Source organism: Falco cherrug, chromosome 20 (assembly GCF_023634085.1).
Source record: "Falco cherrug isolate bFalChe1 chromosome 20, bFalChe1.pri, whole genome shotgun sequence".
Classification (NCBI taxonomy): Eukaryota; Metazoa; Chordata; class Aves; order Falconiformes; family Falconidae; genus Falco; species Falco cherrug.
Genome location: NC_073716.1, coordinates 5,454,492 through 5,578,667, shown reverse-complemented (window position 1 = coordinate 5,578,667; position 124,176 = coordinate 5,454,492). Strand labels below are relative to the sequence as shown.

Genomic DNA, 124,176 nt, shown 5'->3' with positions numbered 1-124,176 from the left:
ATGGGATGTGCTGCGTTCTATTGCTAGAGTTATTTTTTTTAATTATTAGCGATTTTTTTTTTTTATTATTCCTGTTTTTCTCCCGGGTGGGGAAAAGCCACGTGGAAAATTTGTTAGGAAATAAATTTGATATTAGTCGGGAATCAGAAGTTGTGTAAACCTGAAGAAATAGATGCACATGCCCGAGGACATTTGTAGTGCTCTGTGCTGCAGCCTCTTAGGAATCTCGTTAAAGTGAATGATAAAAATCCTGGGAAACGGTCATTTCAAGCGAAAAGCCTTTAGCTTTCCCTCCTGTATCCGATCCACTCTGTTATCCCGGGATCTTTGCCTTAGAAGCATGGAGATGCTGCTCACCAGGGAAAGTTCGGTTCCCATCCTTCCAGCTGCGTTACTTGGCTCTCCTGAAGTACCAAAGCAGCCCGAGCAGCCTTTGTGGGAGCGCTGCTGCGCCCACGTGCGTGTCCCCCAGCCCTGCGGGGCGCAACGCAACCTTCAGATCCACAGGTGAAAAGCAGAGAGCAATGGAATTGGGAAAGAAAGTTCCTGCAGCTCAGAAAGTTCACTGCGAGCCTCCCCTGCCTGAAACCGCCAGCGTGCGCCTTCCTCCAGCGCTACGTGTGTCCCCCCCACCGCCACGATAAATGAGCCGCTGGCTGCTCCGGATCGATTTCTGATCTTGCCCAGAATCTTTTGTTGTTGTTTCTATTGGTTTACCCAGTACCTTCCCCATGTAACATCAGCCTTTGCAATAATGAAATGAAGGAAACCAACCTTAAAAAAAAAAAAAAAAAAAAAAAAGGAAAAAAAAAAGGAAAAAATCCAAACAAAGAGGGAAGTCTTCAATTTAGATCTGAAACAAGAAAGACTATCAGTCAACCTCCTTCCCTTGGCTGCAGCATTCCAGATGCAAGGTATTTAGAGAATGCAAACAGCAGAGACTAAATCATTGATCTGCTGGGGGGTAACCGAGCTGCACTCACCCCGTGCAGGGGCTGGGGGGCTGCCCCCCAACCCCAAACTGCTCCCGCCCAGGCTGAGCCAGGGCAACATCCCCCCCACCAAGGGAAACAGTTCTGCCCTCCCTGATTTCAATGTCACCAGGAGCCAGGGAAAGGCTGAGCAACAGTTTGCACCCAGGCACCGTCACTTGGAAAAAACTCTGTGGCCTTTTTGCTCCCCCAGGATTTTCTCAAGTTGAGTTGTAGTTTTAAAATTCACTTTGAGGAGCTGATTTGTGTGTGTGAGAGAGAGAGAGAGAATTTACAAACATTTTCAAATTTTACTGCCTCACTTTCTCATCAATGTAAAGCTGCTTCTGATTTAATACCTAAAATCTGATTTGGCCAAAAGTTGGAGTTTTTAAAAAATGTAAATATTGGAATCAGGCAGAAATGGTCTTAATGAGTTTTTACAATTTCTCTACAAGTTCAAGTAGTTACTGTTGCCACTTAGGAGTTTGGGGAAATTTCTTAAGGGAGAAGGTTGAAGCTGGGTGGCAAATAGTGCAGCTAAGATTTCACCGGAATGGGGCTTTGATACGAGAGGGTGCAATTACTGCAGCCTGCTGAAGTGTTGTTGATCTGAGGCAGCACATCTCTGAAATAGAAATATTTTTTACTGGTAGATTAGCAGTAAACAAGAACAGATTATATTCTGCTATTTTTCTACCAGCTATCATTTGAATCTTTCTTTAATTTGTTTTTCTCTCTTTTTTTTTTTTTTTTTTTTAAATCTCTGGTGATCTCACTGGTATTTAATTTGGACAACATTAAAGATGTACTTAGAAACCCCAGAAACTTTGAAAAAAATCTTCATTTTTGAAAGTTTGAAAATAAGTATTAATTACTATCTAATAAATATGGGGTGAAAGTTTTCAGTAAAATACACAGGTCATAAAGGAAAAAAATAAAAATTTTATTTTCATATAATCTGTTTCAATCAAATGTCAACTAGCAGAAATAATCTGAATATGGAACAAGCCTGTCCTTGAAACACAGGTGAGAATTCAACAGAACAAGAAGAGTGAGGGCTACAGTTGGGAAATATTTCCTTTTACTTAAGTGGAATCCCAGTTTAAACCACCTTTTGTTCAGTTTTTATTACATGGAAAATATTCATGACTGGAAAAAATCAGCTCATATCTAAGAAGATCCAGTTGATTAAAGCTCGTGTCGATAAATTTGTTAAGAATCAAACTTGCTATGAAATGACTAGTTTGCTTTAAAACAAAATTAAGGTTTGAGGTAGATGATTAGTAATCCCCTGGTTCTCTGTGCATTTGAAACATCATCCTGGCATGTAAATGAGGTTTTGTTTGAGCCCCGGAGCATCCCCAGCCCCAAGGAAGGGGCTGAGTGATGGGAAATGCCCCTCTGCTCCCTGGAGGGCGGGAGGTTCAGAAGCAGCAGTGCTGAAGATGGAAATGGTTAAACCTGGAACTTGCTGGAAGATCTGCCTATTCCCTAAACATTTTAGTGCTTCAGTTAAAAACAAAGCAAATACTGCAATAAACTCTGGCTTCAAAATCAACTCCCATCTTGAAAAATCCTTTCGTTCTGGTACAAAAAAGCTGGAGTCTCTTTCAAAGTAACCCAACAGAAAACCACAACCAAACAACTGTTTGCTTCTCCTCCACATCTGCTGCTTGGCACTTGCTGGGCTCCCACCAGGGCAGGGTGCTCAGCGCCGCACAGGGCTGGGGCTGGGTGCGCTTCCCAGGTCTCCTGGAGCAACAACCTGAATTCTCCGTTGGGCTTTGCAAACACACAGAGGAATGTTCAAATTGCAACTGAACAAAGCTGCTTTGCACAGATTTCCCCTCCATCCCCCCACCAATGGAAACAGTTAATTTGGGGGTTTGCAGTCATTTTCTTTGGGTAAGCAGTAAACTCTAAAGGGGAGGAAAGGAAAAGGCTTATCAGAACAAGCCCTGAAATGTTGCTGTTCAGATAGTCCCTTTAATTTTCAATTTTTCTCCAAAATGAATATGCCGCCACTTCTTTATAACAGACCTTGCTAACCTGTTCATTCAGTTTTTCTTCCTCAAAAATCGCCGGAGCAGCTGGACACATAGCTGGAGCAGCCATTTCTCCTACGGATGGCTGGAGCGGTGGGGGAAAGTTTTGGTCTTGGTACAATGATAAACTAAACTAACATAGTTGAGAAAGCATGGTGGGGGATGAATCCTGCCGTTGCTGAACTCCCCCTGACCTTATTTCAAGTAGGAGCTGCTCTTTTGAACCCCGCTCCAAACATTTGCAGCACTTATATAGCACAGATTAAATGTTTTCCTTTCAGTTACTGTAGGTATTTGTATCAGATTTCCTCCAGTCTGAAATAAATGCAATTTCTATCAGATTTATGCTCTGTGAGTACAAATTTGGGGGCCCTATAATTCCGAGTCACCGTTTAAATCCCCCAAAGAACAGCAGGCTCTCCAGCACTCACTGCTTTTCATCCCTCCACTTTTTAAACTCCCTGTAGCAGGAGGCAACGAAAGGCTCAGCCGCTAATACCATTCCATTTTTGCCTAATTCTTTATACCCAAAACAAGTGTATCCCGGGAGGTGGGAAGCTGCACAGCAACACTTTCTGTTGTGGGTCACTTTAAAAAATATAGGTCATTTCACAATCGGAACCTTGACCCATACCCCACCGCCTGCGCCGGGGCACCCGCACCGCTGGGCTGCCGGAAAGGTGATGTTAGGAGAGCAGCAAGGGCACGAGATAGAAATAATTCCACGTTACTGAACCAGCCACTTGGGCAGGCGCCTTGCCGTGGACCGGGTTGTCTAGTTTCTCGTCCTGCTGGTACATAGTTGGGATTTAGCGGGACTGATTATTTCCTCTCCTTTCCTGCAGCTCCACCACTCTAATCTCCCCAGCTGGTGACTTCTGGCTCTATCTTTGCTCAAAAGGGGAATCAAGGATGGTTTTCACATCACGATTGCTGCCGCAAGGTGAAGTGCTAACGGGGTAAAGCGCTAACAGGGTACAGCCCAGGTAGTTCTAACGCTACAGCAAGTCCAGATCACCTCTCCAGCCCTGGGAAGCTGTGATGGTGCTCACTACGCAGGGGTGAAAGTTGCAGTTGTGAGATTCTTATAAGCAGCTCAATGGTCCAAATAAATCTTCCCCGCATAGATGTTCCAGGTGCTGTCACAGGCTTTTTGTTACGGCAGTTACTGTCCTGTAGGTCCCTGCTGCTGGGAGATATGACAAGCGTTTCAGAAAAAAAAAAAAACAAACCAAACCAAAACCAAAAAAACCAACAAGCAGAGGTTGCAGCAAAAAGTCCGTATTCCCTGTGTTTTGCAGTTCCCATTTTTAGTTGTTGTGGATTTTTTTCCCCTCGCAAAGAACTGGCAATCAGGAAGGCTCCGAGACAGCCGCCCCAGTGAGCTGAATTAGTCAAGAACAACTGCTGGAGCCTTAAAAGGCCCTAGGGTTTGTCTGCAGTTAAAAGAGAACATTGGCATTTAAAAACATATCTGGTATTTTGCCATCGTGAAAAAACCTGTTCCAATCCCCGCAAGCACTGGAGGGGGAGGCAGGTCTGAACCCAGGAGAGAGGATGAAGCGGCGTGCAGCCCTCCAAAGATGCCCTGGAAATCCATCCAGCCCATCATCCGCATCCCCGGTGCAGCTCCACGTGAGCAGGGGATGGGACGAGGAGCCAGGCAAACCCTCGCTGCCTTCAGCTGAGCCCAAGCTGCTGCCACCACGTTTCGGGAAGCCTGAGCTCCCTGGCAGGGTCCTGGCCCCCGGGATGGGTGCGTGCTCTCCCCCCCTAACAGCACCAGCCCTCGCCGCACGACGGGTAGAAGGTGCCGTTAGACCCCAGGCAGCCCTGGGAAGCAGGGGAAGGCTGGACACGGGCTGCGGGGTCAGGGCTTGGGGGAAAGAAGCTCAGATTTAGGACTTGAGCTCTGCAAAGGGTGAGTGAGAATAAAGCATGTAAGAGTTACCTCCTCTGCGAGACATTGCTGGTATTTTAGGGAGACAAACAAGCTCCCAAGAAAAAGCTTGGAGCCTCTTGCACCTTTGGCAGCAGCAAAGTTGAATTAAGAACAGAATCAGCCCTGAATCAAGACCAGAGTTGAATGATGCTCCACTGCATGTGATTTCAGGTAGAGGATGGGGGTGAAAAACTCTAAAATCCCTTCTTCCTCCTTCCCTGTGCTTTGAGGAGCCGAGCAAATGCTAACACCGATCGATCATAGCCAGCTACGGTTGGGAACCTCAGATCAGCCCAATGCTTGCACACAAAATGGAGCAGAACGTGCTGTTTTCATCTGGGACAGGCAGCACCTGAAATCCATCCCTGGCAGAGCTGAGGTGCCCTGAGCAGCGCCACGCAGAGCAGCAGCTGAAGAGCCCTGCTCCGATGGGAAAGGGAAAATCTTACTCACCAAATCCATTGGGAAGAGGAGAGGTGTAAACTGTGACACTGAAGGAGAGATGTTAGAGCTAAACACCAAGAAAATTCTTTGAGACGTTTGCAGCATTCTCCTTGCTGAAAACTTTTGGGAACGGATCAGACTTGTCCTTTCAGAGTGATCTAAATGGAGCTGAGGCTGCCTGGGAGCAGGGGAAGGAATGGATGACCTCTTAAGGTCACTTCAAGCCCTATTTTTCCATGATTACAGGGACATCTAATACTTGAAATGCTCTGTAATCAAAGTTGCCCTTGAGATGTTTCGGTGTCTCAAAGCAGAGCAGAAGGACCATTTCAGTAGCGCAGCTGTGATCTTCCCAGTGCATTCCTGAATTCCTGAAACACCAACTCCTCGAGTCAGGTCTGCTGCAGAGCAGAGCAGAGCTCGCTCACTCCACACTGCCTGGCAGGGTAGGATGAAGCAGGGCAGCTCCACCTCTCCCGTTTAATTTGCAGGGAGACAAATGCTGCAGCTGGGTGAAACCTAAGCTAAAGTGTCCTCTGTCCCAAGCTAGGACGCAGCGGAAGGTTGTGAAATGACTCGTGTTATCAGAGAAGGCAGCAGACCACAGATAGCACTACAAGGGAAGAGCTGCTGTGGCTGGGATGGGCTGAGGCTGGAGAAGAACAAGGTTGACATCATTAATTGGACCCCCTGTAACAGGGGGCAGAAAGCAGATGCGGGCGTGTGGTCCTTCTCTAGGTCCCTAGGTCTGCCCTGGGCGCTTCCCAGACCCAAACTGGCATGCAGAGGTTCGGCGCTTCAGGTACCGACCAGTGGATACTGCACAGGGCAGGATGAAACGCAGGCAGTGCCCACCTGCCCTCGGAACTCCTGCTCCTCTGCAGGCTTTTTGCATGAAAGGTTGGCAGAAATTTTGGAGTGATGCTGCCGTCTGAACTGCGTCATGAGTGGATGCCCCAAAATAACTGTAATTGTGAACTCTGGGTCAACATTTCATGTTGCTGGACATTTATTTCACCCTATTAACTTTATACCCTACAGAGGCACTTAATGAGAGGAAAACAAATAGGTTGCACTTTGGAGAAACAAGATATCTGAGTTGGCTGGGAGCAAAGTACCTAGAATACATATAATAAAGACACTGGGCTAAACTATTCTATTTTATTGATTAGCAGCTATGCTAGGAGTGCAAATTGGTTACTTGTAACTATTATAGTGCATCATTTATTACAGCAGGCACAATGCTCCTGCATGGGTGAAAAGCTCTGGAGACCCTGGCACGCTTGTGCGCTGCAAGCTAAAGGACGAAGCCACATGTTAAGTAGCTCCTGTGAAAGTAGTAATTACTCCCTAATAGCACTGAACTCTTAATCTACACTAATAATGTCCTTCTGAGCCTTTATCTTGATGCAATATAGGTGCAAGATTTTTTTTTGCTGGAGAGGCTGGTTGGGCAGGGGGTTGTATAACTGCAGCGCAGCAAGAGCTCGCCTCTGCCTGCGCCGGGGGCAGGTGGATGCGGCGTTTGTTCTGCACCCTGTGGTCTTTGGGGGCAGGAACACAGGTAGCGGTTGAAACCAGCCTGTATCCGATGCTCTGTCCCAGCAGCACTTCTCAGAAGAGCAGAAAGAGACACTTTATAGAAAGGAACTACAAAATGGATAGCCTTTCCGTGGAGAGAAGCACCTCACCGTGCTGGATTTCTGCATGTGTTTGGGATGAGATACACCAGGGGCACCGTGCCAGCACAGTGAAACCCTCTCCCACGCCGAAACCACCGACACTCCAATTTTGCCATTATTACTGCAATTCCACTAAGGGCTGCTTCTTGCTCAGCCCTGTCAACCAGAAATCCTACTTCTTTCCCACACAAATCCCTGATGTAGCTGAGCCAGCACAAACCTGGGAGGATACACGCACCCCTCCTACACCCAGGTGTGCAGGGTTACTGCTCTGAGCCGCTCTGCTGAGCTCCACAAAATAAATAATAATAATCAAAAAAAGCTGGCAGACCTGAGGGGAAGGTTGTAACTTGGATAACCTCCTGCAAAAGTTCAGGCTGCTCGGGGGAACCGAGCTGCGGACGGGACCGTGCCATGAGCCAGCCACGGGCACTGCCACGCATCGGAACGATGCGAGCGCAGCTCAGCCCCTGGGTTAGGCTGGCACAGGCACAATCCTGCTCTGCTTCCCTCAGCAGCTGAAGCTGGGTGTGACGGGGATCCTAGAGCAGCACCTGGTAGCAGTCCCTAAACGAGATTTACACACTAAAATGCAATGGGTCGAGCTCTCCCAGAGGGACTCAGGGAAAGCAGGCAAGTCAAGCACGAGGGAGAACATCTTACCGGGCACGTAGTCACAGCAGAGCTGATGGGAAGGTGGGTTCACCCCTCCTACTCTGATGGCACAATTCACATCTGCAGAACATCTGCTGTCCTAGATCCAGCTGTGCGAGGGCAGGGTGAGGTGGTGGCCTCACTGACCCATGTCCCCAGCAGCTGCAGAGCCACCAGGAAGCACTCCATCACCTACTCAGGACAGAAAAAGCCCAAATGGGGGCTCAGGTCCCCCTACCACCCCTCACCATTACAGGCAGCTGCTGTGCCGCCACCATCCGCCTCGTTAACCAATGCTGCCTCACCATTGCCTACTAGAGTCCTGTCTGCCACCTTCCACCCCAAGTTTTCTTCTCTTAGAATGCATGTTTTGGGGGACAGATGCTGTTTTCAGTATTTGGGGGGGTTGCACAAAGGGTTTCAGACCACAGTTGAGATGCCCAGGCTTGATGGTGACCAAAAAATCCCAATGATAGAAGCTATTGATTGTAGCAAAGATATTCTTTCTGTAAGAAAGACAAGGAGCAGATTGGATCTCTCTGAGACAGCACTTACACTTGGCAAAAGAAAAGATGGAAATTAAGGAAGTTTTTGCCATGGAAGGAGGTGCTATGCGGAATTAAGGTTTAGACCAACGCCATATGTCTTATGCCCACAATCCACGTTCATTCTTGATTTTGTGATAGAGTAATGTTTAATTGCCATTAATGTAAACAAATTTTAAAAGGTTATTTTCCTGCTCTGTAGGTCAATAGACTTAATGAAGCAGCTCTAAGTGGGTTTGAATTGCTTTGATTAGGTGCCTGATTTCCTGTTTACCTCATGGGAGTGGGTTTGGTCCTGCACAGCTCACATATATAAAAGCCCTGGAAGGTCTCCTCAGTGCTAGAACCAACTGAAATCCTCTGGGCAGCTTCAGAGAAAGGTAAGCAGCTCTATGTTAGTCTCTCTTGTTGTATTTTTTTACTTTCTTTCCTCCCCCCCCCCCCTAAAATAACAGTGGGAGCGAGCAGTTTGAGAGCATCAGGCAGGAGCTGGAGCAGAGCAGAGCAGCCTGTATCCCTGGCGCAGGGTTTCCTGAAGTGGTACAGGACTAGCCACTCTCTCGGTAGCTTTGGCAGGAAGGACCCGCAGCAGCGTGGCTGCTGGGTTGTAAAGGGAACGATGGTTCTTTCAGAGGAGGATTCAGTATGTGGCAAATAGCAGTTTGGGATCTGCACCTGCACAGGGAAACAAGGAGAAATTGGTTCTTGGTTGCTTTTGGGATCCTCCCAGCTATGGATAAAACAGGGGCAATGTTTCTTCCAAAGCAGACAGTATTGTATGGGGGACTGGAAGACCTTCACGTTGCAAAGATCCCAAACTTTCACGTTGCAAAGATACAAAGGAGTTGCTCCTCCTTTGATGAACAAGTCAAATCACAGGATCAAAACAGCGTAGGTATCACAGCAAACTCCGTGCCAGGCAGGGCTAGCACAGCTCAACTACCCCAGTTCAGTGTCACGCAGGCAAAGGGGTCTTGTATTAATTAAAAAATGGGTTTTTAACAGCCTCTGAAAATGTGGATTGCTTTCCCTCCCTGTCTGGGTAAATTCTGCAGAGAAGGAGAACTGTCCTTCCTTAAAATTAGGCTACAATGCATTTTCTCTCCTAGTATCATAAATAATTACCCTAAGCAGAACAATATTCTTCGCACAACTGAGCTATTTTCAGATCCATCATCGTACCCTCAGTTATATCGCCAATATATGAAATGAAAAGCAAATAAAAGGGAAAGCCTCAGTTATTTAATCATGATGTTTTTTTCCCGTTCTTATTTAAAATACTCCTCAGCTCTTTGTATAATGGAATTTATTTCTGCTGTTAACACACTCTGTAACTATTTGTCTTTTATTGCTTTAGCTCTAAGTATTTTAGGGATTTTGCCAGTGTTCAGAACATTACATTACACCTTTGCTTTTAAGAGCATTCCTCAGAACTCGATGTATCTGAGATAATGTAATGCATTCAGTATGAAAATGAAAACATTTGTAAAAGATGTCACAGTTTTCCAGAAATAAAAAATGCCACAATTACAAACAACATCCCAACTTGCAAATTATTGGTCTCTCCAAAATAAGAACTGGGCTGTCATAAGAGTACAAATTACTACTTAAAGGAGTAAAGTTCTATAGATGTATGAATAAATTTTTGAAGGATGGAATATTTGAGTCCTGATCTAGACCTTTTTCGTTTTGTTACTGTACTATCCTTCCTGTTAACAGCAGCTCTCCATCGCAGTGCTGTTTCCAGAAATAGCTGTGACAAAGAGTGAGGTGAGGGACAACAAAACATATCTGTGAGCCATGATCAGAACCATTTTTGTACGGAGTTTGCAAAGCTGGAATAGTAATTAAAAGAGCTCAAATGTCCAAGGGCTTTTGAGCCGAACTGTGGACATGAAGACTCGGAACAGCTTGAAACTAATAAATCTTGGAATCCGATCCTGTCACTGTCCATGCGGTGTTTTTCATAACTGATATTCGCTGACTCTGGCTCCAGTCCCTACATAAGGCATTACCCACCCCAACAGAAACTGTCCCAGAAATTAGATCAGGCTCCTAAATCCTGCGGAACTGCAGCGTGGGATAAGCGGGATGCCGTTGCTGCTGAATTGTCTGATCCAACGTAGGTTCCCGTTCACATACTCAAGATTGAATCGACCCTTAAAGCACAATGAGGTACCCACAGGGTCAGCTTGTAAACATGGAGGAAGACAAAGCCCTTGCCTCCAGGAATGTGCAACTCACAATGAATTTGATGGTTACAATAAAAGTATAGGGAACCAACATTAAAAGACACCAGGGTGGGAAAGAGCGTTGGCATTGAAAAAGTGATTTAACTGGGAGCGGCAGAATAAGGCTTTGTAGGATGGAGAAGGCTGCTCGAAGCACAAGGACTGAAGAAACACATTTACAAGCACAGGCACGTGCCCAGCCACCACACATCCTCCTGGGCTCACTGTCCTGTCACTTATGTCCCATGTGTTCGTAGGGGCCGGACATCTGGATTGCCCTTTGCTTTTGAACAGAGAAACCAGCTGAGAAAATGATGTCTTTCAAAGTTCTCTCTCTGCTCCTTGCATCTCTGGGGTTTGTTTTGATGGAAGAGAACGTCTCAGGGTAAGTGTTTTGGAAAGCTCACAGTATATTTTGAGACTCTTCCAGCTCCTCACTGGAGGCAAATGGACTCTTTCCATTGGCATCTTGGTGAGTAGGTGAGAACATGAGTCCTGAGGTAGAGCTCAGATAATAGAGACAGCCAAGCATACAAAGATGAGCACATGATAAGAGAGATATCAAACTAAAGCCCTGAGCCTTTGAGCCAGAGCCAGGAACTCCCAAGTTTTCCCTACAAACTCCATGGCTCTGGGTTAGGAGGAACAAGCTGGAAGTCAACCAGGAGAAGAAGGTTGGCTGAGAACTAGAAACAAGATGTAATCCTCTCGCATGAATGAGGGTGGGGGCACCCAGTATTTGAAATAGTCTGAAAAGATGACTGGTTACATAAAGCAGGTATGTTATAAAGACTTTCCCTATCTTTCCCTACATCAAGGAGGTATATTATAAAGACTTTCCCTCTATTTCTCAGACTCCTATTACAAAATTTCCAGCTACCACCTGAGAAGATCCAAAAGATCCCTTATTAGAGCAGGAGAGCTTGCTGCAATCCCAGATAGCAGTACTATAAAAGGATCTGTCTTGAAATCCTTCAGTAACGTAGGTAGCCACCAACTGTCTGCCCTGTCAGACTGGCTCTGGTCTCAAGGTCAGCCCTGGTCTCCTGCCACTCGCCCCTGAGCCTCTCGAGGATGCGGGGACAGGTTTCCTTGGCCCGAGGTGCACGGCTGGCCAGAGGCAGCCCAAGCACACTGGGTGCCTGAGCTCGGAGCCATGATCTGTGAGGATCAGGCAGGGAAAGCCTCCCTGAGTCCAGGCTGCCAGCAAACACCCAGAGCTCTGCTCCTCCATCTCCTTCCGGGTGGTCAGACACGAGCTGCCATCGCGTTCGCAGCCAGCAGAACCCACGAGGAGCTCAGTGCGGGAACAGTCACCGGCTCCAAGGGGGATCCAAAGTGATCACAAAACCTCGCGGACTGTAGGGAGCACGTGGGCCGCTGGGGCAGCCCAGGCGAAGCAGGACTCACTCTTGCCTCTGTGCTCTTCCCCCACTTTAAGCATCAGCATCCCCAGTGCCAGACCAGTGCAGCGGCGCTACTCCGAGGCCACCCTGGCAAGCGACTACAGCCGCACGATGGACACCATGCTGAAGAAGAACTTTGTGGAGTGGTTGCTGGCCAGACGGGAGAAGAAAAGCGAGTAAGTGCGTAGACTCCCAGCGCTCCTACGGTCCAAACCGCCAGCTGCTGTCAGCCGACCTATGGCTACAGAAGGATGGGGAGCCGAGGTTCTTCCTGGACCGCAGCAGTGATTCTCCAGGGAGCTGGTTTTCTTTATTTCTTGTATTTTCCTAAGTCCTATAACGTTTCTGCTCTGTCAGACAGCACAGCTACCCCGCTCCCTGCCCGAGCCCGCCGCCCGCCCTGCCGGTGGTGGGGGGAGGGAGCCGGGTGCGGGGAACGCGGCGTTGTGGCGCCCCCTGGTGGCGCCGCCCGGCATCGCCCCGTTCCGCCCTTGCAGCAGCGCCGCGGAGCTGCGCAGGAGGGAAGCTGAGCCCCGAGGTCCAGCTGGGGACGGCCAGAGCTTCGACCTGGGCGCTCAGGGAGCCAAGGACTTCTTCACCTGGCTGCTGAAAGCCAAGAAAAACCAGAGGTGAGACTGGAGAACAGGTCTGGTCACCGGGAGGGGTGAGGTCTCCAAGAGTTTTGGAGAGTTTGGGGGCAGGTGTCAATGGTAACAGTGTCAAGTAGGAAAATGAGAGGATTTTGATTTCAAAAGGAAATTTCACATTTCGCCATTCTGCCTCATGAGTGAGGAAAAGAACAAAGACTAAAAAAAGCTTCTCTAGATTTTAAATTTCTCAGAACACACCCCACCCCCACCCCAAATTTACAAAAACATAGATGATTTGGGTCATCTTTTGTTTTGCAAATGTCAGCACAGCTTCATCAAACCCCAGCGCTTTGATAAGGTCAAGATGCAGACTTTTGACAGGGCTGAAGCGCATCCACTCCTTTAACATCACCCTAACAGAGAAGTCAAAATGAAGTGCTTTGACCTAATCAAAACAAAGCCCTCTCAAAAGAAAACTCCCCAGCGAAAATGAGATGAAATTGATACATTTCTACAAAACATTTTGATTTGATCAAATCAAGCCATGGGGGGGAAAGAAAAAAAAACAAACCCAACCCACTCGTTCACACTCTCAGCACCTGACCGGTTCATTTTCTAAAAAAGAAACAAAACGGTTCATTCCTTGGATCACCGCTACAAGCTCTCATTATGAAGAGCCTGTCATCTAAACGCGAAACCAGGCAGGAGAGATGCCTGCCTGACCCAGGAGGAATTTCCCAGTTTGTTTCTGATCTGAGCATCCCCAGTTAAAGGCACAGATTTTTTTGATTTTTGTTTTTTTTAAGATGTAATTATCTTAAAATCATCACGGTTACAATGGCGATACGAGCTCACTTGGAACAGGTACCTCTGGGCAAGGTAACCGAGTCCATATGGAGCATTCTGGTGCTGCAGCTCGTGCCTGCCTTTCCCAAGCCATCTGGCTGTGAGCACGCTTGTGTATCTCAGCCCTGCGCGGCTTTGTGCTGTGTCAGCATATCCACAGCCTGTCAATAGCCTGTTTCACCTCCCCCAGTCTTAGCTTATGTCACAAATGTTCAAAAAGCAAATTAGACACGAGTCCAAGGAAAAATCTGTTCTCAGGCACTTTATATATTAAAAAAAAAAAAAAAAACACACAAACCACTGACAAATGAATGAGGGATACATTTCCTTTCTGTAACATGAAGGGGATTTTACAAAACCTAACAGGTTGCTGCTGCTTAGTCCTAAAATGGTGGCGAGAAGGGAAAAAAAGCACTTACCGCACACAGCCCACATCCTTCAGGCACAATCCTAGCCTCTTCTGGCAAAATAAATGGAATTTCTAACTACAGGGAGTCATGGGACAGTCACCCAGAACAAGAATCTGGGGGCATTTGTTGTCTTTTGCAGCCTTTGCATGAAAACTGCTTTAGAAACCAGGGTGCAGGGGATGACCCGGGGTGGGGGAAACGAGCAGAGTTCTGGTTCACAGAGGTGTCTCAGGCCGAGCACTCAGAAAATCAGACACCGAGAATCGCTAGTCATACTGAAAATACAAAATCAAAGAAATGAGGGCTTTGAGGGATCTCAAGAGGTCACTCAGTCTGACCTCTGCTCCAAAGCAGGATCAACTCGCCCTAAACTGTTCCTGACAGATGTTTGTCTAACCTGTTCTGGGGGGGGAGGTGGAGGGGGGAAGGGAAACCTTTGATGCTAGAGATTAATCAGCTTGATTAGCTTCATTTAGAAAAAAATTGTTTGCTAGTGTCTCCCTTAATCTCCTTAATTGCAAATAAAAAACAGGACTTGCAGGGGGGAAAGTCCTTCTCGGAAACAAAGACTTTCCTTTGTGAGTTGGGAGTGTAGATGCCGCTTCACCCACGCTCTGCCTTTGTTTTGATGCCTGCTGGGTCTAGGAGGAGGTGGGGTGCAGGGGGGGTCACTGCACAGCTCCCGCTCGTCCCCCCAGCCGGATAGACATGCTCACCGCCAGGCAGCCCATACACGCCAAGATCAAGGCACTGTTGTGTGCAAGGAGCTCACCATGTCAGAGAGGTTAAAGCTTTTTTGTGGGTTTCTCTCAGTCAAAGACAGTAGAAGACGAGGAAAATAAAATATCCCTGTGAACTTGAGGAGATGGGGAAAAGAAGCTGTTATGTACTGCATCTGGATTGTTGCCTCTCCTCTGTCTTCATGGCATGGCACGTTTCTTGCAGTTTTACTTCTCTGGAAGGTTCAGAAGGTTTGAAGGATGTTTTGAACCAGGACTTTCTGACATGGCTGATGTCGACTGATCTCTGCAGACCAGCGTGAGTGGCTGTTCTACCCATTCCTGGTGTTACAAGCATCCCTAGAGAACTCTTCCCAGCCCTCGTCCCCAAAGCCACTTGCTGCAGTGCTCAATCAAGGAATTTAGGATTTCTTTAGATAACCACTGAGTGCTTACAGGGCACAGCTCAGCTGGATTTGACTGGAGAGTTAAGGGCTCTGGCCAGAGTTTGGTCCTGCAAAAGTATCCTCAGCTCATTGATACAACAAAGATGGGGAAAGACAGATTGCAAAAAAATTGCTGTCTATAGAGCAGGGAGGTTAGTAAAGCCTTTCCCCCTCTTTTTAATGAGAAAATAGAGGTGTCTTATTTTTTTCCTGTGCATTGTACACTGCTACGAAAGGCTTTCAGAGAGAAACACAAGTAACCAGGATGCAAAAGGTGCAGGGGAGGGCCCCAAGGAGGCTCCAGGGAACAGCGAGCCCATCCTATGCTTAGCCGAGTAAGACAAAGTCACCATCTATTAAAAAAAACAAGCGAGAAAAGAGCTGTTTATGCTAATGGCAAAAGTTGGCATAAGAACAAAAAGGGATGAACTGGCCATGAATAAATGTAGGTTGGAAATAAGAGGCAGCTCTGTGCTACAGACAATTCCAGGCAGCTTGGTCAGACAATATGAGCCGAGTGGCCGGCCAGCCGGCCAGGGAAAACAAATAACTGTTGAGCTCATACTGCAGCCTTTCCTGCGGAGAAACACTGATTTGCATCTCTCTCCTCTACCCAGCTGCTGGCTGGGTTTTGGGGTTTTTTTTCCTCAAAACTTGTAGGTACTTACTATTAGATACTAACTTGGAGTCACATCTTGCTATCAAAATGGATTTGCAAAGTATCCGGGGGGGTGGTCGCTAGGGAAGGCGAGAACTTGTGCCTTGTTTCCTATCGGAACCAAATGAAAACGGGTTAAGCGCCACACCGCAGGAATTGATGTTTTTCTCTCCCACTTCTGCTTTGTTAGGACTGCGTAGCTCCAGGACCCCCCAGGGAACGCTCTCCTCACCCCAGCAAGACCCGCGAGGAGGAGGAAGGGACCCTACATTCACTCCCTTCTGTGCATATTGTCCGTTTTGCTAATGCAAGCAATAAAGAGTTGGGTTTGAAGCTGAAGTAAGATTCGGAGAAGAACCAATTTGGGGATGGGCTATAAAATATGAGTTAAAAAAAATAGGTATGTCCTTTCAAACAAGGTTGTTAAAGAGTCACCCACCGTGTGTGCCAGCGAGGGGGCCGGCGGGATTCCCACACAGGATTTGCGGTGTTCGGGACCCAACAAACCGGGCTGGGAGCTGGGCTGCCCCAACACAGGCGCCCCCAGCTCGCCCTCCCGCCTGACCCCCCAGCGTGGAGGGGCCCCTCCCACAGAGGGGACCCCCCCCTTCCAAACTGGGACTTACCTCCATCTGCGGGGGCAGGCTTACCTGAGTTGGGCTCACCCGAGTTGGGCTCACCCTGGGGGAGGCTGAAGCCCCCCTCCACTGAGGGCTAGCCCCCCACTCCTGGGGGGGGACCCCTTCCCCCAAGGAGGGACTTACGCTCATTTGGGGGGCTCCCCCCACCTCGGGGGAGACTGAATCCCCCTCCACTGAGGGCTACCCCCAACCCGGGGGGGGGGGGGCCTACCCAAACAGGTACTTAACTCCATTTCGGGGGGCCACCTGTACCCGAACCGAGCTCCCCCCACCCCAGAGGCAGACTCCCCCCACCCCAAAGAGGTGACCCCCCAAAGAGGGACTCAAATCTATTGGGGGGGGGGTGTCATGCCTACCCGAACAGGGCTCCCCCCACCCCGGGGGAGCCTGAAACCCCCCTCCAGTGAGGGCAACCCCCCCGCCCCGGGGGGGACCCCTCCCACGGAGCGTCCCCCCGCAAACGGGCCTCCCCCCCCGGGGGGCCCACCCCAGCAGGGTCTCGTCCTCCCCCCGCGCACACACACACAAGGACCCCCCGCGCGGTCTGGGCCCCCCAGCGCCCCCCGCCCTCGGGAGGGGTGACGGGGGGGGCCTGTCACGCGAGGGGGGCCGGTCACGCGGCGCGGCCCCGCCCCTGCCGTGCGTCACCCCGCCCGTCGCGGGGAGATGACGTCACGCGGCGCGGCGGGGCCGGGATGCACCGGCGGGGGGTGGGCGCCGGCGCCATCGCCAAGAAGAAGCTCGCGGAGGTGAGGGGCGTCGAGATCTCGCTGGGGAGGGGGACGGGATCGGGGGGGCGGCGGCCGGGCCCGGTGCGGGGGGTGTCAGGCCCGTGGGCAGCGGCCCCGGCCCGTGGAGGGGTACCAGAGCCGCTGGGACGGGGCAGCACCCTCCGGGCCCCTGGGGAGGCGGGCAGGACCCCCGGTCTTGGGTGGAGGGAGCTGCCCGGCGCCATTAGTCCCGCGTGAGGGGGGCCAGGACCCCCGGTCTTGGGTGGTGGGAGCTGCCCAGGGCCATTAGTACCCTGTGAGGGGGGCCAGGACCCTTCAGCCCTGTGGCAGGGGGTGCCAGGCTCGGTGTGGGGCCATCCCTGTTCTCACATCTGCCATCCCCGGTGGACTCCCTGCTTGCCCAGGGCACTGGTCCGCATGTCCTCCTGGTTCAGCCATCCTTACGGAGCATCTCCCTCATCCAGTTTTGGTTTCTGGTCCACCTGCAGCACTGCCTCCATCATCCTGTTTTCTTCCTGCAGGCGAAGTACAAGGAGCGAGGGACGGTCCTGGCCGAAGACCAGCTCGCCCAGGTGGGAGATCCCCTGCTGCCCCGGCAGCAGCAATAACTGGCTGTGAGCCCAGCCCAAACCTGGCCTTTGCTTCCCGCTCTGCTTTGGTGTCCGGAGCGTTATCCATGAGCAGCGTGGGTAACAATGGCACCCGTTAGGCTGCCTTTCCCTCACAGAGCTGGGGTGTTTGCTGCAAGCCTTGCACTGCCTCCCTTCTCGAGACCTCGGCAACATCTCATTTCTGTAGAACTGCTTCTGTGTACATCACTGAGTCACTGCTGCCCCCCTCAAGCCTATCTCTTGGCCTTCGCTTTGTCTTATCTCCACTGTGGTCTGATACTGGTTTGTATTCAGTATTAAAAGCGTGCATGTGGAGAATTCTGATTTCACTGAGTGATTTTTATCTTGTTTCCTTCCTTTAAGACCACTGGGGCCATCAGCACTGGGTAGGCAGCACGTCAGAGACCTCAGTGTTTCTTGAGGATTCTGCTCACTCAGTGCCTGTGGGGGCTGCCTTGGCAGAAAAACCACATTAAATAAGTGCGAACACAGAAACGCTTCTCTGCGATTCTCTTTCAGATGTCTAAGCAGCTGGACATGTTTAAGACCAACTTAGAAGAGTTTGCTAGCAAGCACAAGCAAGAGATCCGTAAAAACCCCGAGTTCCGGGTCCAGTTCCAGGATATGTGTGCAACCATCGGAGTGGATCCTTTGGCATGTGAGGAACAGGCACGGGGGGTTAACGACCTCGCTGATCTCTCACTGTAAACAGGTCGCACTGAAGCTGGTGGCAGCTGTCCCCGAGCGAAGCTGATGGGGTTTTGACTCACAGGGCTTGTGAACTGGTGCAGTGTACTTTTGGGTGCTATTTACTTAAAAGGGTGGGAGGAAAATGGGTGGAGATAACCAAAACTGTTGGACTTGGTGATCTTAAAGGTCTTTTCCAACCCAAACAATTCTATGATTCTATAAAGTGGAGACTTTTCATTAACAGACCTGAGTCCTCACAGTGAGGTTTGTGAGCAGCCTGCTTCACATCAGTAACTGTTAAGGAAGAATATTTTGCCCAGTGGTCCAACTGCTTTCCCCTTTCTCACTTGACAGCCGGTAAAGGATTCTGGTCAGAGATGCTGGGAGTTGGAGACTTTTACTACGAGCTGGGTGTGCAGATCATTGAAGTTTGCTTGGCTCTGAAACACAGGAATGGAGGTGAGGATCCCACTCTGGTTTCTCTGAGATACAGCTAATAGGAGGACAGATACCTTTTTGCTGTGGAAAATGAGGTGCATCGCTCTGTGTAGTGTTCTTTACTAGATCTCACAAATTACCAAGATGGCAGTTAAGTCTTCCTTGTTCCTCAAAAGCCTCATTTTGTTTCTACAACACGTTACAGCTACCACTGATAATCAGCCAGCTTTAGTGATTCCTACAGAAATCAACGAGCTCTGCCCTGTTTAGGTAACAAAACCATAACTCACAGTATCATGGGGAAGGAGCGGGGGTCAGTGACAATCCTGAAGGATTACAAAACTGCCAGGTTACTGCTTTGAACCTGGCAGTAAGCTTGTCTCCGAAGGATCACAGCAATATTCAGAAGAGCTGGAATACCAGTGATAAGTGCCTAATGAAAAGGTAGTAGATGTTCTTCATTCCAAAGGGGCAATCTGAGACCAGGACTGGGCTACAGCAAAGTCAGTTGAAGCCTGAGTCTTGTGGGAAAAGGCAACAGCTGACTGCCGCATGTTAGTCCTGGGAACAGAAGGGACTCAGTGCTTATCCCACCCAGTGCTTGATTCTGGGAACAATGAACAGCCACTTGTAAAATGGAAGGCAGGGGTGAGCCAGTGGCAAATGCACGAAGGACCCTTGACTGCTCTTGCTGGAGTAATCGTACTGCTATGCAGTAATGCTTTCCTGTCCTCTTTTGTTGACTCTTAGGTCTGATAACATTGGAAGAACTTCATCAGCAAGTGCTGAAGGGAAGGGGGAAGTTTGCTCAGGATGTCAGCCAGTGAGTGTCTGCGTAAAGGGGAATCAAGTAGATTTGGGGAAGAAAAGGGGGTGACTGATCTCCAGCTGTGATGGGACTCCAAATTTGACTTCTGTCAATGGAGTCACTTACACATGATCCACATTTAATGACTTAACCATTTCAGAAAGCAGCAGTGTGCTTTCTCTGGGAGCCCTAAGGTGTAAAGGACTGTTGCCTTGAGCTGGAGACAGTTGGTTCCCTGAAAATCCAGCTCTCTTACTGCCACAATCTGCTGGAGCGGTTCTGGGCTCCCGAGCTGTAAGGGAGGGACTCGGGTATCATTACAGAATCAGACTTCAGGACACAACTTGCCATGATCACAAACTGGGGCTGAATCTTAAAGTTTAACACTTGCAGCTCCGGTGCCACCAGTGTGTGTCTAACGCAAGTCTGCACTTCTGAAGGGGGGCACAGATATACTATATCTGTATAATATATATATTTATATAATAACACTAATTCTAAATTGCTTTATAAAAAAAATTTTCAGCTGTTTCAGCTGAAACTGGAGCAAGCTCCAAGGGGCTGTTCTTGCTCATAGCTTCTGCACATCAAGCTTTCATTTACAGAATGTAGTGTGCAGTTTGAGAGAGGCTCTCTAAAGCCTTGCATTGACCTCTGCTTCTCAGGGATGATCTCCTTCGTGCCATCAAGAAACTGAAGGTCTTGGGGAACGGCTTTGGGATTATCCCTGTTGGCGGAACATACCTGATCCAGTCAGTGCCAGCTGAACTGAACATGGATCACACTGTCGTCTTGCAGCTGGCAGAGGTATTGAGCCAGGAGATTTTAAAATACAACCACCTTGAAAGAACCTTATTGCTTCCATGATGAGAAACTGATTAGACCAGGCCTGCAGGCAAAACTGTCCACACTCTTTTAAACTATGGACTTAATTCTTGACTATAAGCAGAGAGTATTTTTCTTCTTTTTTCAGAAAAAGGGCTATGTAACAGTCAGTGAGATCAGGTCCAGTCTTAAGTGGGAGACGGAACGTGCAAAGCAAGTGCTGGTACGTATGAAGGTCTCACGTCACGGAGTTCAATGACAGTGTAGAGTGACTGCTCGCGCAGCCCTGCAGCAGACACCTGGCCGGGGACATGTTATCACAACACACACAGGGGATCCTAAGCCTGCTGGTTGACCAAAGGCAGAGTACGTGCTGCGTAAGCAGGGCAAGGAAAGCGGAATCTCAGTAGCTGCATATATTCCTGTGGCTTTGCTAAGCTCCATTAAAACTTGAATCTTCTTAGCTCAGGTCCTACACAAACATGGGCATGGCTGGATGTCTGAACTATATTTCTCCTGGTCAAGTTGACTAAAAATTACTGTAGCCCAAACTCTAAGCTCTCCCTTACCCTCGAATAAATACGGGGTCAGGCCTCTGTTGTGAATGGCTTCTCAGCCATTTAGTTAAGTTTCACTCACAGTTTCCGCTCTGTCTGTATAGGAACACTTGCTGAAGGAAGGAATGGCCTGGCTGGATATGCAGGCAGCAGGAGAACCTCAGTACTGGCTGCCCGCTCTCTTTACGGAGCTGTACTCTCAGGAAATCACTCCAGAGGAAGCCAAGGAGGCAATACCTTGACTGCTACATGTTCTGTGCCTGTATATAATTCTTCCTGTGAGGTTATTTGCATATCACCTGAAACACAGGGACAGTGGACTTGAAATAAAAGTTTTGTAAAAAGTGTCTAGCTTGAAAAGTTTACCAGGACTAATTCATACTTGCTTACCTCTGAATTTTCCCCTCTGTTGTGGGTGGAAATGCCACTTACCATTACAGGCAACTAAATACCTTGTCACAGCAACAAGGAAATTATCTAAGCTGCTTTTGCAACTGCAGTCTCAGACGATGCAAATGTGACTCTGGCTAAAGAATCCTGGAGCCAGCAGTGACACTGAGAAACTGTTCTGCAGTCCTCTCTGCTCTGTGAATGAGTCGTTGTTCCACTAAGGAGTACCACAGCCTAGATTCTGCCAAAACAAACTTTATTGCACAAAAAAAAAAAATCTTATGTACAATAGTATATAAACAAGGTATCTTAGAGTGACTCTTGTGCATATATTTTCAAATCAGGTCTAAAAATCTGTTGCTAAAACATCTCTGCCTAGAGCAGTCATTTGAGGATTGTCACTTTGAAATGGAAACATTCAGAAATGGTAGGACAACATTAGAGCTATAAAACTAATGCTTCTCTTTTACAGCCACATGCTAGTTATGTGAATAGTGTCCACAATAAGGCATTTTCTTGTTTCGTTGTATCAGTGGATGGTAACGCCACATGCATCACAAACAGATTTCAGAACCAGCTCTGCCTTGGGAAGGCAGCAGAGTCACAGCTCTACCCGCAATGCTACTGAATGGTGAAAAACAACGTGACATTTACAATGGGATTACAGAGGCGGTAAAGTAGCACACAGCTCATGACTTCTCGGGAGACCCCCTGCCTCCCCGAGACCTCATCGCAAGCTGAACACCACTTTAGTCACTCTCCTCTGGTGTTATGTGTTGAGTGAGTCCTATGTAAGTTCAGCTTTCCCTTGAGGGATGACAGGGTTTAAGTCTAAATCAAGCCAATGACAGACCCAGGGGAGTTTGCTTGCTAAAAGGAAAAAAGGTTCTCAAGTTGTTAAATAATTCAGAAATGTTTCCACCTTTCAGCTTTTCAGAGCTGCTTAAGCAGCAGTGTGCAGGCTTCTGAGTTCTGCAAGAGTTGATACAAATCACAGAGACTGAAAATAATTCAGTGACGCATGGGGCATTGCCTTTCTCGTACAGCACGCAGCAGGGGTCTTTTGGCCCCTCTTTCTGCACTTTTTTTAGAAGATGACTGCGTTGGAAGTTCTCCCACCACCATCAGGAGTCTGAAACAGGGCCGAGCTGGTGGGAAGGTGTTTAAGGGAACTGGGAGAGGGCCCAGGACAATGTGCAACTTTGTGCTTAGCTTTCTAGCAAAGCTCCCATAAAAATTATTTAAAAAAAAAAAAAAAGTATAGATTAAGCTCTTTAACAACAAAACATTCTACTGCTCCAATCAATCAGCAGGCTCATTTGCCTGGAGAAACGGTAATTCACCTCCACCCAAGTTACACTGAATACATCTTTGATGTAATGGCACTCACAGCCAGCAGACACCTCTCCAAGAGGGTGGCCTTCACTCAGTAAAAAGTTGCTCTTTAGAACGGTCAAATACACTGAAGAGTTAAACTTTACGACACTCGGCTCGCCTGGACTCAGCCAAGTTTGGCAAAGGAATTTATCAGTAACAAGGCATACACCTCCGAAGGACTCCGCCCGTGAACAGTGGCTTCCTTAGCTAGAATTGCCCCTTATCCTAGCATCTCAATCTGATGGATCAAGGTAGCAGCAGCGAGTGAGGTGGCAGGAGGAAGAAGGAAGGAAAATAAAATAATACACTGATCAGAGAGGTGGAAAGCAGAGTACTTCAGTTAAGGACACAGAACAGCTCCGTTCAGAGCAGCCAGAATAAAATATTTCTAGAATGCTAACTTCAAATCAAATACACAAACTAGGCTTATTTTTAAGTGCTCCCCCCATCTCTGAACAATGATTTTCTCACCCTCCCTTCCCCAAAATGCCAGGATGAACACACCTGCACTTGATTTATGGATTCTTGCTGTTTCCACTTTGCATCCACCCCTCTGTGCCCAAAGTCTCAGTGGACGAAGTCACCCAGGGCTTGAGTAAAGCTTTCAGAAAGGAGCCCAGATTCCACCACTGCTCTTTATCTTTGGTCTGTCTAGAACAGTGTCTAGAAGAAAGACATCAAGTAGATGGGCTCCACAGAGCAGAGAGGCTCCATCTCTCCCAACCCGCACAAAAAGGTTTCGCCTGGGCACACAGTGCGTGGGCCCTGTCATACCCTGGACTCATCAAAGCGCTCCCACAGCTACAGCTCCACATTCAGCGCGGCCCCAGGAAAGGGCTCACTGTCTAGGAACAGAAAAGCTGTAAAGAGGATTTGCAGTCTAGATCTCATTCTTTAATCAAATGGAGGAAAAAAAAAAAAAAAAAAAAGAAAAAACCAACCAGTGTAGGTGTTTCCAAAAAATAACCTGATGCCACATGCTCCGGCTTTCTAGCATAGTAAGTACCTTTTAAGAGTAGCCTGTCACAAGCTTGGCTTTGTCTAGCATGAAGTCTTCTCATTCAGCGTTATCCACCAAAGCAGTACAAGGAGACAGGAGATATCCCGCAGTATCCTCCGCTCTGGCATTGGTTTGGTTGTCAAGTCTGTCAGGGGTACTCTAGAGTGTGAAGACAGAACATCCCCATGGCTTGGCCTCTCCACTGTTACCGTAGCTCTAAGCTTTAGAGCAACCCTGAGTGTCTGTCTCTGTCTCGGAGGAGCTGCTCTCAGAGTCTATTTCTGTATTCTCCTGCTGGTGTTTCTCTTGCACCTTCTGCCGAATTCCTTGCAAACGCACTAATAGGGACTGATAGTCAAAGTGGCCTCGTTTTTCACCAAAAGGATCCTGGAAGAAAACCATAGATAAGCCCATTAATACAGACCATTATCCGTCTGGCAAGAGGCACAAAGGAGAGAGCTGCATAGTAATCGGGCAACAAATTATCAAAGGCTTAAGGGTTAAATTCCATCTTATGATGGAGAGGCCCCTTAACTTCCCACTGTCGTGGCAGAGGTTGAAGACTGATAACTTCTGTGTGGAGTCTCTTTTGGGAAACCTTACAAACCTAAGCAAACTTCCGAAACAGATGAAAGGCCAAGCAGACATGGGTTGAATTTCTACTCCCAGATTTGAGGAAGTAAACTACTTCAAAGATTTGGTCTCAAGACCACTCCAGGGAGGCAGGGAAAACATTACAAATGAAAGCCTCTAAAATCCAGGAGCCAGAACACTTGACCACACTTTGTACTAGTGCTACAGACCCTGTCCAAATGAAAGCATCGCTATTTCGTTTTAAACCAAGCCCCCCAGCTGAGATGTAGCCAAGTCAGAGGCAGAAAGTCTTTGGAGATTATTTAGCATTTGCTGCTTTCACGCCCTTCCCAGGTCAAAGACACACTGCCAGGGCTATATAAGGTGCTGGTGCACTTTACGCTGTCCTACCTGATGGGAATCTTCAGTACAAGCCAACGTGTGGCCCCAAAGTTAACAAGACAGCACGTCTTGCATGCACTTAACTGATACTGAGCCTGGAGCGACTTAGTTTGAAAAACAGGGTAATGAAGACAACAAAACCATCTCTCCAGCACGTGTTCATGCTTCCTGCACTACTATTTACAAGCGAGCAGAAAACCAGCCATGGCAGTCACTGCCTCTGGGAACCGAGCACAACACAGTGATCTTCATAAACCCTGGAGAAAAGCAACTGAGTCCTGGCTCCTTGAAGAAGAGACAAGAGTGGAACCAAACCTGACAATCCTCTAATGTCACCAAACTTCACTCGCTGCCTTCAGTTCAGTACTCTCTGCAGCTGTAAGTCAGGCACAGACCTTCCTTATGGGAATTTGTCACTCCAAACATGAACTCTCCTGTTCTGGGAGTCCTTTCAATTTATGAATTACACAGCCAGCAATGCACTGGCAGGAAAAAAGGGCTCAGAGACAAAATCATTAAATCAACCACCTCCATCTTTCCTTAGCAGTGGAATTTCTCAACGAGTCAGACAAGAGGTGGCTGATGAGGAAGACACACCTATTCATATGCAAATTAGCTTTGTAATCTATTCTTTAATGTCTACTTTCCTGCAGAAACAAGCTCCTGTAACTCAACCTGTCTAGATGTGTCTGCTATATTGACAGTGTTCCCCCACTCCTTCCCTCCTCAGTAACTTGACTCAGTCACCCACTTTCAATCTCATCTCACAGAACTAGGGGTGTCAGAGAAAAGTTGCTACCTGCTGTGTGAGCAAAAGAACCTCAGAAAACGAGAAACTCTAGCAGCAACCCAACAAGAAAATACTGCAATGAAGTTCAGTTGCCACCAGCATTGGTTAACCTGCACGCACCCTCCCTGCTTAACATCAAATCCGCATGAACACACACTGTGCCAGTTCCACCGCTGAGAGAAGTACCTGCTTGCCTGGGGAGGGTGTCAGGTCCAGCACTCTGAAATCTAGCAGCCTTGAAAATCTAACACAGAAAAACTGTGTGCATACTCTGAACTTGAGAATTATACTGTTTCTTCCACAGGAACGTCTCAGTTTCATGGCTGATACAAAGTTGGAATACATATTTCACAGAAAAGATCCAGATCCACCCCATGTGCCGCACATTGTTGTTTGTCAGCCTTATCTAAGGCAGCGTGTTATCAACAGGAAAACTGTCTGCCACTCACCTGCATTGTCTGTCCTTGGAGATAAAGTCTCTCTTTACACACCCCTTCATAGAAGTCATAGTATTCCATGAAGGATTTCTCCATCACGCCCCTGCATGCGAGAGAGCAAATGATCAACACAAAATGACAGTGTTATAACACTCACATCATCATCCAGGGTCACCCCATCCCACTGAACTCCAGTTCACGTTGTCAGCATGGACAGCCATACAGTGTGTCCCAGTCAGCTAACAGGGTACAGTGAGGCAGGACACAGAGTGAAACAAACTGCAGCATCACTGCAGCTGAAGAGAGCCTGCACGTGATTCCACAACAGCTGTGCTCCCCCCCCCAGCCCAAGATATTTTTTTTTTCCTCTATAAGACAAGGCACATTTATTCTCAAACACGAGTCAGAGGATGCAGCCATTGTGCACAATAACACAGGCTTTGTCAATGCACAGCTCCTGGGCACCACAGAGACACAGCCATCCACTTCAGGGGAAACAAAACAACTCTTAGCAGGACCAAGCAGAGTTAAAAGACTTGCTCTTCCCTGAAGCAACTCTCAGGATCTCAGGAATAAGAGCCAGGTACGTTTATCCTGCTTCCCTACACCACTTTCTTATGCTCCCTCCATGCCTCTTTTCCATACCGTAACGGCTCAGGACAGGGACACTTCCCTTCCAGCATGTCGCACACTGCTACTCGGATGGTCTCATGCCGAATGCACTCATTATAGTTCTTGCTGTCCCCAGGGTGCCTCTCCTGGAAACAGAATTTGGGCCAGTGAGTCCACGCAACTGCAATGGCTCTTCGTCTCTCCCTCCTGGGCCTGATGAATTTCATTGGTGCATGAACCCACTACAGCTCTGTCTGCTCTGTGTATGCTGAGCTAGTTTATACTGCAAATGAAAAGCTGGCAAGATTTTACCTGTCTCCAGAGCCTTGGACTCACACAGCTGTGGAGACAGGTCAACTGATGAAGTTAGCACAGAAATCAGCCTCTCTCTGAGATGCTGGAGACCATGAAAACCTGAGTAGTTTGGTTCCCGCATGACTAAATGTCCCAGGGAAGCCATTTCAGGAGTCATGTAGCAGAGAAACAAAGAGCCATCCCATACTTCTCAAATGCCTCGTGTTCTTCTATTACCTTACATATAGGCGAGCTAAGGAGCCTCTGGTTCAGAGCTGGCTTGCAACTCCCCCTCAAGCTCTGACTAGAGGCAGAGCAAGCTGAAAAAGAGCCAAGCAGCATAACCTACTTTTGTCCCAGTTTCCAGAATGGGATTTGCCACCAGGAGCAAGATGTGGAGGGAAAAGAGAAATAGCTGCAGAACCAGAGAGATCCACCTCAAACTCTCACCTGCTCAAAGCCGGGTTCATTGTGATAAGGGTTCTCAGTCATCAGAGACTGGATGGAGATGAGGACTGAAGAGATACTCTGTGCTGGGCTCCATGCAGGCCCGGTCCAAGTGCTGAAGCATCAAAACAGAAAAGCATCAATTAACAATGCAGGACTGGCTCAGTGAGCATCACCCCTCCAACGGCCAAGGATCAGAAAGCTCGGGAAACCACATTTACTTCTTACAGAAATGCAACAGAAAAAGAAACAGCTGCTACAGATATGGGAAGCACTGGACACTGAGGAAGTTTTCAGGGTCAAAGTAGTTTATTCTCTCAACCAAATGAGTACTTGAGCAAGACAAGAGGCTGGCTAACCCCACTCCACTGCTAACACACACAGGGCATCACACGAGTTGAGGAAGAACACATTTCCAAGCATTTTACAGGGAACTTTAAAGCTATGTCTATCATCTTGCACAGCTGCCTGGAGCAACACAAGCTCCCAGCACTACCATAAGTCAAACCCAACAATTTTCAAGAACTAAAATCTGATTTTCAAGACTCAAACAAGACCATGACTTGTGCAGTCTGTAATACAGACATTCAGTGCAAGGACTGCCATCAAAAGCACTAACAGATGCTCTACTATAGGAATAAGTATAGGAATGCCCATTTCATACACGCAGGGTAGCAAAAACCTTCGCACAGAACAGCACAAGCAGAAAAAGCTGCTCTGCTGCTTGCCCTTAATATCCTAGTTCCAGATACAGACCTGTCTCCCTGTGAGCTGAACAAGGATGTGCTGACCCATATATGCTCTTCCTAAATCCTTTCATTTGCAGCTCCCTCTGCGCTTCCCATTTCTGCTAAGGCCGAAGCTCTTTGTTCACTCTTCAATAATTTAGCTTCCATGCTAGGGCTACAATTGCATGAGCCACAAGGCAGCAGCTTGTGCGGGAGCTGCTGGGCATTCAGACCTCCAAGATAAGGACGTGCCCTGCACACCTCAGTGCTTTGCAGGTGCTGGCATCCAGCTCGCTGGATCAGGAAGACTTCTACACTGAGCAAGGTATTTCCCAGCACCATGTGCCTCTACCAGCCCTGGACCAGCACCTATCAGCTGACTGGTATCAGCTACTTGCACCAACTTCGGTGTGAGCGGCACATGCAAAGCACTGCTGAAACCATACCAGCAAAGGCAGTCATAACCACATCAGCACTCAGACTGTGCTGGTTGATCAAATCCCCACAGCAATTCAAGCTGTTGCTGCCCTTTCCTCACCTGGCCGCTGTTACTGCCTCCCTGCAGCAGAAGGAACCAGGTACTCACAACCCAGCTGCATCAGTCCAGAGCCTCAGCAAAAGCCTTTCTTTACTGGCAACTGAAACTGTTGCAGCTGGGGTTGGGAGTATCACACCGTGGCCTGGGTTCCTCTGGCAGAGCTGTAAGAGCCATTCAATCAGCCAAGACTTACACATGTTTAAAAATCAGGCAGGTGAATAACGAGCATTTGCAGCCGTGGAGCCTGTTTGAACAGGCATCATGGGAGCAGCGCTTGTAAATCATTACACACAGCGCTCAGCCCCACATACTACGTGTAAGTGGAAGCCCAGAGCAGTCAAATGGCTCTCAAGGAAGTTCTTAGTGGCTTTTAATTTTATTTATTTATTTTCAAACTCACACAGAGAGAGGAAATTAAAACCACAAAAACCTACATTCAAAGAACATTAAGGATCAGGCTGCAAAGCGCAAAAGCGGAAGAAATGCAGTGCTTGGTCCGAGGCTTTGCAAGGGGAAGCAGGAGAAAAGCGGCAGCATCCACTGAACTTCATGCTTCCCCTGCTCTGTTCTCAGGTGCTTTTAAACACAAGTTAGGCTCTTACGTCAGTAGAGGAATTTGTGCCGCTTTAAGACTCTGATTCTGCACATGACTTCGCAGAAGCATAAAGGTGCATCCAAGCACGCGTCTGGGGCAACATCAAGGCACAATGTGCTGAGAAAGATGCGTGAGGCAGAACACAGCCTGCAGCCACCTCCTGATCTCCCATCAAAACAGCCAAAGTCTCCTCTTACCCTAGAATACTCAGGCAGACTTTCCCATTGCGGTAGAAGTTGGGGTTAAACCTCACTGTGTTATTTCCCGTTGTCATCAGTTTGACCCTTGGTGGGTGGATGGGATAATCTGGAGGACAGCGAAACAGGAACAAGAAGAAACCCCCTTCATAAGGCGTGTCAAATGGGCCTGTGATCAATGCATGAATCTGGAAAACAAAAGCCCGTCTTGCGCACCACTTCAAAATTGTGCAGCACCGTCAAATCCTCAACAAAGCCAACCAAAGGCAAGAAACCTCCACCCAGGCAACAGCACAGAGGCAGCATCTTCCACAAGCACACCCATGTGCAGGCCATACTTAACCCTCCCTCCTTCCCTCGTTAGCCAGAGCCACTGCTGTGCACTTCTCTCCCCTCTGCCACACTCAATGTGCAAAGCAGGTTTCCAATGTGAAGTTTGGCCACAGTCCACAACAGCTGCCTCCCATACATCTCTATACAACCCAAACCAGACTGAATCACAGTTCAGGTGGTAAGCTATGCTTAAAAAAAAAAAAAAAAAAAAAATAAAAAAAAAAATTTTCAAACATGAAAAAAAATCTAATTTTAGAAAGAAAAAAAATTCAGAATTTCTGTGCATTCCTCAATTTTATGGTCTTGTGCTGATTTGGTCTTATTAAAACCAATCACTCAATTTCCTCTTCCAGGATCCAAAATTGAGACCCTATTCTCTCCATGCTAATTACCCTCCAAGATCCCAATTGTATACCAGGAAATCTACTCCCTTTGGGCTATTAAGGAAGCTTGTTCCCCAAGCGATCCAAGCAGTCTCCTTTAATGATCCTCTTACCTCCCCAGGATTTCAGTTAAAAGCCCTGAGGCTGGTGTTCTACAAACCCGCATTTCCATTGAAGAGCATTTTGGTGCTTTCAGCTATCTACACCAGGGAAGCCAGAGCAGCAGTAAGAGCCCCAGGTGGGAGCTGGCTGTGCAGAGACACTCCCTTTGTGCTACCTCCAAAACCCCAGGGGCACTAAGTTGGGCAGGCACTTACACGGAGGGGGAATTTAGGGGATGCCACGTTTGTCAGGGGGGTGGGAGAAGTGTGCAGCAGAGGAAAAAACAAAGCAACCTCACACACACGCACATACAACACCCAGAAACCAGCATGGCCAGACCGGGTGACACTGGCTAAAGAAAGGGCAGCACCAGCCAAGAAACACACTGGATCAAGAACACTGAGCAACCTCTTGCCTCCCAGCTCACTGCATTCTCTCTGGCATAACTGGAAATTCCCAGTCCTGGAAAAACCCGAGAACCAGGAGGGGAAGAACTGGGGCAGGAGAAGCCGTAGCCATGCCCGTGTCCCTAGAGAGCAGGTCTGTTGGCAGCGATGTGGTGGGAGCGTGGGTCAGACCTGCACGCGACCCTGGTACCTGTGAGAACCCAGCCGGCAGCTCCGCAGCAGGACAGGGCCCGCCTGCAGGGACGCACCTCACTGCCAGCTCACAACAATTAAACATCTCCAGGTTCCGCAGGTGGATTACAGATACTCCAGCACTGCTTGTAGCTAATGGACATTTCTCATTTCTAGCTTCTCTGAGAAGCCCCCCATGGCCACTAGCTTTCCACAGAGCTCTCCTTTGAGCTGCTCTGTTGATTGTTTTCAAGCATCAGTAGGATGAAACGAGCTGAATCAGTACCCCACTGGTTCACAGGGCCTCTAAAGCAGAGCTGGCTTTATCTGTGGAAGCTCCTCGGATTCCTGTGATGGTATCTCTCCACACAGCCAGTTTCCTTGAGAGCCTCCTCCCATTATAAATACAGCCCATCGCAATGCCACCAAGAAAACTGGAACTTCATTATGCTTTTGCAAGACTCGCCCTGACTTCTCTCAAAACATGAAGGGAATACTCCATTTGGGTACACCCTTAAAGCAGCCATCAGCAGCAACATATAGAGAAGTGGAAAGCTGAAGCAGCTCCAAATCTTCTCTTACCTTGGTCATGTCATGGGGATCAGGCACAACAAACATTCCCGGGGGCGGTTCCTTGTAAATGGACATGATATCCCTGAACAAAGGAAACAGGAATTAGTCAAGATCTCCCTTGGCGTTCATCAGCCCTTGAAGCACTGAACGTTCTAGATGACAAATCTGCACACAGATGCAAAGGGACAGACTTTTAAGACAGAAACTTGTAAAGAGCTAGACATTTTTCTTTTGCCTCTGTTTTCTGGCTGGGCTCTTTCAACTTACCCCCCAGAACAGCTGAGGCATTTCAAGGGCACGAGCAGCATTCAGGAAAACAATACACAAGACATCAGAACAAGTGCACCTTGACTAACTGCTGTCTTGTATTTCACCATGGATCAGCCCCAGCATGTAGAACTTCAACCATAAACTTCCCCTAAAGTAATCACTTGAAAGTTCTTCTAGGTGAAGTTTGTTGTTTAAAGGATGACTTCTCCTCCCTGTGTTTTCCTTCTCCACACTCAGACTATTTACAGGATCCCTCTTATATACCCAGTCATTTGGTTTTCCCCAAACATACCATGACTCAACTGCCTTTGAGAACGTTACCACTCTGACAAATTTGGGTTTAATCAGACAGCAGGTTCAAGAGTAGTGAGAATGCACGCACACACACAGCTTGATCACAACGGCCTTGTTTCTCTAGGAACTCAAACCAAATGAAGTGAAAAACAATAAATCACCTACAACTCCATGCAATTTACAGATAAATCGAATGGCACCTATTACCTTCCATCACCCAAAACCTCCCTCCCATAACCAGAGCTGCAGTGAGCTCCAGGACAAGCTCCCACTCAACCTTCCCATTTCGGAAGCAACTAGAGCTCAGAGGTTTCAAGGTGAGAACAAATGCAAAAGCAACAGCAGAGCCTCGCCTTCCTGCCTACTGTTACAAGGTTAGTGCTTCTGGCATTTGGATTGGAAACTGCCCAAATAGCTGGTGCCATCTTCGGAAGACATTATACAAGCTCTAGAACAAGGATGAGCAAGAACCTGGCAGGCAGCGATACTTGCTCTGAAGGAAGAGGAAGAACTTGTTGAAACAGTGCCAGCATTTCTAACAATACAAGACTGCTTGTTATATTAAAGGCTATCGACACACCAGGTTTAACCAGATGAACCTTTAAAAAGTCAGAGCAACCAAACGGATGGGCATCAGCAGGAAGAAGGATCACTACAGGCAGGTTAAGTATAAAAAACTTGACCGTTAATGGGAGTTACAAACCTGCTCCCCTCCCCATTTAACAGCACCTCCAAGGAGCTGCTAGCGATCCCGAGGGCAGGATCGGAGCCACACACCAAGGAGCTTTGCTGCCAAACACCCCAGAAACTGCAGATGGAGAAAGAGACCCTGGATGGTGATACAGGGGTCCACGGCTCCAGGGCAAAGGGAAGTGTGAGATTCCATCGTCACCCAAACACCTGGGCAAGGGGAGTCCCGGAGAACAGTGGGGACTGGGGCCTGTTCCCAGGACACAGAAGTGGGGGCCTGGGGCCTGTCCCCGGGAGCACCCCGGGACATGTGAGGGGGGAACCGGGGCCTGTCCCCAGGCCCACCTCCAGGTCTCCAGGCCTGTTGGTGAGGGGACGGTGAGGCCCAGGGATCCATTACCCCCTCGAGGTTACCGGGGACAAGCCAGGTGTCTCTGCCCCGTTACAAGCCTCTGCCCCGTGCCCGCCCTCCGCCCGGGCAGCCCCCCGAGCCCAAGCCGGGGCAGGGCCCGGGGGTTTCCCGGCCCACACAGCTGGCCAGGCCCGGGGCCACCCCCCAGCTCGCCAGCGGAGCCGGCCGCGGGCCCAGCCACCGGGCCCAGGGCGAGGAGGCTCTCTCACCGTTTGATCCGCAGGAGGCAGGCCGGGCTGGGCCGCTCGCTATCCCAGTCACCGCTAACCGTAGGGTCCCAGAAGGCGGAGTGCGTGAGGAGCGCGGCCCCCGCGGCCGCCGCCGCTGCCGCGATGGGGGCCCCGCCGCTCCCCGGGGCCACGCCGGCGCCCGGCGTCGCAGCACCGAAGCCCGCCGCCGCCCACAACTCGGCGGGGATGAAGACGCCGGGGCTCCCCGCGCCCCCGCCCGGGCCGGCCGAGGCTCCGCCGCTACCCGCCGCCGCCAGCACCGCGGCCGGGGCCGCCTCCTCGGCGGCCGGACTCTCCGCCATTCCGCGCCCGGCCTCGGGGAACGCCGCTTCCGGGACTCCGCACCAGCGAGTCCGCCGGCCAGAGCGGCCCCCGCTCCCCGCCTCCACCACCGATCGCCGGCCAGAGCGGCACCGCCCCCGCTACCCCCTCCCACTACCGGCGCAAACTCCCCCCAGCCACCATAGAGTCTCTGCACTGGCGCCAGAGCGCCCCTTCCACAGAGACGCGTAACCCTGGGCTAGAGTATCCCACCGGGAGCAGCGCGCCCTCTGCCGCGGCGGATGTCTGCGGGGCTGGAGGCGGCACAAATCCTAGTTTGCGGCTTTTTGGGCGGAAAAACAATCGTTCTGCGGCAACAGGCTCGCTCCCAGCACGCCTCAGCCTGCGCAGGCATGGCCGGGCCGCCTTCCAGCCCTCTCCTGCGCCTCAGGGCACCCTCAGGAAGCGACAGAGCCCGCCCGGAGCGCTGGGGGGTCGCCGTGGCCCGTAGGACACCGCTGGGGCCCCTCACCCTCGCGCCGCCTGCCAGACACTCGGGTACCTACAGCACACTGCGGCTGCACGCAAACGGTTTGAGTTTCAAGGTCACAGTCGCTTTGCCAGGGGTACAAGAAGTTGTTTATGCCCATTTTTATACATATCAGGGAGAATAAACGCAACGTGCTGTGCTACCAGCAACTGCTGTGTTCCTGAGACACGCAGACCACTGCGCCCCACGACGATTCCCGAAGCACAGTGTTACCGTTGTAGGGTTACACATTCATTCCCAGCAGCCAGCCTGGCCACCTGCTTATGATTTTTCCTTTTTAGTTCCACCAGCAAGTCTCCCTTGAGCTCTTTTTTGTTTCTCCAAGAAGTCGCAGAACAGTTTGAGTCAAATTCTTCGCAGGCCCTTCCCCTCGCCAGGGCATAAGCAGCTCTTCTGGACAGAGCACTGCCTGCACCCCATTCACATCCCCAGGGAGGCCACAATCCTGCTCCAGGGGCTTTAAGAACACTGGGGAGCTGCATTAATTCAATTACCTAAAGGAGATAACCTCCCACAGTGCTCACCTTCCTACCTTCCTCAAAGGCACAGCTGTCCTACCACGAGGTCTAAGACTCAGGTGAGACTTTAGTATCTCTCCTCCCTAGTATACTCCAATCTCTAAGACAGCTGAAGCACGTAACTGTTGGGGGGGAAAAAAAGAAATAAAATTCAGCTGTGGTTCTTTGTGTAAACTGATGCTTGGAGGAGGCACATGAATAGTGTGACCTTGAAACCGACTCTTCTTTGCAAAAGAAGAAAATTCAGATGATATGCCAGTGCTTATCCTTGTGTACTTGTAGTTTAGTTATGCAAACAACATTAATAAGCTTCTAAGCACACTCACCTGTACCCAGCACCTTTTCTACATACTGCCTTTCAGACAAAAAAGGTGCACAGTATTTTCAACAATATGTGGAAAAACCACTTTGTCAGCTCATCTAGACATATTTGCTTCACTGTGGACAATACTTGCTGGGATTTTTTGTATAGATTTGAGCTGTTCAAGGGCATTCTAACTGAATTCACATTAGATTTTGTCCCCTCCCACCACCATTTCACACTCCCCTTTTGCTTTATCAGCGAGTGCCTCCCCTACCTGGGATATAACCCTCTTCAACCAATACATCAACTCACCTAAACACTTCCTCACCACTGGACCAGAACATAAGAAAAAAAAAAAGAATTAAGAAAAAAAAATAAAGCCACCAGTTTATTTAGAGAAATCTTTTCTTTAATTGTCAGTCTGGAACGCTCTGATGGAAGCAGACTCAAACCGCAGAGGACAGAGTGATGGAAGCCGCAGCCAGGACCAGAAGTTGTCACATAGCAAAGAGGATAAGGAATGCCACCATCAAACAGAAGAGACCCATGGCCTCAGACAGGGCAAAGCCCAGGATGGCATAGGAGAAAAGCTGCTGCTTGAGAGATGGATTCCTGTATGTTGTACAAGTGGGGGAACAAACCAGAGAGGGAAGAAAAACAAACACACAAAAAGATCCACGGTGAGAAAAAAAAAACCAAACCAGAGCCTGTATCACAGAAAGACAGGATTATGTCACACAGGCAACGTATTTTGGAGTACAAACCAGCTTTATGGCAGGTAACTACTGGCTGGAATGAGAAAGTCATAATTCTTCCCTGGTTTTAGTGATGTAGACACACTGAAGCCCGAAGGCTGGCTTCACGTGCCCTGGTGGTACCAAGCAACAGTTCCTGCTAACAACTAGTGCTTCATCTCTTCTAGAGGCAGACAGAGCTCCACAGAGCAGCTGCATCATTTAGAAGTAACTACAGGGTGGATTCAAACAATTCATGTGCTTTCTTACTATTTATTTCAAGAGAATAATGAATTATAACAACTATTTTATAGTCCAATGAGGACTGCTTCAGTTAAACACAGTATCTGCTTATATATACTATGCGTGTAGAGCTGGACATATATTGCAAAGAAAACTCTACTAACCAAATTTAGTGCTGGGAGAAGGGAATAAATTCAAGCCAGCCTAGCATCTTACTTACCTGGCATAGCCAATGATCAAGCTGCCGAACACTGTCCCAATGCCTGCTCCTGAACCAGCCACCCCAACTGTGGCAGCACCAGCACCAATGAACTTAGCAGCAGTGTCAATATCCCTGGAAACGGCACTGGTTTGGAACTCACGGCGGGTCAGCTGTGGATAGGAAATGCCAGCTGGCTGTAGGGCATAGGAGAAGAAACATAATAATGACACTTTTAATCATAAATAGAAAAGTTTACTAAAACATGCTCACCATTTATCCTCTACTCAAGGCAGAGGAAGACCAGCCAAGCTTGCTAAGCTATCTCTAAACTGGCCTAGAAGCCACCATATTACCCCATGTCCCCATATTACCCACCCTCTAGATACACAAACTTACTCCTCCATCTCAGGAGAAACCATCAAGTATCACAGGCAGCGAGTACAGAAACACAGGACCCAGTTTACCACATAAAAGTCTCACCTGTACAGTCTGAACCTCCGGCCTGCTGAAAACAGACACTGAAACTGGTCTGGCCAGGGCCCTGGAACAGCACCGGAACTGAAGCAAAACACAGACAATTAACTCCTATAATTGGATGTGGCCGCACTAACCCTCAGGGAAGAGCAGTTATTTTAAGAAGAACAGTCTTAGAAATTCCTGAAAACATCTTAAGTATGAAATAAGACTAAAAAGCAAAGGCACGTGCAAATGGGGGATATTTCTGTTTTAGCCAGCTGGATTAAGTCCACAAGCAACACTAGCACAGACCACCCAATGTAGCACAGTGTCACACCTGCTACAGCAGTTTAGTTATTACTACAGTTCCCTATCTTTTCTTCCTAATTCATACCTGGAATGAAAGGGGTGGCCGACTACCTCTGTGACAATCACTTAGCTTATCTTTGGAGACGCCCTTGGGCCTACAGTTCATCGCACATCTATTAACATGGGAGGTATCACTCTGGTCACCAGAGGTCACCTTGTTTCCCCTCCTTGATAAATCCTCGGTATGACCAGCTTGCGCAGTCCCACCTCAGCTGAGGGTGGTCGGCACAGCGTTTTGAACCAAGCAACACACCGAAAAGCTTCACAATCGTCCACGCCCACTAAGCATTACTATACTCCTCTTAAGACAGGCGACTTACCAGAGCTGGAGAGCTGAGGAGAGCCAAAGGAGCCTGCATTTTGCTTAATCTAATACAAATAAACAGAAAAAGAAAGGGAATTGGGAATCCCAATGCTACCGCCACCAGCCAGCACCCTCCTCCCGGGACTGGCCCACCACACGGCTACCTGCAGCCCCGTCGCCGAGTCGTGCCCGAGGCTTTCCCCACCGCCCCCACGCGCGGCTCCGTGTCCCCCCGCCTCCCTCCCCCAGTTAATCCTCCTCAGGAGCCTTCCCAGGGCTGAGCCTGCGCCTCCCCGGCACGGGGCGCGCCCCCACGGCGGGCCAGCCGTGCCAGCCCGAGCCCAAAATGACAAAATGCCCTAGGGGGGCCTGGGAACAGCGGAACCACCACGCCTGTCGCGCCCTCGGCGGCTGCCGCCTCCCAGCAAAGGGCACGGCCCGGCCAGGCCCCGACCCCGCGGGCCGCCCAAGCCCGGCACGACTCCGCGGCCAGCGGCACCTCCCCCACTGGCGCCGGGGCGCGGCGGGGCCCGGGGCGGGCCGGGCGGGCCAGGAGCGGGGCCCACCTGCGCGGGGTCCGCTCAGGGCTGCGGCGGCGGCGGCTGCGAGAGGCTCACCTTGCCGTGTGCCCCCGCGTCCTCCGCGCTCATTGGCTGCCGCCCTCCGCGGCGCGCGGCATCCTGGGCTAACATCCGCCTTCCTGATTGGCTGCGGCCGAGCGAGCACCTCCCGCCAGCATCCGGGACAGCGGGACGGGGCGGGAGGGCGGTGTCACTACGCGGGCCGCTATTGGCTAGTTATTTTCACTGGGTGCTTGCTGATTGGATGACGGCCTGGAAGTCTTCAAGAGGACCATGAGGCCAGTGGGGTTGCTCTTGTACCATAGAGGTGACCATAGAGGCCGGGCGGTGATGCCGGAGGGGCGGGGTGGGCGGGGCAGCTGGTTGCGGTGTGCCGGCGGCTGCTGCGCCCGCCCCCTCCCCAGTCTCTTTTAAAAGATCATTTTGAATGTTTAAACGTCTTCCCGTGCTTTATTGCAGTGCCCGGTTCAGTCTCAGGGCCGCTCTGCGCGTCGGGTCCGTGCGTCGCTGGAGCCGCGGTTGAGGCCGTGGGGCGTGGGCAAGGCCCGGCTCCGTGCCCCGTGCCCGGGGGCTGCCGCCGGGGTGAGCCGGGAGAGACAGTGGGCCCGTCCGGGGCCTCCGGTGTCCCGCTCACCGGGGTGTCCCGGAGGGCCCTCCCCAGGCCTGCAGCCCCTTACCAGGGCTTTACGCTCCCGCTTTGCTAACCTCCCTGAGCTTTTTTTCAACCCCCTCCCGAGCCTGGCGGCCCAGGGCAACCGGTACCGGAGTTCTCTGTCTTTCCCCACCCCGTAACCGGAGCGCTGGCACGGAACGGGGGTATCGGGGCGGGGGGATCCCGTATCGAACTACAAGTCCCAGCAGCGGGCCGGGACCGCCCAGGGGGAGGTATCCCGAGCAGGCGGCACGGGGACGGGGGCCTCCGCCTTTTCCTGGGCTTCCGCCTCTCCGCGCAGTCTCGGAGGTTTCCAACGGTGCCTCTCGGTGAGTGGGGCGGGGGGCGGAATGTGACGGGGTCCCCTGTACCCCTCCCGGCCCGGAGTTCTGATGTCCCCCGCGAGGGTCGTACGGGAGGCTGGGGGGGGCGATCCTGCGAAGCGGCGACGACACTTACGCTTTCGTTTCCCGGCGGTGGCACCGGGGGTGTCCGGCCTATGGGGTGGGGGGAACAGTCTGGTCCTCTCCCCAGCGGGACCCCACTCGCGGGGATGCTAACGGGCACCGGCTGCCGGCTGTGGGGGCTGCCCGGCGCATCGGGTGTCCAACAGCAGCTGGAAGTTGGTCTCGCTTGGGAAAGGGGATTCCATGATTCCATGTTTTTCTACATCTTCGGGACGCTGCAGGTGAATGAAAGAAGCAAACGGCAACAGCGAAAGAAAAGGGAAAAAACCAGGAATTTCCCGGAGAGAGGCTGGGCCATAAGCACCAGAGGAAGCGGGATTTATTCTGCTCTGCTCAGGGTGAGCTGTTATGATACCTCGTTAGGCATTAACACCCCGAAGGTGTGGCTGTCCCAGTACCCTCAGGCGGCAGCAGCCTCACGTGGCCTCTCCTGCCTTCGCTGATGACTTGGAAGCTGTTGGCGTAACAAAAATGTGAACGTTAATAAAATGTCCTCTCCCCTCTACTTCCTGTCATCTTTTTGTGGAAGTGAATCACACGCTCTGCCATCAGCACGCTCTGCACAGCCTCTGGGCTTGTTTGCCTTCAAGATTACAAGTATTTTCACCAAAACCAGCATCTTTTCTTGCTTTTTTTTTTCTTCTTTCAGCAAGGCCTATTGTTTTTCTGCATCCAGCCAATGAGTCTTCATTTTCTTTAACCTTTGTCGCAGCAGGGGCTCATGTCCTGTCCCAAAGCAATGCAATAACATGATTAAGGTGCTGTCCTTACATCTATTTTCTTTTTTTTTTATCTCCTCCATCTGGTGGCTGTCAAGAGATCCCTTGCGTTTGGGAACTGCAAATCATAAGGCACATCAAGGTAGGAAAGATTGACAAGAGCCAGATAAAGGCTGAGGCTTAGGTGAATTGCACACCATTTCCTACGCTTTACTGAAATAACTAAAAGTACGCTGCAGCCCTGGGTGTCCTGGAGGATTGCACCGCATCCATTTGTAGGGGTTGCCCTGCCTTCTACTCCCAGCAGGAGGAATTCCCCTCCCAAGGTAGCCTATGTCAGTGCAGTTATCACTGCTCTTTCCAGCTTGGATACCTTTTCCTTTCTGAGTGCAGCCCCACAGTCCCCATCTAAACTTCTGCCTGATTGTCAGGCTATTATTTGGCACAGAATACAGGTGATCTCCTGGATGATGCCCGAAAAAAGAGCAGGGTTCCTGGGAGCTTATTTCCATGTGAAGCTTCTGGATTGGAGGTGACCTGAAATGCTCCAGTAGGATGATTGCTCATGATGAACTTTCCCTCTGTTCTGAGGTCAATCCTTGCTTGCTGCTGCTGTCACTAAAATCAGCTGAGAAGGTTCTGCTTTGGATTCCTGGAATTGAATTGTCTGGGATTGGTGGCAGAGCTTTCTCAGCAGTGATCTGCCCCTTGACAGATTGCCAGGGCTGAAGCCTTTCTGCCTAGAAGACCTCATGGCAAAGAGGGTGATTTATTGTTGTGTTTCCAGTCCTGCCTAGGCTCCTGGCAGTTTGCATACTGCTTTGATCAATGTACCTCGTACAGATTTATGTTGTGTGATTTGTAGTGTCACAATGCACTGCAAAGTTTCCTGTATAGATAACTCACACAAAAGCTTTAATGCTGTTTGTTGACCCTGCTGTCATGCAACATATTCATTTCGATACTGAGAATCATCTTGCAGTTTCAGCATAGCAGTCACGAGTAGCAAGGCTATAATAGCCTCATGACGCAGGCTGGTGAGACAGAAGTACGACGATCTGCCTCACCGGGATCTCCTCTGTTTCTGCTTTTCCATGGGAGCCGAGCTTAGCAAGGTACCTCTTTTCCCTTGAAGCCAGGAAGCTGAAGACGAAAGATACTATGTTTGGAGGTCAACTCATTGCATCGGATTTGAATGCAGATGACAGGGAGGCTGTTGAATTTGCTTGTCACCAGCATGACTGTGTCTTGTGTGTCTCACCACGGTCAGCCAGTGAAGGTGGAGCATGTTAGGGCTGGGAATGCACAAGTTGTGGAGCTCCTAGCATGATAGATTGTAAGCTGCTATTTTTGTTGTATACTACTGTTGAAGCATTTTACTGATGCAGTGAAACCTCTGTTCTTCTCGAGCAACATACTTGTGTCCAGATTTCACAAGAGCTGATGCACCCCCACATTAACTAGCTACGGTGGGGGTGTGCCCGGAGTATCACATCACATTAAAAACATGATGTGAGGCTGCATGTGGGGACAGCCGGCATTCCAGCAGGGTCTTCAAGCATGGGATCCCACCAGCCGGCACACATTCTCCTGCTGCTGCAAGGCACCACTGCCTCTCGCGTGTGGCAGATCTGTAGGTTAGTCAGTGGGTCTGGTTCATGGAAGGAGGGAGGCTGTTGTGCCATACGAGCAGCCTCAGAGTGCCAGGCTCTGTGGCTGGGAAGTGGCAGTCAGGTGAAAGTCTTGCATGTGTCTGCTAAAGAGGATCTGCAAGCTGCCATGGATGTCCGGAGCAGCCTGGGCGCAGTGGCAGGGACACCAGTGGGCTCACGTGCCTCACTGAGAAACCCTGGCATGTGCTTAGGGGGTTTGGACCTCACAGCCGCGTCATTCCCAAGCTGTACCTGTTCATACCCTTCACGGATACAACTGCATTGGCAGCATCTGGAGATGAGATAATCCCCCCCTCCTTTCCTCTTATAGACTTCCACGATGGACGAGACCTCCGATGAGCCTCCCACTTCCGTGGTCCTCTTGGACAACTGCCACTTCTCCCAGGTCATCTTTAACAATGTGGAGAAGTTTTACGTTCCCGGAGGAGACATAACCTGTTACTATACCCTCACACAGAACATCGTTCCTCGTGGGAAGGACTGGGTGGGCATCTTCCGGGTAAGTGACTACTGTGAAACCAGATGTGCCAAGTATGAGAAAGCAGCAGCAGGCAGAAACAAATAGCTTGGGCTTTGATAGAACGGGGTTGGGGAATTTTTTCAGTAATAACCTTGTGTAGTGGAACATCTTTATTGTGCCTAGGGACAAAGTGCCAGACGCGTTGTGACCTGAGCAGCCTCAAGGCTAATCAAACACTCCAATTATCCTTTCATGCATAGACCACAGCTCTTAAAAGTCGGTATCAATGGAAAACTCCTCCCAGTAACTGATCTATGTGGAAATGTAGTCCCATGACCACAGGATAAACAGGAACTGTGTGATGCCATGTAACAATTTTGCTGTTGCAGGTGGGATGGAAAACAACGCGGGAGTATTACACATTCATGTGGGCCCCTCTGCCTGGTGACGTCCACGGTGATACCGCTGTGCAGCAACAGATCCAGTTCAAAGGTGTGTTGGGCACTTGGGTCACTGAGGCGATGTATGCACACATGCACACACAGGCATGCGCACAGACTCATGCCTTAGTGCCGCTAATAGGCACTACATTTGGAATTACAGAATGTAGGACCATGCTTTGGGAGACTTTATTTCAAATCCCATAATAAATCACAACGTTTTGAATCTGCTAAATTCTGCCATCCTGAGTGATATGGTTTGCATTCTTATTACTGGCACAAGGGGTTACTAACAATTAATAACAATAAATAACATTGCAAGAACAATACTGAACTAGGATGTCGTGGTTTTCTGTGATTCTCACTATCTGTGCTGTATAGTTAAGATGTAGAGGAATGAAGGCAGTGGGTTGATTGATTATCATTGATAATATGCAGCTGTGGCCTTGCCTCGAAGGCAGTGAGTTGATTGACATGGACGATGTGCAGCTGTAGCTTGTCCCACTAAGCAGTTAAATAGCCCTGAGGAGTGTGGGAGAGGTCATTGGGCAGAGGGAGAGTTAGTGTGGTCTGACTGTTGGAGGAAGGTGAAACAGCATGGATGGTAGAATCTGACCAACAGTAAAAGCCTTGTTGCAGCCAGCTAGTTTGTTTGTGCTGCAACATTAAAAGTACTTGAATAATTAGAGGCTGGACATGATGGGATTGTTGTGCTTGTCTGAAGGTTACTATCTCCCGAAAGATGATGAATATTACCAATTCTGCTATGTCGACCAGGATGGTGTGGTCCGGGGAGCCAGTGTGCCTTTCCAATTCAGAGCAGAGACTGAGGATGATATCCTGGTGGTTACCACGCAGGTATGTGCCCTCTCTTCCCTTGCTTTTTGCTGCCTCTGCTTTCGTTAGCATATGCTTACTGCTAATGTGGAGTGATCTGGTAACCTGGATGCTAAGCTGGGACTCAGCAGACTTGGATTCTGTTCTTGGCTTTGCTACTGATCTGTCACACAAATTTGGGCGGCCTTTGTTTTTCTACCTGCCACTTACCACTTAGTTGGTGAGCTCTTTGTAACAGACAGCAACTTAATATATAGCATTTCAGGGCATTTTGAATACTTTTAAATGTGTATGTTAGTTGCATGGAAACAGCCTGCCGTTAGGTGGGAGTAAGGGGATGTGGAGGGACAATAATGAGGTTCTGTGAAGCTAAGAATTATTTCTGTAGTGTCTTGTGTGCAGCCCTTTTGTTAAGAACTACACTGCACTCATGGTCCTAATCTAACAAACTGATTTTGGGGCTGCAAGCCCAAAGTTCTGTCTGCGCTGACTTCTGCAGATGCAGAAGGCATTGAGCATCTCCAGAGATCAGGGGTAATATGTGCTCAGTATTCAAGAACTGGGTTGATGGTCATTTTTGGCCAGGCTAGGGAGAGTGAAGCAGCAGTCTGGTCTGCGCTGCTAGTGAAAGCACGGGGAGGTACGTGGTGTTCCTTTTGCAGAGCTCATCTTTCTTTGCACTGTGCTGTTTGGAATGTAGTTTTTCAGTGCTTCTGTTATGACCGAACAACTTTGTTGCTTGCTAGGGAGAAGTGGAAGAGATTGAACTGAAAAACAAAAATTTGCATAAAGAAAACGAGGAGCTGAAAGCAAGCTGTGCAAGTCTGCAGAAACAAAACAGTGATCTGCAGGAAGAGCTTAAGAAGACGCAACTAAACAAAAAGGTTAGTAACTCAGAACCTTAAGTCTGAAGGATGAAGAGGGACTAAGTTAGGTATTGTTCCACTGTATACTTCCAGAGGTTTCTCCCCATATTGTGTTTAATCCTTTATCAAATCATACAGCACAACAGTACAGTATCACTTACTGTGATAAGAACAATAATTATGAACAAAAGACATCTTCAGACACAGGAGTCAGGAACATATGTAAAGGGGAGTGTTCAAAAATGTTTTGTAGACTGTCCTGAAATCACGTTATCATTATCTTTCCTTCCTTCAGTTTTGCTTAGGTCAGACCCCATTTCATTGATATTATGAAAGAGTAGTCAGGATGCAAAGGAGAGATTTTCCTTCTTCAGAGGGGCTGATTAATAGTGTTGCATTTGAGGGTTTTTGCACATCCAGTGCAGAGCAGGACTATTGCTTAGGCCCCATTTACCTCCTGTCAACCTTACTGTGATTTTCAGGAGCTGCAGGATAGTCTAGAGTCTCTAAAGAGCAATGCAGAGAAGCTGGAACTGGAGCTGAATTCCCTGAAAAAGGAAAATGAACATCTAAAGGAGCGGGATGACTGCAAAGAGACAGAACTGCTCCAGTAAGTGTATTTACAGCAATTCTCAAAGTAGGGTTTTGTGTAAGCACCTTGCCTATAGGGGTTAAATTTCCATCCATGAGAGTATGGTGTGTTTTGATTTGTTTTGAGTAGAATCAGAGAGCAAATTCAGAACATGACCTCTGACAAGGAACGCCTGGAAATCAGACTGAAAACAGCCCTGGATCACGTGGACCAGCTGCAGGTAGCAAACAGCTGCCCTCCTTTGCTTTTACGAACTGTCTCTGATGGAATCAGTTTCCCTTGCTCAGAGAGCTGAGCAACTTTGTGTAGTATGTGGTGTATGAGTTTCTTTTTTGATTTCTTGGGCTCTTGAGGAAAGTGTCAACCTTTGATATGATTTGACCTCCAGGAAACCTCAAGAAAGTTGTGTTCTGGAATGATGGATAGAGGGGAGTGTGCTAAGAGAAACTGTAAGGATTTTATTCCTTAAAAATGTTCCCTTTGCATGCTCATTAAGTTGACCAAAGTCAGACTGTTGTTTACCTCCTGCTAGCTAAGGATCTAGGCACTAAACACTTCTGTTTAGAAAAACATTCTAAAACTATGTTCAGTACTTGGATGAAAACAAGACTTCTAGCTGGGAGGTATGTGAAGGGAGAAGGTAGACTGAAAATAGCTTGGTGGTTACGTCTGGGATGTGGGAGACCCAGAACCATGGGCTAACCATCTGGCTGTATGTCTCTGTTTTTCTCTTTGCTTTCTGACTTCCCAGACGAGAAGTGTTGTGTTGAAACCTAGCTCTTCAGAGAAAGTCTGAATGAATGCTGTGTTCTGATGAATACATCAGCTCCAGTGCATTCCCATGTAACCAGTCTCAGTTTCTACAAAGGCTTTAATGGGAAAATGTTTTCAGGAAAAAAAATTAATCATTGGTGGGTTCTAGAGCTTTGCCTTCTACAGCAAAAGGTGCCTGTGCTCCTCACTCAGAGTTGTTGGATTTTCACTTTTTGCACACCCTTGTTTCTCCCTAGTCTCAAGTGCTGAATTATGAGAAAGAAGTAGAAAGCCTCTCTCATAGGGACCATGACAAGACAGAGCAGCTTGAAAGTTTAAAGGAAGAGAATAGCCAGTTACGCATGGCTAGAACTGAACAGGTAAAGCTGTCCCTGAGTATCGTGGTGCTTGGGGGAGCCAGGGCAGGGAAGCAGAGGCATCCTCTGTGATGAGCAGTAAAAATATTGCTCAATCTTACAAGAGTCTAAGGGATTCCATGACAGAGAAATGTCTGTGGTGGTGTGGGTGTTCACATAGGTGGCTCTGTGAACATGCCATCTGACAGATTTGTATAGTATGTATTCTTATAGTATACACGTATGGTTTAGTTTTGGAAGAAATGTCTGTATAACTAGACATTGTAATTTTGATTCTCTGAGGCAGGAAAATTCAGCCTCTGTCTTGATCCCTTGAGTCTGCTCAAGGGATAAAGTAAATCAGTGGGAAATCAGGATTGATACTTAGCTGATTGCAGGTAACTGCAGCTAAGCAAAATTGTTCCAGGACTGGCATTTAGTGATAAATAAAACAAGTTACCCTAAATCTGCCCAGACTATATGCTGTAAACTTTACCTCCAACAGGAAGCTGACTAGTAATTGGTGTGAGGTGGCAGCCTTGCTGGTCTTCTCCCTGTTGATGTTTTTGTATCTTTCTCATCTTTTAATATCTCAAATTTACCATTTAATAATCAGTAAAATAGATGGAATGTGCTCAGAATACAACAAAATAAGCTGTGAACAATACAAAGTTTCTGTTCTGCAGTTTGGTGCTCTGCCCCACATCATTCTCCAATACCTCTTTGCAATTCTTCTTGTGAAAATATGAGACTTCTGTGAAAAAGGAGCAAAATAAGGAACTTGAACGTTGAATGGAAATCTTGAAAGGATCTGTTGTGGTCTAGCCCCAGCCAGAAACTAAGTACCACGCAGCTGCTTGCTCATTGCCCATCTGCTCTGCAGAGGGATGAGGAGGAGAATCAGAAAAGAATGTAAAACTCAAGGGTTGAGATAAGAACGATTTAATTATTAAAAATAGGAGGAAAAAACCCCAAACCAACAATAATAATTATTAATAATTATAATGAAAAGGAGGGAGAAGGGGAGAATAAAATGCAAAGGGAAGGGAAAAAAACCCAAGTGATGCTCAATACAATTGTTCACCACCTGCTGACTGATGCCCAGCCAGTCCCTGAGCAGCAGTCGGCCTGCCTAGCCAACTCCCCCAGTCCCTATACCATGTGTGATGTCCTATGGTATGGAATATCCCTTTGGCCAGTTGGGGTCAGCTGTCCTGGCTGTGTCCCATTGCAATTTCTTGTGCCTCTCCAGCCCTCATGCTGGTGGAACCTCAGAAACTGAAAAGTCCTTGACTTAGTATAAATGTTAAGTAGCAACAGCTAAAAACTTCAGTGTGTTATTAACATTGTTCTCATGCCAAATCCAAACCACTGCACTGCAGCAGCTAAGAAGAAAATTAACTCTGTCCCAGCCAAAACCAGGACAGGGTCAGAGGCCAAACTCTCACTTTTGTTTGTCCCACTGCCTGCAGAATGACCAGGTGCCCAGCATTTCTGGGAGAGCAGCTGGAGAGGTGGTCCTGAGTGCTGAGCACAGAGCTCTGCTGTATTGCATGGAACCTGTTGGTACCTGTGCAGGGAGCTGAGGCCCACTGACAGCACTGTTTTCTGCCTCCTTCCGATTTGCAGAACCATCACAGTTTCCCCATGATGTTACAGATGACTATATGTGTAACAAATCTAAGTTTATGGACAAAAAGGCTTGCTTTTCTGAGGTAACTTCTGCAGACCTTTTAGAAGGAATCCACAAACCTTAGCAGTGGAAATCACTCCTTGAAGGAATGTGAAGTATATAAAAGGGCAGCGTGCTGTGGTATTTCTTTCTGCTGAAGAAACTATCATTGGCAGTGACTGAGGCCATCATATAGTCTTTAGCCTGTTGCCCTGAGTGACCTTCTAAAGGTGCTTCTCTCTGTGTGTGGTGCTCAGGAAGCTTTTGCAGGCTGTACTCTCACTTTGGCATTGGAGATTGGATGCCTAAAATAGATGATGTGATTACCTCTGCTGTGATGCCAAATGTTCAGAATTCTTAGAGTGATACTTGGAGAATGACTGCAGAATCCCCAAGTACTCTAGCTTATCTAATTTACTGATTTAATTCAAGAGTCAGCTACAAGATTAATTCCTAAAGATGTACTGGCTACCCACCATCAATGCAAGTCTCACAGCACCAGGAAGCCTGACAGACTCGGATAGCTCTCACCTGCCAGGGTGGATTTTTCAGCTGTACGAGCTCCTTTTCTTCAACGTCCCTCTTAGTTTGACCTCCTGTATGTCCCCTACAAAGGTCATGTGTCATCTCACATGTTGTAATGAAAATACAGAGTGTAAATGAGTGGGATGTGGAGATACCTAGGTGACAAACCATGAAATGGTAAGACTCCCGCTGAAAGGGAAGGGTTATTTGTTGGTAAAAATGCAGCATGAGGCAGCTAGTATGAGAGCTCCAGTGCTTGGAGCTGTCGTCATTTTATGTGTCAGTTTCCCATGATTTACCGATTGCCACTCTTCCTTCATAGCAACAAACCCGCAACTTAATGAAAGAACTTGAGGAGCAGAAGTGTTTGTTTCAGGTTCTGCAGGCAAAAAAGAATGAAGCTGATGAAGAAAATCAGGTGAGAACTTGGGACAACTCCTTTGCCTTTTTCCTGTATTGAATATGACACTAATCTCTCGGTCTAGTGTTCAGTTCCATTAACCTTTCTACCATACGGATCACTAATTGTGCCTGCACGTGGGCCATCACCTGAAGGCTGGCTGCCAGGCTGCCTGCAGGCACGTACAAATGACTCTGTGTGTACACTCACAGTGTGTTGCTGCCACGTCTGTACAGCCTAAGAGGAAGGGTCCCAAAACTTGCACCTTTTTCCCCCACCAAAGAATAGGCTGGTTTAACCATGATAGTGTGGGGTTTTTTAAAAAATTCTGTTAGCTTAATTCTGACACCACTGGAATGAGTGGACTTTACTCATTTAAATGGACATATTTGTTTTGTCCAGTCTAAGTAATGATTGCTCAGTTTTGTTCCTTACTCTGCATGACTTCAGGAGAACCTTCTGTCTTTTAAAGTGTATTCCTCTGTTGTGATCATGCTGTCTGCCTTTCTGAGCAGGCCACAGAACAGATCCTTGCCCACTCTTACCTTACTTTCCCAGACAGTCAAGCAGGACTAACGCTGAGCTACCTAAAAATTTAGAGCAATTTTGATTCTGGCAAAAGAGGATCTATGTTAGTGCAAGGTATGACTTTTCTCAGAAATGGTCTCCTAAGCTAATGGAAATGCATTCTACCCTTTGCAGAAATTAATGGAAGAGAATAACAGACTGCTGAGGCATCTCTTTCAGGCTGCAGAGGCTTCTTCCTTCTCTGTTTCACAAGCTCAAGCTCCAGTTCGAGCTCCTGAAGTAGGAGGCCTTCTGTTTGGAAATCCATATTATGGTGAGATTACTTGGCATTCTGTCTGAAACTGCAAATGCATGGCAGTTAAAGTCCCGGCAAATTATCCTTCCTCTCAAATTGAATGCTGTAGAAAAGACATTATCAACAGCACCTCTGTGCAGCTTTGTGGGTGTGCAGATGACTTGGCAGCTGCAAAATGCTGCCAGGTGTTAAGGGTTGGCTTAAGCGATCAGCTGTCTGTTCATTTGCTGCCAAGAGAGACAACTATTAGCTAGTTTATTCAGCTGTGAGACAGCTAGTTCTGTGGCTTATATCCAGTTTCCATAGTCCTAAATATAGAGGTTTAGATGCAGAACCACATCCTCATGTTTCAAGAATCACTAGTTATCATCACATTACATTGTTAATAACTTTGCTGCAGCTAAATTAATATATTATTTTTTTCCAGCTGCAGGAACAAACCCAGGGGCAGGAGATGCAGACATAGTAAGTAAAGTGGACACAACTGGACATGAATTACTGGTTTGAAATAAAAAGCTCCAAGTTCAGCTCTTTGGCCAATGGTCTACTTGCTGGTTTAGTCCTAGTAAGACAGCGGACAACAAAAGTGGATCCACATATGCTTAATGTGTGGAATTAACAAGAGTTATATGTCTTAAGGAAAAGAAAGGAAACTCTGTTGACCTTAATCTCTAGATACTGCTAAGAGCTGGTCCTCAATGTCAGAGTAAGCAGCATGCAGCTGCTAAACACCTTATTTCATATTGGAGACATGGACATGTGCTATGTGGGATGGAACGTTCGAGAACCTCTCAGAAGCTCTTGACTTCTAAGTGCTATTTAGAGAAGCCTGGAGCCATTTGGAAAACATGAGGGTGTAAGAAGTCAGAAAGACTTGTCCAAAAGTGATAATAGCTGACTACTAAGCTTTTCTTTTTCTTCTCTTCTAATATCATTTTTAAACTGACTTTATTTGCATTTGCTTTGTACTTCAGGCTTCTATAAGGAAATGCCCCATGTGTGATGAAGTATTTCCTGAAGACATTGAAACAAGCCAGTATGAGGCCCATGTGCAGAGCCATCTCCTGGAGTGCCCACTCTGCAGTGAGACCTTTGAAAAGTCCAATAAGCAGGTGTTTGATGACCATGTTTTTTGTCATGGCCTGGAATAATTCTGAATTCGTATCTGCTCTGTAGAATAGGTAGCAGAGGCCGCAGTATAGAATAGACCAAAGTCACTGTATAGGCTTAATTCATGCTAAGATCACCCAGACAAGACTGACTATGCCACTAGTACTGTAATTCTGATCCTTCTGTTCCATGCAGCATATGACCAACACATAAATCAGGTCAGACATCCACATCCTGAAACTGAATGACCATCATCAAGCTTGAGTTCTCTGTCTTGGATAAGGATATATGCTTGGTAAATGAATTGCAAATCCTATAATTGGTGATGTAGCTGAGCGTGGTACCAGTTCTTTAGAACAGGATTGGCCATGTAACTGTTTATGGGCCAGGTGATGGGAGGTGGTACAGCAGTTTTCTGTACTTGGCTGATACATCTCTATTATAATGGGTTTATTCTTTAATATAGCACTGTGATTGCTAACCAAAGACCAGAGACATTTTATAATCTTTTAGGATCACACCTTCAGCCCTGCTCTGCTTCTGGAATGCAGAATTAATAATTAATAAGTAAAAGTCTGAATAAAAACAAATCTCACTATCAGCCGTAAAGCAAGTGAAAGAGATCTATTTATATAGAGACCAAATATCCATTTGCAGATCTGAAGGTTTAGAGCTGTCCTTCTAGCAAAGTAGGCAGCACAGCTTATTCTAGGTTGAGGCACACACACTTTCTCCATCCATCTCGGGATGAGAATGAGAAAAACCTGATGTTTCTGAGAGAGGGAAGGTTGGTGTGGTGTGGAGCCCACAGGAGAGCAGTAGCCAAGTTGTCTCAGCAGCACAGAGGATAAATGGTCTCTTAGTCAGAAACTGGGCATCCTCATTTAAAGGAAACTATTAATTTGGATTATTTCTTTTATATTTCTAAACCTTCTGGATTTACCAAGAAGAGCCTGTTCTGAAACCAAAACAATGTGATTCAAAAATAAGTGCCTTGGGATATTACAATGCTTTGTGCATAGATTATCCAGTTACTATTTTAATTTCTGCTTCAGGATTTTCAATTTATGATTAACAGCTCTTTTTTCCATGCAAACACTAATGGTTAAAGGTTTATTATCCAGCTATATGAGACTGTTTCCTGCTGACTATCTGAAGCAATAGAAAATCCTAAGTTTACACAGTTCTAAGAATATTTAGAGTAACAAAGACTTCAAAATGTTTTGACTGTTTTGATTCTACACAACCTTTTTATCAATCTCTTAAAACTTAAATAGAGTATTTCTGTCTTGAGATGTACTATACTGATAAGCATTATTTAAAAAAAACCTGTAACAGAAAATAACTGCAAACAAAAATAAAAGCGATACAAAGAAAAATCTTTGAAAAAGATGTTTATGTCTGATCATTCCTAAATAAATTGGAGGAATTGATGGGGGCTCTTCAGGGAGCTATTTGCAAGCTTTCAATTACTTGCTGAAGCTCTGTATAACAAAGTACTTAAGCACCTCTCTGAATAACTTTTAGCATGCAAAGCAGTATCCCTAAGGGTAGCGAGACTCTGTTCAACAGAAAACACATATTTAACTGGTTGATCCTCAGTGGCTTCTCACAGCATGGGAATATATCACAAAGGCCAAAGGATAGTATGGGATAATGAGGAAAAAAAAAATCCAGGAAAGTAAAATGACCTGTGTGGGATCTATTTGTTTATATCTGTTCCCAGTAAAGCTCATCTAAATACCTAGAGCTGGCTGAATTTCTTCTGTGTCATAGGAAAGTCCAGCATATCAACACCTTTTTTCCCTAGGCTAGCAGAAAAAGCTGAAAAGCTTCTCGCTTGGGATGATAAAATATTATTTAAAAACTACTTGGTATTGTACATATTTTGACAGTGATTACTGTAGTCCATCTCAACGTTCCTGGCATAGCTTTATCCCAATTTTGACAATCAAACATTCCCCAAAATGAGGCTCATTTTTAACTGAACCCTTGTTTCCTCAGGAGAAGCCCTACTGTTTTTCAAGAAAATGCTTACCCTGGCCCCCAACCTTTTCCCATACGTCCTTATTCTAAACTATATTTTTCATCTTTTACTGCTTTGTATCCTGACAGAAGCAGATTAGATGTCGAGAGATGCAAAAGTAAATTTTACTAAAACCCTGGTAGTTCACCCAAACGCCTATTATCAGACCTCTTTCCTTTGTACGCTGTGGCTGGTACTGGCTTTACCACCGCCTATCCTAAAGTCAGACCCGGCCACCTGGGTTTGGAGTTCTGTCATGACACTGCCTACGTCCTTGAGCTACCGGTGCCAAGTGCTAGCACCCCCCTCTCCATCCCTTTGGCACTGGTGCCTATCGTTGTCCATTTGCCTGCTCCTGTCTTTCTGCAGATCCCATTGCCTGTGCTGAGGTGCCGGCCCTGGGGCACAGGCAGCAAGCGGGCGACCGGCAGAGGGGGTCAGACTGCAACAGATCTCACCAGGATGCTGGTTTTTTTGAAGTCTTTTTTTTTTTTTTTTCTGTAATAATGACACAAGATTCACACTCCCAGCCATATACTTTGGCCTGACACGGGTCATACCTTCCCTATCCTGGGCAGCCAGGGACCAATTTACCCCTAAGCACAAATTACATCATCTATTTTCTGACCAAGTTTTCATTTTGTTTGTAATTTACAGTATTATTTATGTTACTGCTGCATTTAGCCTTTGGAATCGTAAGAGGTTTCAATCCTATCTCAGTTTTATGGTTTAATACAGAAGTAGCTCAAATGGCTGATAATTACATATAGTTATATTTTGGATGAGCTCCAATTTACATTGATATGTTTTGGATAAGGACCTTGAAATACATTTGCAAAAGGGACTGTAGGGGTTTGGCACAATTTATACCTGAACTCATGTAGCATCTGAATGAGTATTCGTTAGAAATGTATCGGAAAGGAAGAAGTCATACTTTGTGGGCCAAATCTCTGTGATTATTTATCTTTTTAAACCTTTACAGGGCTTACCAATTTGGTCCAAGTTGGGAACTAGCCCGGTTTGCTTTCCATCAGCAATTACTGCTCCGGTGAAGCACAGCATTTTCTGCTCTCTTGTCCAGGCAAAACCACTCAGCCTCAGAGAGCTCTTCTTCCCTTTGCTTGGTCCTTTTGATTCTCCCTCATTTTTGTCAGACCCTCTGCCTGCCTTCCCCAGGAAGTTTGATCTTCTCTTAGGCTTTCTCTCCCATTCACACAGAGTATATTTTTAATATGTCTGTCCATGGCACATCATTTTCCCATTAATAGGTGTGTTTCTGTGTGTGCAAAATGCAAACCAGATGATAATTTCTCTCAGCTGCAAAAACACGCTGATAACCATGGTCACAGCAGGCATCACATACTGACTGATGTCAGTTTGTTTCATAAGAAAGACCATTGTTTTGCCTGCAAAAAGTTATTTTTGGTGCAGAAAAAAAGACTGGCTGCAAGGGAGATGGTTACAGATTCCCGATGCCCAAACTATTTCAGCCTCCAAAGACAGAGAATCTGAAAGGATGCTGAAATAACTGACTGGTGGCTCAGCTTCTCTCAAGAAGTGATTCTGAACTGTACAGCTACAGTCCACTTCCCCACTTTAACAGCCTCTTTCCTCCACCTGTTCTCCTCCTGGTTCTTTTTCACCTGTCCATCCTTCTTTCCTCTTCCTGCAGAACAATTTGGACCTTCAGCATCGTCAGCCTCCTCCAAAAACACATTGCTGAGGTTCAGGGTGTGGACGAAGGGAGGCAGAGGCACAGAGCATGGTCCATCTGGCAGTGCTGCCTCTCCCTGCCTTTCACTCCACAGAACACAGCCTGGGAGCGCTGCCACTGCTGCTCTTCACCTTAACAAGGCTCCAGTGCAGAGCAGAGCAAGCTGAAAGATAATAAAAAGATTCTTGATAGAAAGGAATGTAAATAGACAAGATGCAGGTGAACAAAGGAGGAAAAGGAAAGCCATGTATAAGCCAGCAAGTGAGTGGTTATACTCAGTAATCAACTTGTCAGTTTGATTTTAAGACACGGCAGAAGAGATCGATAATTCTTTACAGCAGCATAATGCACATCTAGGGTTTAAAGTGTTTTGATCGTCAAAGTACTTATTTCAGGCGTCAATCCTGTGCTCACTTAGTAAGTGGAGGTGCTTCTGTATTTGCTGTGTCAATGATAGGAAGGGGAAGACAGCACAGAAGGGAATGGTGGAAAAAAATGCTCTAAAATGCACTTAAGACTGCCATGCTGGTTTAGGTGGGCAGCTCAGGAAAACCTGGGGACGGAGGGAAAAGTGAAGATATCACACTTACACAGAGGATTTTTTTTTTTTTTGGTCACTTGTATTATTTTGTAAGGACACATTGTTTATCTTTGTTCTGCTGTGGAGATCCAGACTGACCTACTCCCGCTTGCACAGGAGTCAATGAGTCCCTTTATCTCTAGTGCACTAGTACAAATAGAGAGTGCTCAGCGGGTATATAACGGCACGAAATCCAAACGCTGCCATTTATCACCCTCTTTGTACTGAATTAAATCACTATGTGAAATGCACTGAAGAATCGAACCTTTATTGTTTTGTTCGTGAAAGGATTGGGTCCCAGAATTACATCAGTTGTTTTCTCTAAACAGCTATTAGCCTCCTCCATTATACTAACAGAACTGGTTTCCATCCTCTGGCTCATTTATTCCAAACCAGCATTATTGAAGTGAATGGGGTCTAGGCCCTGGATATTAGAAGAGCTGTTGGTCTACTCATAAATAACAAGTTGTCAAGGATTTTAATGGAAACCCTTAGAGTGCTGTAAATCTGTGCAGTTCTGCCTGCATCCCCTCCCTCATTTCCATCACAATATCACTCCAGTGGGACTGCAGCTTGCAGCTTGTGCCAGGCAGCCTAGATTGGTAGGACACGGGGGAAGAAGGAAAAAAAAAGCTGGAGATGGGGTGGGGGATTCAGAACAGTTGGTACTGCAGAAGCATCTGCTGGGTGGCCGGTTTCGGAGTCACCTGGCCTATTCAGCATAGCGAGGGGATAGGGCTATTCATCCAGGGGGACCGGAGAGGGGAATAACAGAACCAGGGATGCTTGTGGAATAAAGACGGATGTATTGCAGTTTACATTTCGCTCCGTTGGTCTGTGAAGCAGTAAATCTCGGCAAGTAGAGGGTTTTGTTAGGTTTTGATCACATTTTAAGTGGTAGAGCTAGTGCAGTGGTACTGCACAGGATGCCTCTTGCTGTTTGGCAAAGAGGACTTTCCAAGACAAATTTTTTTGAACCTTCCTAGCCAGTCCAAACTACCTGCAGGGAAAACTCTGATCGAAACAGCAATGTTTCTGTAGTTCACTGGATCTGGCCAGAAACGGGGTTACTACAAACTATCGCCCTTGACTTAGTCATGCCCCAAATATCCATAGCTCAGTTGCCTGCTTAGATCACAGCAACCTGCTGTGTACAACACTAAAGCCTTCTAGGAAGGAACCTGAGCTCTCTCGTCCATTCTCCATTGGCCATATGATATTATGGAATATATTATGCACAGCCACGCTTGTGCCCATCCCACTCACAAAGCAGGCAGGACTGCACGGGGGCCTATTTAAGAGATCATCCGGACTCTCTCTGCCTTCTGAGGCATCAGAGCTCTTTAAAATTTATATGCAAGGTCAGTTTAGGCTTAAATGTAGGCTTGCACCCCAGCTTACCATGTAATATAAATAAAAAATTACATCGGTGACAAAGCTTCAACTAGCTTCAGAGTGCCCAGGGCTTATAGTCTTGTGTAATTACTAGTCTGGCACTGAGAGTCTAAAATACAGCAAGGCCATCAGCAACACAGATCCAAAATTAATGACGTTAAATATAGCTCCTTTCACATTACAGCTTCACATGAGAAGCTCCAAAGAAGTAGGCCTTAGGAGACTTATGTTCTAATTAAATATTACCCCTATGTTACAGACAGGGAAACAGTTATGCAGATATGAAGGAATTTGGCCAAAGTCACTCCAAAAATTTGTAACATAATCCCCCTTTCCCTCGCCAGATTTAACATTCATTTTGAGAAAAGCTGAACAGCACAAGAAGTGAGCCAGGATGGAGAAAAAATGGACGGCTGCCAAAAGGGATTGATGCCCTTCAGACTCCAGGGAGTTTTTAACCCTTCCCAATGGTTTTTCCAGCCTGAAAAACCTGGTGGGGTTCATCAGACTCTACTTCTCCTCTACTGATCCATAAGAGATTTGCCAGTGGGAGCAGCTGCTTGGAGAGTGAGTTGATAACTCAGGCCCTGAGGCACTTACATCTGTACGGCTCATCCCCTGCCTGCTTCCCTTCCCCAGTAACAGGATGAGACTAGAATATTGCATGTGCTTTTATAATGTGTATTCCTGTGGGGCCTTGGTCATGATTATGGCATCTAAATGCAACCAGAAACAAACAGTGACAACGAAAAACACAAAAGAGAAGGTCAGCCTGAAGATTCTGAACATTTTTTACACTAATTTTTTTTCTATTTAATAGTAAATTGCACTTTCATAAGCAATCCAGTGTAGTTAATTCCTTTTTAAATAACAGTTATAATATTTTTGAGAGCAGCTGCTGCACATGTTATGTAGTACAGCTGAGAGCACCATATGGATTTTTAATTCCTAGGAGTTATTACTTGGTTGTAGCAGTATATATGAACCCATGCCTGCCTTAATGGAGTCATTAGGTTTGACAATCCTTCCTTAAAGAGGGCTATTGTTAGGATAGATCTGATCCAAAAGGTAGGAAAGGTTTGGAAGATGGACTCTTCATTATATGAAACCGAGAACATCAGTATTTTTTTAGGCAGCTCAGTGGTTTTTACACCTTCAGGAAGTTCCTTCTCTGTTAGCATAAGATAATTTTAATGACTTGTATTCTGTCCTTTCGGAACTACACTTAGAAAGTTTGCCTTGAGGTGTTATGGTTGCCTTATGCTGGTGGGTTTTTTAACAAATCAGGCAAAATGGGAACACTCAAATTTCCTTGCAAGCTACCTACTAGAATGCCCCTCTGCTCTTAAAGGAAGAGATCTTATAAGAATACTCACAGTTACAACCCTAACACATGTTTTGGAAGATATATTAGCTTTGAAGGAGCTATTAAATCATATTTTTCAGTGAACTTTTCTAAGACAACCTCTACACATTAGATTCTTGCACTTCATCCTAAAACATGTGGCCAAACAAGAGACAGAAGACAGACTACATGCATCATTACGGGATCCTAAATGAAAATTTCTTTAGTTCCAGTAAAGGCTCCAATCCTTGTACTTACAAGCAGCAGAAGAGAAAAATACACTGCTGTAATGTAGAAGCAATATATACCTATATATCACTTGAATGCATCTTATTGAGTATGCTACAGATTGCTCAAATAAATCTGAGCTCACTGGATCTTTAATTCTATAGAAAGTGTTGGAAAACTCTTAACCTTATGACACATATCAGGATTGTAAAATTTAAAATGAATTCTAGTAAATCTGCTGCTGGCTGCCATGGAAACGGAGCAGGTTAGTTTAATGGAATCAGTATCTCAAAAAGAAAAGGGAATCCAAGCTTTTTTGTGTGTGTCGAACAATTAGCTCAGAACAACCTGCTCCATTTTTAGCCGTGTCAGTCTGTTTCCATGGCAGCACGAACTGAATTCATACAACTGTTGCAAATTCTGATTGTAAATGGTGCTACCCATTGTGTCAGCAGCACCAGCCGACCTCAGAGTCTAATTTCAGTTTCCCAAAGCTGATAATTTTGTTTCATTATGATTTTAATCGCATTATTTTTGCGCTGGTTTAAAGATTTAAGACAAGGTTGCTGTAGTATCTGTGCACTATTAGCCCAGAGTTAGGGAAGCATGGCCAGATCTGGTACAGACTAATCTGCAAACTTTTGAATGTTTCAAAGCAAGTCTGGAACTCGTTGCCTCACAAATAAATTCTTGATGGGAAGATCATCCATAGCCATTGCTGTTTAGGGATCAACATTTGGCCCTGTGAAGAACTTCAATACATCAAGTCACCTGAAGTTGCAGGCCTCACACCCACTCACCTCCCTCCTTCTGGCCCCCCAGAATTACACCCTACAGCAGCCCAAACGCAGAGCCCTCCGCCTCCAGCTCTCCACACGAAGCTTTCCGCAGACGGAGAGCAGAGCTCTGAGGTAGGGACCGTTTTTGTACCACAGGATCCCGCCCGGCCCTGAGGAGCGGGGACAAGCCCCGCCACCCATGCCTCCTCGCTTGCTGGCCGGCCAGCTCAGCTCCTCAGACAACACCCCACAACCACCCCCAAGACGCCCCTGCGCAGCCTCCTGAATATTCAAATCAGCCCGCTCCTCCCATCTGTGATTGGCTGTGGCCGTTCAAATGAAGCCACGCCTTCCTTGCCGGGGCGGGGCCGTTAGTGGCCGTTGGTTTGGGGGCGGGAAAGGAGGCAGCTGAATGCGCACGCGCAACACCGGCGCACGCCCGTGACGCTAGCGCGTCCTCTTGTTGCCCTAGCAACACCTCCCCCGCCCCTTGCTGCTTTTATCCAACCAGAGGCCCTCCTGGCCTCTTAGCCCAATGGAGCAGCAAATGTTATTAAGAGGGCGGGGCGAGAGGGGTGTCAGGCAGGTTGTTTTGCCCAATCAGGAGGCGGGGAAGGGTAGGAGCGCACTCCCCTTAGCCGCCCGGCTGCTGCGGGCCTCGCCCTGTTGTTTTGCCTCAGCGGCTGGCGGGGGTGGGTCGCGCAGCCTGCCAGCCCGCCAGCCCGCCCCGCGGGGGTACCGGCCCTCCCGGCTGGGCCCTGCCGGTGTGTGGGCTGCGGGGTCCTAGCTCCCTGTGCTGCAGGCCCAGCCGTGCCTCCGGGCCTGCTGAGGGCCGTTACAGGGGTGGCGGTCTCTGTGAGGTTCCTGCCCCGGGATTCTCCTGCTGGCGTTGAAATAACGCCAGGGGCTGCGTGACAGGTGTGAGGGTGAAACCCTGAGGAAAAAAATGCTTCAAAAATTGCTCTGTAGCCATAGATGGGTCTGTTGAGTGGTAGAGTCTGCTCCTGGCACAAGGATGAAGCACGGGGAAAGCGTTTCTGTTCCGTCTTGGCTGGGAAAGCCAAAATAACTGTGGTGGAGTCGATTCCTAAAGGACTAGTAAATTTACAGTTGCACGAGGGTCAGCATTATTTTAACATATCACTTGAATTGTTAGAAATCAACAGCTTTAGTGTCTGTGCGCCTTGTTTTGCAGTTTGGCAGCCTGTCCTTGGAATTCCCCCACTGACGCTGTTGACTTCAGGCATGTGCTACCAGTCCTTCGAGTGTTTCTTTATTGGCCCCGGAGTGTCCCCTGTTGTTGTAACACTTGCTCTTTGTGAGTATGTGCTATCCCTAATGTTTAATCTTTCTGAAGTACTAGCTTGTGATCATTATGCATATTTCTCTCATAATGACTGAAGTTAGGCAAGAAGTCAAAACTTAGTAAGTCTGTGAGCTCTTGCCAGTATTTTCTGGATTTGTGCCTTCAGAGAAGAACATGAAGAAACACTGTAAATGGCTCCGTTCCCAATCCAAATAAAGCATTATTCAGAGTTGTATTCCAGGAATCTTTGTTTTTCACCACTCATCAGAAACGTCAATGGAACTGTTTGTTCTAGCAGTTATTGCTAGCTAGTATGAAGCTTCTGAAACAGTAAGAATTTGTCTGTTTGTTTGGTAGTCATTTATGACTAATTGCCCAGATTATTATCTAAAGTGGACAGTTTGTAAATAATACATCCACAGCCAGCAAAAGCAATCCACCTTGATTGATTGCCGAGATCTAATTGAACAGAGATTCCACATGTCCCTCTGAGTGCAAGCAGAGAGTTTGAAATTACAAATCTTCATTCTCTTGAAACTGCTTCTGCTCTGCGATGCTGTGTGTGGAGCTGCTAGCGGGTATGGCTTTTGGGGAGCAAGAGATAATGAGCGAACAGCATGCTGCACAGATGTCTCAGCAGATCGATTAGAGGAAATGAAAAATAATCAACTGCTTGTGAGAGTGAGTTGGTTAGGCTATACGCATGTGATGATCCCTTTATTGTTCTTTTGCAGTCAGAAAGGTGAAGATCAAAATATTTGTTTCTGGTTTTTTCTTTTCCCCTGGACTTCTTTCCCCAGAAAATTAGCCACTTCCCTGGAAGGAGTAAGGTATGTAGGAAATTTTTGCTGGCTAGGAACATAAGCAGGGTGGTAAAGCTCTTCCCAAAATAATTCAACTTCTTTCTTAGTGTCTTCCTGCAGAGTAAAGCTTAACTTTCTTCTTGGCACAATTATTTTTTGGGCATTGGATTTAAATTCTATTATTTGTATGTCAGAAGGAGCTAACTTCCAGCATATTAGAAGCCTCTCCCGAATGCTATGTGAAGATTAATATGCTAGGCTAGTTAGAAATTAGTCTTAGAAAAGAAATCAGGAAAATTAAGTAACTGTCACTTAAAACTTTAAGTGCAGAGGGCTGAAGGAAAGTAGTCCTTGTTCTTTAATCTTACAAAATTCTTACAATCCTATTTGCTGTTACAGTTAAAGTTACGCTTCTGCAAAATTCTTGCAATTGTTTAAAAACTCAAGCCTAGAAAACTGACATTAGAAAGCAGCTTTAATGCAATCATTTCATTATTTCATAGTGTCCCTCTGTTCTGTTTCCCTCCTCATAGTCATGACAATTTGTAGCCCAACAGCGGATCAAGTAATCGCAAGACTTGTATCTGTAAACTGGACTCTTGCCTGTCAGGGCAGACAAATCTGAGGACGACATAAAACCCAGACAGGATATGATCTGCCAGCTTTACATCTCAAGGGTAATCCCTCCATTCCGTGCTGCTTTGTCACTGAGCTGGTGTTTTAATATCCAGTTTAGCCTTGCCTTGATGTGGTCAGTCAGCCATAAATAGCGTCCACTGGTCATTTCCTTCAGATTCATCACTGTCAAAAGAATTCATCACTGTCAAAAGAAAAATGTCTACTTTATATGTTATTCTGTAAACTCTTGTTCAGAAATGACTTCTAATATTTTGCGGCAGAATCACCTTGACAAGAATTCAGGGCATTCAGGATAGATAAACTGAACAAGGAAAACTTTATCCTTCATCCATGAATGAGCACTAAAAAGATACTTATTTTTCAGGAGTCCCATTAAGCCCTATTGTCCTGTTCCAAACAAGTTTCTCACCACAGTGTTTTTGATTGACACTTTTAAGTCATGTCCTTAATTAAGTTCTAATATAAAAACTTCATTAAGCTTCTAGTTGTTTGGACTTCTAATAATCTGAGGAGCAAAACCTTCATTTACTTTGGTTTATTGTTGACCTTTGGTCACACTTTATTTTATGGGCTAAATTTGTTTGACTTTGCATTGACCTCATTGTTATTTTTTAGGGAATGTTCCAAGGAAAGAATGAAAGTCTATGAACGTCTGGAAAAAATAAGAGATGGAATGGAAAGGAGGACACACAGAGCCTCTGGCTCAGAGAAAAAGAAAGTAGGAAATTGGATCCTCTTAAGCAGGAGGTAGGGTGGACTGACCAACAGGCTCCTTTTCTGTTGTTCGTGTTTCATTCCTTCAAACATTCATGCTTTAAGTAAACTTCAAACTCGCTGAGCTGTACGATGACCAGCTATGGCTTTAAATTTAAGTGGAGAACCCGTGAACACTTGCTGTAGTGCAGACACAAGCTCTAGTTTGGTAGGTGTTACTACACCCCAGTAAGAGACATTTACAGTATCCTTCCCACCTCAGCACCAGGCTAGAGTGTATTTCTGGCTTAGAAAGTACTTCAGTGGGGACATCAGCTAGCCTTGTTGCCTTTGCTATAGCGATTAATGAGTTACAGTGTTGCTCTGGTGTTCCAAGGAAGTTTAGAAGCAAATTGGCTTCATGTTCTCCTTCCCAGCCTTTTATTCTTGGTAGATTAAAGTTTGATCTGAGGATTTATGTGCTGCTGACATCCCATGACCCTCTGAGGATATTTGTCTATAATGAGGGCCTTACACATTTTGCTACTTCAGCATCCTCTGACCTTTTGCATAATAGCTTGGTAAGTAAACAAGCCTATTAGCAGAAGTTAATGACAGTTCAATACATAGCAACCAGAGATATGGAGAAATCGTAATGGTTCGACTGTCCGTAGCATCTTTCTCTTGAGAATCTCTAAGCACTTCATAAATACTGGCAATTAATCTTTGTAGTATCTGAATGCCATAAATAAAATTATGCGTGAAATATTTGAGCAAATTCTACAGTAGAATACAGCATGTGTTATATTATCCAAATCAGTGCTGCAGACAAGTTTTGGCACAGTTAGTACTTCTATAAATACACGTGTAATTAACTTTCTGTATTATTCTGTTACTATTTTTCATGAAGCATTGGGGTGGGGAGAGGCGGGGAGGATAGTTAAAGGAAATCTTTGGAGGAGAAAAGGTCCTAAATGCTAAGATAGTTTGGCTTACTTCTTTATGAAAAGTAGTCGTGGCTTATCTGATGGCTGGAAAAGGTTCTGGTATGCAGTTCTGGATCATTCCAACACAGAATTAGCTCTACTAATAAGTGGTTGTAGAATGGGACCTGACTGGGAAAGAGGGTTATCTTCCATTGAAACTGCTGATTTCTCAGAAGTGATGGAATTGGAATGCTGATGAGATTGCAGTGAAGTGAAATTGAAACTGTTGAGCCTCATTTATTGGGTTCTTTAGAGTAATGGGATCAGTATAGGGCTGATCATATTTAGTGCCATTAAATCTTCTGTGCTTAATTAAGATGCTTTGTACATTATGCAGTGTGACCAGGATCATGTAGAGAAGAAGGGAGGAGGCTAATACCTTTCTAACCCTGCATCTTGTTCATTCATTTGCAGGATAATGTATGCATGCATCTGACAAATTATTTCATTAACAAGAACAGAGTTAATTCTGCCAGAGAAAAAGACACTGGTAGTAAGAGGTAAAAAGGAGAGAACATTTCTAAGCTACTCCCAGAGGGGGTGGTGTTTACCTTGTCTTGTACATCTTCCATATGCTTGATGTAAGTCTTCAAAGCATCTCTTTGTGTTTCCCCAATGCACTGAATGTTTTGCTGTTGAATAAATCAAGTGAAGAAACTCAGATGATTAACAGAATTGAACACCAAAATTGGGAAGAAAACTCCACAGTGGGGAGTTTGTACTCCAGCTTGACAGCATAAATGGGATTTGTTTCAGTTTTGTCCTGAGATTAAATGCTTGCCTGCTTTTCCTAGGTACACTGATTTGTCTGGTAAGATGTTACCACTCTCCAGACTTTGCTTGTAATCTTAGATCATCATGCTATCACAGTTCTACTTCTTCACTGTATTTGTTATCTTCATCAGCTGTGATAGGCATTTTTATATTTTTGTTTATGTTTACCCAGACATAATATTTTTCCCTATTGCAAGCATTTCTCTTGCGATGTTCCTTTTGTGTTATTTCTTTGTAAAGAAATCAGCTGCAGTGCTGGGATTGTGCAAGGCATAAGTCTTAAAAGATGGTCCACAAGTATACATTTCTTCTTTACATTTTGCTTCCTAAATCCTTTCCTATACTATTAAATGGGATTGCTCTAACTCAGTAATAATTTGAGCAACAGAAGGTTCCAGGCATGCATACAGTTATAATGGTATAAAGAAGCTGTACACAGGTTGAACTATTGCAATGTTAGGGTAGAAACATACCAGTTCAGTCACATTTGTGTTTGTTATCAAAAAAAATCTGCCCTTTCTAGAATATCGTCCACTTTTAATAACTGCATGCAGAATAGGGCTGCACTACCAGCCAGATGTGGCTGCATATAGCAGATGTTATTAAAATATAGGTAACAACACAGGCTATTATGAAACATAACCATCATATCTGCTCCCCCAATTACTCCAGGGTAGTGCTCACTTGGAAATACACGTGTTTGATGTTGTCTTGAATCACAAATCCAAGCCCCAGTTACTTAAGGGCCCTGATCCTGCAGTACAATCACGTTTTGACTGCTTTGGGGGGCTGGGGGGTGGTAGGGGGGCTGGTGGTGTGTGTCAGCCAGCTGGTTGCTACCATCTGCCTCTTCCTTACCCCCAGTTTCGGATTGTTTTGGCTCCTTGCAGATCTCCCGCAAGCTTCCCGGGGCCGGACGGCAGAGGGGGATAGACTACACCGAATCGGTGGGAAAGCTGCTGCTGCGCTCCTGGGCACTCGTGGGGAGCGTTGCCTGCCGCCGTGGCCTCACCTTTGCGTCCAGCTTCACTCCAGTTCTCTGCACACAGAGGTATCTCAGCCCTATCCACTGCCCTCGGTGGCAGCTACTTGGCAATGGAAGGGGCAGACTGCGGTTCTCAGAGCACAGCAAGTTAATGCCAGTTCCTTCTACTGCCAGCACATGCTAGACTGGTATTGACTCTGCATTCAACCTGAGGCTACAATTTCAAACTGATGGGTGTTACTGATTTGCTTGCCTCTTTGCAATATATATAAAAAAGAGCTGGCATCACTTCACCAAGAACAGGCTGGGTAAGGTGGGTGTTTTTTCCAGCTTAAGTGACTTGTTCACAATTCCTCGTTGAAACCAGCAGCAAAACCTCCAGTTTTCCTGTGTTATTTATCTCTGATCTTAGATGCTGGGATCAAGCACAGTGCATCCCCTCACCTGGCTCCACAAGTCTCTGTCACCTGTAAGATATATTTAACTTCCTAATACAGCATGTATACTGTGTTCTAGGTAGCCATCAAATCACACAAGAATTTGGTTTATATGCAGCTTGAGGTATGTAGGTGAGGGATCTTCTAGGAAGGGCTTTCATATCAGTTATTGTATCTTAACAGTCCCAGTAATTAAGGCAGTGGGGCCTGGGCTCTGCTTTCTGCAAAAAGTTCCATGCAAAGGGATAGACTGGGCTCACAATTTCTCCTTTAGCATTTCCTGGAGCCACTCAATACCACAGCAGTTCAACTCTAGGCAAGTATGGGTGCCTGTAATTACACCTAGGATGTGGTATAAACCTATTTCTTCAGCCCATCTGTGAGCTATGATATGCTGAACAATATTGTCTCTGTTGCTTCAGGCTGGATATGATTTTTAGCAAATGTCAAGTAAGATTTGGAGATGCTGGATGGCTACAACTCCAATCCAGACCCAAGAGACCATGCAGTCTGTGTTCATCACCCTGCAACAGAACAGAGAGTCAGATTAGCAAGTAAAAAAACTCAGAGGTCTATAGTCACAGTATTTTTTCTGTTAGCTAATTCCAGTCCTCTAAAACCTTGATCTCCTTATGAAAATATCAAATGGCTTGTAGCCGCAGCATACTAGTTCTCTGACACAAAGAATAGCATAGTGTGTCCTAAGTTACAAACCGTGGAAGCTACAAATAAATTTGAGGAAAAAGGAAGAGGAGGAGGAGAAACTAGGTGATAACATCTATGTGTCCAAGAACTATCACCTTTCAGAAGTATTCTGCAAATAGTGGGTCCTACCCAGCCAGGAGTGAACTGCATTCTGTGAAAAATGGTGCACTTCAGTGGGCCTTATCACTTGCTAGGTTTGACTTCACACTGTAGGAAGGAGAGATGAGAGTTACTCATCACTCAGTGGGTGACTTTTCTTTCTCTGACTCAGCATTATATCCTCAGTATACTATTTATAGCTGTTAAGGCTAAGTATAAAAAGAGCAAAAAATTCCTAATTTTAGTTTTAAAGTGATTTGGGAATGAAGGATTGAGCACTGCAAAGAGGGAAATCGATTTGCTTTGTGTGCTAGATGATTAATCAGAAATATTCAGTGTATGATAACTGCCTCAGAAATGATATATTGACTTGATGGAAGCTATATTGGGAAGGGAAAACCTTGACAAGGAAGGTGCTAGCTTCTGCTGCCTTCACTTTGACCATCACGTTGTTACTGGAAACAATACAGGACAAATATGCTGCCAGGTAGAGGATTTTTAGGATCTGTTTTGCAAGTTGTTCAGTTATATCATTAAACCCATGCACAGGTTTAATGGCATCTGTAGGAAGAATGTCCCAAGCTGGTGGGGAAGGGTGTGCTTTCTTTCAGTGTGTGATTTCCATCTGCTTCCAAAGCGTGTATCTGTTGGGCAGTCTTGTAGTGGTAGTAGGAAGTAACTGGTCTCAAACTGTGATTGATGCCTTTATGAGCAATGGCACACAGGTCGGTTAAAATGACAAGTGAGTACCACTAAAATAATGGAACGCTCCTCTGCATGCAAATTTGTAGCATGGGGAGCAACCTAATTTGGGAACCCCTTTGTGAAGCAATATCTGAGCTATCTTTAATTTACTCACTGAGAACTGGCAATGCATGTGCAGCTCTGCCTTAGCTATACTGCTTCCAGAATATGAACTAGCTTGTTTAAAGCTTCAGCCTATAGTGTGGACATACCTTTAATCTACTAATTATTCTATTTCCTTCCTTATGGGGCTTTAGCAAACCTCTACTCCCAAAGATTTTATTTCCCCAAATCAGAGAGATCCTGTTTTCTATAGACAATATTGTGAATCAGGAACTGACAGAACCATTTTGTTGCTTCTTTTTTTAAACATACTCTTTGGCAACTGCTTCCATTTTCACAGCTTTGCTAGCACATAACATCCATCAATAGATGTGGGAAATTTGCCTTTAAAAAAGAAATGTCAGGAGTTTGTGGGTGTCCTGATGTGAAACTCTTGTACCAAAACTTGATGTATCTATGCTTGCTATGATGGTATCTGGTTGCTGCCAGCTCTTGTTTTGCTCAATGAAAAATCCTTTGCTAAGAATGTCAGGGCAGTGTCTGATCTACCTAGTGGAATATCATTAGTGAGGGAAGTTAGTTTTCTGTACTGAACTTCAGCTGAACGGCTGAGTGCTTGCACCACATCTTGAAAATTTTCTCTTCATAGGGCAAGATATGTTTAAAACAAACCTGTACATCTGTGACTCTCATAAGACTGTAAAGAGCATAAAAATAAATACATTAACGTGGTATAGCAGTCTCACTTCTGAGACTTGTGAAGAATAAAGGATGGAAGAGGCCAAGAAGAGGAACACCAACTGTGATCTTGTAAGTCTGGGGGTTTGGCAAGCCTTGTTGTTTATAGTGCTCCATTGAGAGTCATTCATTTTGCACTTAACCCTGTTAAGAAAGCACTCAACTACTCATAGATATGCCCTTCCTTGGCCTAGTTTTCATCTGATTAGAGAGGCAAAAAGACCTTGTGTCTGACAAATTGCTTCATTGGATAAGGCAATTTCTTTTTCAACCTCATTTTCAGAAAATGTACATTTGTTTACAACATATTGACAAAATTAGGTAAGGAGGCATTGTCCCAGTCCAAAGCATTCACAACATCTGTCTTGATGAAAGAAAGATTTGAGGCTATTGCTTCATGGTTCCTCTACCAGCAGCAGAACAAATATAAACATTCTGCCTGATCATCCGTGTGTCTGGAGCCTGCTGCTGTTAATTGTGCCAGATTGGTGTTCAGCACTCCTACTTTGAACTTCACCTGTGGAATTATGTTAGGAAAATGCTGATGTTTTGTTGTGATTTTTAACAAAAGCACTTTGCAGATCCACTGGAGAGGTAGCTACAATTGTTTTAGTTGAAAGTGGGCAGTCACTGAGGGAAGGTGGGGAATGAACAGCTGACTGAGCAAGGGATGAAAACCTCTGCCCCAGCAGAATAGCAACATGAAACAAAATTAAAAGGTAACCAGTGTATCATCCTCACTTTTTTTTTTTTTTTAGCTCATTTTTTAACAGTAGCCAATTTTGTAACATAGACTGGGCTGATGCTCTGTGTTTCACCGACCTCAGCAGTGTTGCACCAAGAATGAATTTAGTCTGTACCATCAATCTGACTTTGAATCGGCTCCTGATACAAGCTATTTAGCCTTGTGAGACAGATGTGTCTGCGTTAAGGAAGATAATTACTGTGCAGGACATCAATAAGATATGAATCTTTTCATATATTTTAATAGGATTTTTTGGTAGAAATTAAGCTACCCATTCCAAGACTGTTCCTATGTAAAAATACAATACAATGTAAGTCACTGGAAACTACCACATACATGAGATGCAGTTAATCAGGTCACTGTGAGAAAGATAATGTGAGCCTGGGAAGGGGTCATGGATTGCCTCCTTGCTTTTTTTCTAGTAGCTAGGTTCTTGGCACAGTGATTCACTGCCGTGTGAGCACCCACACAGTGGAAGGCAGAAGGATTTCTGAGTTGAAAGGAGATCTGGCAGGTGGAGAGAAAAATTTCAGACCTTCTAAATACTGGAAGAATATTTTAGTATAAAGAAGGGAGAAGCACGTTTCATATTATGTATATTATTGAACAGCATATTAAAAAAACTTTGAGGGGCAGCAATCAAGGCAATTAGTACCTCTTTCTTTTATCCTTCATCCTTCATTTCTGGAGCCAAATGTACGTGAAGAAATGAAGCATGGTGTATTAGAAATACTGCTTGTACAAAGCACCACTAATGGATTGGGAAAATATTATTATGGCAGTGGTATTGTGGATAGGGAAACTGAGGCACCGAGCCCATTGCTACCTGGCAGAGATGATCATCTGTGTCACTGGACCTCTCTGGAACTTCATCTGTGACCCACAGAGTGAGGAACAGAATCGAATCTCATTCGCTCCAATGTGGAGTAGAACTTTTTGGTAGCTTTGGCCTGGTTTTGGTCCCTGCTCCAGCTATTAATGGCACAGGCTTGGAACGAACAGCAAAGATAACCCTTAGGGGCTTTAGCTCTTACTGACTCTTGGAAAGTGTCAGATCCCATAATATTCATTTCTACAGCCTTGTTCTGACCTTCTCAGTGTTGATAGCAGACCTTCATGGTACTGTCGGGTATATTCAGGGTATCCATCACCTCTTGCCTTTTAATTCTGGAAAAGTAAATTTCATTGAGTTATTATTTTTTCAGGTCATCTATTTCAATAGCAGATTCTCAATAAAAGAGGTTCTATGTCTACAAAAGGAAGTTTCTGAGCTGTACAGTTTTTCATTTTCTTGTGTCAGTGTGGAAAAAGAAAAAGGATACAGAACTAATTCTTTTCTTTTTTGGTTTAACAGTGATATCAGTTTAGGTATTAAAATGGCCAGATCTGTAAATGTAGTCAGAAAACAGCAAATCAAAGCAGTAGTTTCAGAAAAACTGGGTTTTTGAAAGTTCTTCAGTGTGCTGTGTGTGGCCCTGACCCATGGGTTAGGACGGGATGGGATATCCTTGGGAGCAACTGCACCGGGAATGTACTTTTTATTTAACAACTTAAATAGAACCTGGCCATTTCTGGCTTCTACATAATTACAAAATACTTAAAAATCTGTCCCAAGCTGTGACAAAAGTTTAGCCCTTTTGAAAGCCCCTAACACATTATCCCACATGTTTTTAATACTTCTGAATAATCAGAATAATCCAATTAAGTGCCCAAATGAGAATTAGACTTCTTTAGAAATCTGATCGAAAGTGACTATAGCAATCATGCCTTTTGATTTAAGTTGAGGAAAACCTGCCAAGCTCATATACTACAAAAAAAAAAAAAAAAAAAAAAAGCCACTGTCCACTTGGTCTGGTTGCAAAGCACATTTTCAATAAGTTTATGCTCTAACAAGCTGTATCAGTTTCATCTCAGTAGATCTGATGGTTATTGAACAGTGTTCAATGTTCTGGAGGGTGCCAGGCACATAATTGTTTTTACAACACTGTAAAATGAATCAGACTGAAATTAGTGTCACTCAGCAGAATCACTTTCCTTCCCTTTAAATTACTTAATCTGGGGGTTAATCAAAAAGAAAATGAAGTTTTGACACTGCCCTTCAGCTAAGGGCAAGTACAGGTTCAGTTGTCTTCACTTCATTTGACTAGGAAGAGTGTTTTACAGTATCTGCGCTTGTACATTTGCCACTTCCCTGCTGCTCGTCCCAGGGGGGAGCACAGGATGGTGCTGACTTCTCAGTGCTTCCCACTTAATAGTCCAATTAGCAGAGAAGGAAGCTAATGCCATTTTTTCATTTTAACTCTGGTGAAATGGGAGGTAGCAAAGAGGAGTTACAGGAAAGCTTAGGGAAAAGGGTATTTCTGTAGGGAAGGTCCTCGAAAGAACAGGCTGGCAGCTTTATCTGTTATAGAGTACAGTGACACCCTCACCCCTCTGGTGCCACTGGAGCTCAGGATCTGAGGTGCCAAGAGCTAATACAGCTAAGATATGCCATTGTGTACAAATATCAAATACCATCTCCTTGATTTCTCTGGTATAAATTGGCTCCTTGCTGAGATAAACCAAACCTCTTTTGTTCTGCCCACTTTGAATTGTGTATTTTGGAAGCAATTCCAGTAAATGTCTCTGCCTTGAAGGCTTTCAGGTCTCACTATATGTGACTATTGCTTTGTTCTGATCATTCACTGTAGCAGGTTTATTATTTTTCACTCCATCATATTTTGTATGCACGCAGGTTTCAGTGGCATTTATTAGTAGTATGTTTTTAGAACAACGTCTGGCTGATGAGTTGTATCAATAACAGCTGGGCAAAGTAAGATGATCATGAGCCATAATTATTATATACAGCAATACTGTCAACTAAAGGCTCTGAGAAATTATCTAGGCTAGAGAATATCGGTAGTTTCAATAGTGCATAATCCCTTTGCAACAATACAATTATGCAAAATGAGATTAAAGGGTTTATCTGCATGTGAAAATTGCATCAGTTTCCATACATATTGCTTTTCAGCCAGTGTAGATACTTGTCCTCTGATAGCTTCATTTCAAGAGCTAGTGGCACAACAAGCCTCAGCTTCCATTTTTCCTTCTTCCCTGAAAGAAATGGTACACTGGGGGCAGTTGGGTCCATTTTGGGTTGAGTTCAGACCACCCCATCTCAGACAGCTGGTCTGCCAAGGCTAAGTTGCCAGCGGTCAGTCCTCCTCCGTCCTACCAATGCCATCACTTAATACAATTTTAATACAGCCCTATCATAAACTGTTGCAGTCCAGCACAAGCCATGTGGATCACCTGCTGCAGCATTAGGGCTCTCGGGATATAAAACCACGTACCAAAGGGAAATGTGAGTGCAGCAGAAGACCTACCCACCATTCCCACCCCAGCTTTAGGGCAATAGGAGCAAACCCAGAATAACAGAGGCTTAACACGGGTCAGGAGCCAAAACATCAGCTCTGCATCCTTCAGGGGCCTGTAATCCCAGCTGCCAGCCTGGACAGGAAGGTGCAAGTCTCCGCTTCTCTGCATGGAGGAGCTGTGCTGCTCCCCAGGCACATCGCCTCTGTTGGGAACATGTGATTGGGATTTAATTAGTTCCAGTGCATATGGGATGGCTTCTTTCATTACAACATATATCTGAAGATTTATATTCTAGCAGAGACAGGGAGGGATGTAGCTTGTAGAGTGCTTTGACTCCTTTCTGCTGAAACTAATTCTAGATTTCCTTCCTCACAGCAGAGCCAGAAGAGGCTTTGTGTCTGAAATCCCTGGGCCATTATAGCCAAGAAGTGTAGGGATCAGGGGGAGCCAATACAGATTTTTTAGAATATCCAAGATAAAACCCCTCTACCTTTTAAAAGGATACCAGCCATATAGATCTGAGGGAAATGTCTTCTCTACAAGCAGTAGAAAAGGGGGAGCTCAAGCGAAGAGATGATTACAGTAAGCCAGCCATGAGGAAACAATATTTACTTCTTAATTTATTTTCTTAAGCAACAACTGATAGCGTTTTGGACACGTGTTCAGGAATGAATGGGAAATACGAAGCCACTGATGGCAACGTCACACCCCCTGCTTTTAACAGTTGGGGCCTGGGTGCAGAAATATATGATCACATTAAGTCACACGGGTGGTAACATTGCTCGCAACCACCAAGGACCAGCAAGCAGTATTTATTGGTCCTGGCATTCATAAAATGATCCAGCGCTGCCTGATGTCTTGCGGTACGTGACTAGTCAGCAGGAGAAGTTGTACATAACAGTGGAAAGGCAACATTAATCGTGAACCATCTGCCAGACAGGTGCTTGGGAAGTACTCTGATGTGTATACGCTGCGCAAGGAGGGAGAACCCAGATCTGCCCCTCCTTCTGGAGAATATAAAATTGTGTGGGCACAGGTATTGAAAAGTCTAGGTTATCTTGGAAATGGGAAGAGGATGGCTGGCCAGATCATCTCCTGCTGTGTGAGTGTGCAAGTGTCTGCACGTGGTCTGCCTCTTCTGCTGTAAAGAAACAACTCCGGATGACGCTGGAAGGACGGTTGTCAGAGGGAATGACTGAAAATCTCTTTTGAAGGACTTTCTAGGCAGTGAATAACCCTGCCATCATGAATCTTTTTTGCCCCCTGTGTTATGTTTTGGAAATCCAAGTTATTCCCCAACTGCACTGATGAGCAGCAGGGATTAGACTAAAGTAAGAAGGCAAAATATAGTCTAAGACCACCAAAATGCTCGTCAGGTTCCCCAGGGAGGCTGTGAGTTATCGCCACGGGGAGGCAAGGGAACAGCTCAGGTGTCTGAAGCCAAGTGTATCAAACCTGCTCTGAAAATTATGGTGCTGGCTGTTTCAATCTCTAGACTTAAAAGAATACTGTGCAAGCTAAAACAAAAAAATATATACAATAATTTAAAAATCAGAACTCTGAAAATGAGGAATTTTTGAGTGGAAACCATGATCTGCAGTCAGCTCCCAACACCTGGCATGGACACAAGGAAGTGTCTCTGGGTCAGGGAAAGGTGCCAGTCAGCGGGAGCAAGGAAAAATAACTTAGGTGCAAAGAGAGGTAAATGGTAGAAAAAATGTCTAGTTCGTATCTAACTTTCCTGACACCATGCACGTGTGTTTAATTTTTAATTTATGGTTGCACTGTAATCTGTTTCGGTTTTTTACATCCTGATTGTTTGATAATTAAGAAAGAAAATTGATTTCCCTTGCTGGAGGACAAGAAGCTGTAGAGATCGCCTGGAAATTAAGATGTGAAAAGGTATAAATGGGGTTGGGAAAGGTTGATGAAAAAATTATTATTCCATTTCCATTAATGTTTCATGAGGACACAAATGATTCAACAGGGAAAGTTTCGAGTTTTTCCAGCCAGACCCTGCTCATGGCCAGGATCTCAGGGACCCCCGGACCCCGCAGGGTAAATTTGTCGGGAAGAAGAAAAAGAGAAGAAAATGAAACCGAAATAAAACATAATTTAGGCGTGGAGGTGGTCCCAGCTGAGCTGTTCACAAACAAACCTCTCCTTAAATTAATGACTATATTGGCACCTTGTTGGGCACCTTGGGGGCACCTTCAGCTTCGGCTCATTTTTAATAATCCAATGATTAACGTAAAATAAAACCGTTGCCTCCGTGGATGGGAGCTCGATCCCTCTACTAGCCCTGGGGGGAGCAGCTGGTTATTAGCGGGCACCTCCCTGCCTCCCAGCACACCTTCCCTCCCGGGGGAGGGTTTGTGAGGGTGACTGTCCCCCCCAAAGCCCAGCAGGGGTTGCCAGGCCCCGGGGGGGGGAGCTTCAAAATAAGTGGCACCAAAACGGGAGAGGAAAAATCATCCGTTTTCCCAGAAGAGCTAAAAAACAGGTAATGCTGGAATATTACAGAGAGGGAGGAAGGGGAAACCTCCTCTCCCTGCAGGAATTAGGGTAATTGAGGCAACATGGGGGCTAAGTGGAGGAAAAAAAAAATTAACCGATTTTATAATTATTTTTCTGTTTTATAATGTTACTTCAAGACTTTGTTGTCAGAGTTTTGGGGTGGGGTTTTTTGATGGGGGGTTGTTGAGTTGGGGTTTTTTTTGCGTTTTGGGATGTAGGAATAAACTAAGGAAAGGAATGGAAAGAAACCTTTCCTACCAGCTGTGTGACTGCAACAGAGAAAACGAGAAAATTGTGTTTGTGCCTTGAGTAACGCGGTGCCCTTGGAGCCTGCGACGCTGCACTGCCCTGACGGCTCCTTTAGATGTTCATATGTGGGTACAGGTATTAAATCAAAAGATTAAATAAAGGGATGATATTTTGTTAACGATTATTATTATACGTATGCATTAATATTATAGTATTTATCAATATAGTTATTACTGTATTAATATTAACAGTAACTTAATGGTTGATGCTAATATTAGTACACTTACTGATATATTGATAAATGCATTTCAGTTACTTAAATTTTTCAGGGAAGCTCTCAAATGGATATCGAGTCTCGATTATAATTGGAGGCTCTTAATTACTATATCTCCAAGGGCCAGAGGGAAAGCACTGGGTTTCCTTCCGTGGGAAGCTCCGCGCTTTGCTCCGTGTCCCCAGCACCAGGAAAACCAGCAAGTGCCGGGAGAGGAATCCGGGGGGAGCGGGCTCGGGGGGTCCTTGGGCCGCTGCGAGTCGAGCCGGTACTGAGCCAAAAAAAAATATTCAGTGTCGTCGTCCCCGTCCCCCCCCCCAAAAAAAAAAAAGAGATCTGGCCGTGGTCATAGGTCCGGCTGGTTTGCAACACAACTCGCCCGGGGTGTTACTCTGCACCGCAGCGGCGAAGGGAAAATACAAGGAATGTCCTTGATTTTTAGGGAAAACGAGTGAAAATGGCCCGGGGCATTGATGCTTGTGGTGACGTGAGGTCTGAGCCCTGCAACGTCCTTGCTGCTCTGCCGCCGTCCTTATTTACCCGGAGGACTTTAAGGTTAGGGAATATTAAAACCTTTATCCCACTCGGAGAGGAGGGAGATGGGAATTCCTGCGCCTCGACCGACACTAGTTCAGTGGTGCGTTTGTCTGACGTGTAGACGGGGACAGCTACGTTTTTCTTTAATTATAACTGTGCTAAACTTTTCAGCCGTGATTTCTTCAGTCCTAAAGCAATTATTCCTGCATCCACAAGAACCGTGGCTTCGGTCACCCGACCCGAGCTGCCAGTCCGGTGTTCCCCCGGGTGTCTGCTGAAACCTGCGGGGTTTTGAACTGTCCCTGAGTGCAAATGGCCTGAAGTACCTCAGGAATCCCTCCAAAGCTGGGGGTGGGGGTGGGTGGGTGTCGGGGAGGGGAGCCCCCATCCTCCCTCCCAGGCTGGAAACGAGGGGAGGCAAAGCCATTGCAAACGTCGGACTCGGGTAATGTGGTCTCCCTGTGTTTTGCCCTTTGGAAAAGGATGGAATTATGTTTCTGCAAAGTAGAATACAAAGCATCCGACCCTGTCCTTCTCGTAAACCAACAATCCCGCCATTGTATTCACGCGTGGGATTTACTGTAGTCTGGCACTTCTTGTAAACCAATAACTCACTCGCCCACCGACTTGGCGTTATTTTTTCCACCACTGGCAAGTAACGTTCGGGCGTTTCATTGATTCACAGCAACGCATTTATTCCCCACACCGAATTAATTCGGCATCAGCTGGCTGGTCCTAACAGCCGGGAAGGTGTCGCCGGGGAAGCTGTGAGTTCAGCCTTGAAAAAGCCAGGAAATACCTGAATTTAGAATTGGTTTTCCATTTGAGGCTAAAAAGCTGTAGAGCCCCGGCTGCAGCCCGGGGCGGGGAGGAGGCGGGAGCCGTGTGTGTGTGTGCGCGTCCCCGGCCGCCTCCTTCCCTCCGCGCCTTCCTCCCCATCCTCCTCCCCACCGGCCGGCCCCGGCCGCCGCCCCTACAATAAGGAAGGGGGTGGGGGGGTAGGGCGACCTTTGAACCCCCCCTCCCGGTTTCCCCCCTCCCCCGGCACCCGCCCGTGCCCGGCGGGGACCCAGGCACCCTGCGGGCAGAGCCGGGGCGGGCCCGGTGCTCTGGGCCACCCCGGGGGGGCAGAGCTGGGGGCACCCACCGGGCTCCCTGCCCTCCCCAGCCCTCCCGTGGGCTCTGCGGAGAGGAGCCAGGTACGGCGCAGGCAGTGGGAAGCGGGGGCCGGGGAAGCGCGGGGGTGCCCGGGGGGGCTTTGCTGCCCGCCCCGTCTGATTTACCATTTACCGCAAGGCTTTATACCTCCCCGGCAGCGTGAGCCGGGGGGTCGAAGAAAACCAGCGCAGCGGCAGGGGACAGGAGCTCTGCGGACCCAGCTTGGTCTCAGAGTCCAGAGATGCACGTTTCGTGTTGTGCTCTCAGTCCTTCCCTATCGCTCATCCCACCTCACACTGGGATCTCAAGCTGGATTCAAGGGCTGAGGGAGGGGGAACAGGGAGGAGTCCCTGCTTCCAACCCTTGAACTACAGAATAAATAGAAATGTATAAAAATGCATTAAAACCTGCCAGGACAGGGATGTCTCTCCCTGTTCCCCACGATGCTGCAGCCCAGGGCACACCAGAGCTCTGGGATGGTCCAGGCATGATTCTTGGTGCCTTTCCACACTGCATCCATCCCTCCTCACTGGGAATCACAGTGCAGTGGGCAGGGGGAGACAGAAGAGACCTCCCCAGAGCTGGCCTGGCAGTGGCAAGGGCAATGCACAGACCATCTTCCAGAGGCTGTAGTAATTCCCTGGCAATGTATTAATTGCAAAGTCTCCCAACACATTTGCTATGGTCTTTGCTCTGCCCAAGCAATGCTGAGCCCAGCCCTGTCCTGTAAGCAACTGCTTTTAGGCTTTCCAGATCCACTGCTGGGCTCAGGAAGGCAAAAGAAGCCTGAATGAATCACTTGGCTACTATTCGGATATACACGTCTCTCCCTGCAGTACAGGAGAGAAACACAAGATTTGGACAGAGAAGGAGCAATGCTGCTTCCCAGATGCCTCCATGGGGCATTTCTACAGTGTGGCTGCCATGAGGAGGTTCAGATCTCCAATATTTTACCTGCTCTGAAGGCCTTAGCCCCAAAGGCTTGGAGAGGTTTTGCTGTGAATAGGAGGAGGCATAATTCTCACTGCAGTGGTCACCGTAGACACGGGGACCTCAGTCACCATCCTGCTGGCCTGAGCACCTCTGTGCCTGGGACTGGGAGCAGCCATCTCTCATCTTCCTGTGATTTATGATCCATCCTACTGAGCTCAGTAAGACTTCCCTGAGCCTAGAGCATGAATCACGGCAGGCATGGGAATTAGGACCTGGCCCTCAGTGGAGATTGCCGTATCCGCGGCTGGGTCCGAAAGACAAAGGCCTCATGTCTGGATTTCTGCCCTAGGGAGAAATCTCTGATCTACCAGAAAGACCAGAAAAGAGAGCGCTAACCCACCGCGTGCAGCAGAGCCGTGCTGAAGCAGAAGCAATGTCCAGCTCACAGGCTTGCTCAGCAGTTTATGCTACCGGGGCAGGGGATTCTCCGGCTCCCACCTCCGGAGCAGTGACATGTCTGGCACAGGGGAGCTGCTCCTGCCCTGACTGGATACCACCAGATATGTCTCCTGCAGGGCACATTTTCGAGAACAGGCCTCAAAATTCTCCTGATTCCTTCAGAAACGGGGCTCACCTCCAGCCCCTCCATGTGTGTGGTCACGCTGCACCCCCTCACAGGCTGCCTGCGCAACCCACGCCCGGCTGCAGGCTCCCACCGGCAGTGGAGGGAGCAGCAGGGAAGCCCGAAGGATCCGGATGGCTCCTAACAAATTAAACATCAGAAGCAGGGCTTAAAAGCCAAGCACAAAGCAACTCCCCTTTTCTCCCACAACAGCTGAAATAAATTGCTTTAGCTGAGCAGGAACTTGGGGAACACAGAGCTAGTCCCTGGTGCGTGCAGCAATGGGCGCACGCTGCTGGGCTTGGCGCCGACAGGGAAACGTGTTCAGGCAAAAGAGCTGCTGCGGCTGGGTGGGATGGACGGGATGCACAGCCAGTGTGCGATGCACATCTAGGGGTGTGTGGAAGGAGTGTGATGCACACTTTGCCATATTTAAAGAAAGGGCATTTGGAGAGCTGGATTGTACACAGAACCAACGCAAGCAGGGACGCCCAGCTACATTCATATGGCTGTTTCCAGGTCAAGGATGTGCAAACATCTCTATCTGCAGTAGACAGACAGATAAAACACAGACATACCTATAATACCTTTCTATTTTGTCTCTGCTCCCAGGCAGGAACGTTTGCTTCATAAGCTACCCCCAGGCCACATCCCCTCCAGGTTTCTGCTCTGTGGGTAAAGCCATTGCGGACTCCCACCATGCTTCTTCCCCTCCCAGAGGCAGAAGCAGGGTCAGGGTCGGTCCCCTTTGAGGTTTCAACCTCCCTGGCTGAGGAGCTTGGGCTGGAAGAGGCTGGGGCTGGAGGGGAGGATGCGGGAGGTGGGAAGGGAGCTCATGGAGGGGCATTTTCCAAGGGAGGGGCAGGGGTTTGGGGCTGGGAGCAGAGGGCACCCACAGCCATGGCCTTCAGGAAACCACCACAGTGTCTCATTTTCCATTTTGGTGAACAGGAGGGAGAGACCCAAACTGGAGGTTTCAGGTTGGACAGCCCGGGAGCAACACACCGGTGGTCTGAGGTGCAGCTGGGCCCTCCCAGTTTCTCAAGAAGAAGCTAAAAGGCAAGGAAGGAGCCTCCAGTCAAGGCCGGGGAGGGCAAAGGAAACCTGGAACACGTAGGGATGGTGAGAATCAGATTAAAAACAACACACCGAGTTTGAAATCACCCCACATTTCACCCCAGCTAGGGGTGGGTGGTGTCAGAAGCGCACTGCAGTGATCGCAGCGCCGGGTCTTCAGCACAGAGCAGGGATAAAAAGAGCAAAGCAAAGACAGGCCACGGTCTCTGTTCCCATGCCAGCTGATTTGTTCAAAGGATCCACTAGAAATGTGCTATAAAGTACAGATTCTGGCCCTCCAGGCATCAGGGAGAGAAATATTCGCACCTACATCCCCGGGGCTTCCGGGGATGCCTGTGGGGTGGGAAAGGAGGGGGCCGGCGGCGAAGGGAGAAAAAAGAAATAAAAGATCAAAATGTTTGCCTTTACTTGATTTTTTCTTCCCAGAAATATTGCCAAAATCAGAAACCAAAGAGCTGGGCTTCCTTCCAGACCCAGAATTCAATTTTCCAACAATTGATTATTTCCAAACGTTAAGTCTTTAAGTAGTTCCAATTTGCCCCCCCCCCCTTCAAACTGCTTTGGGGTTTGGGTTGGTTTTGAGGGTTTTTTTTTCCTTGTATTTTGTAACGGCGGCCTCAAATTCAATTGCTTTAAAAAATCACAGACCGTTAAAAAGTTATTCCACGGCTTTTTCAGATTCCAGATGGCATAAATATTAAATAGATCCTATCGAGAATATAATAAAAGTATAGTTGCAAACTAATGAGTATTCGGTAATTTTAAGCCCGATCATGGAGAGGAGAGAGGAACTGGTAAAACAAATCAGGTTTTTTCCCTTTAAAATAACCCCGTTCCTCTCGCTTTATCGTGACCTGAAATATTACACTGAAATTTTCTCCGTAAAATTGTCAAGGAACGGAAATCTTAACATCAGTTTGGAAGTCGCGTTTTAAACTATTTCCACGGCAAAGCCTGCTCGAAATTTTCCGACCGTGTTACAAAGACGAACCGAAGGGAAGCGCGGGCTTAAAAAGCACGAGGTGGGCTGCAATTTTGGAAATCGGTAATGCCTGTAAATAAATCAGCCCAAGTGCAGGATTTCTGGGGGGTGAAATAGGTGAATCCCCCCTCGCGCCCCGACGCCGTCCCTGCCGGGGCAGCGTTGCGGGAGGCGGCGGCGGAGGCTGCCAGGCTGAGCCCGCCGGCTGCAGCCCCACGCACCGGCCGGCCCCAGGGGCCCTGGGACACGGAATAAAATCCCATTTTTCCATAAATTTGCGGTTCTGTACCCTCGGTTATGGGGGTGTCTGGCACGCTGGACCGGCCGAGCGGTTCTGCCCGCGGACCCCACTCCTCCTGTTTTTTTTCCCGCTTGAATTAAAGAAAAAAAATAATAAAAAGAAATAAAGGGATACAAACTACCGGGAAAGTCTGCAGCAAGTCGGTCTGTCCGCGGATCCCGCTCCAGCCTCAAGCCGGGACTCTTCTCCCTGCCTAGCGCCGCGGGGCCCGGGCCCTGCCCGCGCCGGGGGGCTCCGGGGGGCGGCGGGGCCGGGGCCGCCCCGACGGCCGCCGCCACAGCGAAGCCCCGAAGTCAACAGGCTCTTAACTTTCAACTTGGCCTTGACCTCGGGATTAAGCCCGACCTTTCTGTGGAGGAAGCAGGGTGAGACGCGGGGGAGCTGCGGCCCCGTCGGCAAACACTCGGCCGCCCGTCGCGGCCGCCGTGCCCAGCGCCCGAGTTACGGGCTGTTTGGAAGCAAATGGAGAGAGGGCAGGAGTGGGGGAGCATAAAAAGGGCATCAAAGAAGAAGTGCAGTCGTTAAACTACGGAAAGGGAAGAAAGAAGCTTTGAAAGCGGAAAGGTGAAGGCTAAAATCAGTGGGATTTTTTTTTTTTCTTTCTCCAGAAAAAGAAAAACGTTGGTTTCCGTGAGACCCCGGGATTTTTAACGGACGAGAAGGGCCGAGGAGTGAAGATGCAGCTTCGGGATGTGCTTTATTTGTTTCCCTGGGAGAGAGAATGGGGTGCAGGACAGGATCTCGTCGAGACAGCCCGGCATAAAGCTGGAAGGAGCCGGGGATGGTTTGTTGGGGTGGTGGGTTGGTTTTTTTTTTTGGGGGGGGGGTGGGGGTGAGAGGGGAAGCTACCTCCCACAGCGAAACGGGATGCTTCCCCGCCTGGGAGAGCTTTGCTATCATCACTTCTAACCCCTATTTTCCACAGGGATTTCTGTCCTTACGTGTTAAAGCCTGTCGCGGCTCCTCTGGGCAGATGGGTCGTTGCTTTGGTGGCCCAAAGACGTGGCAGAAGGAGAATTTTTATTGCGATTTGATAGTCAGAAGGCAGAAATCTCTCGATTTCTTTGCACGAAGGAAACAACGCATGAGCTCCAGTGGCCTTTGAGGGAATTCTAGCAAAGCTTTCCCGCAGACAAGGCCTTTGGGGAAAACCAGAGAGAAAAAAGAGCTAGAAACGCGACGGTGTGTGTTTGTACCATGTGTACAGACGATTAAAAATGCACGTACCTGAATAATATAATTGGCATGCACGCGGACACAGGCCTCAGTGTGTTACCCCAAACTTCTCCAGACCATCGCCACATCCCTCCGTCTTTCCCCTCTTCTGCCCGTCTCTCCACCTGTCCCATGCTCCTAACCCCAAAGGGACTCTCTGGATTATTTTCCCACCTCCCTTTTCCAAATACTTTCCCTTTGGGATGCTTCCTAGCGGGATCTACAGTGACTTGGCAGACATGGTCCAGGGCCATGCGTGGCAACAGCTCTATGCCTGCAGAATTGTGTGTCCCCTCCTTTGTAATTATTTTTTCGGTGGTACCGTGGACCCCCTTTGCTCTCTCTCCTTGCTTTTAGGGCCATCCCCTGTCCCTTTCCCCAAGGATACAGGTTATGGCCTTTTGTAGCTGAAAGTTGGGGTGCACAACGATGTGCGTGGGATAAACCCCCCCGAGCAGGGGCAGAGTGACGCTGGGATGGAGGGGAGGCCCCGGCCCCTGGGGGGGTCATCCCTGCCCCATGACTGCCCACCACCACCCCGCTTGGGTCGAGGGCCCCCCCCGGGTCCCCTCAGGCTGGGCATGACCTTTTCCAAGGACAGAAGCCCCCGGACCCGCGTGGGAAGAAGGGGCTACAGCGAAAAAAAAAAAAAAGTAAAAAGGTGGTTTTAATCTGAGCCCGGATTTTTCGACCGGGGACTGCTCCTCCGCACCGTTCGTGATCCTTCCTTTCCTTCCCTTCCCTCCCCTCGTCCCCCCATTCCCCCCCACCCCCTCTGCCCCCCCCCCTTTTTTTTTTTTTTTGCCAAGACGCAGCACAAGAGGCGCCTCCCGTGTACCCGCCTGTCACGTGCGGGGGGGTCCCCCTCCTCCTCCCGTCGCAATAAAAGTATTTTCGCAATTTCTGCAGCCAGGGTTTATTGGGGCTGGAGGTTTTTTTGTGTGGGGTTGGGTTTTTTTCCCTCCTTCTCCGTCCTTTTCCCCCGAGCGGCAGCCAATGAGGCAGCCCCCGGCCGTTGCGTCAGGGCAGCCCGGCGGGGAAAGGCAGCTCTCGGCAGCTCGCAGCCTTTTAAAAAGATCCGGGGACCCCCCTCGGGCAGTGCCCGGGTGCTGCCGAGCAGGCTCCCCCCCATGCCCCGGCCCCCGCGCCGCCCCCCATGCAGCCCCCAGAGCCCCGCGGCCCCCCGGGCCTCGAGGGGCTCCTGGCAGCCGGCGGCTTCGCAGGCGGCCAGGGCAGGGGGCTGCTGCCACCTCCCCCCCCGGCCCTCGGCGGCCCGTCGCCTCCCCCCGGGATGAACCCCGGTTACCCGGCGGAGGGTCCGGCCGAGCCGCCCAAGCCGTGCTCCGTCGCCCCACCGCCCCCGGCCGCCCCCCCGGGGCCCGCCGCCTCCGCCCCGCTGCCCTACGGATACTTCGGCAGCGGCTACTACTCCTGCCGCGTCGCCCGCAGCGCCCTGAAAGCCGGCCCGGCCCAGGGGCCCTTCCCCGCCGAGAAATACCTGGACCCCCCCGGGGGCAGCGAGGACTTCCAGAGCCGCCCCGCCGAGTTCGCCTTCTACCCCGGCTACGGGGCCCCGTACCAGCCCGTCGCCGGTTACCTGGACGTGTCGGTGGTCCCGGGGCTGGGCGGCCCGGGGGAGGCCCGGCATGAGACTCTGCTGCCCGTGGACGGTTACCACCAGCCGTGGGCTCTGGGCGGCGGCTGGAGCAGCCAGATGTGCTGCCCCAAAGAGCAGGGGCAGGCCGGGTACCTCCTGAAATCCGCCTTTGCAGGTAAAATCCCTGCGCTGGGAGAGGGGAGGGGGCTGGGGGGGGGAGGGAAGGGGGGGGGGGCATCGTGCCGTGGGGGGACTGGGACCAGGGCTTCAGATAATCTGCTGGGGACCTGCTCTTGCCATCCAGTAACGCTTGCGAGCTAGCACGAATTCGATTTCACAAAATAATAATCTAGATGAACACCGCCCTTTGCAACTCCTCGCCCGCCGAGCAGGGAGGCAGACGGTGATACAATCCGGGTTCAGACGGTGATACTATCCGGGTTCAGACACGGTCACGGCAGCTGCGTGCCAGCCGTAGCCCGCAAGCAGCTCTCGGGATCGGGCTGCTTTAAAGGGGGCAGGGGATGCTTACAGCCCACCCCGGCAGGGCCGTGAACGAGGGGCCCCTTCCCACGCACCCCCGCCCACCCCGCGCCGGTGGGGTCGAAGTTGCCCCCGCCACGCTCGGCCGCGCAGCAACCGCGCTGGAACCGCGGAGCGAGTCCGCAGGTTAATCCCGGCGCGGGGCTCACCCACGTCGCTATTTTGCCAATACCTGGACTTCTGCACAAAAATAAAGTTAGAAACAAATTCAGAGAAGAAAAATAATCTTTAAATATCAATAGGGAGAATATATCACTTAAATATCTTTAAATATCGTCGCTGTCAGGAGGCTGGAGGGAAGAAACGGGGCGAGCAGGGAGAGGGGGGTGCTGCTTGCAGGAAGGTGACGGGAGGTGGGTGCAGGGTGCGTGGGGACCCCCCCTTCCCCAGCCCCACTCAGCCCCGTCTCTCCCCACGCCCAGACTCCGCCGGGCAGTTGCCCCCCGACGGCTGCTCCTTCCGCCGGGGCCGCAAGAAGAGGGTCCCGTACAGCAAGGGGCAGCTGAAGGAGCTGGAGAAGGAGTACGCCAGCAGCAAGTTCATCACCCGCGACAAGAGGAGGAAGATCTCGGCCGCCACCAACCTCACGGAGCGACAGATCACCATCTGGTTCCAGAACAGGCGGGTGAAAGAGAAAAAAGTCGTCGCCAAAATCAAAAGCAGCAGCAGCACCCCGTGAGGACACGGCCACCGTAAGCCCCGAAGGGGTCCCCGTCTGCCCCCCCAACCCCCCTCCCCGGGGGGGGGCCGTGCTCCGGCACCGTCAGCGGCTGAGCCGTCCCCGCCGTCGGGCAGCGCAGGGCTCTGGGCACCGCTCCTCGCTGCTCCGGCGGGGTGAGACATCCCCCCAACGGGGGGCGAGCTGGCGAGGTGCCCCATCCCTGCCCGCTTTGCACGCAGAGGACCCTGTACAGTTTACTCTTGCCTTACAACGCCGCTGCCACGTCGTGTTCCACCGTCTCCCACCACTTCGGTTTGAACAGCCTTCTCAGAGCGCTTTGGAAAAAAAAAAAAAAAGAAGAAAAACTGGTCTAATTGCATTAATTAAACCCCAATACGTAACTCCCGGCTCGCCTGCGTGCGGCGGGAGTGGGGCTGTCCGGGGGTGCGGGAGGGAGGGGCGGGTCACAGGGAATTTGGTCTTTAGAAACAAGCAGCCGTACTTCTAGCAGGAAAAAAAATCTCCTTAATTGAGGCAGAAGTATCAAAATGCGCGTCCAAGGGAAAATAAATAAAGTCCGGGTGTGTTATATAGAAACACACGTGAATTGTTTGCATAAACGCGTGGGTTTGCGTGAATGTACAGTATATATGCGTATGACAGATGTATACCCGTAGGCACACATTTATGAAGGCACGTACTACTTTTTTCTTTGCTCGGTTATATATAAAATATACATATACGTATGCAGAAACACATATTTAGCAATATTTTACCTTTTGTCATATACGATATTTGTGTTCGTGTGTTTATATATACCCAGCTACCCAAAAGTATGCACGTATACATGCTATATAGTACTGGATGTGTGGATATAAATATATACTCAGATAAAGGTGTATATACACGTGTTTGCATACTTACATTTCTACATACTTATATGTCTGTTCATGCCTATATTTTGATACAGGTAAATGCAATTCGTATAATTCCATACGCGCTTTCGTTTGTGCTAATCGACGTGTATTTGTACACATATTTTCCTTCTCCTACTAATACAGAATTATAGCGAGACGCTCCGTAGCATGTGCTGAGTAATCCCCGTGTAATACTAAATGAGCTTGGTTACTACTAAGAAACGCCGACATCCTTTTCAGCAGAATAAATAGGGTGAAAGTCAATATACTCCAGCGGGCGTTTTTCTCCGCTCTTTTCGGGTTATTTGTGGCTCCGGGAAGCGCAGACCCCACGCACGCCCTGTCTTTGTTTAATTTCTCCGTGTTTCGAGGCTGCGGCTCGCAGAGGGCTCTGCAACGCGGAGCAGCAACGTCGGGTTGAAAAAGCCCCTCGAAGGGCGAATGACCCCCACCCTTCCACAACCCAAACCTGCCTCTTTTTTCTGCCTTTGCGTTTAGGAACCCGAAGAGTTCAGCGCAGCGCGCCCTCAGTGACGATGGGTTTACACAGTGATTTGGTTCTTCTTTAATGATGGATTTAAATACTTGAGGCTTTGGCTGCAGGCGGGTTCCCGGGGGGGCGGAGCACAGCCAGGCGCTCTCCCCCCGGATTTTCCCCCTGTTTTTCCCCGTTTTCCCCAGATATTTTCGCCCGGCGCTTTGCAGGAGGTGCCGGTGGCACCCCGGGGTGCAGCCTTTCCCCGTCGGGGCGGGCGACACTCGCCCGTGACGTCACGCGTGACGCCAGAAGCTTCGGGAGAGGAACAGCCAATGGCGCTCGGAGTGAACGTTCCGAGCGGTGACGTAAGCAGGGGAGGCGGGGCAGACGCAATAAACCCCGCCCCAGGAGGGGGAGAGCCGTCGGGGCTGCGGGGAGGCTCTGCGACACCCGACGGCCGCTCCGGTCCCCCCCCCAAAAGGGGCGATATGGACCGTGTTGACGCAGAAGCGCGTAGGAAACCGCGCAGCCCCGCGTGTGCGGACCCAGGGCGGGCTTTAGGTTCCCGTGCCCGTCTATAATGCTCGTCCGGCCCCTGGCAGCGGTGATGGGTCGCCCCGCAGCTGGGTGGCAGCGCTGTCGTGCAGGAACCGGTGACACTTTGCTCTTCCTCATCCGGATCCTGCTCCGAATTACTGGGCCTTGAACCATTTCGGGTTTATTTTCTTAGTTTTTAGCTCGAGGGGAGGATCGCGGCGGCACCGGCCGGCCCTGTCATCCCTCCCGCGCTGGAAGGCGCCTGGGAATGTTTGTCCGGCTTTCCCGAACAGGCGGATGGATGAAAACCTCAAAATCTGCTTTTCTGTCCCCTTGTATTACCACTAGTGAACCTCCTCGCCCCGATTCCTGTGTGGCTGTAGAGGCTGTAAAGCAGAAGCAGCTTTACCCGGCAGGAGGTAGCCCCTCGGATGTCCCCCAAAGAAAAAGAAATAATCCAATAAAATTTAAAAAAATCCGGTTGTGGTGTCCCATGGCCCGTGTCTGAGACCGACTTCAAAATAAACCCGGTCTGTTTACAGGTTTGGAAAGGGACGCTCCTCTTAAAGCTCCCCTCTGTGGCACCTTAAGGGTTAATCCTTTTAGTGAGATCTTTTTTTTTTTTTTTCCTCCCCATCCTTTTTCCCCCCCGACGTCTTTCCCCAATGTCCACAAACCCACACTGGAACGGCTGGAAACCCCCAGACACCTCCAGCCCACTTAGGTGCACCCGCCCCAGTGGGAAACCGGGCTGAAACTGGGAGACATGACACCACCACCACCAAGCCCCGTCCCCCGCCCCCAATCCCTGTCCTCAGCTCCAGCCCCGAATCCGAAGCGGAAAATGCAGATGGGAAGGGGAGGAGGCGAGTCTCGGGGAGAGCTGTAAAACCTTCACACGGCGGCCCCAGCAAAGGGCGAGAACGGCCTGACATCCTCGTAAAACGCCGGGAAGGAGCCGCTGCCGGGGGGCGCCGGGCCAGGTGAAGGGTCCCGCCCCCTCCCTTTGCCGTTGAACTTGAAACTCAGAAAACCTGGGGCAGAGCAGCCCCAAACCTGGGGTAGGGTAACCCCAAACCTGGGGTAGAGCAGCCCCAAACCTGGGGCAGGGCAGCCCTGGGAGGTCCCGGCTGGGCGGTTGGGTGGGCGCTTTGGGGTGGTTTTGGTAAGAAAATTGAGTTTAAAACGGTCACTGGAGTGGCACTTTCATCTGCCAGCCGCCCTGCACCGAGGTGGCATTGGCACCCCTCCTCTCTTCTCCTCTCTTCTCTTCTCTTCTCCTCTCTTCTCTTCTCTTCTCTTCTCTTCTCTTCCTCTTCTCTTCTCTTCTCTTCTCTTCTCTTCTCTTCTCTTCTCTTCTCTTCTCTTCTCTTCTCTTCTCTTCTCTTCTCTTCTCTTCTCTCTTCTCTTCTCTTCTCTTCTCTTCTCTTCTTTTTTTTCCCACCTTTGTTTTTTCCCCCTAAACCGAATTAAAATCTACCAAAGATCCACCTACTAACTTAAGGAAGGCAGCAACAGGCGCAGTGCAAACACCTCTCCGAGCCCTTCCTTCATGCCTCCCCCGCTTTCCCAGCCTTTGACTCCTTTCTTTTGTTCAAGTTCATGCCCACTGCACAAAGTGTCTGGTCTGCTTTTTTTTTCTTCCCCTTTCCCCTTCAAAGGATTTTGTCATTGAACTTGAGCCCACGTTGTAAACATTCTTGGGTCTTACAAGCGTCTTGACGGGATGTCATTAACAGGGACCTCAGACTGCTCTGTCTTTCCCTGCTTCTTCTTCAGCAGAATCAAAGGTACATTTTTTTACATCCTCCATCCATTTGTTTCCTAATCGGAGTCAAAAAATACAATACAAAAGGGAGCTCTGCCTCGCTCCCTCTCTTCCTTTAAATCTTTTTAATCATTATTTTTTCAAACCCTAAGCCGATGTGATCTTGCAGTGTGTGTGCTGCTGTACATCACTATGTGATTTCAGACCTCTAAACAAGACAGGAAAACTCCTCACTGTAGTTACATCCAATAAATTTAAACCTAAATTCGTTACTTTCAAGCACTGTCAGGGAAATGCCCTTTTGCTATATTACAGTGTTACGCTTTGTCCAAAGGCAAACTATAATTAATTTTCCACCCGAAACAATGTTATCTTTCTCTGCTAGATGGCTTAATTGCTTTTTATAAAATTATTTAAAAAAAAAAAGATTAAACAGGTTTATTGTTTGCAAGTAGCCTCGCCACTGATGGGTCTCATGCCACTCTGGAAGTGCCACTGGGATGAAATATTCCCTAAAGAGCAACCAAAGCGCCTTTTCCGTTGGAGTTTTTGCTCCAATCTACAGAAGTAAGCGTCCAAGTGAGAAATATTTCAATTTTCCGAGCTGAAATTTAATACAGTCATGGGTTTCTAATGGGTTTTCGTTCATTCGCACTCAAACCCATTTCATCCCTGCTGCAGAGAACCGTGTGTTGAATGTTAATGTCCACTGTAAACTGTGAAATATCCGCATTATAGATCCGTCTGCTATTTTCTGTTGCAACCAAAAGACGGAGGAAAAGGGACTCTTTTCAATTCCTTTCAAGCATCATTTTGCCTTTATTCTGACGCTAAACACTTCTTTTTTCTTTTTTTTTCCCCTTAAAGGACGATAAAGGAACGACCAGAAACCCAGGGCTGCCCATTTACATTTCGCCGCATCCCTCAGCCTCCAGCACCCGCTTCGGCATCAATTTGCGTGCAAGAAAGTGCAAGAAAGAGGCGATTTCTCCTGCTCTCCGTCGAGCAGAAGGAGAAACCAGAGCCTGGCTGAGAAACCAGGGGGAAAACCCGATTTCTCCGGTCCCGCAAACGTTTGCTCCAGCTGAGGTTACACCCGGAACGCCAGACCCGTCCCATCGGGAGCGGCGGCGGCCCCGGGGACGGAAGAAAGGAAAAATCACTTTTAAAGAACAATTCCACCGAGAGAGGGAAGCCCTGGCTGCACCCGAGCTCACCTTGCAAGAGCCCTCGTCCCCTCGAGCAATTTGCAGCCTCACAGATTTTTTATAGTACCTGTAGGGTACACCCAAGGCTAAACCAGACTTTTTTTCTTTTTCTTTTTCTTTTTTTTTTTTAATTTTTATTTTTTCAGGCTACAACCACTTGCTTTTAATTTTTATAAGCAAGTAAGAAAGCCTCTGTACGGCCACAGGAAGGGTACTACCTAATGAAGAAAAATACGTGGAAATCAGTATGTCAGTTATTATGAGGCTATGGGTGTGGGGGGGTGTGTGTTGCACAGAGAAGGGAAAGAAAATCCCAGTGGTGCTTATCCTTAGCTGTATAAAGCAACTGAATTAAAGGATGTGTTGTGGTTTAATGCCATTAACTCCTGACTGATGCATAGGTATGAGGCTAGCGAGGATGCTGAGGGCACTGAGGGACAGAACACTTGGTGTGTGCAGTGGGCAGAAGAAACCCAGGTCCCACCTGGGTCACCTTCCAGGGAGCATTTATCAGAACAGCAAAAAGACTCGATTCACTAAAATTCATCTCCAACCCCAACCCACCCCTGCACAGCCCTGAAACCATCAGGGACCTGTTCTGGGTCTGCAACCCAGAAACCAGGTACGGGCAAGGATATCCAAAGTGAAAGGGAATGAGATGTGGGAAGGTCAGGGTCAGACCCAAGCCTGCACAAGAGGAGCTGTACGGAGCTTGCAGTGATGCTAAGCTGCCGAAAAAGGAAAATGAGGGGGCGGATTTTCATATCTGCTTCCCACTGAAATGCACTGAAGTGCTGGAGAGGGATGGAAATGAGAGGGATGGAAGCAGAAGCAGGTCTGTGTTTGTATGCATACATTTCAGCAGCACACAATCATTTATGAAAAATAAAAGTCACCTGCACTCATGGCTTCATTTCTTCATTAAAATCTCAGTTTAGCAGGATACTTCAGTGACAACTTTGAGTGGGTGAATGAGACACAGGAGCTTAATCTGGCTTAAAACCAGGCCGCTTTCAAGCATCCTGTGGGACACGGGACTCCCAAGGTTGTCCTCCTTGCACCGCATGCAGCTGCAATGGTCATGGTATCTGTGGGTGTAAATAACTGAGGGTGCTGGGATGGTCATGGCTCACCTGAAGGGCTTTTAGCAGATGAGGGAAAGGAGGAAAATATTTCTGGCTTGGAAAATCCCACCAGGAAAAGGCTAGTTGGAAGAAATCTCTTCTTGCAAAATAATTGTCCTTAATCTATTAAAATAGCCATGTGCTTTCATCTTGTTCCTGTCCCCCCCAAATTAATGAAGTGCTATAAATTTCCTTTTGCCTTAGCAGTCATGGGCTCAGGTACCTGCATATACACTCACATCCACACACAAAGCCAGGAACACACTTTTTATAAAGTTTATCAGAAACATCAGTATTGCATTGGCTGTCTTGGAAAAAAAAGAACCATATTCTTTTCTCACATATTTTGGTTTTTAGCAGTTTACCACATGAAACGGGAGAGGCAGGAAGTGGGACATAACTAAATTATGTTAAATGCCATTTTTCCTGCACAGTGTAATGCTTGCAAGCACAGGGGCTCAGTCAGTGTTGTGAGCTCTGAGAACAACAGCTTCCAGCTTTTATCCAGGGCAGAAAATCTAAACCTGCCCCAAAAAGCTGGGAGCTGTGCCTAGGTGCAGCTCGCTCAGCCTTGCCCAGCACAGCCAGCCATGAGGATGAGGATGAGCCTTTCCTTCTGCAGCAGTGCCTGAGTGCAGCACCTCTCCCCATCTCTCTCTCCAGCTCCTGGTCTGATGTTGATATAAATCAATAGCAATTCCCCTAAAAGTGCACCAGAAGATTGTGCAGTCCATTGCATGCATTAAAGTTCAAAGCAATCTCCTCAAGTTTAGTGCAGAGGAAACTGGGAGCATCGTTTCATGCACATTTGTGAGGAATGAAGCAGAGCCTTCCTACAGCATGAGCTGCTATTTTATGTCACCTTATTATGGCTTCTCCTGCGTGTCCTTCCACAATATCCCTTAGTCAATGCTGCTGAAACACCGACCTGATGTTGCAGATCTACTGGGGATGGAGCTGTTGCTTCCTTCCACAGCGAGACTCCTGCTCCTCCAGTGGGTTTCTCTCCCTTCTCTCCATCTGTCCTGTGCAAGCAGTGGCCTATTAAGACAATGTCTTTCAGATGCACAAGAAATTCGTGACCTGCAACAGGCTAAAGTAGTATGTGCTTTGGTGTTCTTTCATATGTGTGCCCAGAAATGGTCCCTGTGGGCCTGTGAAGATGCGGCTGAGCCAGACAGTTGAGAAAGAAGTGGGAATTCATGGCTTCACAACTTGTTCTCTTCATCCAGCAAGAAATTTTGCCTTGATGGGAGAAAAAGAATTTGGTCACATTTTTTTGACACCCAGAAATAGGGAACAAAGGGAAGTAGGAATAGATTAACTCCACGGAGGTCAGTGAGTCTGATGCATTTGGGACGTGCTGGGACCTACTACGCACGAGCCAGCTATGTGCAGAGTACTTAGGCAGCAAGTCCAGTGCCCTCAAATGTGCCGTGTGGTCTGCGACCTCCTCTTAGGGCTGGGGATTTCCAAGCCCTGACTGTCCTTCCTTCCCCTAACTAACTTCCTCCCATTTTTTGGATGCTTATTTTTTAACCCTGGAGAATGTTTCTTAGGGCAAAATATTTCCTCACCTCTGAATTTGAGATGCATTGTGGCAAACACATGGCAACCCACTGTGTACCGGTCCTCCAGCAGCGCAAGCCACTGCACTGGGCTACCCATGAGGACCATTTGCTGGGCTAATGCTTCTACCAGTGTCACAGAGTCACCGAGCACACATCAGTTAAGTCAAATGCCTTTACCATCTCATCATTTCTCGCCTGTGATATTCCTCAAGAGTTTGCAGGAGCTCTTGGGTGCTGGTGCCGAGAATGTACAAGTTCCCAACTCAGGGCACGGCATGCAAACAGCTCTCACGTTTTTGGCTGATTGATTTTTTAAAAAAATTTAATATACCTTAGTACCTTCACCAATATGTAAAAAACCAGCAGCAGAGTTTAATCATTAGAAACAATATATAAACTGATGTGCTTGATTAAATTTAACAATGTGTGTAAAGCCATAAAGGCCAGTGCTGAGCTAGAAGAGACAGGCAGGTGCTTCTTGTTAAAATTCCTCTGGTGAATTACATGGCAGGTTGGGGTGAGTTTCCTGTCATTTGAAGGCTCACCCTTTTTGCAACGACCATCTATCTCCCCCCAGATGATAAAACAGTGCTTAACATCTCTGTATTTCTTGAACATACTTTCAAATATTGACATTTCCCTTCTTTTTAGCTATATCAGCCTATCCCGGATCTCAGATTATTTTCCTGAAAAGACCTGAGCCTTATATAGATGGCTTTAAACGATTACTTTGTTCCTATTTCTCCCTCCAAGCAGTCAGGCACCGGCACTTAGCACTGAAATAACTTCAGTATATTTTTCCAGAACCAACAGAAACAATTTTCTCACCTCCAGCCCCCCACAGCAGTGTGGTAGCCCAGCTCTGGGACCTTCCTTGCCTAGCCCTGGGACCTTCCTCCCCATGACATTAAAATAAAAAGTGCTTTTGTGTTAATGGGGGAGCAAGCACTGTGGTGTCGCAGCAGCTCCTCAGAGGTAAGACTTTCACAAGCAGAGGAAGGTCGGTGGTATTTTTATGGGAATCCCTGGTTAATGTATGTTGCCGTGTCTGATAAAGACCCTTGTTTTTCTATTCCTATTTTCACGAACTCGCTCACTCCTTAATCCCAAGTGCTCATCATTTAGGAGGGTTTTCAGAGATAAAGGTCTGCACACAGCAGTGAAGGTGTCCCGGGTAGAGTCTCCTGCGCAGACCAAAGAACCAGCATCTAAATAAAATGTTTACATCAAAATCACACATCTTAAGCTTTATGGTACCTTATAGCTCTGTCTGCAGTCTGGGCAGGTGATGCAGGGTGGGGGGTGTTTATGTGCACCCTGCACAGCCCATTGCAGCATCTGGCTGTGGCACCTGGGCAGAGACCCAGGCACTGGCCTGGCTGGCCAGATGGGCTGGGCACGGTTGGAGCCAAGCAGGCTGCTGCCCTCAGCTCCGCTGGCAGTCGAGGAGGGGACTGATAGGGCTCCCAAGGCTGGGAATCTCAGCTGTGGCTTTTAGAGGAACCTCAGGGAAATCGGGGTGTGTTTTAACTGGCAACCAGAGAGATTCTGGTCTCAACTTAATCACTTTGTTCTCATTAACAAATGGGCTTTTCCTCCACAGTGACTCAGCTTAGTGCAAATGAAAAAAAGGACAAAGCTCATTCCTACAGCCTTGCACAGCCCCAGTTCTGAGAGGAAAGGGAGAGTCAGGCATAACAAGCCCTTCTCTGGGCCCTATTAGTCCCCCAGTCTGGATAGCTTACCATCAAGTGTGAGAGCAATTCACCTTACGGTTACGCTTGTTCTGCTGTACCCCTTCAGTCTGAATTTGGCTGCATCGTGGACAGCCGGCACCTGGGAATTGCCATTCTCCTTACCCATCTGCATGGTGCTTTCTGTGCCCTGGGCCAAGCTTCCATCACTGTAAATCAGTGGTTTAAGACAGCATTTTTCAATGCAAAACAGTGAACCACCCTCATTTTTTTTACTTCTGATTTCCCACTTGCTCTTTTGTTGTTGTTGTTGCTAAATCTACTGCTGACCCTATGCCTGAGCTGCTGGTGTTGGGACACCAGCCACCCAGTTTCCTCTCCCTCTCCCAAGTTCCCCATCATCAGTCCGTAGAGGATGTGAAATCTGGAATGAGATTCCAGGGCTCATAGCCTCCATTCCTGCTGATGCAGCTCTATTTATTGCCAGTCCCATGTCCTTTCTTGGAGTGCTTTTGGCAGTCTTTTCCTACATCTGTGCTCAACCATCATTCAGGCACATTCCACTAAACCTAGGGTTACACAGACACATGAAACAATGCGATATGTATGGAGCAGAACTGGAAACGCGCTCAAGGCTTTTGGTATTTGTCACATCCCACCGCTGCTGCTACCTTCTTCTGTGTTCCAAAAATTGTACAAAGAGGTAGAATAGTTGAATTAGAAAATCTCATTGATAAAATAATTGGAGGGTTTTAATTTGAGTGTAGCTATTCTTTATCAAAATCCTTCCCAGAATCAAGCTGGTTCTTCCCCACCCAACTTTTAGAAGAAAAGAGGAACATTCAGGACTAGGATTTCTCAAAGACAAAAATAAATGCTGGCTCGTCTCTGTTCTCAGCATGAATTCAAAGCCCAAGACTGAGTGCTTTAAATAAAAATCCCAAGATTTGGTTTGCATTTGGTTTACGGCTTCTGCTGTAAAGAAATTAATGTATTTCAGAAGACCCAAGAGCCCAGTGGCTGGGGTACTACCCTGGGACTTTAGAGGTTTGAGTTGTACTTCTGGTTTTACCATCATCTCTAATTCTATTTCCACCTCTTACAGCCATTGTAAAGGATGCAGAGATCTCTGTGGATCTTTGCTATATAAGGGCCAATGTCATTTACAGTCTAAGATGCAGAGAAATCCTCCAAAATCTGCCTAGCATCAAGCTGGTCTGCCAGCAGCAGCCCAGAAGCCCTGTGAAATCTGGCAAACCCGTGGGGTCCTCCCGCCTGGCCGACAGCGGAGTTCAGAAAAAGGCTGGAGAGATGCTGTGTGAACGGAGGCATTAGGGCCACACTGGCTGGAGCACGAACGGCTGCACGATGGACCGGGCCACCAGGAGTCTGGAGGACAGTCAGAGGGCTGCTCTCTCCCAAAATGTAAACCTCGTTTAATCATTCCCTTTAACCAGTCTCCAAAATTCAGCACTCTCAAACCCATGTCAGGCTTTGAGAGGAAAAGGCCAGTTTGACCCCAGCTCTTCTTGGCTCGCCAGGCTGATGTGGGGCAAGGTCACCGACGCCTGAGCAGCAACACAGACCTCAGCCAAACCCTGCAGACCAGGATTGCTTTAATAAGTGGGATTTCTATGAGACTCTATGAGAAAAGCACTTTATTCCCATCTCTGCCGCAGGAATTAGAGCAGAGTGTCTCTGGCTTTGCTCCCCGCAGCCCTTGCCCTGAGCAGAGCTGCATCGCTGGTGCTGAGCAGTGCAGAGGCAGTGGGCACAGCTCTGCCAGCCCCAGCCTCCAGCTCCTTGGGGGCTTCATGTCACCACTTGTGCGTCTGGCCACCTCCAAGAATGGGCCTGCATGGGAGGAAGAAGAAATTAATTAGGAATTAGGGATCTCTGCACACCAGATCTGGTGGGTGTTTTTTATTCCTGGCTCCCTGTTTGGTCTTAAAAAATAAAAGAACACACCACAGTCACTGGAAGTTACCCCTTTTCCTCCTTCTTTTTCTTTCTTTTTTTTTTTTTTTACTTTTCCTTTTGCTGCAAATGTCAAATGCAAGTGGGACAAGAAGTGAGATGGTTAAATTATTTGAGGGGATTTGTGGACACTAGTTTCTCTTCTCTCTCCCCTTATGTTCCTGTGAATCTCTGCCTTGCTGGAGCATTTCTCACCCTCACTGCTCACTTCACCATCAAACCCTCCACTGAGAGCAGAAGGCACTGTGCTCCTCTACACGATGGAGCCCACGATGATGCGTGGGGCCAAGTCCATCCAAGCCCACCCCAAATGCCCGCGCCCCCTCCATGCCCTGAGTGGGGGTGCTTGTGTGTGTTTGGCTCGTCTCACCTCTCGGGAAGCATAACTCAATCCAACAATGCCTTGGATAGAAATTAGGATCCCTTCCCCATCAGAGGGCCCGTGGCTGCAGGGGCTGACAAAACCGGGGGGTTCACAGCACTACAGCAGTCCTATTACCGGGGGCTGGGTGGGGGGTGGGGTGGGGGGTGGGGGGTGTGCGGCGCTGGATCTGGCCCCCAGGGATAAAGCTGCCAAGAACTGAGGGGCTGCAGGGCTGCAGCAGTGAACCCTCCTCGGCCTCTCCCCCCCCCCCCCGCCGCGGTTCAATTTGCTCCGTGCCAGAGGGAAATTTATCGCCGCCCGAACAAGAGCACGTTTTCTTGGCGACAAACTCTGGCTAAGTGACATTCTCAGACTTTCTCGCCTCAAGTCCCCTCCGGGAAAGGACGCCGCGACGTTTTACAGTAAATCCCGGTGCTTCAGTTTCCAACGGGCCGGATCGTAAATCCTCACCGCCCTCACCCACTCCCCCCCTCGCCCCAACCTCGGCTCCGCGGCCGCGCAGGGAAAACGTGGAATGGAAAAAACGGGGGGGCATTTCCTGTGAAAGGAGCCAGGGAGAGAGGGAAAGGGGTTGGGGATGATTGATTAATAAATGAAATAATGCCAGGCCCTGCCCCCGAGGGTGGTGGGTGCAGCCCGGTTTGCCGCTGGGAGCCCCGGATTCCCCCGGGAGCTCTGGGCCGAGATTGATATCCCGGGTAATCCCGGCAAATCCCGCCTCCAGGTCTCCTTCCCCTGGCCGAGGGTTCCGATGGCAAAGCCACATCCCTGCACCGACGGGCAGGGAGGCAGCGGGGGCCCCGTCGGGGCTCCGCACCTACTGGCTGCGGGTAAAATAACCTGGGGGAAGAAAAAGCTGCCGGGAAGGGGCTGAGGGGGTCCCCCGGCTGGGAGGGGGGGGCGGGGAAGGGGCTCCGGTGCAGCCCCGACGGGGCCGGGGCCGAGCGGGGCGGCGGGCAGGGCTCCTGCCCCCAGGACAAGGGTTTAGCGGGGATCCCGCAGCGTGGGGGTGGAGTGCACCCAGCAAACGTGGGGTGCGAACCAGCCTTCTCCCACCGCCCAAACAACCCGGGCAGTTGGTGGTGTTGACGTTTAGAAGCACAGAAACTACCCAATTTCATTTTCTTTTTGAATAAACTAATCAATGCAGCGGAAAAAAAAAAAACCCCAACCAAAAAAAACCCCACCAAAAACCCCAAACCCACAAACAAACAAAAAAAAACCCAAAACCAAAAACCATCGAATTTAGTCTAACAGCGAAACTCTCAGATTATGCCGATTTTCATTTATTTTGGACAACGGCAACTCTACATACATAACCCCCAACCCAAAACCCGTAAGCCAAAGCTCCAAGTGCGGTTTTGCCGCAAATCCTTAAAACCCGTGTCCCAGGGCTACGCGCGCCAGCCCGGCTCCCCGCGTCCTGCGGCCCCATCGCCACCGCACATTTGCAAAAGTTCTGTAAAAGCCTCTTTTTTGTTTGTTTATTTTCGTTTTATTTTGGTATTTTTTTCCCCTACACACATAGCAAATAACGAGGCAGCATTTTGAACATAATAGCATTCTCCTGGGGTAACGATTTTACAAAATGCAAGTTTCAACCTTGAAAATATTTCTGTAAAAAATATTCGTGCTAGTATTAACCATTTAGGCTGTACAAAATATTGCACTTACTCACACCCACAATCACCGTTACTCTTCCAGAATCAGAAATAAACTCTCCCTACATCTGGACACCGAGTTTTTAGGCTACAAATTTATATTTATCTCTGTTTGCGGTTATATGTCAATTAAATTATCCATACCGGTTTCTCTGTCTGCATAAGGCTTTTCTTTGCTCGCTGCCTGACTGAAGAAGAGGAAAGTGAATCGGATACACGAAGTTTAATGATAATAGAAAGTTGTAACTGAAGATAAGAAATGTCCTGCAGCCCCAGGTTTCCCAAGTAAAGGGAAAAGAAGGTCGCTGTCGCCGCTGGTGAGGGAAAGGTGGGGAGGATCCGGGTTCCTTTTGCCCTGTAACCGCTCCTGCTGCCACCTCGCACCATCCTCGCTTTCTGTTTTGCAGAAAGTTGTGATTATAGCCACGACAAACAAAATAAAACAAAAAAGCGCCCTGTCTTCCCTGCACAAAACCACCGTTTCTTTGGTAATTTTCCTTGCGCATCTCTTGGGCTGGCAAACAAAGACACTCGCCGTTTTTCAGGTCTTGGCTGCAAGAAAATGTATTTTAAAGACAGCGCAGGGGAGCGGAGCCGCCCGGGCCGCGCACAGGGGCTGCCCAAGCTCCAGTTCGCTCGTCCTGCCCATTTGCAAAGCACCTGATCAGCTTGTAGAAAGCACAAATACCTGGCAGCACTCTGCTACCTTTATTGTACTTTATTTTACTACTGTATTCCAAAATTTTTTCCCCTCTGCTGCAAGAAGTTATTTTTTCTGTCCCTCTGTGTTAAATACCGCTGAAGGCGTTTGAATAATTTTTGTTATTATTTGGTTTACTTGACTCTTGTAATTCAGCCAGGAGGGGTTACTTTACTCCTGGAATTTAAATCAGTGATGTTTCTGACTTGTTGCACAGTGACTTTGCGCAGCTGCATGCACAGCTACAAATAAATAAATGCAGGGAAGAAAAGCAAAATACCAGCCCGACTAACTAGGTTTCCTTAACCTCTGTGCTCCTTCAGGAGAGCGTGGCCATACACAGACCTGGGAGGACCCTTCCCAGCTGTAGACCGATGAGGATGCACAACCAGTAGAGCTCTTGCTGATCATACCCATCGTTAGCGTCCGCTGCCTGTCGCAGAGAGGGGGGTCGGACCCAGCCGGTGGGCTCCTTTCAGAGGACTGACTTGGGAAAGGAGAAGCCTGGGCTCCTTTCAGAGGACTGACTTGGGAAAGGAGAAGCCCCAAAGCTCGTGAGAAAGGTAGAATCCAAGCCCTGCTTGACGGGGCGGCAGGAGCTCTGTGGTGGAGCGGCCGCGCCGAACCCTCGTTCAGGGAACCTGTGGATGTCAACGCCCAGAGGGAACGATGCCTCCGTATAGACACCCAACGTGTAGGTGTGTGTACATACATGGAAGCCCATGTGTCCCCCGAAGCCCCCGGCCCGCCCCGTCGGGGGCGCGGAGCTCTCCGCGGTGCTGCCGGCCCCGGGTTCAAGGGCGGCCCCGAGGGCAGGGGGCTGTGGCAGCCCAGCCCGGTGCCTGCTGGGGAGGGGTCCCCGGGCTGCCAGTCCTGCTAGCCCTGGGGGGGGTCTCACGTCGTGCCTGCCTAGCACTGCGGTGGGGTTCTGCTCCGCAGCTGGGCAGGGGGGCTGCTGCAGGACGGCTAATAAATGCTGACGGCTTCTGATCACCGCGCAGCTGTTCCATGTCCCGCTTGCAGCCCCTGTATTGTCTGAGCATTTTCTGGGTAATTAAGTAAAAAGTAACATTTATTATATATGTTCTGTCACTATGAGTATGGAGTTGGACATGATTTGTCTATCATTTTCCTTGTGATCTTTTTCCTCAAAGCAACAAGACCCATCTGTTGGGCAGAGCAAAGCTGCTCGACTTTAATCCATAAATGTTACCCTGTAAGGGGTGCAGCCTTTGACAGAACATAGTACAAGTCTTTGAACAAGACAGTTGTGCAACTGGCATTAAATAGCCTAATTGAAGCTTTCACTAACCACACACACTTGCTTTGGGCAAAGGTTTTCTCTGTGCAAATATGATCTTGTCCATTTGCTAGGAAATTTATTACCTTTCCAATCATGTGATTTCCATACTATCTGCAGACTTAAAAGCTTAAACATCATGGATTCATCTTCTGTGTGTCCACGTGTTTCATTAAGGTGCCTCATAAATTCATTCTGACTTTCATTAGTTTGCCTTTGCTTCCGTATTACACTTGTTTCTGTCTTTTCAAAGCATCTCGGTTTGATTGTTCCTTTAAGCTCTGCCCCTCTGAGTTGGAGACATCATATTTGTTCTGGTGTGTGTTAAACTGGAGTCATTTTTTCTGGCTGAGCACCTGCCATTTGAGGGGAGTGCCCAGAATCCTTCAAAAATGTTGGCTGCATGCTTTCTTCTTGCTCCCAAAATGTCTCTGAACACCAGTGATCCAAACAGAGCTGAATTGCTAGCAACTCTCAGATCAGTGTTTCATGATTCTCTGGACCCTGCTTCATCTCTCATTTTCCCTGATCTGTGCAGATAAGCCAAAACTGTGCACAGATGGCAGGACTCGTGCAGCCAAGTGCTGCCTCCTGCTTCCTCCAGACAGGTTTCATCTTGTACTTTTGGAGAGCAGACCTGGGATCCAAAGGCCAGAAGCAGGAGGGGAAGTGGGGACAGGCCAGGGCTGGTCTGTAATCTACTAATCAGCTGCTCCTGGCTTATCGGATCGGAGGCCAATAAAGATGTTCTGCAAGGAAAACAGGAGGTGAGAGTGGTAAGAATGAGTCTCGTTACCCTCTGCGTAAGATTGGAGCCCCAGGCTCAGCTTGCCACATGAGCTCAGATGGTTTTACCGTGTTATCAGTGACATGTATCCACCCAGCGTCAGAGATCTCCCACCACCTTCAGACTCTAAATCCATCCTTTCTGCTCCTTGCAAATACAAAATCTTTGAAAATGTGTAATACCAGTTTTCGTGGCTGCAATCTAAACCCATCATTTCTTGTCCTGTCCACCATGAAATCAAAGAACATGATACACTTTAGTCTTGCCTCCTTTTCTGCATATTATTTGGGCAATGCTCTGAAATTTATCTTTAGACTTTACTTCTTTAGACTAGTAGGTATCCAAAGATCTGCAAGGACTCATTGCACTTAGACAGAAAAGGAGAGATTGCTGTGTTACTTGCAGAGATTCACCACTCAGTGTTCGCAAAGGGTTTGAACTGGGGGAAAAATTAAAAGTCATTGGAATTTCTTTTTTTCCTACTTTGCAATCCTTTTGCAAGTCCCCAATAGAGTTTGGCCTCACGTAGCTACCACAGTTCTTTTTATTAATAACAGTGACAAAATTAGGTGCACATGGATTATATTGTTATAATATTACTGGATTATATTGTTATGATTCTCTTTTATTTTTGAAAGAATTGTTTCTTTAAAAAGAAAATTGAAAGAGAAGTTTGAATTAGAGAGCTGCTCTGGACATTGGATTTATTGCATTGCATAAAACACTCATCAGCTTGCTTGATCTACCCCTTTCCTCTTTATAGCTCTCTGGGTGATGGCTAAGATGGGACTTTGCCCAGACTCTGCACCTCACAGAAAGTCCCTCCTGATGGTTATCACTGTTTTGTAGACTTTAAGGAGTTAACTCCAGACCTTGCTCTGGCTCCATTTCTGGTGAGTGGATTTTATGGGCTCCTTTCAACTCTCAGCACAGATTTGACACTCTGGCCTTTCGTAATAATCCTCTCACTCACGTTGTTTCTTCTGGAAACTTCTGCTCAGCTTGTGCCAAAAAGCTCTGCATTCCAGTTCTCCCAGGCTTGAGTGTTCCTATTCCATTCTGCTTCCTTTCTGTAGTTAACAGTTAGTAAGAGACAGGATGGTCCAAGGACTATTTTAACAAGGTTTTGTTCATTTATTTTCCAGATATTCTTTCTCTGAGCCTCACACCCTCACCAGGATGAAGTGGCCCTGTGGGATGCCCACTTTGCTTCCAATGGTTGTACATCAGGTTTTTTAAACATTGTCCCTGGACGTAGCTGGGAGATCACCAAGGTGTTGAGCAGCCCTCCCCACGCAGGTTGTGCCTTTATTCAGAAGCATTTTGACCCCTTTCCCCACCTTCCCCTCCTGCCAGCTCCTGGACGCCTTCAAGTGCAAAGTTAAGGACATGCTCAAAAGTAGCTTCACTGAAATGTGTGGGACACCTCTTACATGCATAGTAAAACTTATCTGAAATACTGGCTTGGATCTTCACTGCCCTCTTAGGAAAGGGGACATCTGAAGAAAATTACGTTTAATTCATGGCTTCTGCAATGTAGCATCTTGCAAAATGTTACCGGTTTTGTGATGCTTGTTTTGCAGATGGGGAAACTGAGACAGAGAAGAGGCTGATCTATTTGATCCATTACCCAATAGTATAGAATAAAACTTGGAATAAGTTTTTGCCAGGGTCTTGCTCACCAGTCTGTCTCCACAGGGCAGGTGAAGAGTGTGTTTGCTGGTGTGAGAGTGCACTACATAAATAAAACAGTGTGTGTGGTGGAAAACAAGTATTTGGAGGAGGCTGAGAGAGAGATTACATGCAGATCTGCTTGTTTTACCCAACATACACCTGCATCCTCTGTCTGGGTTTTAAAAAAGAAGGAAGATTAAAGAAGATAAGTTCAAAACAAGCCTAACACAAATAGATGGCGAGATAAGGTTATAGTTGGATCACTCAGCATAAAGTTCTGACTGATTCAAAAGAAACTGCAGTTTATTTCTGACTCTGCTTTTTCCTTTTCATAGAGCCAGACTGTATTAATGAACGCCACTATGTAAAGGAACACCGGCCACCCCAAACCCACTCTTCCCCCAAGTTCCCCCATCTGTGTTTTCCATTTTACAGCCTTCCTCCTCACGGTAATTTGAGCTTTTGCTTGGATGGAGCCGCGAAAGAGGAAAATCCTCCAAAGCATCTCTTCTTAAGCCGCGTTTCTCAGTTCAGCTCCAGCCAGGGATTGCCCTCTCCTGGAGGACAGGAGAAAGTCGCATCCCACGACCTTGCAGTCCTTCCTTTCGGGCTGCAATCCCTGCACCTGCCAGACCCCAGGGACAATTTGACAATCCTACATCTCGCAGTAGATTTTCTCCATCGAAACTTGGGGTAACTACACCATCCATCGCTGACTAAGCTGCCAGGAACAGGGATGGTTGAGAAGGAGGATGACAGAGGTCTGTCCCAGCGTGGAAAGTGAAGGGAAAGGTCCAAGGGAATATTTATTCTCTGTTTCAGAGCATGGACAGGTTGTTTCCCACCAAATACTGTGGAAATCACTGCTACTGGAGGATGTCGAAGCCAAAGTTGTAAATGAGAGTCAAAAAGGGATACAACAGATTACTGAGGGATGCATCCAACTTTGGCTGTCAATCATGATGGTCCAGGCAGAGCCACCAGGTCAGAAAGTTTCTTACCCTGCCGTGTGTCAGAGGCTGGGACATGATCCTCAGCGAAGGTGCACCCTGTGCATGCCCCTTTGCCCCTGTGTATTTGCTCCTGGGCTGCACTGGAAGCCGGGGTTGGTGCTGGAAGTGGGGCTGGATGGGGCCCTGGGCTGGTGTGTGTGACAGACCTTGCTCCAGCCAGCACCACCGATGCTGCTGGGTCTCGACAGGCACACAGACCTGGCTGTGGCCAGCCACAAAACCTGTGGGGCTTTCCAGCACCTCACTTTCTGCTCTTCCTCGTTGTCCTGCTGTAAAAAACCCACTCAGCAGCATGCCACCATGCAGCCAACCCGGGTTCTGTGGGCTCTTTTCTTTCCCTGGCTATGTCCCCAGCTCTTTCTCCATCCCCATTTCCACCAGCTGCTGCCACTCATCCTTCATGCTATGAGGCAGGAGGTTTCCAAGGTGCTTGGAGACCTCCACGGGGCAGTGATACAGAAATGCAAAGCATAAATCCTTTATGTATTTAAGTCTCATAAAAAGGAAGGCCACATCTCCTTCAGCTGCTCTCTGGAGCCCCAGAGACTTGGCCTGATATGAAACAGATCTCTTTTTTTCTTGTAACGTTGCTATTTGGATAAGGGCACCAGCAGGAGAGAAGGTCCATTTCTCTGCCTAATGGTGCTTCAAACACTCTTGTGAAGTTGTGAAGTTGAATTAACACCACTAAAGGGAAAGATTAGAAGTCACTTTAAAGTGGCTCTGGGGGAAGTTTTCAACCCAATCCATTTGCACCCACGACACTGTATAAAGATAGAACTAATGGGAGTGCAGTGAAGTCATAAAGACAGGCAGTCTTGGTTTTAAATTAACAGGAGCATTATTTACACCTAGGACATGGGATACAGTAAAACCTTTACATAGTCCCTCTACTTTCTTGTTTCCCCTCTCCCGCAGACTTAGGCAATATTAGAGTAGTTAATTAAAAAAACAATATAAAAAACTTCAGAAAGGTTTGATTCCCCTTTTTTCTTTATCCAGTGATTCATTTTTATTAAGGTTGGTTGGTTTCTGTCAAGATAAATACACAATACCAGTGTTTTATTCTCCAAAGAGCTACTGAATGGGATGCTAATAAGATTAAAATGATAATAAATACTCCCAACAGCAGCTTTTATGACCTCATTTCTGCTGAGCTCCCTTTGGGTTCGGTTTTGCTCACAGTCAAGCCTGAGCTCATCCACCACACAGCTCCAGCCCTTCCGCCATGCCACGGGGACCTGCTTTGGGGCTGCTATCCCCCTACCCCCTCCACAGGAGCTCTGCTTAAGTCTACTGTGACCCCTCAAAACCCCTCATTGCCTTCAGGAAGCTTTGGACCTGCAGCAGAGCTCTGCACCCTGCAGGAAAGGCTGCAGAGGGAGGAAAGTGAGGGGGAAAATGAGGCTGGGGCTCAGGGTGGCTCTGCAGACCCTTCTGCATGCAGGCAGCACCCTTACAAGCACCCTAAAATGAGGGGATCCTGCTGCAGCCACTCAGACTCTACACAAGGGTAGCCCCAGCCCCTGTGACCTTCGCCATGGCCTCTTGGCTGTGGTCCCACTGTGTTCGGCAGGCCTGGGGGTTTCCCTAGAGCAACTCTGTTCCAGCATCCCAGGGTGGGAGCTGGTGGCCGGGCCGGGCTGGGAAGGGTTGAACTCCTGAACATTCATTCCACACAGTTCCCCTTCCTCCAGAGGCACTTCAAAAATCAATATTGATATAAAAAAGGCATTTTGGAGACAAATTGATGCCTTCTGCTTTCCCTCAAATGCTTCAAAGTGAAGGATAAATACCTAGGCAGGGGAGAAAGTGGGTCTGACAACGGTGTAAATCAATTAGAGCCCAAATTGCCCTGAATCACATCACAAACGCACAAAGCCCTTTGCTGCATTTTAGGTTAGTGATACCCTGCTGCTACGCAAGTACGGTTTAAATATATATATATATATATATATATATATGCATAAATGCAGCTTGAAATGCCAGTAATGGCACAGGTGAATTAATTCTTCCTTTCTCTCCTAGCTTCAATGTTTTTCCCAGTCGGTTAATTCTTGCTCGTTAATTAATTGAGCCCGGGGCTCCCTCTAGCGTCTCTCGGGGCCGCTTCTGGGGTAGGGGGCTGCTCTCACCCCTCTCCTCTCCTCTCCTCTCCTCTCCCCTCCTCTCCTCTCCCCTCCCCTCCTCTCCTCTCCTCTCCTCTCCTCTCCTCTCCTCTCCTCTCCTCTCCTCTCCCCTCCTCTCCTCTCCTCTCCCCTCCTCTCCTCTCCTCTCCTCTCCTCTCCTCTCCTCTCCTCTCCTCTCCTCTCCTCTCCTCTCCTCTCCTCTCCTCTCCTCTCCTCTCCTCTCCTCTCCTTCCCTTCCCTTGCCCTGCCCTGCCCTGCCCTGCCCAGCCACCGGCCCTGAAAAACAGCAGAAAAAGGCCTTAAGGATGGGCTTAAGCATCACAGCAAGACCTGGCCTGTAGAGTTTTACTGCAGATCTTTCCACGCGTAGTTGTCATGGCTGGTATGATGAGGTCATCATCGCTCGCTTCAACTAATATTGAAATAGAGTCAGGGCTTTTCATCCTTGAGGTCATTTAGATCATACTGACATCATCAGAGGATCTGGAGCTGAGTCTTCAAATACTGGGGCTTCAGGGGGGTGGGCTGAGGTTATATTGAAAGTCCTGGCTCTTCAAACGCTTTCCGATGCTCTTCATTCCTCTTGACCCAAGGGACTGACCTGTGTACATGTGAACATGGCCTTTAATGCCGTGTTGAATAGCCAAAGGGATCTGTGGCCCACAGTGCATGATGCTGGCTGGGTTTGGTGGGATGTGCAGGCCTTCAGCAGGGGACATCAGCAGGATTGTGCTGTGATTCTGCTCATACCACCCATGTAATCTCATCCGCCAGAGAGAGCAGGGGCACAACTCATGCACTGGTACCCAGAAGCAGACACACACAAACCTTCATCTGCAGAGTCCATGGACATGAGGCTGATGTCTCTGGACCACTAAATATGTTACTTTCCTCGTTTGAATGGAGATCCCAGCAGAAAAATAATTCTGTAGGCTATTCTACCATTGCTGCCCTGAAACAAGGCTTGAAGTGCTCTTTGCTCCTCTAATTGGTATAGCTGGGGGGAAACTGAGGCACACAGTTGTGACTGACTCCCCAGAGCTCCATGGGATCTTACAGAGACTTTCATAGCTGTTGTGTTGGACACATATTTGAGATCCAACCTCCTGCTGTGCCTCTGTGTTACTTTCCTGCACTTGAGACAATCTCTTCCTTCCTCCTCTTCCTGCAAAGATGCTTCTGGGCAGCCTCCTTGCTCCCTGCCCTGCACCTCAAGGCTTCCCCAATAGTGGCATGCTCTTTCTATTGTTTCCACCTATCTTCATAAAACCGCCAGCATCGGGGGCTCTGGGCCTGCCCAGAATGCAAATAGCAATAAATAATGGGGCCTTCTGGCTCCAGCCATCCTGCCTCTCCTTTCTGCCCTCCTTTCTCCCCTCCCTCAGCTACAGCACATCCTTTGGGGGGTCTGCAGGTATGCAACCATCCAGAAAGAGCCCATAATTCTTGAGGAAGTTGTTCTTTCTCGCCCCAATTGAGGCATTCCTCTTTGTTTGGAAGACTTTTCCCTGTGATCTCCAGCAGACACACCTCAAGTTTCAATCCCAACCTCACACTCCTGCTCCTTATTCAAGACCATGACCTGCGACCTTCAAGGTCAGACATCTCTAATCCCAAGAACAACATCTCTCTAGTCAACAGGGGGATCTCTCTCTCTCTCTCTCTCTCTCTCTCTCCAAATTCCTTGGATGTGGCTATACAAATCCCTCCTCCTCCAAGAAAGAAAAAAAAAAATCCCACCACATTAGTAAAAATAATATATGAGGGTTAGTGGCTCTGGGGGTGGGGAAGGGAGAAGAGACCTTAAAAGGCCCCCATCTCCCATGAATGTGAACTAAATAGTTTCAGGATGGTGCCACAACTTGCCTTTGCTCTGTCGGAGCTGAGAGACACTGAGCTCTGCTGCTGGAATCCACAGTCTCGTTTTGCTCTTGATTTTGGGACTTTTTAATTTTATTTTATTTCTTTGTCTAAAGAACAACTGGCGGACTAGTGGGCAGACCCACACCACCTCCCAAGCACTAGGAACAATCACAGAGCTGGAGAGGTCTTTTTTTTTTTTTTTTTTTTTATCTATTTGGGATCCAAACCTTCAGAGGGACTGGAGAAGGGGAGGCTGTGTCATCAAGGGCGTGAAATGCTGACACTACACAGAGGAGAACCATAAACCTGAGAGGCAAAGGTCCCCGGACAAGGACCAGGGGTGCAGGAGGGAGAGGAGGGCTCACATCCATCTGTTTTCAAGGGGAGTTAAGCCATGGATTTGCTCTTGTGCTTTTTCCCTGGCTGAATTTCCAGTGCTACTTTCCCCTTCTTTCACCTCCTTCTCTCCCCATCAAGCTCCTGCTTCGGACTTCAAAATGCTCAAGTACTTAGCCGGAAAATAAGGAAGAAGAGCAAAGCAACACATCTGAGGAGCTTCTCCATCTGCTGCAGGCTGGGACTGGGCTGGGATTTTTCTGCATGGACGGCTGGGCCTACCTGGGAGCAGAGTGGTCCTTGGGATGTCCCGGGGTCAGGAAACCCTGGGGACAAACCAGCCTCAGCACCTTCCTGCAGATACTGGAGCTGATGCTGGCAGAGGGACTCCCCCACCATCGTGGGGATCCCAAGGACTTTTAAAAAGCCGAAAATCCCTCCGGCTGGAATCAAGAGTTCAACTCCAGACGGTCTGAAAATCCTGCGGTTTAAGGCCAGGTCGTGAATCAGCTCTCGTTGCAAGGTTTGAGTGTTTAAATTCATGCTAAACCCGGAGGGGTCTCTTGCTGGGAAACACAGCCAGGAGAGAAAGGGATGGAGAGTTAAGGAATTAAATGAAGCCGCGTCCTGGGAGTCGGGTCGTAAAAAATTGTTACCTGGTAGTTTTCAGGCTCAGGAGATGTAAAGTGACTTTTACAAGGAAGGTCTCTTTATGAACCGGGGACAGAAGGGCTGTCGCCGGAGGTGCTCCATGCTCAGCCGGACCGGACCGGGATGCTCGGACCGGGGACGGTGGCCTCCAGCACTGGCATTGAAGCACGTTAATATCTGTCGGCAGCAGACTTTGGGAGGCAAGGGTTTGGGGTTGTTTCTCGTGCGATTTGCACCACGTAACAAAATTCCCTGCCTGTCCCTCGCCCTCGGCACCCGCCGCCCCGAGGCCCCGCACGACCGTCGCCGCGGGGCTTCAGCATTAAAAACCCGAAAATGAAGTAAATTTAGTAAAGCCCGTCAGGGTGGGGAATGGACAGAGCCTCCGGCTAAAATCAAGTCGAGGAGGGATTACCAGGGTTTGGCCCGGAGTTAAAGGGAGCAAAGCCCCCGTTTCACCCACCTCAAGGGCTCGGGTTCAGTCCATGCCCTCCGGCGGCTCTCCCGGGCGCTGATAATACCCCGAGCCCTCTCCAGCTCTCCAGCCGAGGTCCATTCCTCATTCTCCGAGCACTCCCAGCAAAAAGCCTCCCGAGAGGGCCGAGGGTCCTTCCCATGGGATGATCACAGCCTCCTGCCCTCTTCCCTGCGAGAAGCGCAGCCCGCGGGACCCAGCTGCCTTCTCCTCCGCACTTTTCCAACACACAGATTTTTGCTAAAAAAGAAAAAAAAAAAAAAAAAGAAGAAGAAAAAAAAAAGCAGGTCCTCACTCCTTTTAGCCGAGACCCCCTGAATCATCAGTCCTGGATTTCTTTAAAAGTCCTGCTCCCGTTTATCCTTCCCGTTCCCCCTCCCCAGTTCCCAGACGGCTCCCGATGATCGGGAGTCGGAAGCAAGTGCAGGGCGCGGGGCCGGGGCTGCAGCGGGCCCGGGGCTGGGGGGGACACGATCACAGCCGTTCCCTCTCGGGCACACGCTTGTTTTGTCCCCCGCCTGGCTAGAAGCACCCACGGGTGACCCTTTGGACCGCAGGATCGATGGGCAAAGAGGGTTTGGACTTTGGTCCCTGGGGAAATAGGAGGGGGCGAGGCTGAAGGGGACACCACCACCACCCCTCCCCTAGGGAAGAATCAGACCCTGAAGGAAAACGGTTTATTTAATTAAGGACTCTGTGCAAAAAGGCCCGTTGTGAGAGCGAGTGGGGAATTGGCTGGAATAGGAGGTGGGAGGCAGAAAGGAAGCGAAATGGGGAAAACCACCCCAATTTCAGAGCCCATGGCTGCGGCTCGACGTGCGGGAGCGGGTCCTGTCCCAGGACAGTCCCGGCGGGGGGAGGGTCGGGGCTTGAGGGGCTGCGAAGGGGCTCAGAGCTCGCAGAAATGTGCTCCCTCTCCTCCTCCCCCGGTGGTCTTACAGCGGAGGTTCGGTTGGGTTTGGTTTGGGGTAAATTTTTTTTCTAGATGAAGTTTTGGGTTATACCAAAATGGTTTTCAAAACCTGTAAAATCCCGCTCCTTATCCACCCCTCCATTATTGCCTATTATTAGCTATTTAAATCGGAGTATTTTTATATTTTTAAGAATATATTGTGGATATAGAACCAGATGGAACGGCAAAATATCTCCTGTCGCTGTAAGCTTTAATACATTTCCAACAACACCCCGTCCCTGCAGGCTCATTTCCAGCAGGAAAAGTGTATTACAAGTGAAGCAATTGGATAAATATATTCTACCGAAAAACCAAATTTCCCTTTTTTCTCCATGGTTTGGAAGCGGTGCACCCAGCCACCGGCAGCTCGCCGGCGCTGCTGGGGTTTGGTGTCCTGCCCTCTCTGCAATGACAGCCCTGCAGAGGAAGGATTGTGCCACAAACCATCGTTTTTCTTAAAGGCAGAATCAGAATTAATTCACGCTGGTTGTTGAACTGTCCTATGCGGCCGGGTATTTAATCCTGCTTATAAATCCTTGCTGAAGAGAAGGCAAGGGGGGCCGGGAGCCGCCCTCCCGGGACAGGCGGCTTTCTCTGTGCTGGACATGCCCCCAGGCAACCCCCAAACTGGGCAGACACCAGCCCAGCCCCGGCTTTGCCGGCCCGGGCGGAGGGTACGCACCCCTGCACCGGCCAAGAACTTGAATTCCTGCCGGACGGGGAAGGAAAAAGAAGTTGGCTGAGTCGGAACGCGGGGGGACACCACCGGGGGGGCTGCTCTGCCGCCTGCCCCCTCCCCTTCACGCAGCCCGGGCAGGCCCACGCGTGTGCAGCGCCGCAGCCCCCGGGGTGCGGGTTTTCTGCAGAAGTGCCCCGACCCCAGCTCCGGTTTTGGCCCCGGGAAGGGTGAGGAGGGGCTGGGGGGCGCGTCCCGGTGTCCCTCGGCTTTGGGGTGCTCCGTGTCACCCCTCGGCTCTTCCCTCCATGGCGCCCAGTGCTACAGAAAGAAATCCCAGCCCGGAGGCCGGCTCGTATTCCCTTCCCTAAAAATCCAACGGTCTTTTCGCCTTTAATATTTAATATTAAATATTCCCCCCCCCCCCCTGCAGGCAGCTGTGTGCAGCCTGCAGGAAAGGTGCGCTGCAAGGAGGCAAAGGCTTCGAGCCCGGCTTGCAAACGCGGGGTTCAGTGGCGGAGGGCTGGACATCAGCTCTCTGCAAGACTCTTTCTCCTCTTTATTTTTTATTTTTAAGGATGAGCTTTCATGCCCTGGCACAGCCACGGGCTCCCGCTTCACCTCCACAAAGGGTTTTCCCGAATACCCCGCCCCCGCCTCCAAAAACGGGGAGGCTGGAAATAGAGGTGTGAGCGAACTGCTTGGGAGTGGAGGGGGCGGGGAGGGCCGGGGGGCAGCTGGGGGCAGCTGTAGGTCTTTATATTAAAAAATACACATCCCCACCGCCCCAGCCACCCCCGCTCTGTAAAGCGGTGAAGTTCCCCATTAAAACCGACACCAGGGGATGGTCTCAGCAGCCTCGGCCGCCCCGGATTGGTGAGCTCGCCTGCAGACGCGTTTTCTAACAGATAAGTCAACCGTCAGAGACCTCCTCCCCCCCGCTCCCCCCTTACCCCAAAATATCTTTTTTGCAAAAGCCCCAGCCCGCTCCTTCCCCTGGCAGCGGCGGGGCAGCGACCCTCTTCCCCGCCCGCGCTAGCTGCCGCCTCCTCCCTCCCAGCCCTCCTTCCTACTGCAAAGCGCGGGGTACGGGGGTGTCCCCCCCCAGCTCTTTTGCGGATGAATATGAGCGTCCAGCAGCCAGGGCTGCGCGTCCCGCCACCTCCCCTCCACCCCGTCTAGGGTCACCCCCCCGGGGCCGCGCCGAAGAGGCCTGCCCCCCCCCGTGTGTGTCCCCCCCGGCACAGACGAAGAGTCCTGCCCTGGGAAGCGAGGCTGGAAAAACCCTGCACCGCTCCCTGGCTCGGGGGGGACCATGCCGGAGCGCGGCTCCCCGCTTTGCGGCCCCCCCCCCCCGCAGGTCCCGGGGTACCTCTCGGGTGCCCCCCGCCGCCGGCAGCCGCCTCTCCCCGGGAAGGGGGGGGCCGCACCAGTCGGGCACAGGCTGCCGAGGGGGATTTTGAGGTGCCCGTTGTGCTGGATCCCGCTTATGGATAGGGGGGAAGTAAAAAAGAAGATAAAGTACTTTTTTTTTTTTTGTATTTTTTTTTTTTTTTGCGGCAGAAATCTCCGTCTTTAGACAGGTCTAAAGATGCTAAAACAGCACGAGAAGTCGAAGGTGGGTAGAACAAATCAATAAAAATTAAACTCCCCTCCCCTGCTTTATAGCAGAAGGCAAACAGGCAGGAATTAGGGAGGAGCGGGGAAAGCCTGCAGTTTGCCGTCAAAACAGTGATTTTGTCTAGACAAGGGAGGGAAGGTATGGGTGGGTGGCTGGGGTTTTTTCCCCTTTGCTAACACAATAGCCCTTTGGTTAAAATTAATTTACAGCACCCTCAGTCTCAAGCCAGACTAAAGTGCAACCCAGAAGGAGTCCCTAGGATTTAAAAAAAAAAAAAAAAAAAAGAACCTTACAAAATAAAATCCAACCAGCCGGAGCTGGGGAAGATTCGCTCGGCTGTAACAAGTGGTGAGGGATGATGCTCTGCGAAGGAGGGAGGGCTGCCGCTAGGTATTTATTTCCCTATAATTTTTAAGGGGGAGGGGAAGCGTTTGCTTAAAAAAAAAAAAAAAGAAAGAAAAGAGAAAGGCATGGGCAGGTAAGTGAGTGCTGAGTTCGGCCTCGCCTGGAGGCTGGAGAGGGAGGCGTTTTTCGTAACGTGTTGGTCTTTTATAATTTCCCACATGTAGCTCCCCAGAATACTCCATCCCGCTCCTCAGCGGCGGGCGGTGGAGCAGCGCGGCGCTGCTCTTCCCTCTTCTCTATTTTTTCATGATAATTTCGCGCTCCGTCCTCTAAAAAAAGCCCTCAAGATCTGTTTTCACCCAGAGATCTGCACTGCTTGTATCCCCCTTCTCCACCCGTCTGTTTCTCATGCTGGGAGTTTTGACTATTTATTTTTTTAATCTTTGATCCGACTCTTCATCGTTAGCATCACGCATTTATTTATCTATTTGACTAAAACCACTAACCTGCGCGATGGACCCGGGGACTAGAGGCGGCCGCGTCGCAGCTCCAGCTCACCGCAGAGAAATCCTGCTTGGCTCAAAGGCTGGGAATGCCTTCTGGAATAAATCCCCCCATTTTCAGCCTCTCCCAGCGCATACTTTAGTTTTTAAAAAATAATAATAATAATCCAACCCACGCTTTCTACTTACGTGGCTCTACCATTTGCACGATTTTCCTGTCCCTCTCTTTTTGGGTGGGGGTTTTTTTTTTTCCCTCTCTGCTGGCTCTCAGAGCTCACCGGTGGGATGGGAAGGAAGGCTGCTTGCTAGACTTGAAACCAAAAGGTCATTTCAACAGGATTGCCAAGTCCACTTGCTGAGGGGGACCCAGCTTTTTTCATGTCGCCATGTGTTTCTCTCCGTCTGCATAAACTTGCGTCCGTCCGCGGCGAGGCAGAGCTAGGAAAGCACTTGTGCCATAATGAGGTACCTTTAAATTTAATTTCCTGTCCCTTCCCCTGCTTTATGGATTTCTAATACCAATGTTGAAAACCAGAGAAGAAACCTATTAAAGTCTCCGGGACAGAGGGCTTATGTGAGTAATTCAAAGTAGCCAGGCTTAATTGAATTTCCCAACAAATGGATGGAATAGGAACAAATGGAGTATTTTGTTTAAGGGACCTCCCTGTGTTGGATATATTTCTGTGGCTCATTTCCAGAGAATTTTTATCAATATTGTTCCTTCCCCTCCCCCCCCTTTTTTTTTTCCAACGGAGAACTCTTGCAAAGATTGACGCATAATTCAAAATACTCCGAAATAACAGCAACTGAAAGAATTCCTAAAAAGAAACAAAAACTCTCCTGAAAAATTATTTAAACGAAGACTTTAGAAATTTTGCTGGCAGGCGAATATACGGAGCAAAATAAATTCTCGCACGAGTTGTTGGACCTGGAGCGGTCTTGGCAGAGCGAGAGGTTTAATTCAGGAAAGTAATGTGCGCTTGACGGATCGATTAGTCTGGCCATAGGCTTGGCCCTACTATTTTGTTAATTTGTTTTATTTTATGACAGCCACGTAACGGTTCTGACTCTTTTGTACTGTAAAAATGACTTTTTAAGGCTTAGCCCCCAACCCCTCCCTCCGAAGCCGCTATTGCTAATTAAAGAAGCCTCACTTGACTAACTCAGAAACTTTGCCGCATGTCTGGAGACTCTTTTTTTTTTTTTTCTTCTTTTTTTTCTTTTTTTTTTCCAAGCAAAGCAACTCTCCCCAGTGCCCCAGTCGGTGGGTCCCGGAGCCCGCGGCAGGGCCGGGGCTGAGCTCCACCGTGAGAGGCCACACTCTGGACCCCCGAATCTGGGGGAAGATGCTCACACGGTTGCTCCTGCCGGGATGCCTTTTCTTTTTGCTTCTCTGCACCGTCTGGGTCTCCAGTTCGCCCTGCGAAGAAATAGCGAATTATTGCGAGGATGGGTGGGAGCTCCCGCCGCCTTTTCCTTCCTATTAATTAGAGTTTGCCCATTAATTGGAGTTTTCGATATTTTTTTTTAACCTGGATTCTGCTTTTAAGCCCGGGGCTTTGCAGTTTGCTTTCTCTTAACGCCTCGGGAAGTGGGTGCGGAGGAGCAGGGGCACTGCGAAGGCACGCGTGGGTAATTCCTTGGGTTTCCCTGCCCAGGACTAATGACTCCGTCTAATTGCGGGTTTAGTCTATAAAATCAGGGGCTCCGGCTCTCCCTGAGCGCGGAAGGAGCGTGGGCAGCCTCGCACCGTGATTTCGAGGGGGAGGGAAAAACGGAGGATGGAAAAGTAAATCCTGTAGCCCAGCCCAGACGGGGAGGGCAGGAGGTCGGGCCGAGGGGCTCCGAGGGGCTCCCGTTTCACCCCACTCGTGTCTCCCTGTCCCCGGAGGAAAACTTTTTTCCGCAGCAACAAGTAGCTGGGGCGATGCTGCCGTCGGGGTTTTGCTTCTCCCCGCCGGGCCCGCAGACCCCGCCGAGGGGAACCGCGGCCGGAGCTGCCCCCGGCAGGGTCTGCCCGTGGTTGAGGTGGCCCACGGTGCGATCTTGCCCCTCACGTGGGTGCAGGAAAGCCTTGCTCGTGGGCCCCCCCGCCCCTCCACACCCCGGGGCCGCGGCGGGGCAGGAGTGCTGCCCTCCTCCGTGCCTGCCCGTCGCCGTCGGGACCCCCGGTCACCCCCGCTCGGGGCCGTGGCACGCCGCCACCCACCCGGAATTACTAGCGTGTCAAAGCTCTTTGCGTGGGTCATAAGAGCCCCACGGGCCTTCAGAGAAATACGTTTGGGGGTTATTTTTGGTTGGTTTTTGTTTTAATTTTAATGCGGCGTTCCTCAGGGCAGAAATTTGAATTTAATTTTTATTGCAAAGCTCTTTTCTCTTTTTGCTTTTCCCTCCTTTCAGTTCAAAAAAAAAAAGGGGGGGGGGGGGGAACACATCAGTGAAAATGTTGTCTTCTCCTTGGCGGAGAAACAAAAGGTGCCCCCGGAGCCGGCGGCTGGCGCTGGGGGACGAGGGGCGGCGGGGCCCAGCCGAGCCCGGCCAGCGAGCGCCGCCCCGAGGCCACGGTGACCGGCGCCGCCCGGAGGGGACCCGCGCCCCGCCCGCTCCTCCGGGATCCCACTACAGCCCCGCCGGCGGGGAGGCCCTCTTTGTTATTTATCCCTCTTTCTTAAATTATTGTTATTACCCATGCTGTAATGGATCAAGCATTCCCACACACAAAAAAATGTCAATTTTTGCAATGGGACAGAACTATCAGAGCGCGGTGTGGTGAGCATCCTTCAGCCTGACGGGTGGCTGGCAGAAAGAAAGAGCCCACGCCGAGCTGTTTCCGACTCGCATCCATGCAGGGCCATGTGGAAGGGGAGGGAAGGAGGAGGGTTTGAGGCCAACTGTTAAATCTTTTTTTTTTTTTTTTTCCTTTTTTTTGTTATAAATGCAACAAGCACCTCCCGCTTTGTAACGTATTCTGCTTGGGAATAGCCACATGGCTCCCAAGGAGCGGACACCAAATACTCCCAAAGGCTAATACTGATGAATGGGGACTGTGCAAACCAGCTGCCATAACCATATTTTAATAAAAATAAGTAAGATCTAAGTAAGTCACAAAGAAACCCGTAATGAGATCTTAAGATTCAGTGCCATTTCCCTTGGATGATCTGTAATAGATTCTTCTATTATGTAAGTGTGCGTGTGTAATGGATATGTACACATATATACATTTACTGATATATGCTCACGCAAACACTTGAAATCCCTCCCATCCCAGCCTATTAATTATTTTAGCACTTATTCCCCTGACAAGTAGAAGTTATCTTATAGCTAAAATAGCCATTTACTGTCTAAAAGCTCTAACTTGTCTTTGACATCTGAATGTAAAATGTCTTTAAAAACTTTAGCAACAGCCAGAAGGGGGGAGGGGGAATCCCATTACCTTAAAATGTTATTTCAGTCCAAGAATTAAACCTAACACATCACCTACTTAGATTTGGGGTCTTTTTTTCCCCTCTTCCCCCCACTCCCCCCTTACTGTTATTTATTTTAAACCTAATCGTGAAATTAAATGGCACATGCACTTTTGTTTTTCACGCTTATCTTGAGTGCTTTTCTTTATTTATGTTTTCAATCTGCAATTTAGGGGCGGGAGAGATGCTTCATTTCCAAGTTGCAGCAGTGAAAGCTCTCTTAAAATATATTCCTCCTGCCTGCTTTGTCTGAAAGAAAGAGCTTTTAGTAGGACGAGTTCAAGTGTGACCACGACTTTTGTTTTACAAATTGCATTGGCATATAAGTAAAGCAGTGGGTCTAGAGATTTCTTTAATCCTTTTTGTAGGAAACAAAATATTCGACTAATTTTAGAATTATTATAGGTGTGGTACATGTAAGTATAGCAGACTGTAGGTATACATGTCTGCAAATACGTATCGCATATGCTTACTAGAGGTATGTAATACTGTAGGTCCGTCATGTGTAAACATAACTGAAGTTTTACAGTAAACTTTTAGTTCTTTCTCCACGCAGGTTTGATTTAAACTTGAATCTGCCTACATTTGTGTATGGAAAAGGAGAGAAAGAGAGAAATTATGAATTATGCAATAATGGAAAAATCACTATTAATTTCAAATTAATTATAGCCTATACCCAGGATGCAGAATCAGACAATGTTCTCTCCATCCGTGCATTTAGAGAGCTCTAACCTCGCACAAAATAAAACCACAAACAAACCTCCAGGCTGACAATATTTCCCAAAAAAAGACAAAGCCCCCCTCCTTCTATTCTCTTTCAAATGGCTGTTTGGTTTTTTCGGGGGGTGGCTGTTCTTTGTGGGTTTGTTTGTTTGTTTTGGGATTCCGCCCTGTCTCCCCGCCCGATCTGGTGTAAACTGTTTGAAGTTCAACAACATGGCTAAGTTTTATTGTATTTCCGGTACAATAGATTTATATACCGTCCCATCCAGGCTTTTAAAGGCTTTCCAAATGAAATGAAGCTAAGTTATAGTCAAGTTTCTGGCTCCTTCGTGCATCTCTTGAACTCGGAGGATTTGTTTCTCCAATGAACTTTTAAACTCCCCTAAACTTGCCCTTTCGGGACAGGGCTATCTCTGCCTATTGTCTTTCCAGCCTTCATTATTTCTTTTGCTCATCCCGTTTAGTTATTTAATCCACTTGATGACAAACCCCCCAGCTTACGAGGTAAGAGATTGACTTTATATTTTATATATATATCTCAATAATATATATATATATATATATATATAAATATAAAACTGTTCTGTGAGATGACCCAACGGGCTGGGGATGTATGGTCCTTTTTTTTTTTTTTTTTTTTTTTTCGGTCGTGTCCCCCACCCTTCTTCCCGAAATGGGCATTTTGGCTTTCTGTTTTTTCCTGCCAAACTTCCGTCGCGGAAGTTGCTCGGAGCTCAGCAAAGCCCCCGGGGCCTGGCCGCCTCCCGGCCCCTCTCCCCGGCTTTAATTCTCCCTTTTATCACCACCGAGTCATTATTTTATAACACGCTTTTCCAGCGCGGGGAGCGCGTTGGAGGGAGGAAAGGACACAATAAGTTTCTCTGTGTTGCTATTTGCACCTATAAAATTGTCACAATGACGCTTTTTTTCTCTTGCTTTAAATGATTTATATGTTCTTTACTCTTTTTTTCAACTTTTTTTCCCTTTTTCTTTCAATGAATCACGTTATACTTGCTTTCAGGGGAGGAGAATATGAATTAATTACTTTATTCCCGGAACTCAGTGTTTTAACTCTATTCTCTGCGGAAAGGTATCCAAACGCTGGCAGGTTTAGATTTAAAAAAAAATAAGATCTGGTAATAGTATTTTAATACGAAGTCTTGATAAATTAGCTTAATATCGGAAACGATCCTTTAAATTAGCTTTCCAGAGGAGGTGGGGGAAGAACTTTAGGAATTTTTTCTCTTTTTTATAGCTGCGATAATCGCTTGTTTCTCAAAGTCAATAGCATTTTACTGTTTCCTCTGGTCTATTTGTAAACTATTTGTAAAGTCCTGCAGGAGGGATCCGCTCCAGACACTGTACATAGGAAATCATTTGAATAGTTATTTCGTGCAATCGGAGGGGTTTTATTTCGTCTCTGAAAAGATCCTTTTGTTGCTTTTGTTTCCTAGCAACTGTTTTCTATTATAAAAGTTCAGATTGCAGATGATGTCAAACAAAATGGCCGCCCAGGCGCCTTTCTTGGGAATTTTAGCCTTTGACCCAAGGCTGAACTAGAACTGCTCTGTGAATTAGGTAGTTTCATGTTGTTGGGCTCTGAATTTTAAACACAAGAACATCAAACTACCTGATTTACTCCAGTTATCCTCCTCGCTCTTGTTTGCTGAGGGCAGTTGCCCCTGGAAGGATGGGGAAGGGGTGGCATCCCTGTACCCCCCCACCCCGCCCACCCCCATCTCCCACCCGCCGGCTCCATCTCCTGGACCGCACCGGCCCCGGGCGCGGAGCCGCCGGGTCTGCGCCCCCCCAGCCCGGCCGCCGGGCCCCAGCACCGGGCACCACCGGGGCAGGGGTGATGATTTCTTTGTTTAAATCCCCGTTTCAGGGACCTTTTGCGAGACAACGCAGGCACGCCCCGAATCATCAAGAGCTTATTAAATGTCTAATTAGGCTGCGGTGCCCCTCAGAGGCTAACACACACACCCCCCTTCCCCAGCGACATATGCCCCTATAAAGTTTGTGTCTCGCATAAAAATATATACCTCTAAAGAACTGGAAGTGCGTCTCTGTTTAGTAGCTGTGATCCGCATCTCCGTGCAAAGAGTAACGTCTGGGTTTAGGGAACACAGAAGACCTGTGTCCAGCTCATGATTTTAATTGTCCCCATTAATAAAATAAGTTTATTAAGGGCCCTGCTGCACAGCTCCGCAGCGCTTCGCCTTTGCCTTTCCACTGGTGATGTTTATAGGGACCGGGATAGCAAGTGGGTCTCTGTGGCTTTGCCTATGGAGGTAAAAATCATGGATTTAGCCATACGGGCTGGGTATTGAATATTTAGTCTTCGAGGAGCTCCTGCATCTCGTAGGAGACATGCCCACGTCATTAGAGACTGATAAATGCCAAGGCGAGGTCTATAGGCATCAGATGCGCGGGTGACGCTCATTGCTGAGCGTTAAGCCCTAACTCATCAAAAATAACATCTTCAAACCTGGGTGAGGACAACGGCTGCGAAGTTCACGAAATAAAAGGGTTTAAGGTGGTGTCAGAAATGCCCACAACAGTTTCATCACACCCTGCCTCCGTATCTCAGTGTTGCACGTGGGAATATGCTGATTAAAACCAAACCAAACCAAACCAACGCAAAACTATAAAATTCGTGGGAGAAAGAGGGAGTGCAGAGAGCTCTGCGTGTCTCAGTGTGTGCTTGGATGAAGTCCACCCATTCCACTTTCTGCAGACTGGAAGCCCGTAGAGGGGTGTATATGTGTGTGTGAGCAATCAGCTCATGGAAGACATTTTCCCTGCATTTGTGTTTCAAATATGCATAAAACCAAGTTTCGCATGGTCCGGGCCACGGCTGGGACTGGATCTCCCTTTCAGGTTTGAAGAATTAAACTTTGATACCATATCCAGGGTCTAAACCACCATCTGCTGCTACTTTTTGTGGCCGAGGGGATTACTTGGATTTTAGGGTAGGGTTGGTTTTTTCCCTCCCCTCGGAGTGTTAAAAGAAAACGAAAACAAGCAAACAAAAAAGTTGTATGTGTTTTAAACTGGTGCGTCCTTTATTCCCGAAACTGGTGATGCTGGCAGGCGCAGTGCCTATCTCGCCTAGAAAACAAACAGCCGCTCAAGGGGAGGAGAGGGAAAGTCAAACAGCGTAAAATAACTTGGAGTTTTGTACCTCACTCACAAGCCCTGTGACTCCTTCCTTAGAAACAACGTGCTGCTTGTGCCCTAACTCAAAGCCTTTAAACGGAAAAGGACAATCTGGGAAAGTTAATCATAAACTATTCTGTAATAATGTCCCCATAGGCAACCACTAACCTGCCTTGTAAATGTCTGGGCTTCTGATTTTGATCTCCTCCTACCCACGTAAATACAGGAAACAAGGGCCAGGGAGGAGAATGGGGGCGAACAGAGCTGGGAAAGATCAGAATCAGGCCCGGGGGGTCTGTATTGCCGCCTGAAAACGGGAATTGGGACTCATTTCCCCAGGGCTGTGGGAAGGAAGGAGCGAGGAGAGGAGGGTGCGGTGAGCAGGGGTCCCGCCTGTCCCGCAGGCACGGCTGCCTCTCTGAGCCGTTTGTTTCTCTTCTTTTCCAAATTAGAAAGATAAGAGCCACCTTACCTGGAGAAGCAGCTGTGTGTTAGATGGCTAAAAAAACCAAAAAAAATTAAAATTTTCTCCTCTGCGTAGCAATTGCCAGGTTTTGCGACACGCTGCACGTTTCTGGGCTTACAGGCAACGAGCAACTGCAGTTGATGCAACAAATTCCCCCCAAGTTGCTCTCCTGGCCAGGTCCAGCCTGTCTGATGTTGCCCCCACCGGGGATGAATTTTAATTAGGGGCAAAAGTGTGGGGGAAAAGAGCCTATCCGAAAGAAACTCCCCCTTTTCTTTTACCGGGGCTCATGCTATGGATTTTATGGAAACAATTCTATCGCAACTTTATTCTGGTACCTGCGCTTGTATTTTCCCACCCTCTTCCCTTGCCTTGAGTGGGAGCGACAGATTTTTCACCATCATGGGCTGTTACTTCCCTTACTCCTAGACTAATGCGATTTGGACGATTATTTTTTAATTATTATTTTTTTCGGGGAGGGGAGAGGGACTGCAGTTATGTCCTGGTGACCCCAAAGCAGAGCTGGGGGAACCCGCAGCAGTTGCACCAGCAGCTCCCGGGGTTGTAAAATCTGCGGCGGCCGGAGCGAGGCAGGCGCCCAGCTATTTCATGGGAGCTGAATATTATTTCAAGGAGTGTGTGTGTGTGTGTGTGTGTGTAATTAGTCTAGTAGCCAGGAATGTGGGCTCCCGAACAACAATCCAACTTTATTTTAACTTTCTCTCCTTCCAGCTTCCCTTTTCAAATGCACATACGCTTTTACTTTACAGGGGATCTAAATGCTTTATTAACTGCTGAGATTACAAACCTCATTTGGAACTGGGGTTTTTTAGCCAGAGTATACTTTCGGTCCTTGGAAAATTGCCCACATGTGTAACTTGTTTTTGCTTCTCTTCAGACAAGGAATTCCCTCCCCCTCGCCTCTCACCCACCCCCCCGCACTTACGGATTTTTAACAGACGGCAGCATTCAAACTGGGAGCTAGCACAGGAAATGGCAAAGGTAGATCCTTCGGCTTTTAGGCTACAGAAACTTATTTAACTTTTTTTTTTTTTTTTTTTAAAAAAAAAGGTTTTACTCTTCAGGAGGGATTTTTTGTTGCGCTTTCGTGCGTTTGCAGGGGTCCGGGACTGAAGTTTCTTTCATAACCTCTTAAACCTACCTAAATGTAATCATTCATAAATTATGTTTGCTTTATGTTGAGATTTTACTTCTGTTTCCTGACTCTTAAAAAAGAAAAAAAGTGATTCGGTTGTTGTTGTGATTATCACTACTATTCTTATTATTACTATAATTTCGGAATGTTTTATACGGCCCAAAAGAAACGCTCAGCCCTTTGAAGGCTGGGTTATCTCAGAATCTGGTCTCCAGACTTCTCCATAGCCATGAAGTTCACTCTCAGCTTTTATCCCCTCTTAGCTTACCCTTATCATCTTCCAAACCTAAACTGAAGAAGTAAATATGCCTGAAGTAAGGCAGGTTACATCCCGACGCCGTGTGGGCCTCTTGGTGTAGAGATACTGCTGAACCCCCCCCAGTCCTGCCCTGTCCGTGCACCAGGAACGGGGGAAGCTCCACACCCCCAGGTCTCCTCCACCTTCCCCATATCAGTGATAAAGAGGCAAAATCAGCTGGAAGAAGGTGCCAGTTCTAATACATGATAACAACCGTCTTTAAAAAGTGGTTAAGTATGTTTCCGGTAAGAAATGGATCATCTGCTTTTTCTTTCTTATGCCAAAACTTATAAATCAGTAAAAGGTGGCAACTCCACAGACTTAAAATCTGCATATTTTGAAATTATTCTATACTTGGTTGTTTTCATCTTAGAAATGCCAACTCAAAGAGTTGTTTGTTAAGGATGGATTTTGGCAGTTGTGTATTTCAAAGCACTATTTGGAAATTATTCCGTCTCTCCACAAACAATAAAGATTATTTATAAACAATATCTGAGTTCAGAAGCCTCTGGCTTTCCATTGCAAGCTGACAATACCCCAAATTTTCCCTCGCAGACGAATACACTTGGTGCTGATTCTGAAAGGAGGAAAAAGTTTCCACTTTGGACTTTTTTTTTTTTTTATATATAATAACTATTTCCAGTTCCACTTCCCTTTACCAACTCACAACAATCAGAGATCTAAAATTAATCTACTTTGCGAACCTAGCAAAGCTCACACATCCTGCCTCCTCTGTCCCAAAGATTCATCCTTTTAGACTTCTAGACTGCTGCGAGGTCACTTTCTTTTTGACTTTTCCTCCTCCAAGTCTTTTTGCAAACAGAAGACCTTTTCATGTAATTTCTGATGGGCTCTATTCGAGGCTTTAAAGTATAAACGCCTATGTAGTGTCACCCGGAGCAGGCAGCGCTGCACGACGTGGTCTCTCCAGGCAGGCAGACCTGGGATGAAGCTATAGTTTGCCTTAAGCCCCTCTCAGAAAAGGCTACAAAGCGATGAGCTATGGGGATATGTATAAAAAATAAACTACTGAACAAACGGAAACCTCCAGAGGAGCAAAAGCAAATGGATTTTGCAGATCTTCTTGTGAGGTTTCCATTCACTAGGGATCAGAAAACCCTTGGTTTCTGCCTCACAGCCACACTCCTAAGAGTCTTCTTGGTTAAAATTTATATACTACAGAAAATTATATACTCACATGCTGACATAGTTCATCATTATTTATAGGAGGCGCACCAGGATTTTTTCCAAGAATATATTTATTACAGGTAAGACACGGCCAATCTATCTAGCAAACAGAGAACAGGTGTTTTGCTTCAATTAACGTTCAATAATTTCATCTATACTTATTCAACACCCTGCTACCAACACGGCTGTTTATCCATCAGTTGTATAAACACATTTCCATGCGCCAAGCGACTTTAATCTCCACAACACACTTAAATCAGCCCTTTCCTTTCCCAAGCTCTCATAACATTTGCAGAGTCCCTCCGAATCTCTTGTGAAACAGTCTGGTTTTTAAAAATCATTTCTGAAAGGCAATAAAGCCGAGAAATATGACAACATGAGCAACCAATGTTGCTCTTATGACACAGGGTCTTTTCATTTCAAAACCTCCCCAACTCTCAAGTAAGTTAAAAGGGGGGGGGGGGGGGGGGGGAAGGAGATGAAATGTGAAAAGTTGGAAAATGGAGGAATCCCCCCCCCCGCCCTCGTTTCACACAACCCCTGTTCGTGTGAGATGCACTGGAGACAGCAGCGCTCCTGCCCCACGCTGCTCACTGGCACGGGATTTTCTCTGCCTTCACTGGTTTAAACGCGAAAGGGGTGAAGTGGAGTTACTTTGGATTACCCCCTCCCCTGGAAAGGGGAGTTTGCGGGTCAGTGGGGAGCACTCACCTGGTGGCACTTACCCACGGCTAGCTTGGCAGGACCTCAGCCCAGGGGCTGGAAAGGGCTCCCCAAACCACTCCTCAAACCTCACCTTGGCTGGAGCCTGCAGACTGAGCCTGCTTTTGCAACACAGGGAGGGTTTTTGAGCTGGCTGGGGGGCTCTTGCTACCCTGATGGAGGCAGAAATTAAAAATAAATCTGACCTCCGGCATTAAGCCCCGGTTGTCCTTGCCCATCATCCCTACCCTCTCGATTTTTTTTTTTAATTTTTTTTTTTGTAAATGAAAATGGACAGCTTCCTAATAGCGCCTCATTTAGTGGAGCTCTGGTCCTGGACATGGGGAAGCGTGTCCTTCCATCGGGCTGCAGGGCAGATGCTCATGGAAAAGCACCGGTTATAGGAATAAGGGAAAACCTAAGGCTTTGGTTGTAGGTTTTTTAAGCGCCTTCATAATCTTCCAGTATCAGTAAAACACCTCTGATAGCAATTTCCCCACATCCGTTTTGTGTAGGCACGGACATATGGACACACACGCACGCACGCTCTCGTACAGACAGGGGAGAAACGCGAAATATATTTTTCCTTCATTTCAGGCAGCTATTAGCACCCCTCAATGTTATTATTAGCCTGTTAATATAGACTTCCATCTCTATACACTTCAGGAAGGATTCGCGATGATTTATCATTCCTAGAAATCTCTTTGCCCTTCACTTTAAATATCCTTCAGTGTTGGGGTGAGAGGGAGAAGGGCGGAGGGGTAATAGATTAAAGGAGGCAAATTGATCCAGACTGTTACAGCTGAAGTCCAGAGAAACACTTTTGCCGTGATCACGGAGAGCACCTTTTCCTTAACCAA

At 48.0% G+C, this 124,176-nt stretch overlaps 6 protein-coding genes and 1 long non-coding RNA gene across 12 annotated transcripts; 5 read left to right on the top strand and 2 right to left on the bottom strand.

The window, feature by feature from the left end:
- The first annotated feature begins 10,828 nt into the window (after nt 1-10,828).
- GIP (gastric inhibitory polypeptide) lies at nt 10,829-15,999 on the top strand. The gene is made up of 5 exons (XM_014280611.3): nt 10,829-10,902; nt 11,959-12,099; nt 12,421-12,552; nt 14,715-14,807; nt 15,783-15,999. Exons 1-5 carry the CDS (start codon nt 10,829-10,831, stop codon nt 15,790-15,792), a joined length of 450 nt encoding a protein of 149 aa, XP_014136086.3. The 3' UTR covers nt 15,793-15,999.
- Nucleotides 16,000-16,889: 890 nt separating this feature from the next.
- On the top strand, nt 16,890-21,244 carry SNF8 (SNF8 subunit of ESCRT-II). Its single transcript, XM_055697591.1, has 8 exons — nt 16,890-16,982; nt 17,486-17,536; nt 18,095-18,233; nt 18,620-18,724; nt 19,454-19,526; nt 20,177-20,318; nt 20,485-20,559; nt 20,998-21,244. The coding sequence occupies exons 1-8, from the start codon at nt 16,929-16,931 to the stop codon at nt 21,133-21,135; spliced, it is 777 nt and encodes a 258-aa protein (XP_055553566.1). The 5' UTR covers nt 16,890-16,928; the 3' UTR covers nt 21,136-21,244.
- A 41-nt stretch (nt 21,245-21,285) lies between these two features.
- Nucleotides 21,286-33,542, bottom strand: UBE2Z (ubiquitin conjugating enzyme E2 Z). 2 transcript variants are annotated; one of them, XR_008729997.1, is made up of 8 exons: nt 33,118-33,542; nt 31,252-31,324; nt 29,274-29,461; nt 27,219-27,330; nt 26,508-26,620; nt 25,875-25,965; nt 23,667-24,047; nt 21,286-21,537 (listed from the first exon to the last, which is right to left on the bottom strand). XR_008729997.1 is itself a non-coding variant. In XM_055697590.1 (7 exons), the coding sequence occupies exons 1-7, from the start codon at nt 33,438-33,440 to the stop codon at nt 23,877-23,879; spliced, it is 1,071 nt and encodes a 356-aa protein (XP_055553565.1). In that variant the 5' UTR covers nt 33,441-33,542; the 3' UTR covers nt 22,529-23,876. The 2 variants fall into 2 exon arrangements, 1 of the variants encoding a protein (XP_055553565.1); XM_055697590.1 differs by lacking the exon at nt 21,286-21,537 and having other exon boundaries at nt 22,529-24,047.
- A 1,616-nt stretch (nt 33,543-35,158) lies between these two features.
- ATP5MC1 (ATP synthase membrane subunit c locus 1) lies at nt 35,159-92,459 on the bottom strand. 3 transcript variants are annotated; one of them, XM_055697543.1, is made up of 5 exons: nt 92,456-92,459; nt 37,096-37,146; nt 36,431-36,508; nt 35,969-36,144; nt 35,159-35,383 (listed from the first exon to the last, which is right to left on the bottom strand). In XM_055697543.1, the coding sequence occupies exons 2-5, from the start codon at nt 37,132-37,134 to the stop codon at nt 35,269-35,271; spliced, it is 408 nt and encodes a 135-aa protein (XP_055553518.1). In that variant the 5' UTR covers nt 37,135-37,146; nt 92,456-92,459; the 3' UTR covers nt 35,159-35,268. The 3 variants fall into 3 exon arrangements, with proteins under 3 accessions (XP_055553518.1, XP_055553517.1, XP_055553516.1); XM_055697542.1 differs by lacking the exon at nt 92,456-92,459 and adding an exon at nt 37,697-37,775 and having other exon boundaries at nt 37,096-37,144; XM_055697541.1 differs by lacking the exon at nt 92,456-92,459 and adding an exon at nt 37,646-37,761 and having other exon boundaries at nt 37,096-37,144.
- CALCOCO2 (calcium binding and coiled-coil domain 2) lies at nt 38,048-50,607 on the top strand. Of its 3 annotated transcripts, XM_027806525.2 has the most exons (14): nt 38,048-38,641; nt 39,001-39,117; nt 39,597-39,640; nt 41,482-41,670; nt 42,021-42,123; nt 42,796-42,929; nt 43,655-43,792; nt 44,257-44,384; nt 44,496-44,586; nt 45,377-45,499; nt 47,995-48,090; nt 48,775-48,913; nt 49,323-49,360; nt 49,870-50,607. In XM_027806525.2, exons 4-14 carry the CDS (start codon nt 41,491-41,493, stop codon nt 50,044-50,046), a joined length of 1,347 nt encoding a protein of 448 aa, XP_027662326.2. In that variant the 5' UTR covers nt 38,048-38,641; nt 39,001-39,117; nt 39,597-39,640; nt 41,482-41,490; the 3' UTR covers nt 50,047-50,607. The 3 variants fall into 3 exon arrangements, with proteins under 3 accessions (XP_027662326.2, XP_027662328.2, XP_014136080.2); XM_014280605.3 differs by lacking the exon at nt 39,597-39,640 and having other exon boundaries at nt 38,054-38,641; XM_027806527.2 differs by lacking the exons at nt 39,001-39,117; nt 39,597-39,640 and having other exon boundaries at nt 38,049-38,641.
- LOC129734365 (uncharacterized) lies at nt 58,789-63,165 on the top strand. The gene is made up of 4 exons (XR_008729991.1): nt 58,789-58,990; nt 59,268-59,390; nt 61,436-61,567; nt 62,914-63,165. It is a non-coding gene; the product is annotated as an uncharacterized LOC129734365 (long non-coding RNA).
- Nucleotides 82,168-83,830, top strand: HOXB13 (homeobox B13). Its single transcript, XM_055697805.1, has 2 exons — nt 82,168-82,783; nt 83,574-83,830. Exons 1-2 carry the CDS (start codon nt 82,168-82,170, stop codon nt 83,828-83,830), a joined length of 873 nt encoding a protein of 290 aa, XP_055553780.1.
- Nucleotides 92,460-124,176: the final 31,717 nt, after the last annotated feature.

Bases quoted from the DNA above. Each gene is read 5' to 3' on its own strand.
- GIP (XM_014280611.3), top strand. From the start codon at position 10,829: ATGATGTCTTTCAAAGTTCTCTCTCTGCTCCTTGCATCTCTGGGGTTT. The intron at 12,100-12,420 runs GTAAGTGCGTAG...CCGCCCTTGCAG, and splicing joins AGACGGGAGAAGAAAAGCGA to CAGCGCCGCGGAGCTGCGCA. The intron at 12,553-14,714 runs GTGAGACTGGAG...CGTTTCTTGCAG, and splicing joins AAAGCCAAGAAAAACCAGAG to TTTTACTTCTCTGGAAGGTT.
- SNF8 (XM_055697591.1), top strand. From the start codon at position 16,929: ATGCACCGGCGGGGGGTGGGCGCCGGCGCCATCGCCAAGAAGAAGCTC. The intron at 17,537-18,094 runs GTGGGAGATCCC...ATTCTCTTTCAG, and splicing joins CCGAAGACCAGCTCGCCCAG to ATGTCTAAGCAGCTGGACAT. The intron at 18,725-19,453 runs GTGAGGATCCCA...GTTGACTCTTAG, and splicing joins TCTGAAACACAGGAATGGAG to GTCTGATAACATTGGAAGAA.
- UBE2Z (XM_055697590.1), bottom strand. From the start codon at position 33,440: ATGGCGGAGAGTCCGGCCGCCGAGGAGGCGGCCCCGGCCGCGGTGCTG. The intron at 26,621-27,218 runs GTGAGAGTTTGA...TTCTGTTTCCAG, and splicing joins ATGAACCCGGCTTTGAGCAG to GAGAGGCACCCTGGGGACAG. The intron at 24,048-25,874 runs GTGAGTGGCAGA...GTTTTCTTCCAG, and splicing joins TCCAAGGACAGACAATGCAG to GATCCTTTTGGTGAAAAACG.
- ATP5MC1 (XM_055697543.1), bottom strand. From the start codon at position 37,134: ATGCAGGCTCCTTTGGCTCTCCTCAGCTCTCCAGCTCTG. The intron at 36,509-37,095 runs GTAAGTCGCCTG...GTTTTGCTTCAG, and splicing joins TCCTCAGCTCTCCAGCTCTG to TTCCGGTGCTGTTCCAGGGC. The intron at 36,145-36,430 runs GTGAGACTTTTA...TATGCCCTACAG, and splicing joins CGGAGGTTCAGACTGTACAG to CCAGCTGGCATTTCCTATCC.
- CALCOCO2 (XM_027806525.2), top strand. From the start codon at position 41,491: ATGGACGAGACCTCCGATGAGCCTCCCACTTCCGTGGTCCTCTTGGAC. The intron at 45,500-47,994 runs GTAAAGCTGTCC...CTTCCTTCATAG, and splicing joins GCATGGCTAGAACTGAACAG to CAACAAACCCGCAACTTAAT. The intron at 49,361-49,869 runs GTAAGTAAAGTG...TTTGTACTTCAG, and splicing joins GGGCAGGAGATGCAGACATA to GCTTCTATAAGGAAATGCCC.
- HOXB13 (XM_055697805.1), top strand. From the start codon at position 82,168: ATGCAGCCCCCAGAGCCCCGCGGCCCCCCGGGCCTCGAGGGGCTCCTG. The intron at 82,784-83,573 runs GTAAAATCCCTG...CCCCACGCCCAG, and splicing joins CCTGAAATCCGCCTTTGCAG to ACTCCGCCGGGCAGTTGCCC.